Source organism: Nicotiana tabacum, chromosome 8 (genome assembly GCF_000715075.1).
Source record: "Nicotiana tabacum cultivar K326 chromosome 8, ASM71507v2, whole genome shotgun sequence".
Taxonomy (NCBI): Eukaryota; Viridiplantae; Streptophyta; class Magnoliopsida; order Solanales; family Solanaceae; genus Nicotiana; species Nicotiana tabacum.
In genome coordinates, this window is record NC_134087.1 from 115771117 (window position 1) to 115915295 (window position 144179).

General features: G+C 38.0%; 5 protein-coding genes and 2 long non-coding RNA genes across 8 annotated transcripts; 4 read left to right on the forward strand and 3 right to left on the reverse strand.

Moving 5' to 3' along the window:
• The first annotated feature begins 24577 nt into the window (after positions 1–24577).
• On the forward strand, positions 24578–26506 carry LOC142163606 (uncharacterized). The gene is made up of 2 exons (XR_012694554.1): positions 24578–24928; positions 26192–26506. It is a non-coding gene; the product is annotated as an uncharacterized LOC142163606 (long non-coding RNA).
• Positions 26507–27453: 947 nt separating this feature from the next.
• LOC142163260 (uncharacterized) lies at positions 27454–31671 on the forward strand. Its single transcript, XM_075220531.1, has 6 exons — positions 27454–28363; positions 28514–28640; positions 29625–29905; positions 30011–30788; positions 31026–31200; positions 31288–31671. The coding sequence occupies exons 1-6, from the start codon at positions 27454–27456 to the stop codon at positions 31669–31671; spliced, it is 2655 nt and encodes an 884-aa protein (XP_075076632.1).
• Positions 31672–32698: 1027 nt separating this feature from the next.
• Positions 32699–34784, forward strand: LOC142163607 (uncharacterized). Its single transcript, XR_012694555.1, has 3 exons — positions 32699–33049; positions 33407–33463; positions 34313–34784. It is a non-coding gene; the product is annotated as an uncharacterized LOC142163607 (long non-coding RNA).
• Positions 34785–58549: 23765 nt separating this feature from the next.
• LOC142163608 (protein PHYTOCHROME KINASE SUBSTRATE 3-like) lies at positions 58550–60628 on the reverse strand. Its single transcript, XM_075220883.1, has one exon. The coding sequence runs from the start codon at positions 60102–60104 to the stop codon at positions 58710–58712; it is 1395 nt and encodes a 464-aa protein (XP_075076984.1). The 5' UTR covers positions 60105–60628; the 3' UTR covers positions 58550–58709.
• A 711-nt stretch (positions 60629–61339) lies between these two features.
• On the reverse strand, positions 61340–68047 carry LOC107820544 (putative methyltransferase PMT2). Of its 2 annotated transcripts, none has more exons than XM_016646844.2 (7): positions 67935–68047; positions 65978–66635; positions 65461–65671; positions 64579–64867; positions 63624–64013; positions 62472–62549; positions 61340–61955 (listed from the first exon to the last, which is right to left on the reverse strand). In XM_016646844.2, exons 2-7 carry the CDS (start codon positions 66626–66628, stop codon positions 61721–61723), a joined length of 1854 nt encoding a protein of 617 aa, XP_016502330.2. In that variant the 5' UTR covers positions 66629–66635; positions 67935–68047; the 3' UTR covers positions 61340–61720. The 2 variants fall into 2 exon arrangements, with proteins under 2 accessions (XP_016502330.2, XP_016502329.2); XM_016646843.2 differs by lacking the exon at positions 67935–68047 and adding an exon at positions 67767–67917.
• An 11538-nt stretch (positions 68048–79585) lies between these two features.
• LOC107820542 (large ribosomal subunit protein eL34) lies at positions 79586–81684 on the reverse strand. Its single transcript, XM_075219559.1, has 4 exons — positions 81528–81684; positions 81233–81312; positions 79943–80052; positions 79586–79849 (listed from the first exon to the last, which is right to left on the reverse strand). The coding sequence occupies exons 1-4, from the start codon at positions 81604–81606 to the stop codon at positions 79756–79758; spliced, it is 363 nt and encodes a 120-aa protein (XP_075075660.1). The 5' UTR covers positions 81607–81684; the 3' UTR covers positions 79586–79755.
• Positions 81685–83505: 1821 nt separating this feature from the next.
• Positions 83506–83838, forward strand: LOC142163261 (protein FAR1-RELATED SEQUENCE 4-like). Its single transcript, XM_075220532.1, has one exon. It carries the CDS (start codon positions 83506–83508, stop codon positions 83836–83838), a length of 333 nt encoding a protein of 110 aa, XP_075076633.1.
• The last annotated feature ends 60341 nt before the right edge of the window (positions 83839–144179 follow it).

A 144179-nucleotide genomic window follows, 5' to 3' on the forward strand; every position in this document is an offset into this window, starting at 1 on the left:
AAATCATCTTCCTTGAAAACATAACATCCTGAGGATGACGCCCCCCAGTATTCGAGGTTGATTGTAAAGAAGCCTCGAATACCGTTGAATTATACCTAGGTAGCACATATAATTAATTCCTCATTAAAAACCTCGCCGAAAAAACCCATTTGGGACAAAAACTGATCTAAGGAAAAAAGAGTGCAACGCGTGCTTTAAAACCTGAAGTCTTTGTGTTGAAGAATTTTTCGTTGTCTTCGATTGAACACCTGTAATAAGTTAGTATAAAATATAAATGAAAAAGGGAGATGTCATACCTTAGCAATAGTATCATTTAAGGAGTGATATGTTCCAATTATTTGGCAATTGTTCGTCGTCCATCGTGCCAGGCCTGTAAGATCCCTTTCCGACAACACCGAGGACCTGATATGGTCCTTCCCAATTGGGCTGAGTTTCCCTTTGTTTGGATCTCGAGTGTTGAGGGTGGCTTTTCTCAGAACTATGTCCCCTATTTTGAAGTGTCGAAAATTGGCTCTTCGATTATAGTATCTTTCGATTCGTTGTTTCTGGGCGGCCAATCGAACGAGGGAGGCTTCCCATTTTTTGTCTAACAATTCGAGGCTTGTGATCATATCCTCGTGATTTAATTCTTCCGTTGTGTATCGAAACCTGATGCTTGGTTCCTTGACTTCGACCGGTATCAGAGCTTCAGCGCCGTACACCAAGAAGAACTATGTTGGCCCCACACTAGATTTTGTCGTTGTCCGATATGCCCAAATCACTTCAGGCAAAGTTTCTCTCCATTTCCCCTTAGCGTAGTTCAACCTCCTCTTTATGTTTTGAATGATGGTTTTGTTTGTTGATTCGGCATGTCTGTTCCCACTAGGATGATACGGTGTTGATAATATCTTTTTTATTTTTTGCGCTTCGAGGAACTTCGTTATTTTGCTGCCGATAAATTATTTCCCATTGTCGTACACTATCTCGGCGGGTATCCCGAATCGGCATAATATGTGATCCCATATGAAGTCTATAACTTCTTTCTCTCTGAATTTTTCGAAAGCCTGTGCTTCAACCTATTTAGAGAAATAGTCAGTCATAAATAAAATGAACTTAGCTTTACCTGGGGCTAATGGCAGAGGACAAACGATGTCTAACCCTCATTTCATGAATGGCCACGGGGATAGGACTAATTGAAGTTGCTCTCCGGGTTGGTGGATCATCGGCTCTTGCCTTTGGTATTTGTTACATTTTCGAACAAACTCCTTAGTATCTTTTTCCATATTGTCCCAATAATATCCTGCTCTGATGACTTTGTGAACCAGTGATTCGGCACCAGAATGGTTCCCGCAAGTGCTTTCGTGAATTTCTCGTAGGACGTAGTCGGTGTCCCCCAGACCCAAACATATTTCCAACGGCCCATCGAACATCCTTCTGTACAATGTTCCATCTTCGGCCAATGTAAATCGTGGAGCTTTCGTTCGCAAAGTCCTCGATTCCTTAGAGTTCGATAGAAGTTTCCCATTCTTTAGATAATCAATATATTTGTTCCTCCAATCCCAAGTTAGGCTTGTGGAGTTTATTTCGGTGTGGCCTTCTTCGACCACCGATTTTGAAAGTTGTACGACAGTCCCCGAGCTAATTTTATCATCTTCACCTGATTACCCTAAGTTTGCAAGGGTCGCCATTTTGTTCTCGAGGTACATGTTGTAGGATCCATTCTTTGAACCAGTGTAAGGTTACCTGTAATTTATCCAAGTACCTCTACATTCGATCTTCTCGGACCTCGAAGGTTTTGTTGACCTGGTTAACCACGAGCTGGGAATCACACTTGTCCTCGATGATCTCAGCTCCCAAATGTTTAGCCAGCTCGAGACCTACAATCATGGCCTCATACTCGGCCTCATTGTTAGTCAACTTAGGGATTTTGATAGATTGTCTAATCGTATTGCCTGTGAGTGGCTTCAAAATGATGCCTAGCCCGAACCCCTTCATATTCGAAGCACCGTTTGTGAAAAGGGTGCACACCCCCGAGGATGTACTCGGTTTTAGAAAGACCTCCTTTTCGACCTCGGGCACGAGGGTTGGTGTAAAGTCGGCCACGAAGTCTTCTAAGATTTGAGACTTGATGGCCGTTCAGGGTTGATACTCGATATCGTACCCACTGATTTCGACGGTCCATTTGGCCAGTCGGCCCGAGAGCTCGAGCTTATGCAAATTATTGCGAAGGGGATAAGTGGTTACGACACAAATTGGGTGACATTGAAAATATGATTTTAATTTCCTAGAGGCGCTTATTAGAGCAAGAGCTAATTTTTATAAGTGTGGATACCAGGTCTCTGCTTCACCTAAAGTTCGGCTAACATAGTAAACAGGAAATTGCGTACCTTTTTAAAAAATTGTATATAAAGTGTATCGTGTATAGTGTATTCCCAATGTATCATTAATGTATCCCGAGTCCTTTTGTGTATCTTAGTTGTATAAATTAATCTATGATGTATGTGTATATATATACACGATATATAAAAACTATATATACACGATATATAAAAACTATATATACACTAATGTATAATATGTGTACTGCATATACAACATATACATCACCTTCTTCTTCTTCTTTTTATATCATGGATATTTTTACTTATGGAATATCCTATTTTCAGGTTCTCTGTAAAAGATAAAAAGGGAATTATATTGAAAGAAAGTAGTTGTACTGATTTGCCATATTATTTTGTCTGTTTAATTTATGATTGAAATAGAAGGAAACATATAATCCTAATATTTTTGTAAAAGCATGATTATAGTATTAGACGAATAAAAGGAACATAGAACAAAGTTAGAAAGGACTACTTACCATATACAATAAGTGGTGTCAAGAGTTACACGATAAGAATTCAATATGGATGGTTCTTCGCCTCTTATCGTCCATGCACATAAATTGATAAACATGAAGTTAGGACAAAGTTTAATCATGGCGAAGTCATCTATTATTTAGGAGGATATATAATTTCAAATAAAAGGGAAAGCTATGAAACACGTTATCCTTGTAGCTTGGAACAAGAAATAAAAGAATAACTCAAATAAAAGATAAAACAAAAAGGATATAGTAGTACAATGATGTCACGATCCAAAATCCACTAAGAGTCGTGATGATGCCGAACACCGCTGTCAGGCAAGTCAACTATAAATACTTAATTAAATTCTCGTTTAAATAATTGTGAAAACTATGATTTTCCTTCAATTTGGCTAGTAAAAGATAATCTTTACAAAATAAATAAAAGAATATTTAGAAGTTAATACAGAATACCCCATAATCATCCCAGAACCGGTGTCACAAGTGCATAAGCATTATATAGGAAATAATGTAATACAACAACTGTCCGGAATACAAATTGGACAGAAAAGAAAATACAGTAAAATACTCTGAAGGAGACTTTGCTGGCTGCGGGTTGTCTCGAGAGGTGCAGCTCACCTAAGTCTCCGTATCAACTATGCCGCTGCGCCGAACTAGGCCACTAGACATACATGTGCCCGTGCAACAAAAATGCACAGTAAGTGTAGTATGAGTACAAAAACAACGTGTACCCAGTAAGTATCCCGTCTAACCTCGAAGAAGTAGAGACAAGAGATCCACTTCTTCGACACTTACTAGTGGTCCAATAATAATATATTAATAATGTGAATAATCATGGATTTATTAAAAATGGCAGTAAATTCGAGTAAGTCAAGAAACAAGTAACATTCCTTTTTATATTTAGAAATCTCCAAATTCATAATCCATTATTTATCAATTTATCTCAGACCAGGGAGGCAATATCAATTTGTAAATCTCAAGCAAGCATTAGAAGCATGCACAAATCATGCCGAGGTCGTACGGCCCGATCCAATAAATATTTAAACTGTGCACTGCCAGAGGGTCGAATGGCGCGAACCATAGATGCATTTATTATCCCGCTCGCGAATCATACGTGCGACACAGGTACTCATAGATACACACATTCAAACAGTAAATGAAGAATTCATCAAGAAACATTTATCCAACGAAAAGTCAATTCTCTTTTAACGATTTAAGAAAATGAGGTTTAACTTTTTAGAAATTCTTGTACTAATTCGATATGATTTAGACAATTTTAGTTGTCAATAAGATTACAAATATTTCAGGTATAGCATGCTTTTAGGTCCTAGACTACCCGGACATAAACATAATAGTAGCTACGCACGGACTCTCGTCACCTCGTGCGTACGTAGCCCCCACAAATAGGAGCACATAACAATTATTTCACCTATGGGGACAATTCCCTCTTGTAAGGTTAGAAAGGAGACTTACCTCGCTCCGAAGTTCTATAACCGGCATTCCACGCCCTTCTGAAGACTCAAATTGATGCACAACGTTCCAAAACTAGCCAATAATTATGTAAACACATTAATACATATTCAATTACTCATAATAATCCAATTTATAGCAATCCCTAACCCTGATCGGAAAGGTAACAAAAATTCCCTCGGGCCCACGTGCCCCGATTTCGAAATTTTTCGAAGATAAAGTTTATCCACAACCTCACGAATTCAAATATATAATTGGCTCTCGATTTCATGTCCAAAATCATGGTCAAAATTCAAGAATACAGATTTTCTAGGTTTTCTTCAAAATCCCAAATATCTACTAATTTACATGATTTTCCATGTTAAAATAAGATATAATCCAAGTAATGAACTTGCAATAGGTGGGAATCACTTACCTTGACATGGATGATGAAAATGGAGCTCCAAAATCGCTCCTAGGTCGGCTCCCATTGAGGAAATGAGATAAAATGAGCCAAACCCATTTCTTCAAACTTATACACTGCCCAGACGACACTTCTTTGCGTTCGCGAGACTCCCATCGCGTTCGCGAAGAAGAAAATTTCCAAAAACCATTTTCCAAACTCTTCTCAAACAGCCTCGAGTATAATGGCTATAACTTTTTGTACGAAACTTTCAAATTATAAATGGTTAATGTTTTGAAAACTAGAAACCAAGATCTACAACTTCTATGTTTTGGTCATCTCCCAATTCCTTATAGATTTTGAGATATAAGCTGCCAAAGTCAGCCCTCTGCAATACAAATTTCTTCTTCATCTTCCCGGACATCCTGTAGTGTACCAGCCATAACATTTTGTAAATAAATTCAAATTCCAAATGGTTTACTTTCTGAAAACTAGACACAAAGGGCTACAACTTTCATTTTTGGATCATCTCCAAATTCCTTATAAATTGCGAGATATGAGCCTCTGAAATCAGACCTGTGCAACAGAGATTTCCTTCTTCGCGAATGCGAAGAACAGAGTCCCTGAAGCCAAATCCTTCTTCGCGAACGCGAGAGGATCCTCACGAACGCAAAGAACAATACTAGACACCAGCATCTGATATTGCAAAACAGCCCGAAATAATCTGAAACCACCCCGAAATACACCCGAGGCCCCCGGGGCCCCCTCCAATCACACAAACTAGTCCCATAACATAACACGGACCTGCTTGAGGCCTCAAATCACATCAAACAACATCGAAATCATGAATCACACCCCAATTCAAGCTTAATGAACTTTAGAACTTCAAACTTCTACATTCGATGTCGAAACCCATCAAATCACGTCCGATTGATCTGAAATTTTGCACACAAGTCACATTTGACATGACGGATCTACTTCAACTTCCGGAATTGGATTCCAACCCCGATATCAAAAAGTCCATTTCCGGTCAAACTCCTTAAAAACCTTCAAATTTCTATCTTTAGCCAAATGACTCCAAAATGACCCACGGACCTCCGAATTCACTTCTGATCATGCTCCCAACACCAGAATCACCATACGAAGCTATTCCAAGACTCAGAATCCCAAACGGACATTGATAACACTGAAATGCACTTCAACCCAAACTTATGAAATTCTTCCAAAAATGCTAACTTCCACAATAGGTGCCGAAACATTCCCGAGTCTTCTAAAACCCGATCCGAACATACTCCCAAGTCTAAAATCATCATACAAACCTACTAGAACCTTCGAATCCTGATTCCGAGGTCATTTACTCAAAAATCTAATCTTAGTCAATTCTTTCAACTTAAAGCTTCCAAAATGAGAATTCTCTTTCCAAATCAACTCCGAACTTCTCGAAATTCAATTTCGACCATGCGTACAAGTCATAATACTTGAAGTGAAGCTGCTCATGACCTCAAACTGCTGAACGACGTGATAGAGCTCAAAACGACTGGTCGGGTTGTTATATTCTCTCCCACTTAAACGTACGTTCATCCTCAAACGTGCTAAGAACTGCATTGGAGTCGTCCGAAATCACTATTTAACAACTCGTACACCTACCCGTGCTACTACAACCCAGTGGAGCACATTAGCTCGATTAATTTTGTAGATATTCCCTTTTATTCAAGCAAATAAAATTAGAGCCCAATTCCAACATCCGGAATTCTCTACCAGGCCTGCTTTCAATATATGAACACCGTATCAATCACTATACGAGGTACTAGAACATGACTGCATGCCTTTGCTGAATTCTCACCATGCACCATATCATTCACAGGACCATTATAACATTCTGTCATCATAATAACTGCCATTCCCCAAATTTGATGCTCACAATGCACCTCATGATGTATATAAGTCTTGTTCCATCTCTCGCAATACTGCCACAACGGAAGAGATGTGTAGAAATTCATAACCAACTGCCGAGTCAACAAATCATTGAGTCTATACTTCTGACAAGATCTATTACCTCATTCTAAACCAAATAATGATCTTTGCTCTTTAATATACTTCATATAATCTGAATGCACTGATCCTAGATCCAATAATCTCGTCTCACCCAATATGAACTCCTCAGGCAATAAGCCACCCTGGTCATGATCAAAAGTCCCATATGATGCCACAACGTGCCAATAGGCCACAAGCTCGAATATGATACATGAGGAAAACGAACTCTGGAAAGGACTACTCAACTCACGCAACTAATATGAACTTTCCTCAGAAAAATGGAAACAAAACACACAAAAATAGATATAGGGAACTGTACTAAACATCATACTGTTGCAGCGTGCAACCCGATCCAAACAACATACCCGTGGCGGCATGCCACCCGATCAACACATAAAATTCACATAAGAAGATACACACCGAGTAAAATCACTCTTTACTACAAAATACTGAATATCGGCCACAAGCACGCTAAGTGCATAATACCATCCCTGGGGAGACAGATAGCCACATAAGCTACAAAACTCAAGCTCAACTAAAGTGCGATATATGATCTGAATCTCAAGAGCCATCCTGCTCATATAACACCATCGCTACGCGGAACCTCAACACACAAGAAATTTATCAAGCCATTTTGCAACTCACACGATACAATATAGCATTACATAAATAGCTGACAACGAAATAACATCCAACGTCCGAATACTCCTGCATAAGGAGCACCATGCTGAAATAAACACATACGTCCTGATATAGATCCCATATTCATTTTAAATCCATTCACAGACCTCAAACCGATTCTGATCGTACCTAACTAGGCCAATAATCTTTCCTGGGTCCATAATAACCCCTTTTTTCCTATAACACACAAGAACAACCGTCCAATCCGGAACAACCTTCCACATTCCACAACCAAATGAACCGAGCGCCCTTTAGACAAATTCTCAATTAGCAATAGTACCACAATCTCCATACTTGGTTTAAATCCTCAATCAATTAAGTGACTACATGTCATACTTATACAATCTTTCCGTGGGATATGCTCTCATGGCCTTCTGCACTAGGTAACAAGTCTTGACATCCATACCACCGGCCATACAAATGCTACAAAGTGAATCAAGGACCGCAAGTTAATACACAAAACCTCTAACTCATGACACTGATATCAGGTGACGCTGAAGATAATACCAGCTTACTCTAAACATCTAAATTTTTTTCCTACTCATCTGAGCCTGTGACCTCCTTGTCAACACCAAACTGCAACCTTGATTCTTAACTTCCAAATCCCACGCTACTCACGGCACTTAATCATGACAATGCGCAAGAGTACAAGAATTTTATTATAACTCTTGAACCACTAATAGGGTAAACACTTCATCATATAGAAGTCTTTTACTTAACTCATTTTAAGGGAACCATTACAACCCGTGACTAAATTCTCATAACCGCAGAAAATACCAACCTCAAGTAGTGGTCGAACCCACCATAACTCTTCCGGGATCCATCTGCACATAATAGGCCATAATACTTGAAAGCTTCCAAATAAAATCAATTATGGCGATCGTCAAACCTCGCACGCATTACTGTAATCATGTGTATAACTTAACACGTTGAAGGAACGAATCATTTCCACCATTATACCAATTCAACCATTGCTGGCAAATTTTACTTCTTCCAATTTACTCTGGGCTTGACTTAGAAATAATAGTTGCCCATTCAAAACATCACGAACCCAAATCCGCACTCATCCTGAGTGACCTTATTCACGAGACTACGTTGTCTCAATTCCCACAAACCATCTCATACCCTCCTTATGCGCATATTCACATCCTCAACTGGTACACCCATTCTGATAAATCCTCTATGAATCCGAAGTCATTTTCTCTCATTCCTATCAATTTATACCATAGACCGAAGATAACACAGAACACTCCAAGATCCTTATCATAATGTGCTGCAAAAGCTCGATACTCAACCATACTATGGACTCGAAACCCTTAGGCACCACACCTTAACCTTTGAACCCAGTAGGACCATTATTGAGAGTCACCCACTCTGACTTGGTCCCGAATATAATTGACTGTAAGGCTCTGCTAGCACATGACCACCCTCTCAAGGAAGCACCTGGCCGAATCATCATCCTTGCAACTCACTTCTACGCGAAACATAATTCCTGAGTCTTCCCAAAGCCTGAACATGAATCGATGATGCCAATTATAGAACACATTCTTCAATTCCTTTGCTTAAATTACCACTGATGTTATTTTTCCTTAGTCGCAGTAACCCATCAATATGTTGATAACTAGAAATCTCACAAATAGGCGACCAGGCAATCCAACCGTAGGCGGTGGGACTCTCCCGCTTAGTTTGAAGCCACTATTATACAACTTTGGAACCCACCAAGAATCTTTATCGCTTATTGACATGACCTTGCGCAATTAAACTGCCAGATTCCTCGAAATCCTTCCGTTAGCATTTCATGAACACTCTGAATCTCTAGCAACATTCACATATTAGACCTCTTACTGGATAGCTAGTAAAATACTTCGCAGGAGCTTCACCAACCACGTGACCACTGACCTGCTCATAGGAGATAACCCACCTGAGCTCGTGCTCATTCACCGGCTGCACAAGTCTATTCACTCCTCGTGGACATCAACTAAATGTGCGAAAATTTCTTCCAATTCAAAGTTATGTTGTATCCTTCTTCATATCAAGTAGCTCCTTTCCGTCATATCAAATCTCCTGTTGTTATGCTAGCCAATATTTCAAATTAAGCTCGTAGACCTAGTCACTGTCCATCATGAATCCCAAATCACTCTAAACTTTTCTCAAGGAGTGTAGTCATCCTACCACAGAACCCATATGCTACTCTGCCCCAAAGGCAAATTGAAGAAAACCATAACACCAGTGAACTTAACGTACTCAACAAGGACAATGACACCACATCACAAATGAAAATTCCACCACGCTCGAAAATACCAAGTCTTGTTACTCCATCAAACCAAACTTGAACATTCATAGCCCGATTGTATCTCCTCCGCCGGAAATAAAATTCTGAATCTCTGAATCTTGCATTGAGTAAACATCCTTCCAAGTCATTCACTGCTTCAACTCATAGACAAACATCCTACCATTACACCAATACTGTGCGATAGCAATGTACGAATCATCATAACAATTAATGCCAAATCTTAAAACCTTAGGTAATAATGATACTGACCAGAAACGACAGAACGGCCTTCCGCAAGGCGACGACAATAGCTCAATCAAATACGCAGGGAGGAACATCCCGGACCATATTTGTAGTACCATTACAATTTCTCAATTCTCGATCGATATATCAAGCGCTTCATGTCGCATAAGATTGAGTGGGAAATAAACAAAGGCATAAGCCTCAAAGGAATCAAACCACACGATGAGGAATCAAGAAGGGAAGTGCTCCTAATAGCCTTGTAGCCTCTCGAAGATAAGTACAGACGTCTCCATATCGATCCACAAGACTCTACTAGACTTGCTCAGACTCGTGAGACCTAAGTGAACCTAGTGCACTAAGGGTCGTGATGGCGCTGGACACCGCTGTCAGGCAAGCCAACCATAAATACTTAATTAAATTCTCGTTTAAATAATTGTGAAAACTATGGTTTTCCTTCAATTTGGCTAGTAAAAGATAATCTTTACAAAATAAATAAAAGAATATTTAGAAGTTAATACAGAATACCCCATAATCATCCCAGAACCCGGTGTCACAAGTGCATGAGCAGTTTCTAGGAAATAATGTAATACAACAACTATCCAAAATACAAATTGGATAGAAAACAAAATACAGTACAATACTCTGAAGGAGACTCTGCTGGTTGCGGGTCGTCTCGAGAAGTGCAGCTCACATAAGTCTCCATATCAACCATGCTGTTGCGCCCAACTAAGCCACTAGACATACATGTGCCCGTGCAATAAAAATGCACAGCAAGTGTAGTATGAGTACAAAAACAACGTGTACCCAGTAAGTATCCCATCTAACCTCGAAAAAGTAGAAACGAGAGGTCCACTTCGACACTTACTAATGGTCCAATAATAATATATTAATAATGCGAATAATCATGGATTTATTAAAAATGGCAGTAAACTCAAGTAAGTCAAGAAACAAGTAACCATTCCTTTTTATATTAGAAGTCTCCTTCATAATCCATTATTTATCAATTTATCTCAGACCAGGGAGGCAATACCAATTTGTAAATCTCAAGCAAGCATTACAAGCATGCGCAAATCATGTCGACGTCGTACGGACCGATCCAACAAATATTTAAATTGTGCACTGCCAGAGGGTCGAATGGCGGGAACCATAGATGCATATATTACCCCGCTCGTGAATCATAAGTGCGACACGGTCAAATATAAATAATAGAGATACCCCGCTCGCGAATCATACGTGCGATGTAGGTACTCATAGATACACACATTCAAACAGTCAATTAAGAATTCATCAAGAAACATTTATCCAAGGAAAAGTCAATTCTCTTTTAACGATTTAAGAAAATGAGGTTTAACTTTTTAGAAATTCTTTTACTAATTCGATATGATTTAGGAAATTTCAGTTGTCAATAAGATTACAAATATTTCAGGTATAGCATGCTTGTGGGTCCTAGACTACCCGGACTTAAACATAATAATAGCTACGCACGGACTCTCGTCACCTCGTGCGTACATAGACCCCACAAATAGGAGCACATAACCAATTATTTCACCTATGGGGACAATTCCCTGTTACAAGGTTAGAAATGAGACTTACCTCGCTCCAAAGTTCCATAACCGGCATTCCACGCCCTTCCGAAGACTCAAATTGATGCACAACTTTCCAAAACTAGCCAATAATTATGTAAACACATTAATACATGTTCAATTACTCATAATAATCCAATTTATAGAAATCCTTAACCCCGATCGGAAAGGTGACAAAAATGCCCTCGGGCCCACGTGCCCCGATTTCGAAATTTTTCGAAGATAAAGTTTACCCAAAACCTCACGAATTAAAATATATAATTGGCTCTCAATTTCATGTCCAAAATCGTGGTAAAAATCCAAGAATAGAAATTTCCTAGGTTTTCTTCAAAATCCCAAACTTTCTACTAATTTACATGATTTTCCATGGTAAAATCTAGATATAATCCAAGCAATTAACTTGCATTAGGTGGGAATCACTTACCTTGACGTGGATGATGAAAATGGAGCTCCAAAATCGCTCCTAGGTTGGCTCCCATGGAGGAAATGAGATGAAATGAGCCAAACCCATTTCTTTACACTTATACACTGCCCAGACGACTCTTCTTCACATTTGCGAGACCCCCATCGCATTCGCGAAGAAGAAAATTTTCAAAAAACCATTTTCCAAACTCTTCTCAAACAGCCTCTAGTATAATGGCCATAACTTTTTGTACTAAACTCCAATTTATAAATGGTTAATGTTTTGAAAACTAGAAACAAAGATCTACAACTTTTATGTTTTGGTCATCTCCCAATTCCTTATAGATTTTGAGATATAAGCTGCCAAAGTCAGCCCTGTGCAATACAAATTTCTTCTTCATCTTCCCGGACAGCCTGTAGTGTACCAGCCATAACATTTCGTACATAAGTTCAAATACCAAATGGTTTACTTTTTTGAAAACTAGACACAAAGGTCTACAACTTTTTGTTTTGGATTATCTCCAAATTCCTTATAAATTGCGAGATATGAGCCTCTGAAATCAGACCTGTGCAACAGAGATTTCCTTCTTCGCGAACGCGAAGAACAGAGTCCATGAAGCCAAATCCTTATTCGCGAACGCGAGAGGATCCTTGCGAACGCAAAGAACAATACTAGACACCAGCATCAGCTATTGCAAAACAGCCCGAAATAATCTGAAACCACCCCAAAACACACCCGAGGCCCCCGAGGCTACGTCCAATCATACAAACCAGTCCCATAACATAACACGGACCTGCTCGAGGCCTCAAATCACATCAAACAACATCGAAATCATGAATCGCACACCAATTCAAGCTTAATGAACTTTAGAACTTCAAACTTCTACATTCGATGTCGAAACCTATCAAATCAGATCCGATTGATCTGAAATTTTGCACATAATTCACATACGACATTACAGACCTACTCCAACTTCTGGAATTAGATTCCGACCCCGATATCAAAAAGTCCACTTCCGGTCAAACTCCATAAAAACCTTCAAATTTCTATCTTTAGCCAAATGACTCCAAAATGACCGACGGGCCTCTGAATTCACTTCCGATCATGCTCCCAACACCAGAATCACCATACGGAGCTATTGCTAGACTCGGAATCCCAAACGGACATTGATAACACTGAAATGCACTTCAACCCAAACTTATGAAATTCTTCCAAAAATGCTAACTTCCACAATAGGTGTTGAAACATTCCCGAGTCTTCTAAAACCCGATCTGGACATACGCCCAAGTCCAAAATCATCATACGGACCTGTTGGAACCTTTGAATACCGATTTCGAGGTCGTTTACTCAAAAATCTAATCTTAGTCAATTCTTTCAACTTAAAGCTTCCAAAATGAGAATTCTCTTTCCAAATCAACTCCAAACTTCCCGAAATTCAATTTTGACCATGCGTACAAGTCATAATTCCTGAAGTGAAGTTGCTCATAACCTCAAACTGTTGAACGACGTGCTAGAGCTCAAAATGACCGATCAGGTCGTTACATTCTCTCCCACTTAAACATACGTTCATCCTCGAACGTGCTGAGAACTGCACTAGAGTTGTCCGAAATCATTATTTAACACCTCGTGAACCTACCCGTGCTACTACAACCCAGTGGAGCACATTAGCTCGATTAATTCTGAAGATATTCCCTTTTATTCAAGCAAATAAGCTTAGAGCCCAATTCCAACATCCAGAATTCTCTACCAGGACTGCTTTCAATATATGAACACCATATCAATCATTATACGAGGTACTAGAACATGATTGCATGCCTTTTGCTAAATTCTCACCATGTACCACATCATTCACAGGACCATTATAATATTCTCTCATCATAATAACCGACATTCCCCAAATCTGATGCTCACAATGCACCTTATGATGTATATAAGTCTTGTTCCAACTCTCGCAATATTGCCACATTGGAAGAGATGTGTAGAAATTCATAACCAACTGCCGAGTCAACAAATCATTGAGTCTATACTTCTGATAAGAACCATTACCTCATTCCAAACCAAATAATGATCTTTGCTCTTTAATATACTTCATATAATCTGAATGCACTGATCCTAGATCCAATAATATCGTCTCACCCAATACGAACTACTCAGGCAATAAGCCACCCCGGTCATGATCAAAAGTCCCATATGATGCCACAACGTGCCAATAGGCCACAAGCTCGAATGTGATACATAAGGAAAACAAACTCTGGAAGGGACTAATCAACTCACGCAACTAATATGAACTTTCCTTAGAAAATGGGAAACAAAACACACAAAAATAAATATAGGGAACTGTACTTAACATCATACTATCGCGGCGTGCAACCCGATCCAAACAACATACCCGTGGCGGTGTGCCACCCGATCCACACATAAAATTCACATAAGAATACTCCTCCATAAGGAGCGCTATGTTGAAATAAACACATTTGGCCTGATATAGAGCCCATATTCATATTTAAATCCATTCACAGAACTCAAGTCGATTCTGATCGTGCCGAACTAGGCGAATAATCTTTCCTGGGTCCATAATAACCCCCTTTTTCCCATAACATACAAGAACAACCATCCAATCCGGAACAACCTTCCACATTCCACAACCAAATACCCCGAGTGCCCTTCAGACATAAATTCACAATAAGCAATTGTAACGACCCGACCGGTCGTTTTGAGCTTTTTCACTTTGCTTGTCAGTTCTCGGGAATAATGAGCCCCGCATGATGTATTATGACTTATATAAATCGTTAGTTTTGGTTTTCAGGGTAATCAGAATGAATTTGGAAGAACAGTTCCCAATTTGAAACTTAAAATTTGAAAAGTTTGACCAAGATTTGACTTGTTGGTATATGATCTCAGATCGGAATTTTTATGATTTGGTTAGCTCCGTTAGGTGATTTGGGACTTAGGAGCATGATTGGAATGCATTTAGGAAGCCAGTGGAAGGTTTAGGCTTGAATTGGCGAAATTGAGATTTTGGCATTTTCCGGTTGATAGGTGAGATTTTGATATTGGGGTCGGATGGAATTCCGGAAGTTGCAGTAGATTCGTTGTGTCATTTGTGACATGTGTGCAAATTTCAAGTCATTCAGACGTGGTTTAGTTGGGTTTTTGATCAAAAGCGTAATTCGGAAGATTATTCGATACAAATTTGGTGTTTTAATGTTGTTTTGAGCGTTCCAAAAATTGGAACAAGTTTGAATGATGTTATGGGATATGTTGGCATTTTCGGTTGAGGTCCCGAGGCCTCGAGTGAGTTTCGGGAGGTCCATCGGGCCATTTCATATTTTGAAAAGTTGCAGAAATTGCTGATCAGTGTTGCATAGAAAATGGTCTTCGCGTTCGCGAAGGGTTAGCTGGTGAAGGCTAGAATTTTAGCCTTCGCGTTCGCGAGGCAGGATCCGCGTTTGCGAAGGGGCTGTGTTATTGGTCATCGCGTTCGCGTGAAGTGGACCGCGTTCGCGTAAGAGGAATTGGGCAGCTGAGCTTCAGGGTGTTTATTCATCACGTTCGCAATAGAGGTTATGCGATCGCGAAGGGTTAGTCTGTGAAAGCATCGCGTTCGCGAGTGGCAAGACGCGATCACGAAGAAGGATTTTTAGTCAAAGCTGTATTGTGCTTCGCGAACGCGAGGCTTTGACCACGTTTGCGAAGAAGGGTTTCGATGCCTGGGCAGAATATTTAAATAGCCATTGTCCGCGATTTTGGGGCTAACTTTCACCATTTTTTGGCGATTTTGGAGCTTTTTGAGAAGGATTTGAAGAAGAATTCAAGATATAACACCTGGAGGTAAGATTTTTGAACTCAATACTCGATTCTTGTGTGAATTCTATCTAATTAATCATGGAAATTAAGCCTACAATTGAGGAATTAGGGCTCGAATTTGGAGAGTGTAAATTGGGGATTTGAAGGGGCAATTGAGGTCCGATTTTGATGTTCTTGGTATGTATAGACTCGTGAGAGGATGAGGATTCTATTAATGTGACTTTTATCGGATTCTGAGATGTGGGCCGGGGGACGGGTTTGAGCAATTTCTGGATTTTTTATATAAATTGGATATTTTCGAGTGGACTTTGTTCCTTTAGCATATTTTAATAGTTATGTAATGATTATGGCTAGATTTGGAGCATTTGGAGGTCGATTCGTGGGGGCAAAAGCATCGCAGGCTAGAGTTTGGATCGGATCGAGGTAAGTAATGATTGTAAATGCTGTCCTGAGGGTTTGAAACCCCGGATTTCACATCATTGTGCTATTTTTAGGTGACACACACACTAGATGACGAGCGTGGAGTCTTGCACCATTGGGGATTGTGACTTGGTCCTTCCCGTATAACTGTTAAGTCGCGTATTTGCTTTGAAATCTTATGATATTCCATATTTTAGAGATTGATATTACATCTTGGGTTGTATGCCATGTTTGGGGCCTTGTGCTGACCTAGTGAGACCCTTAGAGGCATTTTCACTATTTTTCCTTACTCTATTTCTTTTGAAAGCATATCCTCAGTCATGTTTTACCTGTTATTGTTTAAATCTGGTTTTATCACTTTACTTCTTGAAATGTGAAAACTGTTTGGGCTGAGTTCCCTGTTTTACTGATGGTCCGAGTGATTGTGAGGTTGATGACTGAGATAGACCGAGGGTCTGATTGTGAGGTTAATGACTGAGATAGACTGACGGTCAGATAGTGAGGTTAATGACTGAGAAAGGTCGAGGGCCTGGTTGTGAGGATTATATATTTATGGATCAGGCTGCACGCCGCAACAATATATATATATATATATATATATATATATATATATATATATATATATATATATATATATATATATATATATGTGTGTGTGTGTGTGTGTGTGTGTGTGTGTGTGTGTGTGTGTTTGTGTGTGTGTGTGTGTGTGTGTGTGTGTGTGTGTGTGTGTGTGTGTGTGTGTTGCACGCCGCAGCGATATGTTGGATCGGGCTGCACGCCGCAGCGATATAGCGCTTGGGCTGTAGGAGCCCCTCCGGAGTTTGCACACCCCCAGTGAGCGCAGTCGACTATATATATGGATCGGGCTGCACGCCGGAGCGATATACGGATCGGGCTGCACGCCACAGTGGTTACTATATGGTACTTATTGAGTGTGAGTGCTGAGTGTGAGCGTGGACTGATGGGAGTTGAGTCTCGAGTGACTGAAAGGCTTGCCCGAGGGGCTGTATACATATATGAGTGATGTTTTGCCCGAGGGGCTTGTTTTGATGTAATTGTTGTTTTCACTCCTCTTTATACTCAGCCTCTATTGAAAATGTTGAACAAATATTTTTTAAAAACTTTCATTTAAGCCGGAGTTTTATGAGATATTCGGTATTTAATCACTGAGTTGGCTTTGTTATTTCCACTAAGATTTTTATGTTATGAGTTGTTTATGATTCATGTTTTGCCCGAGGGGCTATTTACGAACTATGTTTTGCCCGAGGGGCCGATTATGGTTTTCATCTTTTTTATTATAAATGGTATTGAACCCCTACTGAAACTGTTGGAAAGCATTTAAATGATTTTTACTAAAGGCTGAATTTTAAATGAGACGATTGACTCGTATTCTGATTTGAAAGCCTGTTGTGCTTATTGAGTTTATCAAAAATGTGGATTCATCATTTTCTACTGCTCAGTCTTTAGTTACTCTTATTACTTACTGGGTTTGAGTACTCACATTACTCCCTACACCTCGTGTACAGATTCAGGTATTTCGGAACCCGGTAGCGGGTGTTGATTGCCCAAACGCGGAGTCATCAGAGTTAGCATGGTGGTTGCACGATGTTCGCAACATTGCTTCCTTCCTTTTATTTTCATTACTGTACTTAGTACATTTTTTACTGTTTTGTTGTATTCAGACCTTGGTAGATGCTCATGACTAGTGACACCTCGATGTCGGGCTTGTGTAATTATTTTGCACTTTTCTTTTAAATTTTCATTATGAGATTATTGTTTATAAATGGTATAAAAATAACTTTTATTGGAAAATGGTTGATTCGAGAGTTGTGTCGGCTGGCCTAGTTTCACGATAGGCGCCATCACGACCGGGTTGGTTTTGGGTCGTGACAAGTTGGTATCAGAGCCTAGTTTACATAGGTCTCACGAGTCATGAGCAGGTTTAGTAGAGTCTCGCGAATCGGTACAGAGACATCTATATTTATCCTCGGGAGGCTGCAGAACCTTTAGGAAAAACTTCACAGTCTTGAATTCTTATCGTGCGTCCTTGATTCAACTTGAAAAGTAACTCTTTGAATTCTTTCCACGTTCGTATGCGCATGAGCGCTCGGTATCAGATGTGCTTCAATGGCTTGTGATTCCCCGATCAAGGGGCGAGATGTGATCTCTGTGTGTTGATGTTGGGCTAGTCTGGAAGAATTGAGGTCGGATTTTTGCCTATAGCTCGAGTCCTGAGCCGTTGATTTCATGAGCTCATGCTTTTGAATCTATATGTTCTATTATGTCCCATTAAGGGGAGTAATGACTATATAGCTACGTGATGAGTATGTTATGACTGCGAGGTGTATTCATATAATTTAGAAACGACGAGAAGGGTCTGCTGGAGGATAGAAGAACTATTAGGTACTTGATTTTCATCTCGATTTGAGGTATAGCCCTGAGTTATGGGTGTGTGAAAAATCTTTTCATGTGTTCTAGTTGGGAGTGAAGTGAATTTCATGTACGGTATGAGTTTAGACTCAGGAAAATTAAGTGACTGCGTATTATTTATGATGGTGGAAGGTATACCGAAATGTTAGTTTGAGGCAAAGCAAGTGGGGTTATCTCCCGCGGAGTGTTCTAAAGTTGTGTGATCCTTATGTTGTCTGTTAGAAGATCTTACTTATAAGTAAATTATATGTGTTGGAATTTAAATTTGAGTCGCTTAAGAGAGTGGGGTTCAACTGTTATGAGAGTGAATGCGAAATTTGCATAAAATTTAAGGTCCCAAGTGGTTTGTGTTTCACGAGTGTATGAAGGGTTGAATTTAAATCTTACTCTGGTATTACGGTAGTAATAGAGTATATGTGTTACGAGTTGTTGTGTGTGTTTTGGTCTCTGGCTTCGAACCAAGCGGGGGAGTCTGCTATTGATTAGTTGATTGTGCGATTATGTGCTATGTTGGTTCCAGTTTGAGGCGTATTGGTGAATCACTTATGTCCTACGGAGATTGAGACCGAGGATGGCTCGAGTAAAGGAAAATTTTGACAAAGGTTGTAGTATGCTTCATAGGTTTGTGAGAATCACGAAATGTCTTGAGTTGTTGTTGGTTAAGGATGCTCGGTACATAGAGTAGGAAGTTTTTTGGTTGTATCGGGATGAAGTTTCATTCTGCAGTGTTTGAAGTGCTAATGAGGCACAGTTTGTTCGATTTTTTTGATCGGGCTAATTGCGGTTTGAGTAGAGTAGATGACTTTCGAGAATGGTTCTAATGTGTTCCAGATTTTCATGGAACAATTGGGTATTTTCAAGTTGTATATGTGGCTAGAAACTGAGTTTTCATTGGAAGATGTCAAGACCTGTGGTATTTTCTATATTAATTATGGGATTCTATGTATCAGCATTAAGAAGGTAAAGGTAACGAATTTAGATTCGCAGGAAGTCTCTTCAGAGTAAAGTATTTTGAATGTGGTGCTTTTGGGAATATTTAAGAGAGTATTCAGCGGCTTATGAGTCTTAGACGGTGTGGTTTTGTGCTTGGGTCTAGTGTGGTGAGTCTAGGTTGCGGAATTGTGGTGTTGTAGCAAGAAGAAATGTCAAGCTAACGGTAGATCGGAAGGAAACTCGGATACATGGGATAGCTTGGTAGTAGGCCGAGTCTGTATGGTAAGGATATGATTAGTTCTTGGATGCTTACGAGGTAATGAGTTTCTACAGGTGTTTTGCGGCAATTCTTTTGGGTTCTAGTGGCCTGCGTAACTCAGTTGAGTTAGAATGATTCAGTCCTGACGGTTTAGTGTTGTGAAAATGGAACTCGGAGAGTTCTAAATGGTTTCCACCACAGTTAGAGAGGTATATTTTTTCTTTTGGAATGAGGAGCATGGGATGTATAATGATCTTCTCCTAGATGGGATCGAATACAAAAGTTCTTGGTTGGTTGAGTAAGTAGTTTCTTGCATCTCGTAGTGGATTGCGAAGTTCTCATAATCTTCATTTAGGCGGTATAGTATATGTGGTATATTGTGTGGGGTTGAGGCTCGCATGTGTAAGGTCACGGTTTATTTTTGAAAGAAAGGTCATAAATTCTTAGATAGCATGGGCAGCTTTAGGTACTAGATGAATGAGATCACCGATTGGTGTGGCTTGATGAGGGTATACATTTCAGATAGGGCAATGTGTTTGAGTTATGGATGCTTTATTGGTATTGTGGAACTATCTTGTCCGATCATCTGATAATATTCGAGTCTGCTTGGTGGCACAGAAGAATTATAGGTGTACCTCTCATGAAATGATTGAGTACTAGAGGTGTGTTATATATGCGAGCGGCGGAATTGGGATCAGATATGGTAATTCGTGTGCTTTATGGACTTGGAGACTAGAAGTTCTTATATACAGGTTAGCTCATTGTTGTGGACGTCAAAGATGTGGATAAGTTAGTTAGATGATAGTGTGTGCTATGATTCAGTCATTGTGAACCTTCGGAGGATTATTTATCTGTTGTGTGTGACTAGAGTTGATGTGTGGTTCATTGATAGACCTATATGGATATGTGTTTTGCATCGAGACGGCTTTGTTGACTTCGAGTTACCATTGGTGAGGGATGTGTTGATTCGGTTGTTATCGAGCTATTAGTAATCAGGGAGATCTATGAGTTACCTTTCTGTGTTGCGAGCCGTTAGGATTTGTTGATTATAGGCACATGTGGCGCGGTGGTATTAGGGCCTCTCAGCAGAATTCGAGCAGGAAGAGCACTGGGTATTGCTCGGTGGATGGCGTATCGATTATGTCCTCTTGAGTTGTGTGGTGTTATGTAATTGCCACGCGGTGGTTATGATGATTTCTTTGGTTTTAGACATCATATTGCACACGGTTGTCGATTTTAAGCATAGTAACTTAAGGTGTCTCATGTGGACCAGTGTTTGGATGAGGTCGCGCATTGGAGGAAGTTATATGGAGGTATGACCTTACGGATTAGATTTGTGTGTTCTGTTTCTATGATGTGTGACGGGTTCTCAACCTTGTGTTGTGGTGATACTAGTGAGCTTGCGGTACAGCTCTTTTATTTGAGTCATTTTCATGAATTGAGTAAGTTCGGATTGTGGCTTATTGGTGCACGGATTGCACAGGTCGTGGCTTTAGTTTGTATTGATGTGTTAATGTCACCAGAGTAGTTGTGTTGGATTAGATGAGATCGTCGGGATCTTTAATGACTGCAAATGCACTTGACTTCAGCATGTTGGAAGGATAATATCGAGGTTTAGCTCAGAAATTTGCTATGGTCTTTACCAAAGAAGAAGTGGCTTCATGAATGGTTGATCTGAGAAAACGGTTATGGCTTACTGCATGTTTCATTTATCATTGGCAGTATATGGAAGTGTTGGAATGAGACTCTAGTTGATAAGAGGTTTCTTATCGATATTCGGTTGTTGTGTGCAACTGTTGTGATTAGAAGTTGTCGCTGCAAGCGTTTGAGCTATGTGGTATATCACGTAATTGCACTGAGGTTGCGGGTATGGGTTATTACAGCTTGTTCTGGCTTAGTCAGAGTATAGATGTGAGATTTTGATATTGTGGCTGATTTCAAAAGTGGAAATGTGGTTCTAAGGTTCATGGACTAGGTTGGACTGTGAAATTTCAGTTACATTGTGTTATCGAACCTATACGAGATAGGGTGACGTGGGATCACCCCCGGGCATGTGCATGATAAGGTTATTCAGCGATTGGTTGGCTTTTGGAACAACTCTGGGCACGTTCGAGGACGAATGTATGTTTAAGTAGGGGAGGATGTAACGACCTGACCGGCCATTTTGAGCTTTTTCACTTTGCTCGCCAGTTCTCGGGCATGACAAGCCTTGCGTGATGTATTATGACTTATGTAAATCGTTGGTTTTGGTTTTTAGGGTAATCGGAATGAATTTGGAAGAATAGTTCCCAATTTGAAACATAAAATTTGAAAAGTTTGACCAAAATTTGACTTGTTGGTATATGATCTCGGAATGGAATTTTTATGATTTTGTTAGCTCTGTTAGGTGATTTGGGACTTAGGAGCATGATCAGAATGCATTTTGGAAGTCAGTGGAAGGTTTAGGCTTGAATTGGCGAAATTGAGATTTTGGCATTTTCCGGTTGATAGGTGAGAATTTGATATTGGAGACGGAATGGAATTCTGTAAGTAAAAGTAGCTTCGTTGTGTCATTTGTGACATGTGTGCAAAATTTCAGGTCATTCGGACGTGGTTTGGTTGGGTTTTTTATCAAAAGCGTAATTCGGAAGATTTTGGAATTCTTAGGCTTGAATTCGATGCAAATTTGGTGTTTTAATGTTGTTTTGAGCGTTTCGAAGATTGAAACAAGTTTGAATAATGTTATGGGATATATTGGTATGTTTTGTTGAGGTCCCGAGGGCCTCGGGTGAGTTTCGGGTAGTCCATCGGGCCATTTTATATTTTGAAAAGTTGCAGAAATTGCTGATCAGTGTTGTAGATAAAATGGTCTTCGCGTTCGCGAGTAGGCCCTCGCGTTCCGAAGGGTTAGCTGGTAAAGGCTGGAATTTTAGCCTTCGCGTTCGCAAGGCAGGATCTGCGTTCGCGAAGAGGTTGTATGATTGGTCATCGCGTTCGCGTGAAGTGGACCGTGTTCTCGTAAAAGGAATTGGGCAGCTGAGCTTCAGGGTGTTTACTCATCGCGTTCGCGATAGAGGTTACGTGATCGCGAAGGGTTAGTCTGTGGAAGCATCGCGTTCGTTAGTGGTAAGACGCGATCGCGAAGAAGGATTTTTGGTCAAAGCTGGATTGTGTTTCGCGAACGCGAGGCTTTGACCGCGTTCGCGAAGAAGGGTTTTGATGCCTGGACAAAATGTTTAAATAGCCATTGTCCACGATTTTGGGCTGACTGTCACCATTTTGGGGCATTTTGGAGCTTTTTGAGAAGGATTTGAAGAGGGATTCAAGAGATAACACCTGGAGGTAAGATTTTTGAACGTAATACTTGATTCTTGTGTGAATTCTACCTAATTAATCATGGAAATTAAGCCTATAATTGAGGAATTAAGGCTCGAATTTGGAGAGTGTAAATTGGGGATTTGAAGGGGCAATTGAGGTCCGATTTTGATGTTCTTGGTATGTATAGACTCGTGAGAGGATGAGGATTCTATTTATGTGACTTTTATCGGATTCCGAGACATGGTCCCGGCGGCCGGGTTTGAGTAATTTCGGGATTTTTGATGTAAATTGAATATTTTCGAGTGGGCTTTATTCTATTAGCATATTTTAATAATTATGTACTGATTGTGGCTAGATTTGGAGCATCTGGAGGTCGATTCGTGGGGGCAAAGGCATCGTGGGCTAGAGTTTGGACCGGATCGAGGTAAGTAATGATTGTAAATGCTGTCCTGAGGGTTTGAAACCCTGGATTTCACATCGTTGTGCTATTTTGAGGTGTCACACACACTAGATGACGAGCGTGGAGTCGTGCACCGTTGGGGGTTGTGACTTGGTCCGTCCTGTACGACTGTTAAGTTGCGTATTTGATTTTAAATCTTATGATATTCCATATTTTAGAGATTGATATTACATCTCTGGTTGTATGCCATGTTTGGGGCCTTGTGCCGACCTGTTGAGACCCTTAGAGACATTTCACTATTTTTCCTCACTCTATTTGCTTTGAAAGCATATCCTCAGTCATATTTTACCTGTTATTGTTTAAATCTGGTTTTATCACTTTACTTCTTAAAATGTGAAAACTGTTTTGGCTGAGTTCCCTGTTTTACCGATGGTCCGAGTGATTGTGAGGTTGATAACTTAGATAGACCGAGGGTCCGATTGTGAGGTTGATGACTGAGATAGAGCGAGGGTCTGATTGTGAGGGTATTAACTGAGATAGACCGAGGGTCTGATTATGAGGTTAATGACTGAGATAGACCGAGGGTCTAATAGTGAGGTTAATGATTGAGAGAGGCTGAGGGCCTGGTTGTGAGGATTATATATTTATGGATCGGGCTGCACGCCGCAACAATATAATATTTATATATATATAGCGCTTGGGTTGTAGGAGCCCCTCCGGAGTCTGCACACTCCCAGTGAGCGCAGTCGACTATATATATGGAACGGGTTGCACGCCGCAGCGGTTACTATATGGTACTTATTGAGTGTAAGTGCTGAGTGTGAGCGTGGACTGATGAGATGTTACACCTTGTGTATTCGGCGTTATCATGCTGTAAATGGGCTAATTCGATAGGAAGATAATTTCTATGAAATATTTAAATGATGTGATAGTTATACATTAAGATTGGAAGTCATTTGAGTTGTGATTAAAAATTCGACAAAGATCGCGCGCAAGTTACGGGTTTAAATTTTACTGGAATTTGGATAAAATGTTGATGAGCGTTTCTCTCAATATACTGGGAGTTATGGTGTGTTCTACCTACCGAATCGAAGGTCTATGAGTCTAGTTTCCTACGCAACAAACCGTTCATTAATACGACTTCGGAGTAGAGAGATATTAACATTTTCGTACAGGGGTGCACACTGTTACGGGAACAGTGTGCCTAGTCGGGTTTAGTCAAAATTTCCTTATTTAAGTCAATTTTTAAAACAGAACCCCTGCGTTTTATCCTCTCCAAAACAGAACCAAAAACCTAGGGATTTTCTCTCAAACTTCTCCCATCCATCTAGCCAAGCATAACAACAATTTAGTCATCCTCAAGATGGAGAACACCATGGTAGCTTCGGAATCGTGAATTCTTCGGTGTTTCACTTTTCATAGCAAGACTCCGCCTTGAAGTAATTTCGAATTTTGAGTAATTCTGGTCACGTAAGGTATGATTTAACTTCTCTTTGATCTTTGTAAACTTCTACCATAAGAATTCTTAAGAAATAGTTGAAACCTCTATAGAAATATTCTTGATTTTTTCTTAAGAAACCTCTATTAATATGGCTTGATTGTTGGGGCTGTTCTATATGGTTTTATTGTATTGTTTTGATCTGTGAAGACATGGATGGAATTCTGTTGATGAGGAGATGTAGTAAAGAAAAATTTGGTGGTGTGTTGGGGGGAAATTAATCTACAAAAGAGTCTACAAATTCATGGCCACAAGTTGTTCGTGTAAATGTCTAAATGAAGAATTATTTAAGCTATGAGCTTGAATTTGATTTTGAATGGTTTGTATTATGTAGGAAATCATTCATAAGGCTTTTGAGGTCTTTGAAACAGTATATAACCCCATCGACAAGGTATGTGGGGCTTTCGCTATACTTTTCGGCATGACTAGAATTCGAATAAACGTTTATCGAATTGTCTCGTCGGATTCGAGTTATTTCACCTTCAGCTTATAAAGATGCTTAGACCTGATCTTTTCTCATAGATTGCTTACTCTAGAGGATATCTATGAATTCTTGGATTTCCTTGTTCCTTGCTTAAAAAGAACTAGAGCCTTTTTACTCGTTCTCATTTCGACATTCATATAAATCATGAATAAGGAACACTTACTTCAAAGGTATTCATAATACATAACTCTCATGTTCTTAGTACTTGTTGGCTCGTAGTTGAAAAATTATATATTTTAGCAACAACCATGATAGTTGAGGAATAATGATGATAGGCCACTTCGACTCTTCTTAGAATACGTCTTTTAAGGTTGGTTTCGCATTGCACCTATATAATTCATGATTTAGTACAAGTATGTATTTACTTTCATTACCGAGCCGCACTATAGACGGCCGGGTATGACACATATTGTGTAACCACTGATCAGTTGGGATTACCGAGCTCCACGTGGCCGGGTACGATTCTACCGAGCCTTTATTATGGCCGGGTATGTTATGGATATTATAGCCCCACAGAGGGATTTATTATTATATAATGTGATATATTATAAGTAGCGATAGTGAATGACGGTGTCACGAGCATACATTTATATCCATGTTGAATTTTAGTTTCCTACCGAGGCTAGTTTCAGAATTCAAATTATCTCTATGTCTCTTCTATTGTTAATTACATTTTTCATGTTACACTTGTCGCCCTACATATTCAGTACATATTTCGTACTGACGCATTTTTATGCGCTGTGTTCATGCCCACAGGTTCGAATAGACAGAGTGGCGTGCCTCCTCAGTAGGACCCCCAGGATCAGCGTTGGGTTTCGCACTCCACTTCTTCGGAGTTGCTGACTTTGAGTCCATAGGTACTATTACAGATGTATATGTGTGGTTTTGGGCATGTCGGGGGCTTTGTCCCGCCCTGTTGAGATTGTCTTACACTCTTAGAGGCTTGCAGACTAGCGGTCATTGTATATATATATTTTTCGTATCGCCCTATCGACCTTCTGGATAGCTGTTATACTGTTGTTACAGCCTTGTTGGCCTAGTTTTTATATATATATATGTCGTGTTGGGCTCTTCTGCCTGCAGGTTATTATATTTTAGATCATATCTCATGGTTGGTTCGCTCGGGCCTTCGGGCATCGGGTGCCAGCCACACCTCCCAAGGTTGGGGTGTGACAAACTTGGTATCAGAGCAGGTCAGTCCTAGGGAGTCTACAAGCCGTGTCTAGTAGAGTCTTGTTTATGGTGTGTTGTGCACCACACTTATAAACATGAGGCTATTGGGCATTTAGGATTATTACTTTCTTCTTGATCTAGATCGTGCAATAGAGCCTAAACATAAGTGTTCATTCCTAATTCTCTTTTTGTTTACCTTCTCAGTGATGCCTAACACTAGGAGACGACAAGTGGCTATGAAATTTATTCAGAGGTTGGATGAGGAGGCGGGAGAGGGAACAAGTCAGGTGCCACATGCTAATGTAGATCAACATGAGCCACAGAATGAGGTTGATTCTCAAGCTTCCGGGGCAGTACCCCCACCACCCCCGGAAGAGCGTAGAGGAGCTAACATACCTCCAGGCCCTCTCCCAGTTGTTCCTGATCAGGACCTAGACATGCGGAGTGTTGTACAATTGCTGACTCGAATAGTGGCCTCCCAGGCCCAACACCAGACCTTCGGTATTGCTGATAGGTCCGTGAGTGCGAGAGTTCGAGACTTTATCAACTTGGATCCTCCAGTATTTACAGGGGTTGATCATAATGCTGACCCACAGGATTTTCTGGATCTTATGCAACGGACCTTACAAATTATACATGCCACGGATGTTGAGTCAGTGGAGTTTACTTCTTATAGACTACGTGATGTTGCTGTGACATGGTATGAGACTTGGAAGTAAACTCGGGGGCCTAATGTGCCACCAGTGACATGGAAGGAGTTCTCTGAGTCATTATTACAGCAATATTTGCCAATCGAGCTTCGAAGAGCCCGACGAGATAGGTTCTTACACTTAGAACAGGGTAATATGAGCGTTTGGGAATATAGCATGCAGTTCAACTCTTTGGCTAGGTATGCTCCTACGATTGTTGCTGATATGAGTGATCGGGTACACCAGTTTGTTAGTGGTTTGGGGGCACACTTGATAAATGAGTGCACTACAGCTTCTCTAAATCAAGGAATGGATATTGCCCGTATTCAAGCATATGCACAGGGTCTAGAGGATTGCAAGAGGCAACAACGAGCCAATCGAGAGCATGATAGAGGGCAACAGAAGAGGGCGCGGTTCGCAGGTAACATAGGAGAGTTTCGAGGTGGATTTAGGCCACAGTTTCCCCGGCGCCAGTCTTATCCGGCAGCCAGTGCACCGCCACAGTTTCAGGGACAGCGCCAGGATCGGACCACTTATTCTGGTCCAGGTCAGAGTTCACGGACCCCAGGTCCACAGTTTAGAGGCGAGTTCAGTCAGATGAGGCCTCAGTTTCTTAGATGTGATCGATGTGGCCGAAATCATTTTGGACCATGTCGCCAGGGTTCTGATGCATGTTATACATGTGGACAGCCAGGTCATATTATGAGACATTGTCCGATGACAGGTGGAGGGGGTATGGCTCAGCCGACGGCATCTGCAGGGGCTTCTTCTTCCTCGGTACGTCCTCCTAGACAGAGTATGCAGACATCAGCTGGCAGGGGTAGGGGAAGATTTGGAGCTTCTGGTTCAGGAGGTCAGCAGAATCGCATATATGCTTTATCGAGTCGTCAGGATTTAGAGTCATCTCCGGACGTGGTTACAGGTATACTATCCGTCTTTTCTATCGATATGTATGCCTTGATAGATCCTGGTTCTACATTGTCGTATATCTCCCCCTTAGTTGCTAGTAAATGGGATAGAGAGCCTGAATTGTTGCAAAAGTCCTTTGAGGTATCTACGCCAATGGGTGAGTCTGTTGTAGTTAGACGGGTATATCGAAGTTGTGACGTGAAGATTCATGACCGCCATACGTTAGCTGATTTGCATGAGCTAGAAATGGTTGATTTTGATATCATTATGGGTATGGATTGGTTGGCTTCTTGTTATGCCAATGTAGATTGCTCGACAAAGATTGTTCGTTTTAATTTTCCAAGTGAGCCTATTATTGAATGGAAAGGTGATGCTGCAGCGCCTAAGGGAAAGTTTATTTCTTACCTTAAAGCTCGAAGGATGATTTTGAAAGGGTACATCTATCATTTGGTACGAGTGCATGATATGGAGGTGAAATCTCCAACCCTTCAACCGGTTCCCGTCGTGAATGAATTTCCTGATGTATTTCCTGATGAACTTCCTGGTCTTCCTCCAGAAAGAGAAATCGACTTTGCTATTGATATGCTTCCAGATACTCAACCAATATCTATTCCTCCATACAGAATGGCTCCTACTGAGTTAAAAGAATTGAAAGCCCAGTTGAAGGATCTTCTAAATAAGGGCTTTATCAGGCCCAGCACATCTCCTTGGGGTGCACCAGTATTGTTTGTTCGTAAGAAGGATGGTTCGTTAAGAATGTGTATTGACTATCGCCAGCTCAACAAAGTGACTATCAAAAACAAGTACCCTTTACCCAGAATTGATGATTTGTTTGATCAGTTGCAAGGTGCCAAATATTTCTCAAAGATTGACCTTCGATCCGGCTATCACCAATTGCGAGTTAAGGAGAGAGATATTCCGAAAACGGCTTTCCGGACTAGATATGGCCATTATGAATTTCTTGTGATGTCTTTCGGTCTTACTAATGCGCCAGCAACTTTTATGGATTTAATGAATCGGGTTTTCAAGCCATTTCTAGATATATTTGTAATTGTTTTCATTGATGATATTCTGGTATATTCTCAATCAGAAGCAGAACATGAGGATCATTTGCGTGTGGTGTTGCAGACTTTGAAAAATCAGAAATTATATGCTAAATTCTCCAAATGTGAATTTTGGTTGAATTCAGTGGTTTTCCTTGGGCATATCGTTTCCGATAAAGGTATTAAGGTAGATGGTCAGAAAATTGAAGCAGTACAAAACTGGCCTAGACCCACAACTCCTACGGAAGTTCGTAGTTTCTTGGGCTTAGCTGGTTATTATCGGAGATTTGTTGAGAACTTCTCTTCTATTGCTGCTCCCATGACAAAATTGACACACAAAGCCGTTAAGTTCCAATGGTCTGATGCATGTGAAAGGAGCTTTTATGAGTTGAAGAAACACTTAACATCAGCACCTGTTCTAGCACTTCCTGAAGGATCTGAAGGTTATGTGGTATATTGTGATGCATCCAGGGTTGGATTGGGATGTGTTCTAATGCAGCATGGAAAAGTTATTGCATATGCTTCAAGGCAGTTGCGGAAGCACGAATACAATTATCCGACTCACGATATTGAGTTAGCAGCCGTTATATTTGCCTTGAAAATATGGCGTCATTATCTTTATGGTGTTCATGTGGATATCTATACAGATCACAAAAGTTTACAATATATATTTAAGCAGAAAGACTTGAACTTGAGACAAAGAAGATGGCTTGAATTGCTGAAGGACTATGATGTGGATATTTTGTACCATCCGGGCAAAGCGAATGTGGTAGCTGATGCATTGAGTCGCAAATCCATGGGCAGCTTGAAGCATGTAAAAGCTGGGAAATTAGAAATGACTAAAGAGATATATCAATTGGCTAACCTGAGTGTACGGCTACATGATACAGGTGACCAGGGTGTAGTAGTCCAAAATATTGCGGGGTCATCACTGGTAGCTGAGGTAGAAATGCGTCAATTTGAGGATCCGGAGTTACTCAAAATTAAAGAAAGTATCCCTTTTCAGAAGAAGCAGTTGTTCGACCAATCTGATAATGGAATTCTAAAATATAAAGGTCGATGGTGTGTACCTAATGTTGGGGAGCTTCGTAAGCAAATTATGACAGAGATGCACCAGTCTCGGTACTCAGTTCATCCTGGTTCAACCAAAATGTATCACGATCTTCGTCAGCTATACTGGTGGAACGGCATGAAGAAAGATATAGCCACATTTGTGGCTCAGTGTCCTAACTGCCAGCAGGTTAAAGCTGAACACCAGAAACCTGGAGGGCTACTTCAAAATATTGAGATTCCAGCTTGGAAATGGGAATCGATTAATATGGATTTCATTACAGGATTGCCCAATTCTCGCCGTAAGTTCAATTCTATTTGGGTCATTGTGGATAGGCTGACGAAATCAGCTCACTTTCTCCCAGTTAGGACCACCTATTCAGCTGAAGACTATGCGAGCCTGTATATCAAGGAAATAGTTCGGCTACATGGAGTTCCGTTTTCTATTATATCTGACAGAGGTGCCCAATTTACAGCTAATTTCTGGAGGTCTTTTCAAGAAGGTTTGGGTACTCTTGTTAACCTTAGTACAGCATTTCATCCGCAGACCGACGGACAAGCCGAACGCACTATTCAGACACTCGAAGATATGTTGCGAGCTTGTGTCTTAGACTTCAAGGGAAGTTGGGAAGATCATTTACCGCTTATTGAGTTTGCCTACAATAACAGTTATCATGCAGGTATTCAGATGGCACCTTATGAGGCACTATATGGGAGGAAATGCAGATCTCCTATTGGCTGGTTTGATGTTGGCGAGACAAAGTTGCTAGGACCTGAATTGGTACAGCAAGCTGTAGAAAAGGTAAAGTTGATCCAGGAAAGGTTGCGTACAGCTCAAAGTCGACAGAAATCATATTCAGATAACCGACGTCGAGACTTGGAATTTGCTGTGGGAGACTGGGTATTCTTGAAAGTGTCGCCTATGAAGGGTGTAATGAGATTTGGTAAGAAAGGAAAACTCAACCCTAGATATGTTGGGCCATATCAGATTGTTCAGAGAATTGGGCGAGTAGCCTACAAACTTGACCTGCCACCAGAATTAGAAGCAATCCATCCGGTATTTCACATTTCCATGCTTCGGAAATTCTTAGGTGATCCTTCTTGCATCAGCCCTATCGAGGATATTGAAGTTTCTGAGAACTTGTCATATGAAGAAATACCTGTTGCCATTCTTGACCGTCAAATCCGTAAGCTACGGACTAAAGAGGTAGCCTCAGTAAAAGTACTTTGGAGGAGCAATAATGTAGAGGAAATGACATGGGAGGCCAAGGAGGACATGAAGTCCAGATACCCCCATTTATTTGAGTCTTCAGGCGATATGCTTGAGACAAATATGGCAGGTGTTGCACATATATCAACCAGTGACAGTTGAGGTAATTAAGTTATGGCTAACCTTCTTATTATCATTATTGTATAAGTAAATGGTCGTGTGAGGCCAAGTTGATGTTATTATTATGATGTGTAGCCCTGTGTGGCCTTAGATATGTATGTTTGGGCTGATGACAGGTTTTGGATATTCCTATTTATAGGGGAAACTCTGGCGAACTTTTTTAAAAAAATAAATAAATTTCAGAAGATAGGTTAACCTATTTGCTTTGAAAGCATATCCTCAGTCATGTTTTACCTGTTATTGTTTAAATCTGGTTTTATCACTTTACTTCTTAAAATGTGAAAACTGTTTTGGCTGAGTTCCCTGTTTTACCGATGGTCCGAGTGATTGTGAGGTTGATAACTTAGATAGACCGAGGGTCCGATTGTGAGGTTGATGACTGAGATAGAGCGAGGGTCTGATTGTGAGGGTATTAACTGAGATAGACCGAGGGTCTGATTATGAGGTTAATGACTGAGATAGACCGAGGGTCTAATAGTGAGGTTAATGATTGAGAGAGGCTGAGGGCCTGGTTGTGAGGATTATATATTTATGGATCGGGCTGCACGCCGCAACAATATAATATTTATATATATATAGCGCTTGGGTTGTAGGAGCCCCTCCGGAGTCTGCACACTCCCAGTGAGCGCAGTCGACTATATATATGGAACGGGTTGCACGCCGCAGCGGTTACTATATGGTACTTATTGAGTGTAAGTGCTGAGTGTGAGCGTGGACTGATGAGATGTTACACCTTGTGTATTCGGCGTTATCATGCTGTAAATGGGCTAATTCGATAGGAAGATAATTTCTATGAAATATTTAAATGATGTGATAGTTATACATTAAGATTGGAAGTCATTTGAGTTGTGATTAAAAATTCGACAAAGATCGCGCGCAAGTTACGGGTTTAAATTTTACTGGAATTTGGATAAAATGTTGATGAGCGTTTCTCTCAATATACTGGGAGTTATGGTGTGTTCTACCTACCGAATCGAAGGTCTATGAGTCTAGTTTCCTACGCAACAAACCGTTCATTAATACGACTTCGGAGTAGAGAGATATTAACATTTTCGTACAGGGGTGCACACTGTTACGGGAACAGTGTGCCTAGTCGGGTTTAGTCAAAATTTCCTTATTTAAGTCAATTTTTAAAACAGAACCCCTGCGTTTTATCCTCTCCAAAACAGAACCAAAAACCTAGGGATTTTCTCTCAAACTTCTCCCATCCATCTAGCCAAGCATAACAACAATTTAGTCATCCTCAAGATGGAGAACACCATGGTAGCTTCAGAATCGTGAATTCTTCGGTGTTTCACTTTTCATAGCAAGACTCCGCCTTGAAGTAATTTCGAATTTTGAGTAATTCTGGTCACGTAAGGTATGATTTAACTTCTCTTTGATCTTTGTAAACTTCTACCATAAGAATTCTTAAGAAATAGTTGAAACCTCTATAGAAATATTCTTGATTTTTTCTTAAGAAACCTCTATTAATATGGCTTGATTGTTGGGGCTGTTCTATATGGTTTTATTGTGTTGTTTTGATCTGTGAAGACATGGATGGAATTCTGTTGATGAGGAGATGTAGTAAAGAAAAATTTGGTGGTGTGTTGGGGGGAAATTAATCTACAAAAGAGTCTACAAATTCATGGCCACAAGTTGTTCGCGTAAATGTCTAAATGAAGAATTATTTAAGCTATGAGCTTGAATTTGATTTTGAATGGTTTGTATTATGTAGGAAATCATTCCTAAGGCATTTGAGGTCTTGGAAACAGTATATAACCCCATCGACAAGGTATGTGGGGCTTTCGCTATACTTTTCGGCATGACTAGAATTCGAATAAACGTTTATCGAATTGTCTCGTCGGATTCGAGTTATTTCACCTTCAGCTTATAAAGATGCTTAGACCTGATCTTTTCTCATAGATTGCTTACTCTAGAGGATATCTATGAATTCTTGGATTTCCTTGTTCCTTGCTTAAAAAGAACTAGAGCCTTTTTACTCGTTCTCATTTCGACATTCATATAAATCATGAATAAGGAACACTTACTTCAAAGGTATTCATAATACATAACTCTCATGTTCTTAGTACTTGTTGGCTCGTAGTTGAAAAATTATATATTTTAGCAACAACCATGATAGTTGAGGAATAATGATGATAGGCCACTTCGACTCTTCTTAGAATACGTCTTTTAAGGTTGGTTTCGCATTGCACCTATATAATTCATGATTTAGTACATGTATGTATTTACTTTCATTACCGAGCCGCACTATAGACGGCCGGGTATGACACATATTGTGTAACCACTGATCAGTTGGGATTATCGAGCTCCACGTGGCCGGGTACGATTCTACCAAGCCTTTATTATGGCCGGGTATGTTATGGATATTATAGCCCCACAGAGGGATTTATTATTATATAATGTGATATATTATAAGTAGCGATAGTGAACGACGGTGTCACGAGCATACATTTATATCCATGTTGAATTTTAGTTTCCTACCGAGGCTAGTTTCAGAATTCAAATTATCTCTATGTCTCTTCTATTGTTAATTACATTTTTCATGTTACACTTGTCGCCCTACATATTCAGTACATATTTCGTACTGACGCATTTTTATGCGCTGTGTTCATGCCCACAGGTTCGAATAGACAGAGTGGCGTGCCTCCTCAGTAGGACCCCCAGGATCAGCGTTGGGTTTCGCACTCCACTTCTTCGGAGTTGCTGACTTTGAGTCCATAGGTACTATTACAGATGTATATGTGTGGTTTTGGGCATGTCGGGGGCTTTGTCCCGCCCTGTTGAGATTGTCTTACACTCTTAGAGGCTTGCAGACTAGCGGTCATTGTATATATATATTTTTCGTATCGCCCTATCGACCTTCTGGATAGCTGTTATACTATTGTTACAGCCTTGTTGGCCTAGTTTTTATATATATATATGTCGTGTTGGGCTCTTCTGCCTGCAGGTTATTATATTTTAGATCATATCTCATGGTTGGTTCGCTCGGGCCTTCGGGCATCGGGTGCCAGCCACACCTCCCAACGTTGGGGTGTGACATGAGAGTTGAGTCTCGAGTGACTGAGAGGCTTGCGTGACGGGCTGTATACATATATGAGTAATGTTTTTCCCGAGGGCTTGTTTTGATGTAATTGTTGTTTTCACTCCTCTTTATATTGAGCCTCTGTTGAAAATGTTGAACAAATGTATTTAAACAACTTTCATTTAAGCTAGAGTTTTTATGAGATATTCGGTATTTAATCACTGAGTTGGCTTTGTTATTTCCACTAAGATTTTTATGTTATGAGATGTTTATGATTCTTGTTTTGCCCGAGGGGCTGTTTACGAACTATGTTTTGCCCGAGGGGCCGATTATGGTTTTCATCTCTTTTATTATAAATGGTATTGAACCCCTACTGAGTTGTGTTTGGACATGAACATAATTTTGGGTTGTTTTTGGAGTTTTGTGAGTAATTTTAGTGAAAATTTTGAAAAATAGATTTTTGGAGTTTTTCAAATTTTCGAAAATATCCAAATATATCTTCACGTGAAAATTAAAAAATTTATGAACAAACGCTTTTTTCAGAAAAAAGTAAAAAAAATTGATAAAAAGGAAAAAATTTCTTATGTCCAAACTGGCTCTAAGATCCTTCTCTTTTTGTCCTTTCATGACAAGGAGGCTGATCATTATTCACGAAGATGAATTGAGTCTAACATTTATTGTGTGATAGTCAAGATGTCATAATTTTTTTTCCCGCAATATCGTGAGTTCAGATATCCGTAACTTCTTTGTTTAACTTGATATCTTTTACTCTTTTGGTTACTTTAACTGATTATGACAAGTTAGTTACTTAAAGGGTCATTTGGTTACTGGAATAAGAGTTTATTATTCCGGAATAAATTGTGCAACGATTATATCTCATGTTTGGTATAATTTTAATTTCCGCCATTGTTTATACAATTGTGATATTTTTAAACCACATTTTATGTGGGATAAAAATTCCCAAATCACTAGTTCCCGAATAAAAATAATAAAATAGCAAATTTACCTTCTAGATAACTTTTCTTTCAAAGTTATCTAAGAAAGACAAGGTTAAAATTAAAAATAAAAATTATCTCAATTTATCTAGTTTAAATCAAATATATGTTTTACATTTTACCTTGTATATTCTATTTTAATCAATGAACCAAATATTTGCCAATAAAAATATATCATCTATGTAACATGTAATTATTGTTGGGATATATACTATTAACCATGAGTTTAGTTTAGATATAGTATTTATTATGGAATAATTGTTTATTCAATTTTAATAAAGTTTAAAATAGATCATATATTAGTATGTGTCCTTTGCTTATATAGTAAATGATTTAGTGTATAGAGTTTAGCTTATACACGGAAGATTAAATCATCGGTTAGTATAAGTATAAAGTTTGAGTTCGCAATCTAATAATGGAATTAGACAAACCATCATGGATGATTGTAGCACAAGATTAAATATAATTTATCTTGATTATGAGAATGGTTTAATTCCAACTTCTTGTGCTATTACATTTTGTATGTATTGAACGGACCAATTAGAGATAAGTATTTTATACTGACTTAATAAAATAAACTCTCTAGCCATGAAATGTACTTATACTCTTAATCTTGATATAATTATTATTAGTTGTGTACATTATTATTGTTTTGATTTATTAAAAGGCGATATTCTTTCGTGGGTCAATATGCCTAGTAAATTGGATAATAATAATGTACACTGGCGAAGTAATAGTTAGTTGATGGAATCCATGTCTCGGTTTAGAGATTGATGATATACCTTTATGAAAGCTTATAAGTTTTCATGTGTAAACCCGGCCGGTGAATTTTGTATCCGACGCATGAAATAAGTTAAGCGAAAGTCTAAAGGAAATAACCAATAAATTAAATCATCAGTAATTTAATCTAGTTGATTAGTATCTGAATCTTAACATGGGGAGATAAATAAGATTTAATGGATGAATTTCAAAATTGAATAAGGAGTGCAATTATGGATTTTAGTGGAATAATTCGTAATTAATTATGGTGAATATTAATTTGGAAAATTATAAATTAATTCCATAATTAGAAGCCTTGTTAATTAAATTATGTGGTCCCCACTGTGCTAAAACAATAGAAAATAAAGAAATTCTTTTTCTGGTGGAAAAGAAAACCTAACAGGTTTTGGAAAAGGGTTTTAACCCTTAAAACTTGTGCTATAAATACATAAGGTTTTTCACCTAGATGAGTAGAAAAAAAAGGGCCGAAATTTTCAGCCTTTTTCCTAGAAAAATTTTGCCATACGAAATTACTATTTCCGGATATTATTTGGGTAACATCATGGAACGTTTGAAAATCATGATCGTGCTGATGATGGAGATTTCATTGAGTTGTTGTGGAATTGTAGGCTCACGTGATAGAGGAGCTTTGTTCACACTTCAAGAAGTAACCCGTAAAATCCCGTTTATGCTAGTTGTCTAGATTACATGTGATTTTGATACTGGGATTGCTTCCGCTGCTTATTATAATCCATCAATTGGTATCAGAGTCCATTCATATCTAATTATATAACTATGTTTTTCATAAAACAAGAATATCGTGTTTATGTATATTTTTGAATTACATGTATATGTGGTTTTCTGAAAAACTGCACTGGTGTTTTGTGAATTAAATGTGTAAAAAAATTGAATTATTCTTGTAATCATGAGAAATTAATTTTTTATTGATATTTGATTGGGATGATCTGCCACGACCCCGGTTCGCCCTCCGTGAACCATCATAACGGCACCAAGTCTCTACGACTAGGTAAGCGTAAATTGCGAAAAGTAAACGACTTAAGACAGAATTAGAGTAATAAAATAGTGTTTAAAAGTGCTGCTCGGCATACACAATATTTAACTCTCAAACCAATACATACTTTCAGGACCCGGAAACCCATGAATCACAAGCTAAGTATATTATAGTCTAAAACAAGTAAATACAGAAGGACTATAACTACAAGAGAGAATAGAGAGAGACTCCTCGGTCTGCGGACGCGGCAGATATACCTCGAAGTCTCCGAAAGGTCGTATCGCCTCAAGGATGGTAAGTCTAAGTCAAGTTACCTGGATCTGCACATGAAAAACATGCGCAGAAAGGGCATGAGTACACCACGGCGGTACTCAGTAAGTGCCAAGTCTAACCTCAATCGGGTAGTGACGAGGAAGGTCAGAGCCCTACTGAGGTTAAATAAAATATAAAGTTCAATAGTGTAGAACAGAACAGTATAAATAAGTACCGCAATAAAAGTAACACAAGATAGAAAGGGCAACAACATCTACTACAGAGATAAGGTAAACATAGAAAGAAGTACGGTTCAATACCAAAATAACATTCGGGTATCTCCCAGGATACCGTCCTGTAGTCCAACTCATAGTGCGCGGGGATCTACCGGAATTCCGTTCCGTAGTCCCAAATGTAAATACCCAGTATTGGGGGAATCTACCGGGTGCGTTCCCGTAGTTCCATATAACTGTACAGGGAGATCTATCGAAATCCCACATCCGTAGTCCCAAAATAAGCAGACAAGGGGGAGCTACCGGAATCCCACATCCGTAGTCCCAATGTAAATACACAACAGCAACAGAAAAATATACAGAAATGGAAAATTTCATATTAAGGCCAACAAGTGATTCTAGCCTAGCATGTTGCACAGAATTTAGGTAAGGCAGTTTGAGCAAATAAAGCAATTAAGTCACTTAGACATACTTTCCTAAGCTAATAACAGGCTTAATAGTGCAAGTAATAAAAACAGGAAAGGAAACATACTAGTAATTACTTAATGAAAACAGGATTTTCAACAATTAGCATAAGTACGCGCTCGTCACTTCACGTACAAGGCATTTCAATTAATAGTACTACCAAATCCTAAGGGGAAGGTCCCCCACACAAGGTTAGACAAGACACTTACCTCGAATCGGCTCAATAATCAATCCCAAACCACTCCCTTGCCATGAGTACTCGACTCCAAATGGCCCAAATCTATTCAATTCAATTGCATAACATAAATGACACTTCGAGTAACTAATTCTACAAAGAAATTCTAAGCTAATACGCGAAATTAGGTAAAATGACCAAAATGCCCCTTGGTCCACGTCTCAGAATCAGGTAAAATTTATATTTTCAAAATCATCACACTCTCACGAGTTCATACATACCAAAATTATCCAAATCTAAGGTCAAATTCTCAATTAAAAGTCAACTTCTAGGTCTAAGAACTTTCTTCCAACTTTTCCCCAATTTTCATCTCCAATCCGAAATTAAATGATGAATTCATGTTTATATTAATGGGTTACAAGCAAAAAGGAGTAAGGAGTCGCTACCCAATTTATATCTCTGAAAATCCCTCAAAATCTCGCTCAAATCCGAGCTCCCAAAATCGAGTTTTGATAAAAATGGCTAAACCATCAACTTTGAAATTTTATAATCTGTCGAGGTAAATCCTTCTTCGCGAACGTGGAAGTACCCTCGCGTTTGCGCAGCACAACTTCTCTTGGCCCAGATTTCCTTCATCGCGAACGTGATGCCCCTGTCGCGAACGAGGTAGCAGCCTTCTCCCTCATACGCGAACGTGGGACCCTCTTCGCGAACGCATAGGCATATGATCTCACAGCATCGCGCATCATCGCGAACGCAAAGCTTTAAGCTTCCACCAGCCCCAGCTCCTCTTCGTGAACGCGAGACCCCACTCACGAATACGAAGAAGGAAACCAGAACTGGAGACCTGCTGCATTTTCTGCAATTCTCTAAGTCCAAAAATGACCCATTGAGCATCCGAAACACACTCGAGGCCCCCGGGACCTCAACCAGACATTCCAACTAATTCAAAAACATCATTCAAACTTGTTCCAACCTTCGGAACGCTCAAAACAACATTAAAACACCTATTTTTCATCAGATTCAAGCCTAAGAATTCCAAAAACTCTAAAAATATGCTTTCGATCAAAAAGTCTATCAAACCTTGTCCAAATGACCTAAGCTTTTGCACACACGTCACATTCAACACTACGGAGCTACTCCAACTTTCGGAATTCCATTCCGACCCTCGGATCAAAATCTCACTATCGAACCGGAAACTTCAAAATTTGACCTTTCGGTATTTCAAGCCTAAATTAGCTATGGACCTCAAAACACAAATCTGAACATGCTCCTAAGCCCGAAATCACCCAACGGAGCTAACGGAACCATTGAATTTCCATTCTGAGGCCCTCTTCACATTGTTCCGACTGCGGTCAACTTTCCAACATGTAAGCTCTCATTTAGGGACTAAGTGTTCCAAAACTCTCCGAAACTCAAAACCGAACATCCCGGCAAATCAAAATAGCAGAAATAAACTCGGGGAAAGCAGTTAATAGGCGATCGAGGCATAAACTCTTAAGACGACCGGCCAGGCCATCACATCCTTACACTTAAACATTCGTTCGTCCTCGAACGAGCATAGAGACATACCTGAAGTAGGAAAAAGATGAGGGTAACGGCTACACATATCCTGCTTGGTCTCCTAGGTCGCCTCCTCAACCGGCTGACCCCGCCACTGAACCTTCACGGATGCAATGTTCTTTGACCTCAACTTTCTAACATGCCTGTCCAATATTGCCACTAGCTCCTCAACATAAGATAGATCCTTATCCAGCTGGACTGAACTGAAATCCAACACGTGCGATAGATCACCGTGATACCTCCGGAGCATCAAAACATGATATACCGGATGAAATCCTGCCGAGCTGGGAGGAAAGGCAAGCTCATAAGCAACCTCCCAACCACGCCTCAATATCTTAAACGGCCCAATAAACCTCCGACTCAACCTTCCCTTCTTCCCAAATCTCATAATGCCCTTCATAGGTGAAACCCAAAGCAGAACCCGCTCTCCAACCATATAGGAAATACCACGAAACTTTCGATCCGCGTAACTCTTCTATCTGGACTAGGCTATACGGAGTCTATCTTGAATCACCTTAACCTTCTCCAAAGCATCCTGAACTAAGTCTGTGCCCAATAATCTGGCCCCACCCGGCTCAAACCAACCCACTAGGGATCTACACCGTCTACCATATAAAGCCTCATACAGGGCCATCTAAATGTTGGACTGATAGTTGTTGTTGTAAGCAAACTCTGCCAATGGCAAGAACCGATCTCAAGACCTCCAAACTCAATCACACATGTACAGAGCATATCCTCAAAAATCTAAATAATATGCTCGAACTATCCATCCGTCTGCGGGTGAAATGTTGTACTCAACTCCACCCGAGTACCCAACTCATGTTGAACGGCTCTCCAGAACCGTGATGTGAACTGAGTACCTCTATCTGAAATGATAGAAACTAGAATACCATGCAGACGAACAATCTCCCAGATATAGATCTCTGGCAAACGCTCCGAGGAATAAGTAGTACACACAGGAATAAAGTGAGCGGACTTGGTCAGCCGATCCACAATCACCCAAATAGCATCGAACTTTCTCAAAGTCTGTGGGAGCCCAACTACAAAGTACATGGTGATACAAAATAGTGATATCATAATCCTTCAGCAACTCTAACCATCTCCTCTGCCACAAATTTAGATCCTTTTGCTTGAACAGGTGCTTCAAGCTCCGATGGTCAGTATAAATCTCACAGGGAACCCCGTATAAATTATGGCGCCAGATCATCAGGGCGTGAACAATGAAAGCTAACTCAAGGTCGTGAACAGGGTAGTTCTTCTCATGTATCTTCAATTGTCTAGACGCATAGGCAATCACCCTACCGTCCTGCATCAACACCGCTCCGAGGCCAATCCTCGAGGCATCACAATAGACTGTATAATACCCCGAACCTATAGGCAGTATCAAAATTTGGGTTGTGGTCAAATCTGTCTTGAGCTTATGAAAGATCGCCTCACACTCCTTCGTCCACTGGAACGGAGCACCCTTCTGGGTCAACCTGGTCGTGGGGGCTGCAATTGATGAAAACCCCTCCACAAAACGACGGTAGTAACCCGCCAAGCCAAGGAAATTGCGGATCTCCGTAGCTGAGGATGGTCTGAGCCAACTCTACACGGCCTCTATTTTCTTTGGATCCACCTAAATGCCCTCACTCGATACCACGTGGCCTAGGAATGCCACTGAATCCAACCAAAACTCACATTTCGAGAACTTAGCATATAACTTCTTCTCTCTCAGAGTTTGAAGCACAATCCTCAAGTGCTGCTCATGATCTTCCCGACTCTGGGAATACACCAGAATATCATCAATAAAGACAATGATGAATGAGTTAAGATACGACCGGAACACACTGTGCATCAAATGCATAAAGGTTGTTGGGGCATTGGTCAGCCCAAATGACATAACAAGGAACTCATAATAACCATACCGAGTCCTAAAGTAGTCTTCGGGATATCTGGCTCCCGAATCATCAACTGATGGTAACTTGAGCACAAGTCAATCTTAGAAAACACTCGTGCGCCCTAAAGCTGGTCAAACAAATCATCAATACGGGGCAAAGGATAACGGTTCTTCACTGTAACCTTGTTCATCTGGCGATAATCAATACACATACGAATAGAACCATCCTTTTTCTTCACAAACAAGACAGGATCACCCCAAGGCGATACACTAGGCCGAATAATACCCTTATCAAGCAATTCCTGTAACTGATCCTTCAACTCAGAAGGAGTCATACGATATGGAGGAATAGAAATGGGCTGAGTGCCCGGCAACAGATCAATGCCAAAATCAATATCTTTATCAGGTGGCATACCTGGAAGGTCAGCTGGAAACACATCGAGGAAATTCCGTACTATTGGGACTGAATCAACTGAAGAGGTATCAATACTGACATCTCTCACATAAGCTAAATACGCGTCACACCCCTTCTTAACCATACACTGAGCTTTAAGAAAAGAAATAACTCTACTGGGAGTGTGATCTAAAGTACACCTCCACTCAACACATGGCATACCTGGCATAGCCAGCGTCACAGTTTTGGCGTGACAATCAAGAATAGCATGATGGGGCGACAACCAGTCCATGCCCAATATAATGTCAAAATCTACCATGCTGAGCAACAATAAATCGGTTCTGGTCTCAAAACCACTAAGAGCAACCAAACATAACCGATAAATGCGATCCACAACAAGAGAATCTCCCAGAGGAATAGAAACTTAAACAAGGGAACTCAAAGAATCCCGAGGTACACCCAAATGCGGAGAAAAATAAGAAGACACATAAGAGTAAGTGGAGCCTGGATCAAATAGAACCAATGCATCTTTGTGACAAACCAGTATAATACCTGTGATGACAGAATCGGAGGCAACAGCCTCGGTACAGGTAGGAAGGGCATAATATCTGGTCTGGCTTCCCCCTCTAGTTGGCTGAGCAGGTAGGGTAGCAACCGGTGTTGTGATCATAGCCTGAGAACTCTGCGAAGCGCGCTGTGGCTGAGAAGTCTGTGGAGGTGCACTCCTCCCAAGTCTAGGGAAATCCCTCACCATATGGCGTGTATCACCACACTCAAAAAACAAGCTCTAGGAGGACGTAGCAGTGGGAACTGTGCGGTAGGGGTACTCCAAGACCCCTGAACACCTAAAATACTATGTGAAATCTAAGATGCAAATTAAGCTGGCTGACTCACAAAACCTCTACCATGCCATACTCTTCCTCCAAAATAAGGACCACTGGGTCTCTCCAGTCTATGAGGTCTCCTTACTTCCCTATACTCTCTCTCCTGACCTCGTCTGTCCTCTCTCTCCTGGACCCATGTGTCCTCTACTCGGCGAGAGGTCCTCACCACCCGCTGAACTGGGACCACAGGCTGTGTCGCCATAATACCTGGAACCTGAACAATGAGAACTCGCTGCTCTGGAGTGGGGTTGGTGGAAGTCTAGGTCCATTCCCCGATCTGTGAAATAGTTGGTACAACCTAAATCAACCTTACCTGAACTAATATACCAAACATGCTCAGGAACCGTGCTAACATCTCCTGAAGTACTGGAGTAGTAGTAGCAGTAGGCGTATCCGGTGCCTGGACTCCGTCTGGAACTGCTGGTGGCACTCCAGTGGCAGCTCGCGCGGGTGCTCTGGCTGCACCACGTGCGCATCCTTGGCCTCTACCCCGGCCCTGACCTCTAAGGGCTCTCGCGGGGGGCGTGGGTGCCTGATCATCTCTGGTAGTGTGTTTCCTCGCCATCGGTGAGAGAATAGAAGATAGAAGTATAGAATTGTGATATCAAAAATCTCACACGACAAGTAATTCAAATGAAGTGGAATTTTCCTAACGGTTATATAGCCTCCTGTAGGTAAGTACAGACGTCTTCGTGCTGATCCGCGAGACTCTAATAAACCGGCTTGTGATTCATGACTCCTATGAACCTAGAGCTATGATACCAACTTGTCACGATCCCAGTTCGCCCTCTGTGAACCATCATAACGGCACCAAGTCTCAATGACTAGGTAAGTCTAAATTGCGGAAGATAAACCAAATTGCTGAAATTAAATGACTTAAGACAGAATTAGAGTAATAAAACAGTGTTTAAAAGTGCCGCTCGACATACACAATATTTAACTCTCAAACCAATACATATTTCCAAGATCTGGAAACCCATGAATCACAAGCTAAGGATATTACATAGTGATCTAACTCCAAAATAGTCTAAAATAAGTAAATACAGAAGGACTATAACTACAAGAGAGAATAGAGAGAGACTCCTCAGTCTGCGGACGCGGCAGATATACCTCGATGTCTCCGAAGGGTCGCCTCGCCTCAAGGATGGTAAGTCTGAGTCAAGGTAACTAGATCTGCACATGAAAAACATGCGCAGAAAGGGCATGAGTACACCACGGTGGTACTCAGTAAGTGCCAAGTCTAACCTCGGTCGGGTAGTGACGGGGAAGGTCAGGGCCCTACTGAGGTTAAATAAAATATAAAGTTCAACAGTGTAGAACAGAACAGTTTAAATAAGTACCGCAATAAAAGTAACACAAGATATAAAGGGCAACAACAACTATTACACAAACAAGGTAAACACAGAAAGAAGTACGGTTCAGCACCAAAATAAAAATCGGGGATCTCCCAGAATACCGTCCTGTAGTCCAACTCATAGTGCATAGGGATCTACCGGAATCCCGTTCCGTAGTCCCAAATATAAATACCCAGTACTGGGGGAATCTACCGGGTGCATTCCCGTAGTTCCATATAACTGTGTAGGGGGATCTACTGGAATCCCACATCCGTAGTCCCAAAATAAACAGACAAGGAGGAGCTACCGGAATCCCACATCCGTAGTCCCAATGTAAATACACAGCAGCAACAGGAAAATATATAGAAATAGCAAATTTCATATTAAGGACAACAAGTGGTTCTAGCCAAGCATGTTGCACAGAATTCAGGTAAGGTAGTTTGACCAAATAAAGCAATTAAGTCACTTAGACATGCTTTACTAAGCTAACAACAGGCTTAATAGTGCAAGTAATAAAAACAGGAAAGGAAACATACTAGTAATTACTTAATGAAAATCGGATTTTCAACAATTAGCACAAGTAAGCGCTCGTCACCTCACGTACCAGGCATTTTAATTAACAGTAATACCAAATCCTAAGGGGAAGGTCACCCACACAAGGTTAGACAAGTCACTTACCTCGAATCAGCTCAATTATCAATCCGAAACCACGCTCTTGCCATGAGTACTCAACTCCAAATGGCCCAACTTTATTCAATTCAATTGCATAACGTAAATAACACTTCAAGTATCTGATTCTACAAAGAAATTCTAAGCTAATACGCAAAATTAGGTAAAATGACCAAAACGCTCATCGGGCCCACGTCTCGGAATCAAATAAAATTTATATTTTCAGAATCCTCACACTCTCACGAGTTCATGCATACCAAAATTATCCAAATCTAAGGTCAAATTCCCAATCAAAAGTCGAATTCTAAATCTAAGAACTTTCTTCCAACTTTTCCCCAATTTTCATCACCAATCCGAAATTAAATGATGAATTCATGTTTAGATTAATGGGTTACAAGCAAAAAAGAGTAAGGAATCGTTACCCAATTGATATCTCTGAATATTCCTCAAAATCTCGCTCAAATCTGAGCTCCCAAGCTCTAGTTTTGATAAAAATGGTTAAACCCTCAACTTTGAAATTCTATAATCTGCCCAGGTAAATCCTTCTTCGCGAACGCGGAAGGACCCTCGCATTCGCAAAGCACAACTTTGCTTGGCCCAGATTTCCTTCATCGTGAACGCGATGCCCCTGTCGCAAACGCGGTAGCAGCCTTCTCCCTCCTACGCGAACGCGGGACCCTCTTTGCAAACGAGTAGGCATACGACCCCACAGCTTCGCGAACGCGAAGCATTAAGCTTCCACAAGCCCCAGCTCCTCTTCGCGAACGCGAGAACCCACTCGTGAACACGAAGAAGGAAACTGGAACTGGAGACATGCTGCATTTTCTGTAATTCTCTAAGTCCAAAAATGACCCGTTGAGCATCCAAAACACACCCGAGGCCCCCGGGACCTCAACCAAACATGCCAACCAATCCTAAAACATCATTCAAACTTGTTCCAACCTTCGGAACGCTCAAAACAACATCAAAACACCTATTTTTCATCGGATTCAAGCCTAAGAATTTCAAAAACTATAAAAATACGCTTTCGATCAAAAGGTCTATCAAACCTCGTCCGAATGACCTGAAATTTTGCACACACGTCACATTCAACAATACGGATCTACTATAACTTCCGGAATTCCATTCCGACCCTCAGATCAAAATCTCACTATCGAACCGGAAACTTCAAAATTCGACCTATCGGTATTTCAAGCCTAAATTAGCTATGGACCTCCAAAACACAATTCGAACACGCCCCTAAGCCCGAAATCACCCAACGGAGCTAACGGAACCATCGGATTTCCATTCCAAGACCGTCTTCACATTGTTCCGACTAAGGTTAACTTTCTGACACTTAAGCTCTCATTTAGGGACTAAGTGTCCCAAAACTCTCCGAAATTCAAAACCGATCATCCCGGAAAATCAAAATAGCAGAATAAACTTAGAGAAAGCAGTTAATAGGGGATCAGGGCATAAATTCTTAAGACGACCGGTTGGGTTGTCACATGATCTGGATATTATTTTGGTAAATCCTAGAAAAACGCAAAACCTGATTTTGATAGAATTGTTGGTATTTTCGGAGGTCAACGAACTTGATGGACTCTGATGAGCTGGAATTTGGTGGGTCCATTGGAAACGAAGTTGTGAGAAAAACCCACTGCTTTAGCAGTGAATCATGGTGTTTTGGCGTTTTGAGTCCGCTTGAACTGTGTTTTGGACGTTTTTCTATTTTCTGGAAATTATTTTTTAATAATTTTAATTTATTTTTAATTCAATGGTGGTGGGGGTGACTCCCCATGATTAAATACTGATGATATAATAGTCTTACACATTGGCTATTAGTAAATAGACGTGTTATTGTATTAAATTCAATAATAGAGGTGTGGGATTTTATTGACTAGGTCTTACAAAGTATAATTGATATTGTGTAATGATATAATTATTTTGTAAGAAAGTGAAATCCTCTGTTTGATATCCTAGATGGCTAACGATTGGATTGTTTGTCATATTTGTGCATAAAAAATTTCTCAAATTTTAGTTTATGTTTTCATGCCCTACGTGATTACTAGTCTTGGATTTTCGATGAAACTCTGGTTGGAGGTTGTAACTAAGTGAAATATGAAGGTATTTTGTATGAGTTTTATATTATTGGCATGGCTTTTAAGTTGTGATCCATAATCTGCCATAAAATAATTTTATGAGCTACATGTATCTTCACTCGTAAATTGAGAATTTTGTGAGTAATAAATAGTTACCATTAAAGTGGTTTGTTTATTTGAATTCATGAAAAATTCTTAATAAATTTGTACATGTGAAATTATGTCTATTCATGGATTGAGCATTATGATTAATAAGTAGGATCCACAAAATAGTCTATTTATTTAAGTCATTGAAATCAGCTTAATGTACCATGAGAAAATTATCCTTGATAAATCTACATTAGTGGTGGAGGTTAACTAGAAAAAGAGTTTTATCTTTGGGTACTAGTGAAACCAACTCCACCCATGAGAAGAGATATTGGGGTTTTCGCCGAATGAGAGAAAATATAATATCTTAGGTTCTTGTGTATTTAATAAAAGGTAATTTATTGCAAAAGGAGATATATATTATGTATCCTAAAAATAGGAAAAACATAATATATGCCTTGAGATCATAGTATAATTATAAGGAGAATGGAAATCAATATCATATTTATTTTAATTCATGAAACTGCTTAAAACGGTTATTCTCCGAGTTTGGTTACACGCTGGTGGTCATGAATTTGACGAACTCCGATTGACCTGAAATTTGGTAGGTTCATTGAAAACGATCTAATGAGAAAACCTCACTGCTATGCAGTGAATCATATTGGTTTTCGGCATTTTCAGGTCATTTCGATGGCTTTTCAAGCAGTTTATTAAATTGAATTTGTTATAAATATGAAAAATTATTCTTTATATATCGGCTATATTTTTGTTAAATCTGAAACATCATGATTTAACTTGATATGATATATAGCAAGAATGAAAATCACATGGATTTAATCCTAAATACACCAAAAATAATTTATTCGAATTTGGTCAAGTTTTTGGCGATCGTGAATTTCACTATCTCTGAATGACCTGAAATTCGGTAGGATCATCGGAAACGATCAGTTAAGAAAACCTCACTGCGATGCAGTGAATCACATCGTATTTTGACGATTCGGGATCGTTTAGATGAGTTTTTTTGGAGGTTTGGCGGATTAAAAATGTGATTTACATACGATAAGTCATTCTTTCTATCATTTTATTTATGTCTAATCTGGAACATGATACACATGTTGATTTGACATGAATTGGTATATGATAAGAATGTAGGTCATATTTTAAATTCTTAAAAAAATTCTTAAAATAGTAATTTTCCAAATTTGGTCGCAATTTTTGGAGATTGTTTTTTTAACGATCTCCGATTGATCTGTAATTTGTAGGTTTATCAAAAATAGCCCAGTGAACAATACTCACTACTATGTAGTAAAAAACGTTAATTTTAGCATTTTAAGACTATTTAAATGGGGTATTGAGCATTTTTTTTAATTATAGAACTTAATCCTCAGAGAAAAGTTTGTGGTTGTGATAAAGTGATGATAGGAATTAACCCCTATGGTCTCGATTTTTATTTATAGTGAGATAATAAATTTACGTGTAGACATTAGGTCTTCCTCCATATCGGATAAATTTATTATGAATTCACTGGATATAGTTACTAGTTATTGATAACCTGTATTAACTCTCTATCTGAGTTTAAAGGGTTGAATCAATTTTATAACTAAAATACAATCATGATTAAGTGGTGATAGAAATATATTTCTATGATCTTCCATTATTAATTTCAAGTGATCAACAAAATTTACGCGTTGACTTTAGGTCTTCCTCCATATCAGATAAATTTGTTGTAAGCTCACTAGGTGAAATACTTGTAATTGATATCGTGTACTTACTCTCCATCTGAGTATACATGTTGGATTAATGGAACTAGAGTTATTAATTATGATGTTCACTTGACTTAAATTAACAGTATACTCTCCATCTGAGTTAGGTCTGTTTTAATTATTGGAGTGAATAATCTGGCATTACATATGTATGCTGGATGAGTAGTTCTTTTCCCATCAAAATTGCTATTCAAGATGCATGACATATATGTGTAGTGTGTTTAAAATTTTCGTATTAAAAGGTTATATAAAATTGACTGAAAATAATTGTATTGTCACGACCCAAAGTCCACTAAGGGTGATGATGGCGCCGGACACTACTGTCAGGGAAGCCAACTACAATTTACTAGCAATTTCTCATTTTAATTATTTTGAAATCATTTTCTTTAAACAAATAATAAACTCCGCTGGATAAACGAGGATGTCTTTACAAAATTTAACTACTGAAAAATCCCGTGATCATCCCAGAATTCGGTGTCACAAGTACATGAGCAATTTCTAGGAAATAATGTAATACAACAACCGTCCGAAATACAATATTGGATAGAAAGTAAATACATTAATTTGAAAGAGGCTCTACTGGCTGCGGGTCGTCTCGAGAAGTGCAGCTCACCTAAGTCTTCATAACAACCATGCTACTATGCCCACTAGACCATTATAGATGCATGTGCATGTGCAATAAAAATGCACAGCAAGTGAAGTATGAGTAAGAAAACAACGTGTACCCAATGAGTATCTCGTCTAATCTCGAAGAAGTAGAGATGAGAGGTCGACTTCGACACTTACTAGTGGTCCAATAATAATATAGTAAAAATGGAGATCAGGGAATTTAATAAAACAACAATTATAATTCATAAAGCCAGATAGCAGGTAAACAACTTCCCAATAATTATGGATTTCCAAAGATTTACTTTTCATTATCTTTATCAATTTCTCCAGCCAGGAAAGGCAAATGTCAACATTTATAAATCTCAAGCAACAATACAAGCATGCGCATATCATGCCGACGTCGTACGGCCCGATCCAACATAACTGTAAAATGTGCATTGTCGAGGGTCGAACGGCACAAACCATAGATGCATCTATTACCCCACTCGCGAATCATACATGCAACGCGGTCAAATTTAAATAAACAATCACCCTGCTCGCAAATCATACATGCGACGCAGGTTCACATAGAAATACATGCTCAAACAGCCAATTAAGAATTTATCAGGGAACATTTATCCAAATAAAAGTCAATTCTTTTTTAACGATTTAAGAAAATGAAGGTTAATCCTTTTAGAAATTCATTTACCAATTCGATAGGATTTAAGCAATTCAACTGTCAATTAGATTATAGATATTCCAAGTATAGCATGCTTTTGGGTCCTAGGCTACCCGGACTTACGCATATTAGCAGCTACGCATGGACTCTCGTTACCTCATGCATACGTAGCCCCCACAAATAGGAGCACATAACCAATTATTTCACCTATGGGGACAATTCCCTCTTACAAGGTTAGAAAGGAGACTCACCTCACTCCGAAGCCTATATTCTGATTCAAGAACGCACTCAACCTCCAATTCGGAGCCGAACGATCCAAAACTATTCAAATAGGGTAAGAACTAGTAAATGCATGCTCAAAAATTCATATTCTAATTATTAAACCAATTTTCCAACCCTAAATGCAAGGTTCCTAAAATTCATCCTCGGGCCCACGTGCCCAGATTCTGAAAATTTTTGAAGAAAATTATTACCCATAACCTAAGGATCAAGAATATATGATTTTTACTCCATTCCCTAACAAATTTCGTGGTTAAATCTTGTTTTTACCAAATTCAAGATTTTTCATCTAAAACCCTTGATTTTCCCTAATTTTCACATGTTAATCTACCCAAAATATGTGTATTTAACTTATGATGTGTAGAAATTACTTATCTCTTTGATGATGATGGAATCCCTCCTCAAATGTTCTCAAAAATCGCCTAAGGCCAAGTGGAAAATGAAGGAAATGGGTTAAGTCTCAGGATAAAAAGCTCTGAGTTCCAAACGCAGATGTCGCATTTGCGACAATTGCATCGCAAATGCGAAGCCTAGCCCACCCTGCACTGGTCGCATTTGCGACAAGTTTCTTTGCAAATGTGAAGGTAACAGCCTCGCAAAATCGATCCTTCATTCGCAAATGCGAACTTTCCCCTAGAAGCCCAGGCTCGCAAATGCGAACAGAAACTCACAAATGCGAGGTCGCATTTGCGACCAATGCGTCGCAATTGCGATCATACCAGTATAGCAAATCACTTCGAACTATCCCGGATCACACCTGAGCCCCCGGAGCTCCAAACTAAATACCCACACAAGTCTAAAAACATAACACGGACTTACTCGAAGCCTCAAATCACATCAAACAACGCTAAAACCATGAATCGCACTCCAACTCAAGCTTAATGAACTTTAAGATTTCAACTTCTACTTTCGATATTTAAACTCGTTAAATCACGTACGATTGACCTCAAATTTTGCGCACAAGTCATATTTGACATTACTTACCTACTCCAGCTTCCGGAATCAGATTCCGACCCCAATATCAAAAAGTCCACTTCCGGTCAAACTTCTCAAAAACCTTCAAATTTCTATCTTTAGCCAAATGACTCCAAAATGACCTACGGACCTCCGAATTCACTTCCGATCATGATCTCAATACTAGAATCACCATACAGAGCTATTCCTAGACTCGGAATCTCAAACGGACATTGATAACCCTGAAATGCACTTCAATCCAAACTTATGAGATTCTTCCAAAAATGCTAACTTCCACAATAGGCGTCGAAACATTTCCGAGTCTTCCAAAACCCAGTCCGTACATATGCCCAAGTCCGAAATGATCATACGAACCTGCTGGAACCTTAGAATCCCGATTTCGAGGTCGTTTACTCAAAAATCTAACCTTAGTCAATTCTTTCAACTTAAAGCTTCCAAAATGAGAATTCTCTTTCCAAATCAACTCCGAACTTCCCGGAATTCAATTACGACCGTGCGCACAAGTCATAATACCCGAAGTGAAGCTGCTCATGGCCTCAAACTGCTGAACGATACACTAGAGCTCAAAACCACCGGTCGGTTCGTTACAAGTATACTCTCCATCTGAGTTGGTTCTATTTATTTTTGAATTGTATAATTCTTGCATTATATAATATATTTTGCATGAATGATTATTTTCCCATCAAAATTTATTATTTGAGATACATGTATGTATATAAATATTGAATACAGTCTGAATTTTACTATTCAGTGTTTTGACTTATTATGATCTATTTAATATTTTTATCTTAACTCCATAATGACTTTATGCAATTTGTCGTATTACTTGTTAAAATTTTCTTTTAGTGATAAGACATTAATTTAAAGGATCCAATATATGTACCTTTCATTAAAAGGAATTTAATTCCGGTTTCTGGGCAAAATAAGAGATGGATACTTGTTTTATTTCTCGAATAACTCTTGAGTTATTGAGCTTGATAAACATTTTATCTCTTGTGGTACATGAATGCATGACCTTGTTATAATATATTAATGTCTCTCCTGAACAGAACAATATTAGTCTACCTCATAAGAGAATATGTTATTCAAATTTGAGTAAAACTTATCTGTGCACTTTTGTCTAAGTCATATTTATCCGGATAGGATTTCAAGTTGGTCAAGGATGGACCTTAAGGTTCATTGAAAGTAGAGGCACTACCAACTTGTAGATCCTATTTGGAAGGAAATTTGGCTAAAGGTTGTTTCCCTTCAAAAGGAAATAAAGCTAGTGATAAGCTAGAATGAATCCATTCTGATTTGTATGGTTAAATGAACATACTCGTAAGAGATAGTTTTGAGTATTTTGTGATGTTCATAAATGATTGCTCAAAATATTAATATATTTATTTGAAGCACCGTAAGTCTTAATAATTTAAGCAATTCAAGGTTTTTAAGACTTGAAACGGATAAGCGCCAAGAAAATATATTAAGTTACTGCAATTTGATTGTAGTGGAGAGCACCTCTCTAAAGAGTTCTTTTGTTACTTATCAGAATAAGAGATTACATCTCAAATGACTAAACTGTAAACTCCATAATAGAGTGTTATAGTAGAAAGAAGAAATAAGTCTCTTTTGGACATGGATAGATTAATGACGTGTTATTCAGATTTGCCTTATTTATTTTTGGAATATTTCCTGGAAACCGCAAATTACATTCTGAATTTAGTTCCTTCTAAGTTAGTACCTGGGACATCTATAGAACACTGGACTGTATGTAAGCTCAAACTGTGGCATGTTCAGATATAGGATTGTCCTGCATATATGCTGAAAGGAAAAACGGATATGTAAGTTGGAACTAAGAATGGATAGGTGCATGTTTATTGAATATCCAAGAAAACGAATGGAGTTTTATTTTATTGTCCTAAAGAAAATAAGGCAATTGTTAAAAGAAATGCATTTTTCTAGATAAGGATTTTTTAATAAATCATGTTCCTAGAAGTAAACTATTTTTACAGGAACTGAGCAAAAAAATAACTAGATGTTCAAGAACATCAAAACCCATACGTCGGAATTGACGTTCCATTGCATTTAAAGTAGTGGGAGAATGTTAATAGACATTATATGCCTTTATCAAGTGGGAGTGATGTTTGTATAGTGAACACTATAGTAAGAAGTCACTAATATTTTAATACCGTAAGGTAATGAAGGTAATATTAGTAGTACTTCGCTGTAGTGGGAGAATGCTAAAGAAAATCATAGTTCGGTGTACACTCTTGGGATAGTTTCAGTAATAAGATCCCTGAATAGTTTAATATCAAACTAGATGATTACGACAAAGCACTACTGGACAAATATTGCATCAGAAATAACCTTTAATGGTCATGTAAAAGAATGCTTGAGAAAGTTGTAGATGCATGGTTATGAGTCTAAATGGGAGATTGTTGGGGCATATACTATTAATCATGCATTTGGATATAGTATATTCTAATAATTGTCATGGTTAAAAGTCTAAGTGGGAGATTGTTGGGATATATACTATTAACCATGGGTTTGGTTTAGATATAGTATTTATTATGGAATAATTGTTTATTCAATTTTAATAAAGTTTTAAATAGATCATATATTAGTCTGTGTCTTTTGCTTATATAGTAGATGATTTAGTGTATAGAGTTTAGCTTATACACGGAAGATTAAATCATCGGTTTTTATAAGTATAAAGTTACAATCTAATAATGGAATTGGACAAACCATCATGGATGATTGTAGCACAAGATTAAATATGATTTATCTTGATTATGGGAATGATTTAATTTCAACTTCTTGTGCTAGTACATTTTGTATGTATTGAACGGATCAAGTAGAGATAAGTATTTTATACTAACTTAATAAAATAAACTCTCTAGCCATTAAATGTACTTATACTCTTAATCTTGATATAATTATTATTAGCTGTGTACATTATTATTGTTTTGATTTATTAAAAGGAGAGATTCTTTCGTGGGCCAATATGCCTAGTAAATTGGATAATAATAATGTACATTGGCGAAGTAATAGTTGAAGGAATCCATGTCTCGGTTTAGAGATTGATGATATGCCTTTATGGAAGCTTATAAGTTTTCATGTGTAAACCCGGCCGGTGGATTTTGTATCTGACACATGAAATAAGTTAAGCGAAAGTCTAAAGGAAATAATCTATAAATTAAATCGTCAGTAATTTATAGCCTGTTTGGCCAAAAGTGCTTTTTTGGGGGCCAAAAGCACTTTTGGCCAAAAATTGAGGTGTTTGGCCAAGCTTTTGGAAGGAAAAAAAGTGCTTTTGAGGAGAAGCAGAAGCAGTTTTGGAGAAGCAGAAAAAAGTAGCTTCTATTCAAAAGCACTTTTGAGAAAAATACACTTAGAAGCCGTTTTTAAAGCTTGGTCAAACACTAATTGCTGCTCAGAAGTGTTTTTCAAACTAATTAGCCAAACACAAACTGCTTCTCACCAAAAGTACTTTTGAGAAAAAAACTTTTGAAAAAAAGCACTTTTCAAAATAAGTTGATTTTTGCAGCTTGGCCAAACGGTCTATTAATTTAGTTGATTAGTTTCTGAATCTTAACACAGGGAGTTAAATAAGATTTAATGGATGAATTTCGAAATTGAATAAGGACTGCAATTACAGATTTTTAGTGGAATAATTCGTAATTAATTATGGTGGATATTAATTTCAAAAATTATAAATTAATTCCATAATTGAAAGCCTTGTTGTGATCCCTGTTGTGCCTAAATAATAGGAAATAAAGGAATCCCTTTTCTAGTGAAAAAGAAAACCTAATAGGTTTTGGAAAAGGGTATTAACCCTTAAAACTTGTGCTATAAATACATAAGGTTTTCCACCTAGATGAGGAGAAAAAAAGGTGGCCGAATTTTCAGCCTTTTTCCTAGAAAAATTTTACCCATATGAAATTACTATTTCCGGATATTATTTGGGTAACACAATAGAAGATCATGGAACGTTCGAAAATCGTGATCGTGGTGATGCTGGAGATTTCATTGAGTTGTTGTGGAATTGGATGCTCACATGATAGAGGAGCTTTGTTCACGCTTCAAGAGGTAACCCGTCCATTTATGCTAGTTGTCTAGATTACATGTGATTTTGATACTGGGATTGCTTCCGCTGCTTATTATAATCCTTCAATTATTTCATCTCTATATTATAACCTCATCAATATAATCCCGAGATAACTTGTTCCGGATCAAATGACCCCTAATGTTTTTTAAGTTACCATAGTGAACTAAACATGTAATTCATGTAGTCCATTTAGACCTGATTAGATGTCAATACATATAAGTCAATCTAAGTTAAAAAGGTAAAACAGTGAACTGATAAGAGATTCATTTAAAGCAAGATTGTCCGAATGAACTAGTACTTGAGTCGTCCTCAAACCTTTAACTACGACATTGATATCCAACTCCTAGTGGTCCTTCCTTTGTACAAAACATTCCCATAGCTAGGCCTACAATTTTATTAATGCTACCTCTACGACTAAAGTAATTTCCACACTCAACTTCACTGCTAGATATAGTCGACACAATTTTACAGTCACAGGTATAGTACTCTTTGCCAGATTTTCAATGCTCTACACTAATTGACACTTAGAGCAAATTCCACCTACATCCAGTTGTTGCACAACAAAAATCCACGGAAATTAAATATTTAGTTTCATGTCTTCTTCCTGCAATTAAGGCCAAGCATTTTCACTATCTTCTTTATAACTTTGTTGACAATAACCGCATGGCTCCGACTGCTATTTATTTGACCTGTAGTTTCTTTTTTTAGCATAATTCATATTGGAAACTGAGAACATCCAAACCTCCAGATTAGGTAAGTATTTATAGATTATGTTACGAGGAAAGCACAAGTTGTTAGAGTAAGTCACCCAGAAACCACCATAACATTTACATGATATAGGCCGTTTTGAGCCAAATTAAATTTCGGACAATTTTCCTTATCTTTACACTTTATATGTAGTTTATTTACCTTATTAACTTCGAGTTGTGATACATTCTTCATGACCAAAAAATCTCCATCTCAAAATTACGTATTATATTGTCCCTCATCAAGATTTATGGGCTTATCAGAAAATTCACCATGTGTTACCATTATCATATGAGTATTTATGGCCTACAACCGGCCATAGGCTTCTTACGTGTACGTTTCCAAACTACAGGCAAAGACCGTAACATAAAGAGTTATTTTTCATCATCTCGATACTTGTTCAATCGAATCATTGGCTTTAATACCAGGTTATTGGATTATTTAAGTCAGGCCAAAGACACTCTCAACATTGTCCAATACTATCTTTTTTTTCAAGTTCTTTCAAAAGGTTTCGTATCATTAAAAGTATCTATCATGTCACATGTAACTTCTTTTTTCTTATTTACTTTTTGTTTGCACACTAAACACAAGGATCTCTTAGAGTTATTGCAAGCAGAATTTCAGCCTAGACGACTGTTTGGTGAAAACGAGAGAAGAGGACTTAAATAGACAACCCCATCTTAGTTGTTGGATGGCTACAAAATTAAATGTTGGTATCCAACACATTTAGGCCGCATGACAGTCATGTGGTTTTGTCATTCGGATTGACATTACTTTTTCATCTTCCAATTATTTATAAAACCCATTCTATAATTACGATGTGTATATAAGATCAATTTTTTATATATTAGATATTGAATTCTCTTGTTTTCTCTAGCGTTTATATTTGTTTATTTTTTGAATCTCATAGTGAAAATCCTGGCTCCACCTCTACTTTACACCCCTTACATCAAATCTCATTTGCTTCTACATTTTTGGATTCGTTAACAGATTGAACACATGCTAACTTTATTCTTTACAAACCCTGTCGAGAACCTATGGAATTTCCTATGGGGTGCATTCAAATAGGACAATTGAAACTCTAAACTATTAGTTTAATGTCTCAAGATGCTTTGTCAACTCTTATCTTATTCTATTTGTTTTGTCTAATATGTTGGTTGACTCAATCTTCTTTATTAAATCCAGTATCCAAATGGTAGAACCATTGTTAGCTGAGAGTAAAATGCGAGGTGCCGCATTTTTTTTATAGCGTTACTGTCCGATCCAACCGCTCGCTCGATTATTCTACTGTGTATATCTACTACCTCTCACCTGCTACATATTCTACGTAGACACTATGGAATTCTTCAAGTTGCATGACTGCACGTACCCAACCAACTTTGTCAGTTATTTGACATTGTTCATTGAGACAAAGTACAGAATTGCAAAGTCTCAAACCTAAAAGTTGGTTATGGAAAAAAGAGAAAGCATCATCAGTTAAAAGTCCAGAGGTGTATCTCATTTTGAAGCAAGATTCTGTTTAGGTAGGGCCTATGGGTGCATGCCAACTAAAGGCTTTGGAATTACTGACTCTTAAACAAGGCAAACCTGTCTGGAAAAAAAGTAGCTTTATTTCTATTTGATGGTCAAATGGGATGAACACCAACTACATTATCAGGTGACACAAAGGAAAGAAAAACATAAAACAACCAAAATACCTTTTTCCTTTAGACAAGGGTGGCCTCAGGTCACAGCTTTTAAAATTTCTATAATCTAAACTGGGGCTTTATTGCCTCTTATTTTACAAACTTATTTGCTTTCATGTATTGTGGCTGCTGTGTCTTTTCTTGGCAAAAGAGATACTTATATAAAGTACATAACAAGATAAGTAGGAGCTGAGTAGCAGTTAAAGTGGAAGACAAATTAGCTAAAATAATCAAAATAATTCCCCCACTAGAGAGACAAGAAAATAGCAATTCATTACTAAGATATTACATAGTACAAACTTGTAAAGTTTACCATTTTATTCAATTCTCTTATTCAACATGAAAGTACTACACTGGCAAGTGAAACCACTATACTAATTAGGGTGGAATCATCGCACGGTTAACCATTAACCGCGCTGGTGATGCTTAGCCTTCTCACCAGTTTTGTATACAGTTTCAACCACACTAACTGCTTTGTTGCTCTTGCAACCTAAAAGCCCACCTGGATGGGTTTTCTGACCTTCTTTGCCAACTGTATACTTGGTATTGCTGTTTTTATTGGCTGCATTAATCCTTGAAGTAGTATTACCAGCAATGCTAATCCTCTTCTCATCATAATCAGAGATAACTGATGAGTAATCTGCAGCACTTGCTGTGATAACACTCCACTCAATACTGGCCTCACTTGGTGCATGCTGAGTTGTAATTGTTGACATGCAGCCAGCCGGCACATAATTATCACCAGTAGTTTGTGAATTCATGTGTCCATATCCACTGCTGGATATATTCTCAATCTCGAATAGATCAGAACTAGCATCGCTAGCCATGTCATCGCCAACTGTACTGCTTCCAATGGTTGTAGTAGGGAGGTCTTCAACTTTAGGAATGGCATCCCAAGTTAACATGGAGAGCTTCCTCTCTAAATTCACTGATATGTCTCCTTTTCTCATTTTATCAGAGCCAAACACTTCAAGTGATTTTCTTTGCTCTTCGATGCTTGGATCTTGATCATCGACGTGTTTTTTGACTACGCTCAACTTCTCTCTCATGGAAGGGACAGAAGTTAATGCCAACTTACTTACTTTTCCATGTCCTATGGTTTCATCCACATAGACTGCTTTTTTGTCCAAACAAGGTCCTTGGCAACCGAAGCTAGCAAAAAATCTCCTTCCTGTCATCTTTTTCTGCTTTGTTTGAGATCTACTTCTCTGAAGATTTTGTAACAGTGCACTTTGGCTATTAAAACTACTTGCTTTAGAACAAATACTTGGAGTTCCTGTCTGGAAACTGGGTTTCAGGTGGGGCAGATCAACCATCCCTTTGTTCATCTGCCCCCCATACTTCACCCCAGTTGTAGGGACAGCTCCATAATCCAGTTTCATGCTGAAGTACTTATCAGCTCCGAATATGTTAAGTTCCCCATCTTTGGACTTGGTTCTTTCTTGGTGTTTTGGAGTACCCAGAGAAGCCTGTTGAGGAAAAACAAATGCAATAGTAGAATCTTGTACAGGGGGACCTGTGGTCTTAAACGCAAAGTTATTTTCTTCTTCAGCTTTGAGATAAGAAGAAAAAGAATCAACGCGAAGATTGGCAAGGTTATCTCGAGTGTTATCTGAGGATGGTTTAATAGTAGCTCTTACTGAACTCACAGAAAAGGCGGTCTCAGGTGGTGAAAAAACAGCAGGATAAGGATATTCATAAGCGCCCCCTAGTTTGTGTATAAAGCTCTGATCTTCTGGGTTGCTGAGGTAACAAGAAAATGATTCTACGCGAAGGCTGGTTGAATTATCATCGGTTTCCATGGAGACAAAATGCTTCAGGTTTCTTTTTGTCTGATGAAAAATTTAAAGAGAGTTTGAGGCAGAAGCAACAATTGCTCTTATAAGTGTGGAAAGAGTTTTATGACAAGCTTTGAGACAGGAAGCAACAGAACAAATTTGACTCACAAAAAAAGCAGCTTACCGACAAACAAACTATGAAAGACGTACAGCAAAGATTGGAAAGATCATAAGCTAATGTAAAATCGAAAGGAGATCATAGACTTGCATCAAGTAGCAAAAGGAAAAAGGTTGTGAAAGCTATAGATCAAAATCCTGATTCAGTGATTTGAGAGAAGCTATTGTTTTTCACTTGGTTTCTTTACAAGCAGCCCTATATAACATGGCTCTTTCTTGGAGCCTATGGGTTTGTATAGCTTTAAGATGGTGGATCCTACATGTTTGGAGAAGCATAATATTTGACAGTCTTGTCACTTCATTCGAAACTCTCACACGACATATAATATCTGATTTTACAGTACCTCTGATGTTTTTGACTAATGATAAGATCTTCCATCTTTTGACATTAACAAATTGCAGTTTAAATGGTCAGTATATCAATAAGAAAGTATGGATATGGATCCATGTAAAATATGTAATAAATGTTAATGGGGTCTAGAAATTGGCTGCAGATTAAGAAGTGGCTCGAAAGAAAACTCAGAAAAACAAAAATAAAATTCCACCACTCATTCAAGTGAGCCCTAAAGTAGGACACCAGCATTAGCGTCATAATAAATGCTGATAACTTGAAATTCTATTTCCTAATACTATATCTACTACCTTCATGATTTATGTAGTTCAATCATTTGGTTGCTCTTTGGCTGTATCAAGATTACAGGTTGATTGTACATTAATGTTTTCTTTTGTCTCTACTGTTAGATATATGCCAAGGTGGCTAAGAAAGTACAGCAACAAACAATGGAAGAAAATATTGGAGCAGGTGCTTGCATCTGTATTCCTTTACTGAGTTGAATTGAATTTGAACACTCAATCGGCTACATCTGAAAGAGATTGTTTTAACGGCTTGATCCCGCGACTTACTGGTGATATGGTAGTAAATTTTGCCGTTGCGTCAAGGCTCTTCCTCTAGGAAGCCACAGTAAGGATTTGATTGACTAATCATGTGCTTTTATATTTTGTTATCCCAAAGCGCGTCTTGGCATCATAGTATCCGATAAAGAAAAGATTACTTTGAGAATATCTAAAATATTCATAACATCAAAAGAGAGAACTTGATCTTTTACCATAAAAGTTCAATTTACTTGGCTGGAATCACAGCAAAATTGCTGAAAAGATATGATACAACCCATGAATGAACTAAAGAAATAAAAGCAATAATGCTAATGATAATAAGCAACAATAAAAAGGAAGCCTAGTAAGAAAATAAACTAGCCATGAGTAACCTACTCATTTTCTGTTCTGCAACTGTCAAAATGGAAAATGAGAAATGGTTACCATGACAATTATCAGACTTCTGTGCTTCATTCATCAATCTGAACTCCAGTGGTAAAAGAATAATATTAACTCTGGCAATGAACCAAATACTGCAGCATCAGCTGCTCTGCTATTATCTGCCAAAAATGCTGCTAAGCCAATGCTATTCACTCTGAGACAGTTGACTTGTTATCCCCTACAACCCAATATTTTTTAACAGCAAATAGCACCTTTTCAGGGATCAGAGGACCATCCTCATGATCCACCATTTTTATGTTCCACCTCATACCAGACGCAATTCTTTTCACTTGAGTGAGGACATCTACATGGTCTCGCAATATGACTGCACCTTCTGGTCTAAGAATCCTATCCATCTCTAGTAAAATGTCTTCAGCATTACATCTGCATTCACATATGGCATAATTAGAAAGTTTAACAAGATCTAACTTGAAGCACGTATTGGTTGAGTGTTCTTTATTGAATTATCATCGCTGAAACTATTATGACAGGTATGGATGGACATTGACTAATTATTTTCCCCCTTGTGTTCAAATTTTCGGATGAAACATAAAAATATGGCAAACATCTCCTTTCTATGTGGATGCTCCTCCTCACCCTATTATCACAGGAAGTTGGCTCCCATGAAGACTAATTTCTCCACAAATTAAATTAAAAAGATCTAGCTTCACGTTACGTTACACTAAGGTGATCTGCACAAATAGAATCATTTTGCACCACTTTTAAAATTTATTCCCATTTAAGAAATTTAAGAACAAATAGCTTTCGGGGTATAATGTTGATATACTAGTCTTGCCGGATTGGCAAAATTGACATAATCATAAATTTTACCTTGTTCATACATGAATTAGTGTAAAGAATTATACCTTATTCATATATGAATTAGTGTAAAGAACTTACTTGTCTTTGTATAAGCTGAAAACTCCATTTCCATGAATAAGGTCATATGTCCGAGGATATGTAGAGAAGGCTTCACACCTGAATCCAAGGTCGGAAAGAAGGTTAACTAAGATATATAAAAGATACTTCTAGGGGAAGGCAATGTCAGAAAAGAGAAAGAACGTAAATCGGATACTAGAAGGAGGGAGAGAAGGTTTAGTTTATCAATTTGTAATTTCAGCAATCACACACTCAAGATGCGATGCAAAATCTCCATATATTAGAAGTCAAAACTTAAGCTACCATATAGAGTTCAAGTACGAGGTGGGAGTACTCTAGTCAAGAGAAGATGTAGGCCAGTCATGTTCTAAAAGACAAAAGAGAATGCTGAAACATGCAAGCTGGTGACTGGGAATACTATCTTTGATGTTTATATGAAAGGGCATTACAATTTTAGCCAGAAGCACTAAAGGTCAAAAGCACACTAAAGGACCTAGATATTGCCAGAGTCCTAAAAGCTAACTCCACAAGTTGATGAAAAAATGGTTGGTGCAAGTCTTCCCTTCGCAGGGAAATCTATATTCCTCTTCTGTATGAAGGTATATACAGAATGCTGTTATCAGTAACAGGTTCAACCTTATGCTGGCTGAGGACTTTCAATACTCATTGTAGGGAAGCATTAACTACTCAGTGGTAAAATAGTGGAAACTTGATGGCATGACAATTAACTGGTGGGAAAGAATGTAATGAGAAAGATCCAAAGGCAATTTATTTATCAGTATCGGAGTGAAAGATTCGAAGAGAGGAATGGAATAGAGGATTCGTACAGCCGACCAAACTAGTTTGGTAGTGAGGAATTCCTTGACTGACTGAATTAAGAACTTTAACCTTGGGATAATCACAGATAGATGATGATGTGGTAGCTGCTTAATTGGACAATAATTTCTAAAAGTTCCATGCCGAGTGTTCTAATGCAATCCCAGCAAAATTAAGAAGGAAACAATCTTTCGTATGAAATATTGCTAAATGCCAAAATGAATTATCAAACTTTTCACATGTTCGCTTTCCACAATCCACCATCAAAAAGACAACTAACAAATAGATGGCAATGATGCTAGAGTGCAATGAGAAAAAAAAAAAAAAAAAAAAAAAAGAGAGCTTCAGAAAGTTTACCAATCATGATATATTCCAATCAAGCCTCGTTCATATATAACTCCAAGAGTGTCTTGTTCAGCTATATTTGGAACAACATTCATGACCCATAACTTGGGTGATTCAAGTGCTGCAGCAAAACTTCCTAGGCCAGCATTCATATCCAGTATATTTCGATACCTCCCACTGTCGACGATTTTATTAACTCTCTTATAAGAATTCACATGCTTTTTCCATAACTTGTTGTCCTCCTGGAATGACTCAACAGATAATCCAGGGACAAATCCACTTGCTATTCTCGGAGGAACAGTATTAAGTCTCTGTGGGAACGGCTTAAGTTCCCCACCAGCAACTTCGTCTGAATTAGTTGTCTGAGGATAAGGAGTTACACATGCCTCCATCTTCTTATACCTAAAACCCTCGAATATTGGTTTAATATTGAGTACTTAGAAGGGCAATCAACAATCAAAAGATCAAATGTATCACCAAATCAACTTATTCAAACATAAACCTCAGAGATATTCAAAATGTTATGCACTTCAATGTTATAAAAAGTTTCTGTTTTCCATAGAACAATCATTCACCAGATATCTTTGTGGTTTCAACATCCTTCATTTACTCCACAATTACTGAAGCAGGAACATAAAACTATTTTTTGGCATGGAAAATTCAGACCAAAATTAGCAAGTCCTTGCAGGCATGGACATAACGACTACAAGACATAGAACATGGCAACAAGAAGCAACATTCACATACATATATTACTGAAAACTAAATCTACCACAATATAATCACATTGCTTTACAACTCAAAGTCAATTGTGACGCAAAGAAAGTGACTAGAATCTTAAAGCAAGTACTTGAGACTTTATCTAATATGCCTCAACAGAACAAGGAGGAAGAAAGAAGACAATCTCCATCACTTTGGTTATTTAAAATATTTATAGAATAATATATTGTAAGGTGCAAGAATTTACCAGACATTTTCTGCATTCGAGGATTCACATAGAGTTACACGAGAATCACGTTCCCTGCAGTACTCATTGTTTACTCTTTTTCTCCATATGGCAATCTCACCTTTCTCATGCTTCTTTTCCCAGCAGAGAAGTTCAGCTATTTCTTCAATCTTTCTCTGTTCCTCCTCCAACTCCTCTTTGGGACGCTGCCACGCTTGATAATTATTCCGCCAGTTAATTGGAGGACCTGAAAGTACCCAGTAGCCCCCTGGTCTGAGCACTCGGTCGACTTCCATCATGTACTGTCCATCTGCAAAAATGTAGAATTTTGTTAGGAAACAAAGAAACAAACTGAAGCGAAAAATTAATCACTATAAGAAATCCCCAAAATACAAGCACCCAGTCATATATCCTTGACTCTTTCCTGAGAAGATAGCTGCCCCAAGATTCCTTGCATATGTCAATTGTCCAGTTTTTTACCCATATTTTCAAAGAACTTAAAACCTTTAACCTTTTAAATTAAATCCTGGATCATAGCTTGTGTACTAACTCTTTCTTATTAATGAAATCCTTTCTCCACCCAAAAAAATCCCAAACAAAACATCACATCGATACGAATACTGGTACAGATACTCCGCGTTCAATTTGCTTGTTAGAGTTACCATTAACCAAATGAGAATTAAATATTGATTAAAAGGAAGAATATAAAAGACACAAGGTAACTTTGGTTTTTCAAGATTAGCGAAACTTTTGAAAAAGATGATATTCAATACAGGATGTAATGAACAGTGAGCCGGTGATGTTATCCTGCATTTTGGTGACTAGTGCAAGAGAAGGAGCCATACATTAATACAAGCAGTACAAGGCACAATAAGGAAAGTCTGCAAAGGTACTGATCCTTACCATTTGCACCCCACGGAATCAAACAACGTGAACAATGAGCCATATCAAAAGCTCTAGATGGATATGGTAATTTTATGGTTCCAAGCACACCAATAACTGCGGGAACACCTCTTTCCAAAGCAAATTGAACTTGAGATTCATGCGAGTCCCTTGGTGCGAACGACATGGTTAGAACATTCTTCTTGAAAAGGTATGCACCCCAACTTGCAACCTAGGATGCCGCATGACATTACAAATTTCAAACTGGTACACAATCAAACACCAGCTTGATGGAAAACAGCAACAACATTAAAAATAACAGAAAAACAAAGAAACTAAACTATACAAAGTACCACTTGTAGTCATGATCTTTAACTTGTATAAAAAATTAAGGAATTCATGGAACGAAACTACTAGATAGATAAAGCAATGGAATATCTGAAGCAACGTATTATCCGTAATGAGTGATATCTGGAACTTCAAAGCATTAAAGCCTAGTAAAAATTAATGCAGAATATTGTGGAAAGATTTGACTCACCCCACATCCGGTGTCCAATGCAGTTCGCACTGTACCATTGTCTATTGGGATCACAGAAGCAAGTTGATCAATATATGCATCTGCTCCATTAGGGAACTGTGTACCACCCCCTGGAAATCTAAATACATTGCCTTCATATTGGACCCAATTTTGCACTGCTTTCTCAATTGTTAAGCTTTTGTATGGTGCATTTGCAAAAGGTACATAGTCACGACTCTTTGGCCACGGAAAAGGAGTCACATATCCTTTTGGGGCTGGAATGAGACAATGCAGTTTCTCTTCCTCCGGAGGACAGTGTCTCTCCCTATAGTTCATATTTTCTCGAGGAAATGTCATTGCTCGCATTTGATCGTGACATGGTGTGTAATCAACATATTGCTCAGCACATGGCTCAATCTCCTTGATTTCTTGGTTAGGATCATCGAATGAGCTACTTTGATTCCCATGGTGTGTTTCATACTCCAAATTAGGGAGGATGCCACAGTCCTCTGCCTTCTTTGTTATCTCAAGAGCTATGCTATCTCCCTTTCCGAAACCGCTTTTTTGCCACACTCCTAGAAGATAGAAAAAACAACAAAGTCCAGCTACAATAAATAATGATGATAAAGGGCTTCTACTTCTGTTATCCCCTGGATTTCCTTTTGTTGCCATGGTCCACCTGGGATTGATATTTCAGATTTCAGACTAATTTGGAAGCAACACTGAAGCATATAAAATGATGCTCAATGAATTATACTCGAACGAAAAAAAAAATCAATAATGATATAGAAGAAGCAAGAGGCATGAAGTTGACTATTCCCTACTATTAGTGAAAATATCTTTCCATGAAAAATATGATTAGGCAATTAAAAGTTTCCGGCTCACACTTTTACATTAGCATGTCCACCACCACCTGCAGGTTTCCTATTTCTTTTCTCTTTTTTTTTTTTTGGGTGAATTTTTGTCAGCCCTCTCCCATTTTGTGCTTCTTTCTTTTCTGATAGAAGTACTTATTGTGTACAGCGAAGCTTGCGTATACCCATCTCTATGACGATAGGACATAATACATACTCCTCTATTTCAACTTAGATGATACATTTTTCTTAAACTCCGTGCCGAGTCAAACTAACTCATCTAAATTGAAACATGGAGTAATTAAAATTCTCATCTACCCCAATAATTTTTGTAGGTCATCCTAAATGGGGATATAATGCCAAAATGTAGATGCTATGTTGTGTCGAAACAGAAAATTATCCAAGTAACTGCATTTAAAAGTGACTTTCCTATGGATAAAAGGAGAAAAGGCACATGCTTTCCATCCCCAGTAGTATATTAATTGCTACCACGCGTTCTTCTTCGGGCTATTTTCCTTTTATCCTGGACATGCAATGCAACGATGGAGCAACATAGTAGATGAATCCAGACAAAATTGGAATTGTTGTTTTGACTTCTCAACTTGAAGATCTCAACAAGAAAAAGAAATTGAATCACATCAAACAAAGGCATAAAATCCGAGGTTAATTGAATTAATAATACACGAATCTGAATACAGGAACCAACAAATATTCACTCAGTACATACCCATCAAACTTCACAAATAAGCACTATATCTCCTATTGTCACCAATAGATATAACACACACACAAAAAGTAATCCAAGGAGAAGAAAATTAGTAGGAAGCACCAATCATTATAATGTTGCACCTCTTAATATACTTTTAGAAAAGAAAAAAAATCTTTAAATTTCCTATGCAAATACGTAGGTGCACGTAATCCCATATAAATGCATTTGCATTACAAAAATATCTTACGAATCTCCAAAAACAGCAATATTGCAGTTCCAATTTGATTAAATCATTGTGTCAACGAATATAAACACCAAGCTCTTTGTCAAAAAATAAATAACAAAAAAATGCTGTTCTTTGTTTTGAATTTGGTTAATGGCAGAGAGGGGTAGGAACGGGAAAGATAACACTTACGTCGGATTCTAAGAAGTCACCAATTGGACAAAACCAAATCCGATGTTTGCAATGATGGGGAGTGATTTTTGTCGTCCATAAACTAATTGTCGTGTCGATTATTAAAGAAGGAAAAAAAAACCAAATTTCCCGCGAACCAGGGAATTCATGTTTCCATCTCAACCAATTATATCTTTCACTTATTTTTTTCTTAATTAAATCTAGGTAATTTATAACCCTTGGTAATAATATAATTTCTTCGTGTCCCCCAAATGAGAAGGTGAATGTTAAATAATCTAATTTTCGTTGGGAATTCAAATTCTTGAAATAACATTTAATATAGTTAGAAACTGCATTAAAATAATCTAGATCATAATATCTTATAATAAAACTTTTTGAAATTGCGACAGAAAAAATTATTTGACTTCTCAAGTAGCATCAGGTGGGGTACAAATTAGTTATACCTCCTTTATAGTGAAAATTTTATGTTAACTTCTATTACTATTATTATTATAAAAGTCAAGTCCCTTTCTTCTCATTTCTTCTACCTCGTGGCACTCCCACCTCCCCAAAGTTTATTTTTAGAAACACAGTACTCCCTCAGTTTCAATTTATATGAACATGTTTGACTGGGCACGCAGATTAAGAAAAAATGAATACTTTTGGAATTTGTGGTCCTAAACAAGTCAAACGGGGACCCAGAATATTTGTGTGGTTATAAAAGTTTCTCATTATGGGCAGAATTGTAAGTTTAAGCTAAATCGTTACCAAATTTAGAAAGGGGTCATTCTTTTTGGAACGGACCAAAAAGGAAATAGGTTCACTTAAAATGGAACAGAGGGAATATTTCATTTTATTAGTTACACACAAGACTAGAGGTGGCAAAATGGTTAAAAGAAAACAGTTATTCACCCATATTATCCATCGAAAAATGGGTTGGATAATGAACCATCTAAAAACCGATCGAATATGGATAAAGAACCATATTATCCACTTAGAAAATAATTAACCAAATAGATAACCAATGGATAACTAATATGTTTAACTTTGACATTTGTAAAGCCTCAAATTGGGGTTCCTCATGTTTGGAACACTAGGAATTCTCTCATAAGTGAACATATTTAAGAAGCCATGGATAATATGGATATCCATATTATCCGCCGGATAAACTCGTTTTTATCCATCTCAAATATGGGTCGGGTCGGATAATTTATCCGATATTTAAATTACCCATTTTAACCCGCTCTATCCTATCCGACCCGCCCGTTTACCACCCTACACAGGACTAACAACATGGCGGTGTAATAGCTAGTACAACCTGCTTAAGGTGTCGCCTCTCATTGCACAGTTGATATCATGTGTTTGTAGTGATAAATTAAGTATGGATAAGAAAAACTCTCAGATTGAAATTAAACTACAAAATTTGACGAGCGCAAAACACACGCTTAAATTGTGCTCGCTAGTCAAAGATAGTATAGTATAATATCGTATCCACATGGATTGGATTTAAACAGTATTCTCGCAGTTTCTAACTTGATTGCTATCCAGGTGGATCAACAATTGAGATTTATATGATTAATAATTAAAATTAACTAAGAATCTAAAGCTATTGACTATCGAGACAAGGAATAAGCAAATAAGTTTATCAGTGGGAGAAGGTAGGGCTTTGATAGGATAGGTGCAAGATAATTGTTCGAGATCTAACGCTAGATAATTAACTTTTAATGTTCAAGTGAGTCTCTCGAGTTCACTCAATTATTGGTTCAAACGTTCAGTAGAAACTACTCTCTCGATTAAGCTTTAACCTCACGAGCCGAACCAAATTAAGCACTGTGAAGATATGCAAGAATGCGTGATGGATTGGCCTTTAGGAAAACCTCTTTCGATTATTCTCCTAACTAGGTTTAATCAATTATTCAACTAGCCTCTTTCGATTACTTAGAAGAATCTATGAACTCAACCAACAATATAATGCAAAGATATCACAAGTTATGCCTCTCTCTTGATTACATGAACTAGTCTGATGGGTTTTCAATGTCTTTGCCTTATATTTTGATGATCTAACAAACTTATTGTCAAGAACCAGATAAGGAACCTGACACACTTGGTACACATTACAAATGAACGGATTCCAGCCTGGACTCCAGCAAATGTGAACTACTGCAAGTGTAGAAAATGAAGAAACAAGTCAAGGACCTAATCCCTTGTGTTTCCCTGACAGCAGTATGAAAGTCAACTGTGCACAGCTGGAAAGTGACTGCCACAGAAATAGTGCACACAGTGCAGCAGTTTTGCAGTCACTTACCTTTGACCTACTAAGTGCTTACATTATTCAAGTGATGTCATCAAGGGTGTATTAACAAGAGAATTATAACAAAAACATCACTTGAATACTTAAGAATTCACTTCAAACATTCAAGCCTTCTAAAGACAGTGAACTCAATTCTCAAGAGCTTGAAGAACAAAGTTAAACGCTACTACGGACCAGTTCCTAAATCTAGTATTTTGTTGTCCTTAGTTGAGTTGTAACTTTGTGATTGTTCTTATTGTAATTCCTAAATTGCTTAGCTAGAAGCGTTGCTTCGGAACCCCCGTGTAAAACCATAAACTTCTGAGTTTGTGTTGTGACTAGAGTTAGTCATAAGTTAAAGTCTTTGTAACTAGTGAGTGATAAAGTGGCTTGTGGTAAGAGTATCACAAATTAGTTGTGTTGAAGTCTTAGTAATAGAGTCATTACAAAGTGGCTTGTAATAGAGTATTTACGAGTTAGTGAGTGTAGGTCATGGTTTTTGTCCCCTTGTGTGGAATTTTTCCACGTAAAAATCCCGTGTCTCATTCACTTACTATTTTCATTAGTATTCTCAGTAAAAACTCATAGAGGACCAGGTACTCTATAGTTTGGTGGACTCATATAAACTAACAATTGGTATCAGAGCAAGTTTCTCCTATCAGGCTAACACCTAAGAAGGATCCATATGGCTGCTCCACCAAATTTTGAAGAAGGTCAATCTACATACAGACCACCCAGGTTCAATGGGTAATACTTAGGGTGGTGGAAGACAAGAATGCATGATTTTATCATGGCTGAGGATTCTGAGTTATGGATGTCATATGTGATGGTCCTTACATCCCAACAAAGGTACTTGAAGAACTTCCATCCTCAATGCCAAAAACCAGAAAAGAATACACCGACGCAGACAGGACCTGATGAATACAATAGAATTTCTGCTTGTGAAACTGCAAAGGAGATATGGGAAGCTCTACAAATAGCATATGAGGGAACTACTCAAGTAAAGCAATCTGAGATTGATATGCTCACTACCGAGTATGAACTCTTTAGGATGAAAGATGATGAATCTATTCAAGATATGCACACTAGCTTTACCTCCATCATAAATGAGTTACACTCACTTGGTGAATCCATTCCTAGGAACAAGCTAGTGAGGAAAATTCTCAGTATTCTACCCAGTTCTTGGGAAAGCAAGGTGAATGATGTTACTGAAGCAAAGGATCTGCAGGAGCTAACCATAGACAAGCTGGTTGAAAATCTAAAGACATACGAGATGATGAAGAAGATAGACAGTGAAAGAAGAGAACCAAAGAAAGAAAAGAACCCGGTACTCAAAGCTAATAGCAATGACTTAAGTGAGGAGGATAGTGGCATGGCTTACTTAACCAAAAGATTTCAGAAGATGGCCATAAGAAACGGAGGAATGCTGAAAAGGGGCAGCTCTAGCAAACCAAAGAACTATGATCTCTGCCATAAGTGTGGAAAGCCTGGGCACTTCATCAAAGACTGTCCTTTCCTGAAGCAAGAGCTCTCCAAGTACAACTCTGAGAAAGCAGCTAAGAGGAACCTGGTTCCTAACAAGGATTTCAAAAGGAAGAGATTTGCTGACAATGTGGTGAAACAGGCTCTTGCAGCATGGGGAGACTCCTCTAGTGAGTCTGAATATGAAACTGATACTGGTGACAGCTCCATGATGGCAGTTGAAAGTGAGGAATGCTTTGATGGCCCAATCAGATGATGATGAAGACGATGACAACAGTGAGGTAAATTTCAGGGATGTTCAGAGAAATTTGAAATCCTACTCTCCTAAGAAACTCATGTCTATAGCTAGTGTATTGATTGATGCCTATCATAGTCTTGTGGAGGATAAGGATGCCTTGACCTTAGAGCTAGGAGAAGCTAAACAAACCAGAGATGATCTGGTAGTATGTGTTGTTGATCTGAAGGAAATCATTTGTGAGCTGGAAAAGGAAAAATCTATTTTAATCAAAAAAAAAATTGCTAACATAGAACATGAAAGAGATGATTTAGTGGTTGTAGTTGTTGAACATAAGGAAACTATTGAAAACTTTAGAAAAGAAAGAGAAGCCTTGATGAAAAGAGTGACTGAGATTGAGGAAGAAATAGATGATCTCTTGGTAGTGATTGCAGACCTAAGGGAAACAATAGAGGGACTAGGGATTGAGTCAAAACCTGGAAATTTTGGAAAAAGAAAGGAGATAGCAAGTGAGGAACATATTAGGCTTGAAAACGAGCTGAAGGCTGTGAGAACTAGTCTATGCGTTGAATATGAGAAAAACAAACATCTCCAGACTGAACTGGAAAGAATAAAAAATGATCTTGAAAAATCCCTAAAGTGGACCTGGCCCTCAGAAGCTATCACTGCCATGTACGCTAATAATGGTGGAAACCAGGCAGGGAATAGGGTTCCAGAGGGAAAAAGCTCCATACAACCCCCATAGCAAGTATGTTATTATACCAGATAACTGGTTGTGTACCCAATGTGGGAACAATGGGAATTTCAAGGAAATTGCCAAGCCAAGGTCTAGTCCTTTCAGATAAACAAAGTGTTTGCTGAAAATGTAACTACTAAAAAAGAACCAGGTTCCACCCACAAAAAGTGCATATTACCTGCATGGACTCTGTTTCTTATACCTAAAGATGAAATCTTTGAGGTGTTTGTGGCTTTTGTAAAGAAAATCCAAGTGAAGATGCAATCCAAAGTTGCATGTATTAGATTATATCATGGAACAGAACTTGACAATGCCAAATTTGATGAGTTTGCAATGAAAATGGCATTACTCACAACTTCTCAGCTCCAAGAACCCCCCAGCAAAATGGAGTAGTAGAAAGGAAGAATAGAACTCTTGAAGAAATGGCAAGAACAATGTTGATCGACAGTGGAATTGCAAAGAACTTCTAGGCTGAAGCTGTCAACACTGCCTGCTACTTGGTGAACAGGTGCATGATCAGATCTCTCCCGGAAAAAAACCCCTATGAGTTGTTGAATGGAAGGAAACCCAAGCTGACTCATCTAAGAACATTTGGGTGCAAATGTTATGTTCTCAACAATGGAAAGGATCAGCTTGGTAAATTTGATGCCGAAAGTGATGAAGGAATATTTCTGGGCTATTCTTCTCAAAGCAAAGCTTACAAGATATACAACAAGCGGACTCAATATGTTGAGGAAAGTGTTCATGTTATCTTTGATAAGTCATATCCTTACTGTGAGAAAAGTTCTAAAGATGATCAAGATGGAGAGCCCATACTGGTTCCTGGTGAAGTCATTGACATGACAAATGGAAAGGCAGATATGATGATCCAAGTGAAAGAGCCGAGTGAAGACAATGGTGTCTCTTCTTCAATGGAACCAGGTACCTCAATTACAACCACTGAAGCTGAAGAAAGAGTGGGTGATGCAGTCCAGGGTACTCCACTAGTACCTGAGAGAAAAACACAAGAGAACCAGTTAAATATACCCACCTCCTCTACTAATGAACCTCAAATGTCTAACTGGAAACACAAAAGTTCTCATCCTATTGACAACATAATTACCCCCTTAGATTGTGGAGTACAAACCAGGTCAAAAGCCAGAAATTCACTTGCCTTCTCTGCCTTTCTCTCCCAAATAGAACCCAAAAATATCAAGGAAGCCCTGAAAGATGCAAATTGGATTACATCCATGCAAGATGAGTTGCATCAGTTTGAAAGGAACAATGTCTGACACCTGGTACCTAGACCCTCAGATCGAACCATTATAGGAACCAGGTGGGTATTCAGGAACAAGCTTGATGAACATGGAAACACCACAAGGAACAAGGCCAGGTTAGTGGTTCAAGGCTATAATCAGGAGGAAGGGATTGATTATGATGAATCGTTTGCTCTGGTCGCTCGCATGGAAGCTATTAGAATCCTAATCGCTTTTGCATCTCATATGGAATTCACCTTGTTCCAAATGGATGTCAAAAGTGTATTTCTAAATGGACTTCTTAAGGAAGAAGTCTATGTGAAGCAACCTCCAGGGTTTGAATGTCATGAACACCCTGAATATGTGTTTAAACTGGACAAAGCATTGTATGGGTTAAAGCAGGCTCCTCGAGTTTGATATGAAAGGTTGTCAAAGTTCCTGTAAGAAAATGGCTTTAAAGAGGGAAAATTGACAACACCTTGTTCCTAAAGAAACGGGGAAGGAACCTGCTCATTATTCAGGTCTATGTTGATGATATTATTTTTGGGGCAATAGCTGACTCTCTGTGTGAAGAATTTGCAAGACTCGTGGGAAGTGAGTTTGAAATGAGAATGATGGGGGAGCTGAATTTCTTCTTGGGTCTTCAAGTGAAGTAGTCCACACAGGGTACATTCATTTGTCAGCAGAAATACATCAAGGAGCTCTTGAAGATGTTTGATATAGAAGCATCAAAAGGGATATACACTCCCATTGCAATTGCTACTCGATTGGACATGGATGAAACTGGATCTCCTGTGAATCAAACTATGTATAGAGGCATTATTGGGTCTCTTCTCTATCTCACTTCCAGCAGACCCGATATTTTGTTCAGTGTGGGGCTATGTGCAAGGTTTTAATCAAGTCCCAAAGAATCTCATTTAAAGGCTGCCAAAAGAATTTTGAGATACCTTAAGGGTACACATGACCTAGTCTTGTATTACCCCTCAGGTGACAGTTTTAATTTCATTGGATATGTTGATGCTGACTACGCAGGTTATCTTATGGACAGGAAAAGCACTTCTGGAATGGATCACTTTCTAGGATCATGTCTCATCTCTTGGGGCACAAGAAAGCAAAACTCAGTAGCTCTTTCAACAGCTGAAGCAGAATATGTAACTGCAGCATCTTGCTGTGCTTAGCTCCTATGGATAAAGCAGCAATTGGAGGATTTTGGAGTGTTTACTAAGTGTGTGTCTCTTCTATGTGATAACACCAGTGCACTTAACATGGCTAAGAATCCAGTTCAACAAAAAAGAACCAAGCACATTGATATGAGACATCATTTTCTGAGGGGAAATATGGAGAAAAGGTTGATCTGCATGAAGTTCTGCAACACAGAAGAACAAATTGCAGATATCTTCACCAAAGCATTGGGTAGGGAACATTTTGAAAGAAACAAGGTGAAACTGGGGCTTTTGAAGCCCAATTGAGCACCTGATTCCTCATCAATTGGCTATGAAAATCACCTTCAGGTAAAACTAGCTAAAGTGTTTTCTGGCCAAATTTAACTCACTTCAATATTGTTGCAGGTAAACACGCATGATAAGTATAGAAGCAGTAGATGCAGTTCATGGATGATAAAAGAGGATTGATACTTTCAAATAACAGGTCAAGAAACTGGTTCTTGTACCAAAGGTTAGTAGTTTTGTGCATTCTTTAATACACGTCTTGAAAAGGTACAAATATCAACTGTCATGTTATCCACCTTTTCAAACCCTGATGTCACGTCTCTTCTCTTCAAATCGTTCCATCTCCCTCTGAAACATTGCACTTCTCCAAGCACAACCGCCGTTTCAGAACCAGTTCATATCTCTCTCTTCATAATTATCCACTCTTATTAAAACCCTTCTCTTTTCTCCACAAACCATAAGTCCTACATTAGAACTTCTCCAAAGCACCTTCTCTCCACCTCTTTAATGGATGACACCAACTCCAAAATACCTGTCTCAGTCGTCTCTAATACTGAAAAACCCATGGAATCCTCCGTCCCCACTGAGTCCTCTGTAACCACTCCTGCTCTTACCGCTGAAATCACACCTAACCCATATTCCCCGTTTCTCTCCATCCCAGAAACCCCTAAAATTGTTGATCCGTCCTCTCTATCTTCTGAGGTTCCCATTGATCAAAGAAAAAGTGGAGAACAGGGTCAAAGTCCTGAGGTCATAGAGGTTTTCGCCATTGTTGCTACAGATTCTGTGGTGGCAGTGGAGCCTATTGAGGAAGAAAATATCATAACCATCTTTGTGGTATCTATTGACGGCGTCCTGCATGAGATAATTTCTCAGAGAAACGAGATATAGGGTATAGGGAAAGAAAGAGCCATGGTGACTGTTGAGGGCTCTATACTAGCAGAAACTACTGGGCCCTCACGTGAGGAACCTGACCCCTATCGGAGGAAACAAGTCAGGGTTCTCACTCCCAGGCCAATTCTGCTCCTATATTTGCTATTGCGCCCTTGGACATTCAAGTCCGTGAGATGAGGTCTAGTGATGAGGAGGATCTAGACAACCTTGCTCTTGATGCTTTCATAGTCAAGCGAAAGGTGCTGTCCACTCCTGAGTTTTCTACTAAGCGACCTACTACCAGGTTGCAAGCAAAGGTAGCCTATGACTCTGCCCTTCAAAAGAGCAGAAAAAGTAGTAAGAAGCAAATGAGGAGATTGATGAAAGACAATGTGATGGTGTGTGATAAGGTTGTTCCAGTGGTGGAGGTTGAAGAGGAAACAATTGAGGAACCTAGTTCCCTGGTGAGAAGGTCCCAAAAGAAGAAGGCATTTGTTTCCATAGAGAATGTTACAACCCCCAGTTCCAAGTTGAAGGATGTTGAGAGTGAGCTCTCCGTTTCTGATGAGGATGTGTTAGTCAAGTCTAAGGGAACAGCAAAATCAAGTGGTATTAAGTCTGGCAAACATAAGTCTGAAACCGTTAAGGAACCTGGTTCTTTGAAAAAGCTGAGGAGTGAAAGTAGTTCTGCTTCAGAACGCCTAAGGCACCAAAATCCCGTGTCTCATTCACTTAGTGTTTTCATTAGTATTCTCAGTAAAAACTCATAGAGGACCAGGTACTCAATAGTTTGTTGGATTCATATAAACTAACATAGTGAATATAGATGCAACAATTAAATCGTCCAAGACGATTCAATACATAAAACTAGAGTTATAATCCACAAACAATCATCAATACACCAAATCCATCAAACTCTAAAGGGAACTACTCCATAGACATGGAGAAATTCATCACAAATATAATTAAAGTATAGGAAAACATAGATTCAATCCAAACTCGGGTTTTGAGTAAGGAAGGAATGATGAAATCCTTGTGCTTTTGTTCTTTCAACTCCTCCTTAGCTTCCTTAGGTCGAAAGTATGTCAAAAGTCCTCTCAAAAACATGTTTCTAGTGTATTTATACCATGTAGGAACGAATCCGGACGAGACTACGCTTTTTGAGCCGAAGTGGGAAAACCTACAAACTTTTTACACTTCATGTGTCGCACTATGCTACGCAGGGTGCGTAGCATTAGTGCAATTTGCTCGGTTGTAAACTCTCTGAACTTAGCTTGTCTGACAAAATTTTGTATTGATGCTACGCACTATGCCACACACCATGCCTAGCATTAGTGTATTTTTCTATCAAACCCAAAAACTCTAAGTCTCGAAACTTCTCAAATTTCTGACGAAATTTTGTACTAATGCGATGCTTAATGTCATGCCTTTGCGACGCACTAGTACTTTTTTGCCCTAGCCCTTGCTCTTTCTTCCAACTTTCGTATGCAACGTCGGTCCACGAGCCCCGGGCGTGATCCCGGTTTAATTCATTGGCTTTTACTCAGACTTCAAAGCTCCAATTATTCGATTTAGCTCCAGAACATCTTAACTCGGCATCATCTCTTACAAAGCATAAAACACACAATTAGTGCAAAACACTACTAATTGAAGCTCAAACACAAGTAAAGTGCAGTGAATTAGAGTGCAATAAGCGATTAAAATATGGGATTATAGTCTACCATCAATAACAGTGCGCTGACAGTCCACATAAGTTATAAATACTTATAATAGTGGAGTAAGTATTGCTTGAAAACACAAAGTTGCTCCAAAATCCTGCAAGTTGAAACACGTCATTGGCCTTTTTCCATATTATTTGATAGTTTTCCCCGTCAATAGACATTGTATTGTATAAAACGTTTGACTAATGACTAGAGTGGCTCATTAGGCCTTCGCTATTAGAAAAGGTTAATCGCGGACTTGGTTGAAAGTACAAGTACCTATATAGGGGTTCCCCTGTCACTGCCAGAACTCAGCAGCATCCGAGCAACAACCTTCACAACTCAGATTAAGAGAAAATGCAAGAGGAGAACAAAGCTAATTCTTCTAGGAAATGATAGACCCTATTCAAAGAGAGCTGAACTTGCTCTCAAGATCAAAAACTTGCTCTCAAGTTGAACTTGCTCGAAATGATAGTCCCTTTCGAGCTTGTCCGAGAAGGACACTTGAACAACAAGAGTCCATTGCTTCTCCAACACGACCTAATCCACAAAAAGGTTCCCGTGTTGATTCACCACGGTAGAGCTGTTGTGGAATCACCAGTCATCATTGAATATATTGATAAAACTTGGAATCTCATACCTAAACTCTTGCAAGAAGATCCATATGAAAGAGCCAGAGTTACGTTTCTGGACTCGTTACATCCAACTGGTACGATTATATAATCGTGTGTTTTTACATTTGAATTTCAAGATTTTGTTAATTTGTGCTTTCCATATTTTCAATTGTTTGACAGCATATCCAAGATCATGGTTACCCAGGAGGAAGCGTGTGAGGAACTGTGGGAGAGAATAGAAGTGCTGTTAGAAAGAAAGAGAATTTTCTTCACTGAAGGAAATCGCGAAATCCACGGGGAAGATCCAGGTGTTCTGGATATCATGATGGTTGCAACACTATGATTTCAAGGCTCAAGAAAAGGTCCCTGGCCTGAAGATTCTGGACAAAGAAAAGAGTCCACTCATGTACACCTGGGTGACAACCTTACTAGAGCAAGCTGTAGCGAAAGTTTTAATTTATAGGCAAAGCATAGTCGAAGTGCCAAGTAACTAAGCACAATATAGTTTTCAGATACAGCAAACCAATTCATTAAGTTGCCGAAGAAACCTTTGTCTCTAATTTCATTGCTCTAGATGGTATACTTTAGAAGAGAAGTCCAGGCCCTAGATATTTGGATAAACCATTATTAATGTGTATCAGGGCAAAATCACCATATGGTGCCACCTTTGTATTTAATCCATGGCCTCTAAAAATTACCCTTCTGAATCAGAGCATTATACCTTATTTCCTTTAACTTCATCAGAGTATTACACCAGCATGCAATGTTCATCCTCACAATATCAACAAACCCGGTTTTGGATTCACTTGCAACTAGGATCACTAAGCAATGTATACATAGTGATCCTAGTTGCAGCTTCATGAATAATAAAAAATCAAACAAGAGATAGACCCCCATTAACCGAGATCCAAGCAAAATGACCTCCAAACATTCAGACAATGCTTACACATCTACTTGCTTTTGGCACATTTCTTTCACCATCAACTGAGTTGCTCATAATAATGATTCAACTGGCCAGATGAAACCATTGTGTGATATATTAGGTAAATTAAGACAAGATTGACAACTCAATTTATATAGAATGGGGAATGAAGTCGGATATAATCAACTAAAGCAAAATGCTCCTCAAAAGCTGCAGCAATCAGGTCAATTTGTAGTGCACAACTAGTAAACACTTGAATGTCAAAATTTCACCAAAATTTAAAATAAAGTCCCTCTAAACTCTCAGCTTAGCTCTTGGCCGCCAGCTTTTCTTTGGCTTTTTGGATCTTCAAAACCTTCTTCACAATTTTCTGCTCTTCCACCAAGAAAGCTCGAATAATCCTGCAAACCAACATTACACAGTTATAAGACAAAGGAGCATGAATTAGACAAATAATGGAAACGGACAAGCCAACAAACACTAAGACAACAAACCTCTCCCTTACTGCACTTCCAGACAATACTCCACCATAGGCACGGTTCACAGTCCTCCTGTTCCTAGATAATCTGGATCTCTTATACTCAGTTGGTCTCAAGTGTGGAATCTGCAAGACAGCAAGGTTTGATGAATATATTGCACCAAATGCTTGAATTAATTAACTAAGCTAAAAAAACACCGAGACCAATGAACTACATGACAATAAGAGTTTAAATACCAAATACAAGGGCAAAGAGTATTATAACCATAAGTGGGGCTAAAAAGCATCTAGGTAATACCTAACATCATTTCAATTAGTCATTGAACGAAGCACCAGAAAAGCTAAAGTTGGCATTAGCAATTCTTATGATGCTTCAGTTTCTACTAAAAAGGATCTGTAAAAGAGAATATAATAAAAATTCAAATAAGAGAGATATTTAAAATATCAAAGCCTGATTCTTCTTTCCTAATTCTAGAGACTGAAGAAGCAATCTTGTCAACGGCTTAATGAAGAGCATTTTAGTCAGAGATGGGAGAATTCAAATAATACAAGCTGATTCTACTCACTCCAATAGCACAGTTTAAAGATAGCTATCTCAATATACAACATAACTATGATAATCTGACAGCAGAATCAGTATCTAGAGTTCACCTTGTATACAGGATTTACTGCCAATAATAATTAAATTATTTACTTATTTAAAAAACTTCACCTCCACTATTTTAATAATGGTAAAAATGAAAAAATGAATCAGCATATGCTTATACAATACCAAGAGAGATGCTTTGGCCTCACTCTGAGTAAGAAACAGTAAATAGAAAAAAGACCATATTGAATACGACTAACCATAATTTTCCTCAAAAAAAAAAAAACTAGCCATAATCAGGTATTTTAGAAATGTTTAAGATCTACATCTAGGATATCAGACAATGCAAAGTGGATCATGTACACTACACATCAGAACCAACACTAATTTCTAACAAAATTGTAAATGAAGCTCCAAGCACAGAAACATGACCGAATTTATTGCTGTGGAGCACATAATGGTAGAGCAGCAGAACAGGAAATACATGGTGAACAATATGAGCAGAATGCAATTCTATTCCTAGAGGTATCAACGACTTAAACAAACATGATATATGCAAAGCACAACTCTGGAATATATATATATATATATATATATATATATATATATATATATATATATATATCTTAAGATGTATATATAGATAGCACAGATTTAGCTCCATCAACGCATCTAGAAATGCAGAATAAGAATATGTGGAAAAAAAAAAGATGACATTACCCCCTGAATCCTCTTTCCAGTTACAGGACACTTAGGACCACTAGCCCGCTTCTTGGTACTCTGGTAAATCAACTTCCCACCTGTACAATAAATAAATCAATCAATCAACTAAGTCTCAATCCCAAATTAGTTATAATCGACTTTTTATAAAGTCTATATCCATTCCGCTCAAATCGGTAAATTGCTTTTTGCCTGATCGGTCCAATTCATTGAAATACTAATTCATACTTAAAATTGAATGAATCAACAAGAATCAAATTAAAGACACTAATATTAAAGATAGTTTTTGTTGTACCTGGGGTTTTGACGACACGGTGCTGGTTGGATTTGGTGGCATAGCTGTGGCGCTTCCGGTATGTGAGTCGCTGCACCATCTTCGGAACCTCTCTCTCTCTCTCTAGGTTTGAGGCTCAGGCTCGAACAGAAGAGGGAGTGAAGAAGGTTTTGAGAAAACAAGTTAAAAGGCAAAACCCTAGCCGGGAATTTGCCCTAGATCTGACGGCCACTAAGAAATATGCTTGGACGGTTAGGATTGACAATGATTTGGACAAACTTTGCTCTTTTGGGCTTCAATCCAATCCAAACCCACTAGTTGCTTGGGCTGGTATTTTGGGTCGTATCCCCGAAATTTTTCCATTGTTGGGTTTTCTTTTATTATAGGTTAATTTCTTATTCAGTCATTGACTTTTGGAACATATCATTATTTGCTCACTGAATTGATCGATTATTCTTCATTTGGTTAACTGAGAGCTCCTTATTGTGTTTAGTGAGACATTAAAATAAGGATCATTTAATATGGTGACATATTGGACTACGTATCCCACTTCAAGATAGTTCATTCAAAGATGATAAGTCATTTCAAATAGAAGGAAGATATTGAGTATGAGGATTTTTATATTGAGTGCTGCTATTTGGCCACACTCATAATGGCCCAACGATGGTCACATTGTTGAAATACCATTAAAGCCCTTAATTTCATATTTGGCTTAATAGCCATTATTTTCCTCCAAAATATTTCTCTCCCAAATTAGTTAATAACTATTGATTATTAAAAAATATTGATCCCATAAAACCATCAATCTCTCATGGGAAGATCAAAAGCCTTTGTATGTATACCTATACTATTACATTTTTTTTTTAAAATAAAATTTTGTACGGATGGGGAGATCAAAAGCCTATGTATGTATACATATATTGTTTTTTGAAAATTTATACGGTATACATTGGTATACCATACACATATGATAAGAGAGCTTTCATTAAACACATAGTTCACCGCCCTTCTCTGAACCTAAACATGAATGCTAACCAAGAAACTAGTTTGGAGCCATTAAGCCCGAATAACAGCCTAGAAACTAGGTCGGAGCAACTAAGGAATGCATTACACATATCATTGGGGTTGAATTCGGACGATAGTTTGATGAATGAAGATGAGTGGGTCAACATTGATTCAAACGGCAACTTCAATGATAGAGAAGATCATGTTGACGATGTTGATGATGATGATGATGATGGCCATTATTTAGAGGAGGAGGGAGAAGGTGGAGAGGACAGGGAAATATCTAATGAGTTCAATGAAGAAGATCTAGTAATTTGTCCAATTATTGGGATTCGGTTCAGTAATAAGGATGTTATGTTTGATTTTTACAAAGAATTTGCAAGATTATCAGGGTTTTGCATTGTCAAAAGAACATCAAACAAAAAAGATGGTGATATTGTTAGGTATATGCAATATGGTTGTAATAGATCTAGGAAACCAAGGAATAAGCATGTTACCAAGAGGAGGAATTGCCATGCTAGAATAAATAGAATTTTGGAGGAGAATGGTTCATGGCGTGTTTCAAATGTGGTTAAAAAACATAGTCATCAATTGGAACCAGCACTATCACGATTGATGGCTGGACACAGATCGCTTAGTAAGTCTCTTAAGAGAGCTCTTGTAGCCGAAGATATTGCTGGCTTAAGACCCTCAAAAAATATAAGAGTCGTTGAAGTACTTGCTAGTGGCCCCGAAAATCTGGGTTGTACACCAAAGGACTGTAGAAATTATATTTTGAAGAGTAGAAAGCTTCAGAAGAAGGGGACGCACAATCATTACTCAAGCTCTTCAGTGACAAGTAGCAAAAAGATAGGGAATTTTATAACTCTGTAGATGTGGATGTTTTGGTCGACTTCGTAATATTGTCTGGGTTCATTCACACTTTAAGGTTGCATATGAGGAGTTCCTTGATGTAATATGCCTTGATACCACATACCTTGTGAATCGATGTAATATGCCATTTGCTTCATTTGTTGGTGTCAATCAGCATAGGCAGTCCATACTTTTGGGATGCGCTCTTATGTCTAGTGAGGATATAACAAGTTACAAAATGGTGCTCTCTACATGGCTTGGGGCTCTAAACAATATCCACCCATCAGCTATCATGATTGACCAATATGTTACTATTAAGGCTACCATAAATGCATTGATGCCAAATACGGTACATAGATATTGTATATATCACATATTCGCAAAGTTGCCTATGAAGTTAAGCGGAGTTCTTGATGGTAAGATTGCAAAGGCAGAGTTTAAGGCTTTAGTCCTTGATTGCATTAACATTAGCTGAGTTTGAGAGAAGATGGACTGATTATATTGCAAAATATAACTTATATGGAATGGATTGGTTTTATAAGCTTTATTTTGAGAAGGAAAATGGGTTCATGTATACTTTAATGACCACTTTTGGGCTGGGATGTTGTCCACACAAATAAGTGAATGAATGCATGCTTTCTTTGATGGATTTATCACCCGCCAAAATACTTTGAAGCTATTTGTTCGGCAATATGAGTTAGCCATAAGAGCTAAGTTCGAGAACGAATTGGAAGCTAGATATAGATCAAGGTGTTTTGAACCAAAATGTTTGTCTAAATTCGCATGGGAGGAAAAACTTCAAGCATGTTATACTCGTGAAGTGGTTGAATTTTTTCAAGTATAGTTAAGGAAATTGTACCATTGTGAAATCATCACCCCTGAAGATCATCAAGCAAACCCTGGAGTGGAGAAATACATTATAACAGATTATTCGCTCAGGAGTTTTAACACTAGAGATCCATTTGAATTCACGGTTGAATATACATATATTGGCGAATATCTAAGATGCAGTTATAAATGCTTTGAAACAAGAGGTATTCTATGTTGTCATATACTTAAGGTGTTATCTCATAAGAAGATTGAAAACGTTAATGAGAGGTATATATTGATAAGGTGGAGAAGAGATGTTGTTCGTCCACACTTGAAATGTTTCTTTATAGAAGGTTACCCACGTATGACTTCTGAATATATGATGTTCAGGGAACTATTAAAGCATTTTGAATGGGTTTGTGATATTGCACTGGACATTGAAGTGATGAGGCAATATATTAAGTATGATTTGAACAGATTGGAGCATGACCTTTTAAATTGGGATGATGATATGATAGTTCCAAATTGGGAAGGATTTATTCAAATGGCTTATGTTAATTACATCGTTGTGATTCATAGTTATATTGACCGTTTATATAATTGCCAATATATAATTTCATTCATTAAGGTCATACGTATCGGCCTATAGTTATTCATAGCAACTTTATAAATCCATTGACTAGGGTTATAGTAATATGGCCTATGCTAATTATATCGTTGTGATTCATAGTTATATTGACCGTTTATATAATAGTCATTTATATAATTTCATTCATTAAGGTCATGCGTATCGGCTTATAGCAACCATATAAGTCCATTGACTAAGGTTGTAGTCATATAACCTATGTTAATTACATCGTTATGATTCATAGTTATATTGATTGTTTCTATAATAGTCGTATATATAATTTCATTCATTAAGGTCAGTTCCACAAGTCGAGTTGGACTCAAGTTCTTCCAATTTGTTGCTTGGTCCACAGCATTTGAGCAGAATAGGAGGTTGATGATACATATTTTGCTCCATCTGTTGAGAGTGCCATTGAACTTTGCTTCCTTGAGCCTCATGAGACAAGATAGGAACCCGGAGAATGTCCCATTTCAGGCGAGCTTTTCCTATCCATTACTTGAAGGATAGTAGAGAACCAGGTCCTGTGTTCCTCTAAGATATCTCAAAATTCTTACACTAGCCTTCAGATGAGAATCCTTTGGATTTGATTGAAACCTTGTACAGAACCCAACTCTGAGCATGATATTTTGCTCTACTTGCAGTGAGATACAAGAGTGATTCGGTGATATCTCTATGCATGGGTTGATTTAGAGGAGAACCAGGTTCATCCATGTCTAGGCGTGTAGATGTGGCAGTGAGAGTGTTGATGGCTTGTAATGCCTCTATGTCAAACCCTTTTTGACAACTCGATTTTCAATTTTTGTTGTTGTAGTTATGGGACCAGGTTCCTTATTGTAATCAATGAGCGTTCTCCACCTTGATCAATATTCAGCTTCTTTGCAGACAATGAGACTCCCAGGTACTTAAAAGGAATAGATCCCTCGGTATATCCTGTGAGTTTGAGCAGTGATTCTTTGATATCCTGGTGTACTCCAGCAATGTACATAGAGCTCTTGTTTGTATTTGCCTGAAGACCAGATGCAGCAGAAAATCTTTGAAAGGCTTCCTGCATTTTGGTTACTGAGTTTATATCTGCCCTGCAAAATATTAATAAATCATCAGCAAAATAAATACGAGTCACTCCCAGCTTTTTGCATCTTGGATGGTATTTGAACTCATTTGTGGCTGTTAGTTGGCTCATCTCTCTTTGTAAGTATTTCATTACAATGACAAATAGGTAAGGAGACATAGGGTCTCCTTGCCTAATCCCTCTCTTGGCCTGGAAAAGTTTGGTAAGGCCATCATTGAGCACCAAAGAATATGACACTGTTGAAACACACTCCATTACCCAATGGATGAACTTCTGAGGGAATCCAAAATCAGTTAGCATACACCTAAGAAACTGCCAATCCAATGAATCATAGGCCTTTTTAATGTCAACCTTAAGCACATATCTGGGAGATAAACCTTTCCTATTATAGCCTTTGAACAGCTCATGGCTAAATAGGATGTTATCAATGATGCTCCTTCTTTCAATGAATTCAGATACAATTTCTTTCAAATTCATTAAAATTTCATGTACCGATTCTTGAATGCCCGTTATGGTAGAATATTCATGTGGGACTTTCTCAGATTTTACACGTGTGATACATGTTCCTTGAGACTTCCCAATAATCACCTCTATTACTTTCTTTATTCTACTAGTCAGGATCTTAGCAATAATCTTATACAATATAGTGCAGCATGCTATAGGCCTGTAGTCTTTCACTTTAGTTAGAGCTGTGACCTTAGGAATCAACGTAATAGTAGTACAATTCCATGCTGGCATCATTCCACCTATGTGAAAGAAGTAAGACACAACCTCATATGTGTCCTGCTTCATAGTCTCCCATTGCTTGGTAAAAAACTCTATTTGATAACCATCCACTCCACAGGCTTTATCCTTAGGCATATCCCTGATTGCTTCATCGATCTCATCAAAAGTTATATCCTTTATTAGTTCGTGTTGATGTTGTAATGTGAGACAGTTTCCTGTTCTAATGATACTGGTATTAGGACATGGCATTAATCCATTTGCATCCCCATTAGTTGTGTGAAGAAATCAGTAAACTCCTTTTCCACAGCCTTTGGATCAGTGATCTTCATCCCCATGTCATTATATACAAATGTAATATTATTCTTGCTTGCCCTTATTTTCAGTTGTGCATAGAAGTATTTAGAGTTAGAGTCACCATAATCAATCCATGTTGCTCTAGATTTCTGCCTCAATATTCTTTCTTCTATTGTACTTCATTTCTCCAAATCACTTATAATCTGTTGCTCCTGCTCTTTCAATAGCTGATTAAAGGGATCAAGGACCATAGTTGCCTGAACACATTTCAACATTTCCCTAATTTGAGTCGGTCTTTGTTCATAGCTTGCCATATCCTTGTTCAGTCCTTTAGCCTCATCTTTTAGTTTTTTTAGCTTCAGCCATATATTAGTCATAGTATCCTGCTCATCCTGCTATTGCCATACTCTATTCATCATCGGAGTGAAGTTCGTATGGTCCATTATCACCATATATAACTTGAAAGGCTTTGGGTGGATAGTTCTTCTCTTCCATAATTGAATAACAATTGGGGAGTAATCAGAAACTCCAGGTTCCAGAAACTCAGCTTCCAGATGTGCATAGTTTTGAGTCCAACTAAAATTACCAAAAGCATAATCAATTTTACTATACACTCTTTCATTAGCATTTTGTTTTTGCACCAGGTAAAGAAGCACCCCTTTGTTCTTAGTGGAGTCAGCTGCATATTGTCAATACATTGCTTGAAATCTTACACCTCATTAGTTGTCACTGACTGTCCTAACCTGTCATCAGTGGTTAATACACTGTTGAAATCCCCACTGATAAGCCATGGTGTTTGAATTTGACCACCTAGTATATGCAATTCATGCCATAGACTTACCCTTTCCTGCACCTTATTCATAGCATATATTGCTATCAACATAATCAGGAAGTTTGTTGCTTGATCTTCCACTGAGCAATGAATGAATTGTTCATGAATTTGGAGTACCTTAACTATCAAGTGTGTCTTCCATAAAAGCCAAATCCTTCCATTTATAGCTTTAGTTTAATTACAACGGTAACCCCAATCTCTAGCTACCTTGTTCACTATACTTTTTGCCTTTCTTTCCTTTACTCTAGTTAGACATCCAAGGATGTCTATTTTATGCTTTTGCAGAAAGAGTCTTAACTCCTTCTGTTTATAGGGCTTATTCAGCCCTCTTATATTCCAAGTGCACACAATCATAGTGGCTTAAGGATAGGTTCAGTACCAGTCACATCTCCTTGTGAAGTGCTCGCCCCACACTCTTCCAAAATCTTGAACCTATTTGTAGTGATGGCCTCATCATTATGAGATTGTTGTATTGCTACAGGACTATGCTGACCCTTGCACTCTTCATTTCTACTGATCAGTCACTTGTGTAGAGGCATCTTCAGCTACTGCTTTTTGTTTACCTTTTCCTGCCTCTATTTGTTGGTTCTCTTCTCCTTCCCCATCTAATTTCCTTTCTTGCTCTTGTTGTTCCTTTGGCTTCCCTTCCTGCATTGTCTTCTTTTTTCTACCTCTATTCCTTCTTTTTGGAGCCTTGAATTCAGTCTCTTCATTGTTCTACTGCTTAGTCCTCCAACATTCAAAATTTTCAAGGCCAAAATGGATACATTCACTACAAAATTTTGGCCTCCATTCATATAGAATTTCTTGCTGCATAGTTCCTGATGGAGTAATAATCTCTATACTCTCCAATAGTGGTTCAGTGATATTAACCTTCACTAAGACTCTTGCATAAGAAATTTTGTTAAGATCAGCCGTGAATCTGTCAGTATACATAGGAATTCCAATAGCACTAGCCACTTTGCTAAGTGCATCTGCAGTCCAATATCCAACAGGTAAGCTAGGGAAGTGAATCCACAATGAAATTATTGTAATGCATTTAGGGTCAAAATGAAAATCTCTTTCCCAATTCTGTAGAATGAAAGGCTTGTTGTGACACGAGTATGGGCTTGCTTGCATCACTAGGTCCCTTTATTCAATTGTTGAGAACCTAAAAACATAGTAGCCATCACTATGATATAGAATTTGAGGTTTTGAAACAAAATCCCAAACAGAGTCAATATAAGCCTCCATAAATTTCTCATAGGAGCATCACCTAGGACATAACCAATTAAGGTCGTTGCCCAATGGTCATTCAATTCTCTCACATCTTCCTCAACAATTTGAATAACTATCTTACCATCTCGGTGACTTGGTGGAACATATTCCAGTCTCATTCCCGTTACGATTCAGCTGCCTAAGCTCCTTTGCATGTTGTTTCTGCTCGTTTCCTTCTACTGTTGTTTCTGCATGTTGTTCTAGATCTTGAGTTGGTTGCACTGAAGATCCAACTTCTGAGAACTGTAATCTTCACGGAACTGTTGGAAATTGGCCTTTGCACTTTTGAATTTCCTTTTCCTTCACTAGATCTGTACTGTTCCATTGCTTATCATTGTTACATTTATCTTCAGCATTTAGCTCACTTTCCTCTCGAATTGATTGGAACTGAGAAGGAAGGAAGCTACCAAATGTTAGTGGAGTGAACGCTTGCATCCGTGAGGTCACCGGAGTTACAATTGCATTTGCTATTGATGTTTGTTTACGCCTTCTAGCCATCAATGGTGCAAGTTAGCCTACCTTGGATTAATGTGCGCCGAGAGAGACATCGGGCGTAACCTTACTTTCTAATGCTTCATTTACTCTCTTCTTAACAAGATCACATTTTCGGAGGGAAACAAAGGGAAAAGTAAAAATATGATTGGAGGGAAACTAAAGTTTTAACTCTTTATATATCTCTTAAACACAAGTTAAATATTAAAAAACATTTCCAACTCTCCAAACAAAATAGATACTTTAAATATGAATGTTAACAGATGGATTGAAGATGATTTCTATCCATGGTTTCGGATGAACGTGCCCAGATCGTACATTAAGCGTGATGATCTGGTAAATTTTTTTATTTTAAATTTTCATGATTTGATAATTATTGATTATTCCAACTAACAATGAACCCTGAACCCTATCTTTACATTATGTTCTTGCAGTTTTTTCAAAGAGTATATGTGACTATCTTCCTCCTATTTTGGTTAAAACAATGCTTCTATGTAATGGGAAGGAGTGGTCTGTGACTCTCACAAGTGGGGTTTGGAGAAGACTCGTTAAGGGGTAAAAATAATTTGTTGTCGATAATAATCTAAAGAAAGGGAGTGTTCTTCTCTTTGAACTTGTCGAGGCTACATCCGGGGTTGTGATCGTCTTTGTTGAAGTGATAGGAACACCTAATGCGTACCTAGATATGTGCTTTTAGTTATATGTAGTGACTTCAAATAGATCAAAGTAGTATTATTAAAACATGTTTATGGATTGATATGATTGTTCCTTATAATATTGTTTGTGTTTTTTCCAATGATTATTATTATATTTATTTATTTTAAGAAGACTACTGGATTAAAAAAAAACATATTTAAATTGAAAATCATTTAATATATTTGGTGCAGAAAATGACTAAACTGGAACTACAACTAAGATATTCTTTAGCATTCATCGTTTCGGCCAAGTCCCCCTCTTCTTTTCTATAATTTTACAACCAAGAACAAGACTAGGAAGATTAGTTTTTTAAAAAAAAGTCTAAAAATCGATATTAATTGCTCATAGAGAAGTGAAAGAATCAACACGAAAAATCAAAAATTGTATTTATCAATATAAAATTTCGGAGATCGATCCATTATTAATTAGAATTCAACCACCAAAACCTAAACCTAAACCTAAATGAACCTAAATCAAAAGAGAACCTAAACCTAAACCTCAACAAGGATCAAATAACTTTTACACGGATTACTCAAGTCTTCTAAGGTTGAGATTATGAGATAAAACCTATGAAGGGCACTGCCACTATATGGCAGAAGTTTAGAAATTTTTTTAATCCAAAATCTGTATAGGCGGATGGATAAAGACAAGTTTCTATAATTAATTGTAGTCATGAAGGAGAGTAATGGTTGCATGGAGGAGTGTAATGGTGCATAGAGGAGTGAAATTGACTACTGGAAAGTGTAATGGTTATATGGAGGAGTGGAATGGGCTATTGGAAAGTGTAATAGATGCATGGAGGAGTGGAAGTGGCTGCTAGGAAGTGTAATGTCCGCATGAAGGAGTGGATGCGGCTACTGAAAAGTGTAATGGTTGCATAGGGTCTCTACAAAGAGACTTTATGTCCTATTGGGAAGTGGAATAGCTATTATAACTCTCTCTCTATATTTTTCTCATATGCTAACCCTACATAAAACAAACAAACAACAACAACTACTACATTTAAGCATAACGATGGATAAGACTCCGATTAAGAAAGCTATTGAACAGCCACTCCATGGTTCACCTGTTAGTCATAATATTTTGTACCAAGATCTTAAAGCGTGACTTTACTAAGCTAAAGCATGAGGTTAATGAATTTCTTGAGAGGGTGGTTCGTGACTCAAGCATTAATTACCTAAAAAGTGTCATGTTGGAGGAGCATCCGCTAACTTCAATCTATACCATGCTTGATGATATGACCACACCATCTGTCCAGAATGGAGCTATGAGCAATTCTATTATTGTTATCGCTAGTGACACTGAATCCGCCTCCAAGACCACCAAGTCTCTTTCTGTGACCCAGAATATTGAGTAGTCCATGCATTATGAAGTTTTATCTCAAGTTGTCTTTTTGCTTATGGTGATGTTTTTCTAATAGTCTATGAAGTTGTCTACCATTTATGGTGATGCTTTCATTGATCTTATTATGTTTTGGTGATGTTAGGAAATCTCATATTAATGAAACTATATTATTATGTCTTTGAATCTTTTTTTTTTTTACTTAAATGATTGTTTGATTCAAGTTAACAAAACAATCATATTGTCTTCAATATTGCAATTGTTCATTTGATGCCTAATGTAATGAAAGTAATAAGAGTAACATTTGTAAATATTAATTAAGTCCTCTAAAGGTGATCAATTTTTTGCCAAATTAATATAGTACATTGAACTTATGACACCAACCTTGGACAGTAGGAAAATGTATTGTCAAGAAATATATGAAAAATTTAAAGATAGTTGAGAACAAAAGAAGTACTTATGAAGCAAACTTCTCAAGTTCTTGTCAAAAGAAGGAGTTTTTTTTTAAGAAATGAAACAAACAGCGTCCAAAATCTGACATTACTACAATTTTTCAAAATCAAACAAATGTGAAAAGTTCATCTAACATTCCAGACAGTATCCAAAATCTGAGGAATCTCATGAATCAATGTAGTAAGGATTAAAACAGGTGCAAAATGAATCTAACGCTTATAACCACTTAACATCTAGTCAATAGATGATAACCCTTTGGCACTTAGAACTAAACTTTTCAATTGAGGTCCAACAATATAGACAAAACATTCGGTTCACAAGGGAAAAGAATACTCTTATTATAATCAAACTGAACAATTTTCTGATATATACATCCCTACAAACATTCCGGCTAACAACACAGATGATATAACACTTGCTCCATTGTCACCTTCAACCCCTACACTACTTTCATCTACAAACGAACTTGAAGATGGTTCTTCACTGTCAGCATTTTCTTCTTGAAAATCATTGAATGCTGCTATGGCTTCATCATAAGATTTGTAAGAATTGAAAATGCTTCTTTTGAAACCTATAACTATATGAGCACACTCACACCAAGAGTTGTATAATCCGGGCCTTTTACCACGAAATACCACATACACCTCCGATGCCGATATATTATCAACTTGAGATCCATTTCTAAACTTATTGAACGCTGCCATGGCTTCATCATACGATTTGAATGCCTTGAAGATGCTACCCTTGACACCAGTAATCATAGGAGCACATTGGTGCAAAGAGTTGTATAATCCAGGCCTCTTGCCACGAAATACAACATAGACTTTCGAAGCATTATTGCTCTTTCCGTCCCCCATTCTTTAATCTAACCCTAAGAAAGATAAGAGATGAAGAAGGAGAAACAAAGATAGAAAAATGGGGGTTGGAAAAGCTTTTTAGGTGATGCACTATATATTTAAGTGTTTAGGGTTAGAAAGTGACCAATGCAAGATGAGTATAATAGTTTAATTTTATGCGTATTTCCTCTAGTATACTATGTGTATATTTCAGTGTATTTCGTTTGTTATAGTATATGTATATGTGCATTGAGTGTATTATGGAAGATGATGTAACATGCATGTGTACATATGAAAGAAGCCTTGGGAAGGTAAGATAATTAAACTAATGAGAGAGAATTGTTTGAAAAAAAAAAATTAAAATAAAATATGCTAAAGGGTATATATGGAAAACGAAAATACACAATTATCCATTATGACCTCAAAAGCCGTACGAAATTATCATAATGCCCTCAATCTGGACATTTGGGCCATTTTTAGTGTGGCCAAATATATTTTCCGTTTTGTATTAGCATTATTTAACTAATACTAGTATAAATTATCCTTGAAACTAATTTTGAATATTAATTGCACTAACTACCCTCAAGGTCAACTGATCAAGAAGACATCGAAGAGATCTCCTACGAAATGACAGGTAAGCATTCAAGGAGACGGTCTCGAATGAATAAGAGAGCAGGGGTTTGACTTTTGTTAGCCACCCCAAAACAATTAAATGCCACATAGCAAAGGTCAACATTTGACATATTTGCGTGTTTTTTCCATTTGCATTCAAGGGAAGTGGATACCCAAATCACATGGCTGAAACGTGACCTACTGATCTCCTTCGCCACGTGTCAGGTTCCCAAATTGAAAATAAGCCCACCTTAAATTGGCGCAGAGAGCGGTGGACCCAGGCCCATCTCAGAATATCTCTTTTTAATTGGTGGGCTCCAAGTGTAGCTGCTAGCTAGCAAGCCCAATCATTTTTCACTTACCCTATTTATTGACGGTTTCTTCATAAATTGGAGTGCTCAAACAGTGCAGACACGGTTTGTCCGAAGACCCATTGGGCTATGTGGGGCTCGAAAAGTTATTGACTTTTGGAGAGTATTACTTTATTGTAGTACATGTTGTATCATATATCCTCACAATTTTTAACCTAGCTAGTGACACTCGGGTAATTAACTGACATAAAAAATAAACAATCAATCCGGCCGTCTATTTGTGTAAAATACCTTGAGAAAAAGGTTCGGTATCCCAGTAAAAATTACACGGAACGTCCTATTTGATCGTCCTCATTTAACCTATATTCATTTTTTTTTAAACTTTTAACTTGTACCCATTTTTTAAATAACTTCAGCTCCTTTTCTGCTCCTCTTTCTTCTTCTTCTTCTTCTTCTTCTTCTTCTTCTTCTTCTTCTTCTTCTTCTTCTTCTTCTTCTTCTTTCTTTCTTTCTTCGTTCTCATCGTCCAATTCATAATCTTATAGGGAATCGAAGGAATCACTTAAACTTATTCTTTTTACTTTCTCATGTACATAATAATAATGTGAATGCTTGAATTAGTCAAAAAATGAATTAAGTTGACAATGTTGAGCATATACCATGCTATAAATATCACCATTTTTGTTGTCATTTTCCTCACCAAGAAATCCAAAAGGAAAACAAGCTAGATATGGCTAAATACACAACCTTCATTGCCCTTCTCTTCTGTCTTCTCCTTGTCGCTGCTACTGGTGAGTCAAATTAAGTAGCTTATTTTTTTTTAAAATCAAATAAAGGATTGGGATGTTCAGGATTGTCCCAAGATACAAAACAAAAACTTCCTTTGATAAAAACTTTAACTCTAGAGCTGAAGTTCGACAGTTCCAAAACAAAAACTTCAGCTCTAGAGCTGAAAACAAAAGTTACAAAACAAAAACTTCAGCTCTAGAGCTGAAGTTCGCCACTTACAAAAACAAAAACTTCAGCTCTTCGCCAGTTACAAAATAAAAACTTCAGCTCTAGAGCTGAACTTCAGGCCCAACTACTAGAATGCTGAAGTTTTGCGTGATTGTCTTTGCTACTTCAGCCCCGTATGCTGAAGTTATGCGAAAAAGCGGGTACGCTTGCAATTTTTTTTGTAAAGCGGGCACAAGTTAAAACGTGAAACAAAAAGCGGGTATAGATGCAAATGCCCCGGTGAAAGAGTTGTTTGACTCAAAAGATATCGGAACCTTTTTGAATAAATCAATCAAAGAAAATGAAGGGGTAAATCTTAGCTAACTATAATAATCTCTAGAACAAAAGATAGATAAGGAGAATATCGATGATAAGAATTCTTTATTGAGACCAAAAACCTTTTAAACGATAATCCTCTCCGTCGTTTTTGTAAGCAAGTTTACATCAAGTGTTATGGGTTAGGAAAAGTGCTCAGAGAGCTTACAAGGTTGTTTTTCCCTCTATATATAAGGAACAAAACTCTTCTAAGCTCTAAAAGACAAGTTACACGGAATATTCGAAAGAATATTCCTAATGTCCCCTAATGGGCCTGCGCTACTGCAAGGGTCATATGATCTCTTGTTCGCCTTAAGGTCGTCCTCTACAAGATGTCGAACTACGAAGATCTCGTCGTTCGTCGTACTCATCAACTGTCGGGGTTGTTCAAATTTGGACTCATACAAGAGTATGGGCTATCGAAGAAAACTTTATAATGATGAATGAATAATCTTAATCTGGATAAAGATACATTCAGCCAACGGCGAAGCCACATGGATATAAGGGTGGTCAACTGATCACCCTTCGTCTAAAAATTGCACTATGTTCATAGGTAAAATATTACATTTTAGAGGTATATAACACATATTGAACACCCTTTATCGATTTTTTTTTTACTTTTTTCAAAGTTGAACACCCTTGAAAAAATTCCTAACTTCGCCACTGCATATACACCTTGCGGCAAACGGTGTCACGTGACATCGCACCAGACCAATTTTCTTATACATACGTGTGATATACACAACAGTTAGAAAGTATGGTGTACATTGAGTTGAGTAATGAGAATCGCAAAATCCAAGATTCAGCCTTGAACAGATAAGTTTTCTTTCAATATTGCACACATTTGGCTATATTGTTTTTCTTGTTCCATTGCACTCCACTAAAAGATACTTTTCTGTATTGCCTTTTTTTACAAATAAATTTTGTTTTTCCATTGCACTAAAATTTGGTAAAAAAAAATTCAACCCTGGAATCGTTCACTAAGCAAAGAAACGAAGAATTGGTCCATATTTATTGGAAAAAGACCATTCGTGTATTACTAGTCCCACCCACTTCAAACTTATACGATCTGAAAGATAACTTTTGAAATTAATAGAGGGCAAATTTGACAAAGGAATCAGGCGTGAAATAGACATGAACCGAATATCTTATCGATAACATACTTTGTTTGATTGGGAATCACACTTTAAATGGTTTAGCGCAATATTTATATCATCACTAATCTGCTAAGAGAATAGTAGTAATACAACCAAATTTTCATAAAACTAAATGCTGGATTACTGCCTTAGCCCTCAAAATATATACTGCTCCTTGTTTAACCAAAAATCTAAGTCTTTGATCAAAACTAGAAATAAAGAAAAATTCGGGTTACTGATAATCTGGAGACGAAAATAATAGAAGATTTCTGAGAATAATAAAGTAATAAGATGTTGAGTTCTTCTCCTTTTATAGTTAATTCTAGGGGAAGATGTAATGCCTTTGTCTTAATGAGGCAATTATGAGCAATAAATGACATTTAAAAGAAACGTTACACAATCATTTCTATTTAATTCAGATTCTCTAACGTATTTGATATTTAATGCTGTATTTAGACTCTTTTACGTCATCAGATTCGTATCTTCAACTTCTTCCGATCTTTGATCTTTAAATGACTTGAATAGGTACGAGACTCGTACCTATTTTAGTAACGGTCCCCACCTATGTTGCTTTCTTTTCCCCATATCTGTTGTCGCCCGTGCCTCTTGGCTATTTATTGCGTTTTGACCTTTTGACCAGTCCACGTGTCATGACACGTCATCTTCAATATTCAAACTCAGTTTTTTTCCAATATAGATAGTCCTCCCACTTTCCATTTATTTATCAATTAAATATTTGGGAAGTGGATCTTCACGAAAAAGGAATTTTCGCCGTAATTAATGTTATGTCAGTACTGACGCTTCAATTGTCTTTTCTATTTAATGCTCTGCACACGTGTCACCTTCTGATATGTATGTAATTCTACAGCCTTTTTCCAAGGTTTCTTCATCCCCTCTATTTACGAAGTGATAGTTGCCTTTATTATAGGCTTTCCATCATTACGCTTTTTAGTTTGACAGTCGCTGTTATACACATATTTAACCCTTTTTTCCTTTGTCTTCTTCTTCATAAACCCTTAACAGATACTTTACTCTTTACTTTTGTTCCTTTCTCCTTTAGTTCATCCTTTCTCTGCAATGGCATCTCCGAATCCTAACCCTAAGAGAATCCCAATTCTGGATAGCTTCCCCAACGCCCCTGTAAGACATAGAAGGGGTAGAGGTGGCAGGCTTCGTAGCCTAGGATCCGTTCGTGGTGGTTCCTCTGGTTCCATCACTCCTTCTTCTAGTTTTAACACTATTTCTAGAGGTTCTATTACTAAGAAATCCTCTTCTAAAGGTAAAGAACTTTCTGAGCCTCTTCAAGAGCCTTTAGTTGAGGAAATAGTACCCAATGACTTGTCCTTTGAGAATGATAGGAAATCTCTTCGTGATCAAGTTGTTAATTTAGAGAAAGCTGACACTTTTCCTTCTCTAATCACTGAACCTTTGATTTCTATTGTTCGAAAAGATTGCAACTGGAGAAGTGATCTTCGTATAGTGATCCCTAATCCAAACCAAAGAATATCTTCCTTTAGGATTGGATTTTCTTTTGTTTATACTTATCCCTTCACTTTAGGATTTAATCCTGCTATTGAACCGATTTTACTTTATTTCTGTCGCTTTTTCAAAATTTGTTTGGGACAAATTAGCCCCTGGTATGGAGAGCAGTGGCTTGTTTGAGATATTTATCTATAAAAGCCAATGTTAGCTTTACCTTCCCCCACCTTATTCATCTTTACCACCCCAAATTATTCTGCCATGGGTTTTTTACTTTAACTGCAAGAAGTAAAAAGGGTCTTGGTAAGCCTTGAAGATGACAAGGATCGTGGGTGGTACACTCGTTATGTCGCTGTTCGCACAATTGATTTGGTGGGTGAAACAAATATCCCCTTCCCTGAGAAGTGGAACTTTGCACGTAATTTTTTTTACTTACCATACCTATCTTTAAGAATTTCAATTTCTTTTCTAATTTCGTTTCTTTTTGCTTTTCTATAGCAACTATGGGAGATGAGGAACCCGTTCCTAATTTCCGTGGTTGGGTAGATTCAATCTTGAAAGTCGTGCCTATGGAGGCAAGAACTTGGAAATCCATTTCCAATTTACATGGTTGGAAAGTAAAAACTCACGGTATGCATCCCTTTATGCTTTTTTTATGTTAAGTCCATTCTTGTTTCTAACTTTTTTTTTCATCCTTCTTTTTGTCAGGATTTGCTATTCGAGGAATGACAGCTGAAGTAGTTATTGCCCTTCGAGCCTCTTCTGGTACTTCACTCTCTTTGTAGAGAACTCAAGCTACGCTATCAAAGAGGAAAGTTGTAGAAGAGGATTCTGAGAATGATGAAGACACCTCTTTAATAGCTAGACCAAGAGTTAGGAGACACATCGTTTCCGAGGATGAAGTTAAAGTTACCCCTGTCCGTGCCTCTCTTACCGAACCTGTTCGCATTCCTTCTGATGATAAAACCACTCCGAGGGACACCAATGAGTCTATTCAACGCCTCTTTGTTAGTGGTTTTGAAAGTGGAGAACTAGGTCCAGTTTTAGATGAAGTTCCTTTTTCTTCCTCTGTTCCTCCGTTGGTTTCAAGTGCTTCCTTGCCCATTCTATCTGTTCCTGCTTCCTTATCTATTTCTGCTCCCTTGCCTGTCTCTTCTTCCTTACCTGCTTCGAGTCCTTCGACTCCTGTTATTTTCACTTCTTCTACCGCTCCTCCTTCTATAGCTCCCCCTCCCTCTGTTCAACATGCAGGGGAGGGTTCCAGTAGCAGAAGCTTGGCTATAAGGAGCGTTACACTTGAAGTTCCTGCTAATAACAGTCTTTTAAGGAAGTCTGGTGGAGCAGATGCCTGACTTAGGCCTTTGATTGGAGATACTGAGAAGAAGAAGAAGATAAGCAGTCACAGTTGCTTAACTCTGGTGAATGACATAGTTCATTCTACTTTGAAGGTATTTTCTTTCTACTTACTAACAAGCTTTTTTTTATTTCTAAATTCTTACTTCTATGAGTTGTCTCTGTAGGCTAACCTCATTGGTACAGAATTGATGGGAAGAATTTCCCTTCTGGAAAAGAAAACTCGTGAGTCTGAAAAGTCTATCCACGAGGCTGAAGAAATAGCCAAGAGAGCCCAGCTAGAAGCAGATAATTGGAAAGAGCAGTTTGAGAATGCTCAGGGAACCATAGAAGAATTGCAAGAGAGTAGAAATCACCTGGAGCGGCAAAAGCGAAGTCTGACTTCTGAGCTAGCAGTTGCCAAAGCTTCTTCAAGTCAATTTGAAAAAGACAAGGAGCGCCTTGAATGTTGCTTTTCAGAACAACTATCAAAGTCAAGTGAAGAAATCAGAGAACTTAAGGCACTCTTGGACAAGAAAGAAGAATATGCAGGAGAATTAGTGCAGAACTTGACTCAAGTTCAAGCTGATTTAAAGATTTCCTCTGACAAAGTACATGCCTTAGAAAGTTCCCATGCCTCCCTTGAAGCTTCCCTTGATTCTCATTTAGCTGAACATCAAGTGTTAAAGAATGATCTTGCTATGTGGGAAAGGGAGTATGGACTTCTTGAGGAGAAGTTTGATTTAGAGGTGAGTTGGGCTTTCTTAAACTCTCGTCGTGATGCTTTAATGGAGGCCAGTCAAGAAAACTTTGACTTAGACTCAGAGTTGGCCAAAGTTTTAGAGACCATTGAAAGAACCCAACAATCATTTGACTTTCCATCTCCGGCAATTGAAGCTCCCATGGCTAAGGAACCTGTAAATGACGAAGCCGTTGCTGTGGCAGTTGAAGTTGAAGATGTTGCAATTTCAGCTTCCGAGGGTGAAATTTCTACGACTCAGTCTATGGAAGCTGAAACTTCCGTGACTCTTACTCCCCTCATTGAACCTAACACTTCAAGCCCAGCTAAAACCACTCATGTTGCTGCTTCTTCAGAAGTTGTCACCGTGCCTGTGGCTGTTTCTGAAAGTGAAATTAATATTGCAACTTCTGATGTGCCAACCTCTTCAGTGACTAGTTAAATTTCCAGATTTTGTTTTTACTTTCTTTATTGGATGATGGTTTTATCCCTTAGTTATTTTTTTAAGGGATTTTTTGGTGAAAGTCCCCAGTTATCATAATGGGGCATTTGTATAAACTTTTTTGTTGACTAAGTTCTTACTTAGTCTTTTTAATTATATCAAGAAGTTTGTTAGTAGTTCAATGTGCTCTATTCTTGCCTTTTCCTTATCTACTTAGGACTTATAAAATAGTTTAGCATTTTTATCCTTTGAAAATGCTTTATGATTCTCCTCATGACTTATTAACATGAGGTTTATAAAAGAGGGCCCTTTTATATATCGACACTTAATGAAGAAGACGTCTCAACTTCATAATAGTGTTATAATACGATGAAAGAAATAGGAACACACATGTTTTGTTTGAAACAACTTTGACAAGTTTTTATTCATGAACTTGGACAAGCTTTTGAATATTACATGTATTGAGATACATCTATAACTTTCTTGTAACTATTTTTCTTGCAACAGATATTTATAAAGTAAATACTTTTTAACAAAGTTTTTCCTTATAACCTGCTTCAATACATAGTCATGACCCTATCTTAATGTATTAGGAAGGGTTTGAGAGGTGATTCCGTTGTTCTCATGGGAAAGAACACTACGATGAATCTTTTGCATCTTCCTTTGTTTTGATAGGAAAGAACACAATGATGAATGCTGAGGTTCCGTAACTTTTGCTCGATACTTGTTTCAATTTACGTCTCCGTCTTACCGCACATATTTGTGTACAATATGCAGTCCCCCAAGTGTTTGAGCGCTGAAGTATGAAGCCTCGAGCACTTGTTTGTTTCTCACAATTTGGTCCTTTTTCCTGAAAACAGAAAAACATACGGGACTCGGAGGTGCGATTAAAGATGAAGACTGCCTAACCCGTGTGTATTTCCATCAGATTAATTTGTAACCCTGGGCTGGGAATTTTAGAATATTCCATTTTGCCGTGCAGGTCGTGACACGTCATTTGGCACAAGTTAGGGTTTTTGCCTAACATCTAAAATCGTTAGTAAAATTTTAACAATTCAAAGAAAAATTCTAATACAGCGATACCTGATCGTAGGTACTTTCTCAGAAATAATATCGCTTTAGGTGGACAACATTCCAATGCGAGGGTAGAACCTTGCCATCCATTGTCTCCAACTCGTATGCTCCTTTTCCCGCAATGTCACGAACTCTGTAGGGTCCTTCCCATGTTGGACTTAGCTTTCCTGAATTAGCAGCTTTTGTAGATTGGAACACCTTTTTAAGCACGAAGTCCCCAATTTTAAAGAATCTGAGGCGTGCTTTCCTGTTATAATACCGTTCAATTACTTGCTTTTATACTGCCATCCTTATTAGTGCAGCTTTTCTTCTTCCTTCGAGCAAATCAAGATTCACCCGCATCTCTTCATCATTTGATTTTTCCGTTGCTTGAACGTACCGTGTGCTCGGTTCTCCTATTTCAACTGGAATTAAAGCCTCCGCACCATAAACCATTGAAAAGGGTGTTTCTCCCGTGCTTGTTTTTGTCGTTGTACGATAAGCCCATAATACTCCAGGTAATACCTCAGGCCAATTACCTTTTGAATCCTGTAACCTTTTCTTCAAATTGTTGATAATGACCTTGTTTGTGGATTCCGCTTGTCCATTACCCACTGGATGGTATGGTGTAGATGTTATCCTTTTAATTTGCCCACTTTGAAAAAATTCAGTGATTTGAGCTCCTATGAATTGCGGACCATTGTCACATACGATTTCCTCTGGTGCTCCAAAACGACATATTATATTTCTCCAAATGAAGTCTTTAACTTCCTTCTCTCGTACCTGTTTAAATGCTCCTGCTTCTACCCATTTAGTAAAATAATCTGTAAGTACAAGTAGAAATTTCACCTGACCTTTTGCTTGTGGCAATGGACCTACGATATCCATTCCCCATTTCATAAAGGGCCACGAGGCTATAACAGGGTGCAATAGCTCAGCTGGTCTATACATATTATTGCCGTATCTTTGACATTTATCACGCTTGGACATGAAACCGTTTGTTTCTTCTTCCATTTTAGGCCAATAATACCCTGCTCGAATCAACGTTTTTACCAGCGACCTCCCTCCTGCGTGATTTCCACAATGTCCTTCATGTACTTCTCTCATCACATATTCTGTTTGGGAAGGTCCGAGACACCTTGATAATGGCCCACCGAACATCTTTCGATAAAGATTTCCTTGATGTAAACAGTAACGAGCAACTTTTTTGCGAAGTGCATAAGCTTTTCTTTTGTCAGCAGGCACGGTTCCGCGCTGTAAAAAAGCAATAATTTCGTTTCTCCAATCCCATGTTAAATGATTAAAATTTACCTCATTCTTATCAGGTTCGAGAACGGAATGAAATAAATGTACGACTGAAGCATTTGCGTCGTTTGCTACGTCTGCTGCAGATGCGAGATTAGCTAAAGCATCTGCCTCCACATTCTCATCTCTTGGGATCCGCATTACTTTCCAAGTTTAGAATTGCTTTATTAGTTCCCGTACCTTTTCGAGATATTCTTACATTCGTGTCTCCCTGGCTGTATAAGTCCCCAACATTTGATTGACCACGAGTTGAGAATCACTCTTGATTATAATCTGTGTTATGCCGAGTTCTCGTTCCAATTCTAGACCTGCAATTACAGCCTCATACTCTGCTTCATTGTTAGTTATAGAATGACATTTTATAGCCTGTCTAATAGTCTCACCCGTAGGTGGTATGAGAACTATCCCTAGGCATGCTCCTTTTACATTAGACGAACCATCAGTGAATAAAATCCAAGTCCCCGGGTTTGCACTACTAAAAACTTGTAATTTTTTTTCTGCTTCTAAATGCATCCCCTGGCTAAAATCAGCTACGAAATCGGCTAATACTTGAGATTTTATAGCAATCCTAGGTTGATAAATGATTTCGTATTCACTTAATTCTATAGCCCATTTTGCTAACCTCCCTGACAATTCATGTTTATGCAAAATATTTCGTAATGGAAAAGCAGTAACTACAACAATGAGATGACATTGAAAATAAGGTCTTAATTTTCTAGATGCCATGATCAAAGCTAATGCTAATTTTTATAGTTGTGGATATCGTGTTTCAGCATCTAATAAAGACTTGCTTACATAATAAATAGGATATTGTTTAACTTGGTCCTCACGGACAAAAACAACACTTACCGCAACTTCTGACACGGCCAAATAGATGAGTAGCTTTTCTCCTTCTTTTGGTTTTGCCAATAATGGTGGATATGACAAGTAGGCTTTTAAATTTCTAAGGGCTTGTTGGCAATCTTCGTTCTACTCAAAATGATCTTGCTTTTTGAGTGCGGAGAAAAATTTAAAGCATTTTTCTGAAGATTTGGGAATAAATCTCCCCAAAGCTGCAATTCTTCCCGTTAGCCTTTGGACTTCTTTTTTACTCGTAAGGATATCGGGGATCTCCTCTATTGCTTTGATCTGAGAAGGATTTACCTCAATACCACGGTTAGAAACGAGAAAGCCCAAAAATTTTCCTGAGGCAACCCCAAATGCACATTTTTCTGGATTGAGTTTTATATTAAATTTTCGTAAAATTTCAAATGTAACAGATAAATGAGAAATATGATCATGAGAATGCTGGGTTTTGACGAGCATATCGTCTATATATACCTCCATGGTTTTTCCTAAATGTTCTTGGAACATTTTGGTGACCAACCTTTGATAGGTTGCTCCAGCATTTTTGAGACCAAAGGGCATTACTTTATAACAGTAAGTCCCCCTGTCTGTGATGAAAGAAGTTTTTTCTTCATCACTAGGGTCCATTTTAATTTGGTTGTGCCCCGAATATGCATCTAAAAAACTCAAAAGTTCATGTCCTGCAGTTGTATCAATTAACTGATCTATATGCGGTAAAGGGAAAGAATCTTTTGGGCAGGCTTTGTTAAGATCTGTATAATCCACGCAAACCCGCCACTTACCGTTTTTCTTAGGTACAACAACTGTGTTTGCTAACCAATTAGGATACTTTACCTCGCGTATTGACCCAATTTTTAATAGCTTTTGGACCTCATCTTGAATCACCTGATTTTTGAAAGCTCCTTGCTTTCTTTTCTTTTGCTTTACTGGTGTGAAGGATGGGTCTTCATTTAGTTTGTGAGTCATCACATCCGGTGGTATCCCTGTCATATCAGCATGGGACCAAGCAAAACAGTCCACGTTAGCTTTTAAAAATTCAATCAACATACCTCGCATGTCTGAGCTTAAATTGGCTCCAACATAAACCTTCCGTTCAGGCCATTGCCCAAATAATATCACAGCCTCGAGCTTTTCAATTGTTGTTTTGATATTTTCATTCTCTTCAGGTTCCTGAATTGTATCAGGTCTCGAGTCTAAATCTGTTTTTTCTTGTTCGGTTGAGGTTTGATCCTTGATACCTTCAACTATTTCCTATAATTGCTATATTTCTTTATTTACGGTGCTCGTATTTGTTACAGTGTTGATACTCCTGGCTATCTGCTGATCCCCACGAATTTGGCAAATTCCCTACAGTGATGGGAATTTAATAACTTGATGTAGAGTTGATGGGACAACATCCATGTCATGGATCTAAGGTCTCCCCATGATCATATTGTAAGCCATTTCCATATCTACTACCTGAAATTTAGTTTCTTTAACAACACCTACAACAAAAGTTGTTAGAATTACCTCTCCTTTTGTTACCACACTTGAATTGTCGAACCCGGATATGGTATGCGCCTTAGGTATCATTTTGTCTTCAGCTTGCATTTCACGTAATACCCTTAATAGTATAATATTCACGGAACTTCCTGGATCAATCAAAACTCGTTTTACATTAGTATTATATACAAGTAAAGATATTACCAGTGCGTCATTATGTGGGGTCATTACTCCTTCGGTATCTGCATCATCGAAAGAAATACTTTCGTTTTCTAAAACCTGCCGTACCCGTTTACCGTGTGTTATCGTTACTTTAGAAACCTTGTTGGTAGCCATATATGTTACACCGTGAATATCTTCCTCCCCACTTATAACATTCACAGTTCTCTTGGGTGAAGGGGGCTTTGGTGGCTCCTGCCTATTTTTTATATAGGCTTGCTTACCTTTCTCACTAAATAACTCAGTGAGATACCCCTGTTTCAATAGATGATCCACTTCACTTTGTAAGAATCTACATTCTGAAGTTTTGTGCCCGTGATCATTGTGGAATTCGCACCAATGGTCTGGATTGCGTCTATTTGGATTTGACCGCATCTCTTTTGGCCATCGTACCTTATCTCCCATGCTCTTCAAAACAATTATGAGCTCGGAGGTAGTGACATTAAAGTTATATCCGCCGAACCTTGCCTTTAAACTTCTGTCATCATCTCGTGACTCTTGTCTGTTTCGGTCATTTCTGAACCTTGATGAAGAACCAGATTCCCTGTTCCTCGATTTTTGATCATATCGTTGACTATCCTGCTTTGACCGTGAGTCTTTCCCTGCAGGTCCCATATATGGATCGTACCTGTTTTTACCTGATCGTTTTTCTGTTTCTGATCTCCTAGATTTGCTCCTTTCTTCATGATGAAACTGAGGTACGGTATCTTCCTCAATTCGCAACTTCGTACTATACCTGTTATAAACGTCATTCCACGTGGTTGCAGGGAACTCTCGAAGGCTTTCTTTAAGTCTTCTCGTGGCTTCTGAGCTTTTGTTATTTAAGTTGCTTGCAAAAGCTATTGCAGCCCAGTTGTCAGGTACACGAGGTAAAATCATTCTTTCACGTTGGAATCTATCAACAAAATCTCTGAGCAATTCGGAGTCCCCTTGCTTAATTTTGAAAATATCCTCCATTCTTTTCTCAACATTTTGAGCTCCCGAGTGTGCTTTAATAAAAGAATATGCAAGCTCAGCAAAAGAATTAATAGAATTTTCGGGTAAAAGAGAGTACCAGGTTAATGCACCCTTGGTGAGTGTTTCTCCAAATTTCTTGACCAGTACTGATTCAATTTCTTGTTTGGTCAAGTCATTGCCTTTCACGCCTGTTGTAAATGCAGTTACGTGATCACGTGGGTCTGTTGTGCCATCATATTTCGAGACGTCAGGCATTTTGAACTTTTTAGGGATTGGAAGGGGAGCAACACTTGGTTTCCAAGGTTGTTGTGAGTATTTATCCACATCCACTCCTTTGATTACAGGGGGAACTCCAGGGATTTGCTCGATGCACTCATTCTGTTCCTTAAGCTGTTTCTGCAAAGTTAGTACTAAATTTTGCAAATGAGAATTATTTGAATTACCTGGTTCTCCTTTCTGTGGTTCGCTGGGGGTTCCTCCATTTCCAGAATTAACAAGGCCAGAACGAGGATTCTCCAATGTATTATTATTAGGCGTATGTGTGGGTGGTGCAACAGGTAATCGACTAACTAGAGCCTGAAGAGTTTTGCTAACCCGTGCATCAATTACTTTTTGTAAAGCTTCATCTACCCCTTCAAAATGTTCAGATTGCTCTTGTTGATCAGCACGAGATTCAGGAGCAGGAGTGCCTTCACGAGATTGACGTGGTGAATTTTGAGGGGAGGGAACCACGTCAATGTTCTGTAAATCTCCTTGATTTTGATGAATTTGATTTTCATGGTTTCCCAATGTATTTTCACTGTTATTGTTGTTTGACATGATGTTAACAACGGCTGGAATGTAGCTTAAAAGAGAATATTATCAGATTCCCGGCAACAGAACCAATTTGTTTAACCAAAAATCTGAGTCTTTGATCAAAACTAGAAATAAAGAGAAATTCGGGTTACTGATAATCTGGAGACGAAAATAATAGAAGATTTCTGTGAATAATAAAGTAATAAGTAGTTTTGTATTTCAGTGTAATCTCAATAATATTTTGTGTCCTTACAGATGTTGTGTTCTTCTCCTTTTATAGTTGATTCTAGGAGAAGATGTAATGCCTTTGTCTTAATGAGGCAATTATGAGCAATAAATGACATTTAAAAGAAACGTTACACAATCATTTCTATTTAATTCAGATTCTCTAACGTATTTGATATTTAATGCTGTATTTAGACTCTTTTACGTCATCAGATTCGTATCTTCAACTTCTTCCGATCTTTGATCTTTAAATAACTTGAATAGGTACGAGACTCGTACCTATTTTAGTAACGGTCCCCACCTATGTTGTTTTCTTTTCCCCATATCTGTTGTCGCCCGTGCCTCTTGGCTATTTATTACGTTTTGACCTTTTGACCAGTCCACGTGTCATGACACGTCATCTTCAATATTCAGACTCAGTTTTTTTCCAATACACTCCTGTTTAATGTAACTCAAACTAACACAACCAAAAGAGACTGGAGTGCCATCTCACTAAAGAGCAGTCACTTTATATTCACGACCGAATAAGAGATTGATTTATATCAAACTATTCGTTTGTCCTTTCTTCTAACTTACTTAGCTCTAGCTCGTTCAACTCTCAAATTTAAAAAATAAAAAATTAGATATACTTACAAAGAAGGAAAAGAACTGCTTTTATTTAGACTAGTTTCTCGATACGTAGGTCTCCCTTGTACAAGTGGCTTAAACTTTATAAAAGCCACATAATATTAAAATGACATAAATATTATTTGAATTATATAATAAAAGTTAAATTTAAGATCATGAAAAAATGAATGTCAATCCTTTTTAACTAACTAAAAAATCTAAGTCTCCAACTTATTTTCTAAAGAGATAATATTATTTTTTGTTGAAGGAAGGTGTTTATTTTGGTGGAGCTTTAAACTCAACAACTTGTCCAGAGTTTGTTTGAGTCATACGATATTGTCGGGCTGTTATATCCTGGAGGGGACAAGTTAAAAGTATTACTGCTGGACCGGTGAAAATGCTACCGCAGTGGGCTTGAATCTCCTTAAATAGAACGAGATATCTGTGCCTCTGCCTGAAGAATTTTTATTTTATTTTCTTCATTTTATTTTCCAACTTTAATTACCTGTAATTTCACCAATATTTTCCAAATGACATATATGACTAAAGAAATAGTAAGTAATTTCAAAAAATAATTCTTCCAAATCATCTTAATTGATTTTTCCAAAGCCAAAATCCTCGTCGTTTTCCAATATTGGCTCTTATAAGTTTCAGAGCTATTTAGGTATTCTTATTATGATGTAATGTAACATAACTGTGTGTCTATTTAACTTGAATGGCATACTCATATTTTTTCTTAATAATTATTTTACCTGTTTTCAGTAAGTAAAATATTTATGTAAGTGCAATCTTACTTGACTTCAAATTCCTAAATATTAGGAATTGTCATATAATTCAAATAAAAAAAGATTTTATAATCAAAATTTTAGTTAATTTTAAAATTCTAAATAGTAGAAAAGTAACTTAAATTATAATTTTGTCTGATATAAAATTTATTTTTAAAGGGTAAAAAAGGCGAACGATATTTCGCTAAGGGCATTCGTGCTTTTAATATAGTATATATATATTAGTGTACGTGCGTTGCACGTGTCTATCGTGTTAATCAATAAAAAAGAGTATCATTTTTCATTGGCTTCATCATATATATATATATATATATATATATATATATATATATATATATATATATATATATATATATATATATAACTATTAAAATTGTGTTTTATTAGATTAAAACAATACTTAGGATAGAGCTTGACCAAAGAAACATAGAACGAGTAAAAATTATGAATTAAATTTTATGCAAGCACAAGTTGCTCCTTATTAATGAAAAAACTCATTGAGAACATTTTGAATTATTTTATCTTTATTGCCTCAAGTTGCATAATTAATTTGATTTTTAATATTATACTGTAACAACTTTGCTCTATTTATAATATCTTTCATCATCAATGTACTTCTTATAAAAAAAATATATAGCCTAAGACTTTTGTCAACTTGAAAAAGGATTTTACTTATATAATAAACTTGGGAAAAAATTAAGCTGGATTCTATTAACTTCTAATTAGTTTGTTGAAGATATGAAGCTCCTTTTTAACTTAGAAGAAGATAAGTAAAGAGAAGAACGGGAAGAAGAAGATTTCAGATCTTTGAATAAGGGATTTTTAGACATATCTGTGTTTTAGACTTATGTTCTAATATTCCTTAAGTTGTTGACGGGACACATGGACACATCAGAGCCCTAAATCAATTCTTATGAAGACTGCATCTGGGCCATTGATTTTAGGAAAGCCAGCTGTGAAGAGAAAGATTCCTCTAAATTTCTTTACGTGCTCTGTACATGTATATAGATAGGAAGGAATAAAAGTTTGTTATACAATTATACACATAGCCAATAGGATATTCACAAGTGTATAGGAATATTTTTCTTTTTACATTTCTTTTACATCAAATACTTCTATAAATGTACCAGCGAACAATAAATACAACCAGAGAAATTTTTTACACTTCACTTCTTCAGTTTTCCTTCATGGTATCAGAGTAGTGAATTGCGCGATCCTTTAATTTTTTCTCTCAACTTCATCTTTCTATTTTTCTTTTCTTTTGTTCCAGCCATGACCGGAACAGAAGCTACTTCTGTTATTTCAACCTCAGGTTCATCCTCCTATGGAAACAGTCTTGATTCCATTCATCCTTACTACCTACATTCATTTGATGCACCTGGCATGACACTAGTGAATTCACCTTTTGATGGAAGAGGATTTTCAGGGTGGAGGAGATCTATTCTCATAGCACTCTCTGCTAAGAACAAGGTTGGTTTCATCAATGGAACTTGTGAACAGCTAAGTCTGGATTCCAAGGACCATCCACAATGGAGTAGGTGTAATGACATGGTGACCTCTTGGCTGTTGAATTCTCTGTCTAAGGAGACAGGAGACAGTGTCATCTATTCGAAAACACTACAAAAAATTGGAATTACCTACGAACATTGTCGCTAATCTGTCTCTAAAACGCTCATAGCTAGTAGAATTTCTTGATAATTCGCTGCTAATCCATCGCTAAATGAGATTAGCAACGGATTTATTGTTTAGCTACAGAATTTGTCCGCCGCTAAAACCTGATTTTTTAGCAGTGAAGGCGCAAAAGATCTTTGGAGTAGTCTTGGGCATAGGTTTGGCCAGTCAAATGGGGCCAAACTCTATCACCTGCAGAAAGAAATAGCAAGATCAGTCAAAGAAAATAGTAGTATAGCTGGTTATTTCACCACACTCAAAGAGGTTATGGGATAACCTAGATTCACTAAGCACACATTTAGGATGCACTTGTAACTGTGTCTGTGATGGAAAGAAGAAGGAAACAAAGTTTCTAGAAGATCAAAGGATCATTCAATTCCTTATGGGATTGAATGATGTATATTTACAAGAAAGAAGCAACATCCTTATGATGAACCCACTTCCCTCAATGGATCTTGCCTATTCTCTATTGTTGCAGGATAAGAGTCAAAGAGAGATATATGTCAATCCACTTTATCTTGTTGATGGTTCAACATTCATGGCAACATGACAAGGAAAAACCAACCTCTACCCTACTGATGCTTCATCATTTATGGAAGGTGCTCAAAGCAAACCCCCACAAAGAAGCAATGTACAACCATACAAAGTGTGGAACACAAACCAAAAACCTGCTAACAATCAACAGAAATTCAAAGGAAAGAAATCTAAGTACAAATATAACTTACCTAATTAGCTTACCTAATTCTTTATCACACACTGCATGAGGAAAGGGCATTCAAGGGCAGACTGTTACAAGCTTATAGGATTCCCAGAGAATATTCAGTTTACTATATCAAGATCAGAGAATTATCAAGGAATGGTGAAGGCAAATGGAGTAGTTGTAGGTCAGGAAGATGAAACAACAACAAACACTTGTGGAGAGGGCAATCAGGTCAATCAAAACCAACATTTCAGTAGAGAGCAACTTTCAAAGCTGGTCAATATAATCAAACAGGTTCAAATTGGAAATGTAGGAGGTACAGAAATCAATGCCAATGCTGTTGATGGTACTATTCTTGAGTATTTAGGAATATGTTGTGCTGCTTTTAACACTAAGACTTGGTTAATTGACTCAGATGCCTTTGAGCACATGTGTTTTGATTCTAATTCTTTCATAGGTCTTACTCCACTCCCAACTCCCCTGATCATTAGCTTACCTAATTCTTTTCAGTTATATGTTACACACATAGGGAATGTATCTATTCAGCCAGATATGATCCTTAAGAGGGTTCTTCATGTCCCTTCTTTCAAATATAACTTATTGTATGTTCATAAGTTATGTCAATAGTTCAGATGTTCTCTCAATCTAACTTCTGATGGGTGTATGTTACAGGTCCCTTTAATGAGAAGGGGACAAGCTTTTGGTAAAGTAAGAAATGGGTTGTACCTATTGTAGCCTACTAGTGACATGTCTAGAGTTTTTAATCAAGATGTAGTTTCAATTGCAAAAGGAAGAAATTCCAATATTGTTTCTAGTTCAGTTTCTCCTCTGGTACCTCAAGTTGCTACTGTAGTTTCTGATGTAAGACTCTGGTATGCCAAACTAGGGCATTTGCCTGTTTCAGCAATGAGAAATCTAAGTTTTATTCAATTTTCTTCAGAATTTGATTAGCTGTGTAATGTTTGTCCTCAAGCTAGACTACATTTTCCCTTAAGTCATATCGAAACATATTGTCCCTTTGAACTAATATACATTGATACTTGGGGATCATTTAGAACAATTACATACAATTATTATAAATATTTTTTAACCATTGTAGATGATTATACAAGATGAACTTGGACTTTTCTACTAAGTTAAAAAAAATGCTTTCTCAATTTTGAAGTCTTTTCTAACCATGATTGAGAGACAATTTAATTTGAAAGTAAAGAGAATCAGGTTTGATAATGCTTTGAAATTAGGAAAAGGGACAGGTCAGGCTGCTTTCCTTGCTTCTCAAGATATTGTACATGAAACATCTTGTGTAGCCACTCCTCAACAGAATGACATTGTTGAAAGGAAGCATATGCATCTTTTGGAGATTGCTAGAGGATTGTTTTTTTGGTCAAAGCTTCCACTCCAATACTGGGGTGAGTGTGTTCTGACTGCAACCAATTTGATTAATAGGTTTCCTTCTAGAGTTCTCAAGAGAAAGACACCTTATGAGATGCTATTTGGAAGACAACCTACTTATGACTCTCTCAAGACTTTTGGGTGCTTGTATTTTGTTTATACTTTGGCTCACAATAGAGGAAAGTTTGAGTCTAGAGCAAAGAGTTGTGTGTTTTTGGGATATCCTCAGGATCAAAGATGATACAAGCTGCTGGAGATGAGTAGTAAAAAAGTATTTGTTTCAAGGGATGTCAGATTCATTGAAAATCATTTTCCCTTATCTAAATTGCCTGATTACTTTTCTCCCTCCTATTTTCCATTAACCTCCATCAACTTAGATGTCCCAGCAGATGATACATCATTTTCACCTTCACCTCTAGAATACCCTCCTTTCAGTCCAAATCCAACATTAACACCAAACCAACCAGCAACATTTGGACCCTATACTCCATAACCTTCTGCCTACACCCAGAATCAATCCCAGTCCTTTGCATACTCCTACCAAGTCTCCTTTTACTAGTCACCTTACATCTAACAGTCCTATTCCTTTTCATTTTCATGATTCAAGTGTTGACAATTCCCCTGTCCCTTTACCATCAATCCCACTCAGAAAGTCTGACAGAGTTAGCCATAAGCCAGCACACCTTGATGATTATATTTGCAATACTATTTTGCTCTTTGATCTCACTTTTTCATGTTTTACTCTTAGCTATAAATCTACAACTTTTTCTTTTGGAGCTCTCTCACTCAATAATCAGAACTGGTTGAAGTGTGTTACTCATATTTCAGAACCTAATAGCTATGCCCAAGCTTCTACTCATCCAGGATGGAAGAAAGCCATAGAAGCAGAGATTGCAACTTTGGAACTCAATCACACTTGGGACATTGTATACTTACCAAAAGGCAAGAAGGCGTTGCCTTGTAACTGGGTGTATAAGGTGAAATATCATTCTGATGGAACAATTGAAAGATTAAAGGCAAGGTTGGTGGTTAGGGGGAATATACAAAGGGAAGGCATCGACTATTCTGAAACATTTTCCCCCGTAGTCAAGATGACAACTATTAGTGTCTTTTGACTGTGGCAGTCAAGAAGGGTTGGACAGTGTCACAACTTGATGTCAACAATGTATTTTTGCATGGAGACCTCCAGGAAGAGGTATATATGAAGTTCCCTGGCGGATTATCCCCTCATAAACCTAATCAAGTGTGCCTCTTACAGAAATCTCTCTATGATTTAAAGCAAGCGTCAAAACAGTGGCATGCTAGACTTGCGGGGGCTCTAAGCTACAAATGATATTCTAGTTCCCTAAATGATTACTCCTTATTTATCAAGAAAAATAGTGATCTTATCTCTATTCTCGTTGTGTATGTGAATGATATATTACTTACAGGTAATGATACAAAAAAGATCACTCAAATTACCAATTTTCTCAACACAACATTCAAAGTTAAACATCTATGGGACATTCATTATTTTCTAGGAATTGAGATTCTACGAGAAAAATAGGGATTCATAATTAGTCAAAGACAATTCACCTTAGACCTGCTGAATGAGTTTGATTCTTCTAGCGCATCAGTGTCCTCTCCCATTGATCCTTATTGCAAATTACTGGCAGACCTTGGTCCTCCCTTGATAGATCCTACTATTTACTATCGGAGCATTGGAAAGCATAATTACCTCACTAATACAAGACCAGATCTGTATTTTGCCTTTTTGAGTCTGAGTCAATATATGCAAAGACCCTGTCTTTCACATTTTTGCTACTTTGCGTGTCTTACGATATTTGCGTGCAGATCCTGCTTAAGGAATTTTCTTATCAGCAGATCCTTCTATTGATTTGCTTGCTTTTTGTGATGCCGATTGGGCTGCGTGTCGAGATTCAGGCAGATATGTGAGTGGATTCTTTATTACTCTTGGGGGGGTCATTATCTCATATCTCATGGAAGTCCAAAAAGCAAGTATCCATATCCCTTTCTTCTGCTGAGACGAAATACAGATCCATGAGAAAGGTTACTGCTGAAATCACCTGGTTGGTACGTCTGCTCCAAGACCTTTCCATTTCTCCGGCTCTTCCTGTCCCCATTCATTCTGATAGCCAAGTCTCCATTCATATAGCTTGCAATCCCATCTTCCACGAAAGAACCAAACACGTAGAACTGGATTGCCATTTTGTAAGGCAATAATTTTTATCTGGGCTCATTACTCTTTCTTTTGTCCCATCGGGAAACAACTTGCCAATTTGTTCACCAAACCCTTATCTGGGGCTTCTCACCAAAATGTTTTGTGCAAGTTGGGTGTTCTTTCTCTCTGTGATTACGACCCAAAGGTCATCTTGAGTTTTAAAACTCGATTCTGTGTTCCAAGTCCTTCAAAACCTCATTTTCTTCCTCCCCGATTTTGCGTGTGCAGTCTGAGCATCTTTCCGGAAAGCTTTTATATTGAAAGTTGAGAAAAATAATAATTTTTGCCTTTAAAGGTTGATTTAGTTGACTTCGATCAACGTTTGAGTAAACGAACCCGGACTCATATTTTGAAAGTCCCGGTGGGTCCATATCGGAATATGGGACCTGGGCGTATGCCAAGAATCGAATTCCGAGGTCCCTAGCTTGAGAAATAAATTTTTGATGAAATTGAAAGACTGAAAATTTAATGGTTTTAAGAATTTGGTTGATATTTGATCTTGTTGGTATCGGGCCCGTATTTTGGTTCCGGAGCCCAGTACAGGTCTAAAACAATAGTTGTGCCTTATTTGTTTAATTTGGTGATAAACGGAATTGATTTGAAGTGATTCGGACGTCCGGTTGTGAAAAAAGGAATTTCAAAGTGTTTTTAAGAATTTCATGTGATTTGGTACTAAATTCATAGTTCTAGGTGTTATTTTGGCGATTTGATCACACAATCAAGTTCGTATGATGTTTTAAGACTTGTGTGCATGTTTGATTTGGAGCCCTGAAGGCTCGGGGTGAGTTTCGGATAGGCTACAAAGTGATTTGAACTTAGTAAATTTTGCTGGTATGGTTTAGGTCTGCAGACTTTGCAATTGCGAGGTCTGGCTCGAAAATGCGAGCCTCACATTTGCCAAGAAAGTTCGCATTTGCAAGCAGTGGGGCTGGGAGGGGACGTTCGCAATTGCAAAGCTCAGGATCGCAATTGCGATCAGCATTGGCCGCATTTGCGAATGATTGTTCGCATTTGCGATGTTAGCAGGCCCAGGACAATCTTCGAATTTGCTAAGGGATGTTCGCATTTGTGGGGTATGTATTTGCAAACCCCTGATCACAAATGCGATACATGCAACTGGTCAAAATGATTTTGGACGGGATTTTTCATTCATTCTTCAATTTTTCAAAATTTCCAAAGACTCCTTCCTCCCCAAATTATAGGTAAGTGATTCTTAACTAGTTTCTTTCAATCTTTTATTTCATTTTACAAGATTTAAACCTAGAATTTAAGGTTTTCATGGTGGAATTGGAGATTTTTGAGTAGAAATTAGGGATATCAAATTTTAGAGATTTAGACCTTAAATTAGGGTCGGATTCCAAAATCAATTATATATCCGGGCTGGGGGTGAGTGCGTAATCGGGTTTTAGTACAAATTTCATGTTTCACCAAGCGGGCCCGGATGTTGACCTTTTCAAAAATGGTCTAAATTGAATTCCTTGCTGTTGTGGGTAGTTCCTAAGGCTTAAATTGAATTGTTTGATTGGTAATTTGCTAGATTCTATTGGTTCGGAGGCTTGTGTGAAGGGAAAAGCTGTGATTGAGCTTTGAGTTAGTCTGTGGGATCGAGGTTAGTGTTGTGTCTAACTTTGACTCGAGGGACTAGGAACCCTTGACTTAATTGCTATGAGAAAATCCATGTGAGTGGCGTATATGTGAGGTGACGAGTACCTATGCGCCGCCAATTTATCTGTTTTGCCTGTTTTCTTCCCGTTGATAATATATTGTTTCCTGCCTTAAACTGCTACATGCTTCATTGGTATTTTCATGCTTAATTGCTACTTGTCAGACATTGTTTTTCATTATTGAAGGTATTAGCTATTTCGTAGTTTCATTGTCTTATATTATTGGCTCAAGTTGGTTTATCGGTGTTTTATGGTATATTTTGGATTGGTTTCGCTAAGTAGTTAATTTAAGTGAAGTTTCATACTTGTACAACTTTTCGTTTGCTTTAGTTTGAGGTTTAAATATTATGTAGAGTTTTGAGCTAAATTATGAAATTCCTATTCTTATTGTGGGATTGGTACTTATATGGTGGGATCGGGTTGCACGCCGCAACAGAAGGAATAAAGAAGATATATTGAGGAGGAATAAGGGTAAAATGCTATTATCTGGTGGGATCAGGTTGCACACCGCAATATGAAGAATAAGGGTGGTATATTGAGGAGGAATAAAGGTGAATTACTATTGTATGGTGGGATCGAGTTGCACGCCGCAACACGAGGAATAAGGGTGGATTGATATGGAGTAATAAGGGTGAATATTCATATTTATATTGATTATATGGTAGGATCGGTATGCGCGCCGCATCAGTTTATGTGTTTATGTATCTTTCTTCTACTGTGAAGTTATTCTGTAGTTTTGCATTTCACTTAAGGATTGGTTATAGCTGGGTTCCGATGAAATAATTGAGTTCTGTATTTTATTCCTTGCAAGTTATGGTTTTATTTTGTTCCGTTCTTCTTTTTGTTTTTATTATACACTATATGTAGGTTATATTATAATTGCCCCGTCGTAGCCTCGCCACTACCTCGTCGAGGTTAGGCTCGGCACTTACCAGTACATGGGGTTGGTTGAACTGATACTGCACTCTGCACTTTTTGTGCAGATTGAGCTTAAGCAGCAGTACAAGTGGCGGAGTCTTAGGTAGAGTTTGATGAGGAGGCTCCAGCCCAAACCGTTCCAGCAAGGCCAGCTCAGGTTCCAGAGGGGTTCATCGCTACCCCAGTACTACATGATGCTTTGGTTCGTCTAGTGGGCCTTATAGAAAGTGTTGCTCAGACCGGCATATTTCCTATAGCCCCAGCCGTCTCTCGAGCTAGGGGAGGAGGTCAGACTCCCACTACCCATACTCCGGAGCAGATGGCTCCCCAGTTTTAGACTCTAGCAGCCCAGCTAGTTGGGTAGTTCTGTCAGGTGTTGTAGCACAGACCGGTGATGGATCAACTATGTCTTCTGAGGCCTTGTTGAGATTGGACAAGTTCACCAAGCTCTTTCCAGTTCATTATAGTGGGGCATCTTCTGAGGACCCACTGGATTATCTTGACCGCTATGGAACATGGGGATAGTGGACACCAATGAGGTCGATTTTGCTGCGTTCCAAATTATAGGGTTCGCCAAGAGATGGTGGAATGATTTTGTGTTGACTAGACCAGCTGGGTCGCCTGCTTTGACTTGGGACCAGTTCTCTTAGATATTTCTCGAGAAGTTCTTTCCGGTTACACTGAGAGAGGACTATCGCAGGCAGATCGAGCGTCTCCAGCAGAGCAGTATGTCTATCACTTAGTATGAGACCCGCTTTATTAATTTGGCTCGTCATTCTCTTCTTATACTTCCTACCAAGAGAGAAAGATAGGGTGATGAGGTTTATTGAGGGACTTGCTCAGCCTATTAGATTGCAGATGGCTAAGCAGACAGGGAATGAGATTTCTTTCCAGAATGCCACCAATGTTGACAGACGAGTTGAGATGGTTCTAGCTTAGGGGAGTGGTCAGGGGTCTGATAAGAGGCTGCATCACTTCGGTGGATTCAGTGGGGCCTCATCTGGAGGTTGAGGTACATTTGGTTGGGGCCATCCTCCCAGGCCGTTTCATTCAACACTTTAGACATCTCATGGAGCTTTAGGGAGTCGTGGTCCTTATGTGCCTTCTTCGGAGCTACCAGCTTATAGTGCACCACCAGCTCCGATCAGGGCACCTCCTCTTCAGAGTTATTATTGCGGTCAGTATGCTATGGGTCAATCTCAGTTTCCACAACCTCAGTATCAGGATAAATGTTTTGAGTGTGGTGATTATGGGCATATCCGGAGGGCCTGCCCGATATTAGTGGGCGTTCCGCCATAGCAATAGGATTCTCGTGCCATGGTTCCGGCACCAAGCGTGCCACCGCCCGCTCAGTCAGCTAGAAATAGGGGTCAGGGAGCCAGAGGCAGAGGTCAGGCTGCTAGAAGTGGAGGTCAGGCTGTTAGAGGTGGACGCCAGGCCGCTAGAAGTGGAGGCCAACCAGTAGGAGGCCTTCCCAGAGATGTGATTCAGAGTGGTGGGGCCCATCCCCAATGTTATGCTTTCCCAGCCAGGCATGAGGCTGAGTCATTCGATGCTGTTATCATAGGTACTGTTTCAGTTTGCAGTAGAGATGCTTCAGTTCTATTTGATCCAGGGTCTACATACTCCTATGTGTCATATTACTTTGCTTCATATTTGGTTGTGCCTCGTGATTATTTGAGTGCTACCGTGTATGTGTCCATGCCAATGGGGGATTCTACTGTTGTAAATCGTGTCTATCGCTCGTGTGTGGTTAGTATTGGGGGTCTTGAGACTAGCGTAGATCTCCTACTTCTCGATATGGTTGATTTCGATGTCATTTTATGGATGGATTGGCTGTCACCTTATCATGGTATATTAGACTGTCACGCCAAGACCGTGACCTTAACCTTGCCAGGGTTACCTTGATTAAAGTGGAGAGAGACTCATGATTATTCTACCAGCAGGGTTATCTTTATATGAAGGCTCGACGTATGGTCAAGAATGGGTGTTTGGCTTATTTAGCTTATGTTCGTGATTCTAGTGTGAAGGTTCCTTCCATGGATTCTGTACCAGTTGTTTGGGAGTTCCTAGAGTTATTTCCTGTAGACCTGTCGGGGATTCCACCCGATAGGGATATTGACTTCTGTATTGATTTTGGTTTCGGGCACTCAACCCATTTCCATTCCGCTATACCGTATGGCCCCTCCAGAATTGAAAGAATTGAAGGTGCAGTTTCAAGATTTGCTTGATAAGGGATTTATTAGACCTAGTGTTTCGCCATGGGGTACGCCAGTGTTGTTTGTAAAGAAGAATGATACATCGATGAGGATGTGCATATACTATCGGTAGTTGAACAAAGTCACCATCAAGAACAAGTATCCATTGCCAAGGATTGATGACTTATTTGATCAGCTTCAGGGTTCCAAGGTGTTTTCAAAGATCGATTTGAGGTCTAGCTACCATCAATTGAGGATTAGGGCATCCGATGTCCCTAAGACAGCCTTTCGGACTCGATATGGGCATTATGAGTTTCTAATGATGTCATTTGGGCTGACAAATGCCCCAACAACATTTATGGATTTGATGAATCGGGTGTTCAAGACCTATTTGGATTCTTTTGTGGTTGTATTCATTGATGATATCTTGATTTACTCCATAGTCTAGAGGAGCATGAGCAACATCTTTGGGTCATTTTTCAGACTCTGAGAGACAACCAGTAGTTATATGCTAAGTTTTCAAAATGCGAGTTTTGGTTGAGTTTAGTTGCTTTCTTGGGTCACGTTGTATCAGTAAAGGGTATGTAGGTATATCCTAAGAAGATTGAGGCGGTCAAGGACTGGCCTAGACCCATATCAACTACAGAGATTCGGAGTTTCTTGGGATTGGTGGGTTATTATCGTCGGTTTGTGGAGGGGTTCGCATCTATAGAATCCCCGATGACCAAGTTGACCCAGAAGGGTGCCTCGTTCAGATGGTCAAACGAGTGTGAAGCGAACTTTCAGAAGCTCAAGACAGCTTTAATTACGGCGCCGGTACTGGTGTTACCCACAGGTTCAGGGCCCTATACAATATATTGTGAAGTATCTCATATTGGAATTGGTGCGGTAATGATGCAGGGTGGCAAGGTTACTGTTCATGACTTGGATCTAGCAGCCATTGTTCATGCGCTGAAGATTTGGAGGCACTATCTATATGGCGTGTCGTGTGAGGTATTCACGGATCATAAGAGTTTGCAGTATTTGTTCAAGCAAAAGGAGCTCAATTTGAGGTAGAGAAGGTGGTTGGAATTGTTGAAAGACTATGACATCACCATCTTGTATCATCCCAAAAAGGCCAATGTGGTGGCCAATGCTTTGAGTAGGAAGTCAGCTAGTATAGGCAGCCTTGTGAACATTCTAGTCGGTGAGAGACCGCTTGCATTAGATGTTCAGGCCTTAGCCAATCAGTTCGTGAGGTTGGATATTTCTGAGCCTAGTTGTATTTTAGCTTGCACAGTCGCTCGGTCTTCCTTGTTTGAGCGTATCAGGGAGTGGCAGTATGATGACCCTCATTTGCTTGTCCTTAGGGACACAATGCGACATAGTGATGCCAGGCAGGTTAGGGTTGGAGACGATGGAGTTTTGAGGATGCAGGGTCGTGTTTGTGTGCCTAATGTGGATGGACTTCGTGAGTTGATTCTAGAATAGGCTCATAGCTCCCGGTATTCTATTCATCTGGGCGCCGCCAAGATGTATCAGGACTTGGGGCAATATTATTGGTGGAGAATGATGAAGAAGGATATTGTTGCATATGTAGCTCAGTGTTTAAATTATCAGCAAGTAAAGTATGAGCATCAGAAACCTGATGGTTTGCTTTAGAAGGTAGAGATTCCTGAGTGGAAGTGGGGGCGTATCACTATGCGTTTCATTGTTCGACTCCCATGGACTCAGAGGTAGTTTGATGAAGTTTGGGTTATTGTGGATAGATTGACCAAGTCAGTGCATTTCATTCCTGTGGCAGTTTCCTATTCTTTAGAGCGGTTGGCAGAGATTTATATCCGTGAGATCGTTTGTCTTCAAAGTGTGCTCGTGTCTATCATTTCTGATCAAGGTACGCAGTTTACCTCGTATTTTTAGAGGGCAGTACAATGTGAGTTGGGTACCGGGTTGAGTTGAGCACAACATTTCATCCTCAGACGGACGAACACTCCGAGCATACTATTCAGATCTTGGAGGATATGCTCCGCGCCTGTGTTATTGATATTGGAGGTTCTTGGGATCAGTTCTTACCATTAGCAAAGTTTGCCTACAATAACAACTATCAGTCGAGCATCCGGATGGATCCCTTAAAGGCATTATATGGTAGACGGTGTCGATCACCGGTTGGATGGTTTGAGCTAGGGGAGGCTTGGTTATTGGGTGCAGATTTGGTACAGGATGCCTTGGATAAGGTTAAGATCATTCAGGATAGACTTCATACAACTCAGTCCAGGCAGAAGAGTTATGTCGACCGTAAGGTTCGTGATATGGCATTCATGGTAGGAGAGAGAGTGTTTCTTCGGGTGTCGCCTATGAAGAGTGTAATAAGGTTTGGAAAGAAGGGCAAGCTAAGCCCTAGGTATATCAGGCCTTTGAGATCCTTGAGAGAGTGGGAGAGGTGGCCTACAGACTTGCGTTGCCACCATGCTTATCAGCGATACATCTAGTATTCCATGTGTCCATGCTTTGGAAGTATCAGGGGGATCCATCCCACGTGTTAGATCTCAGCACCATCCAGTTGGACAAGGATTTGACCTACGAGAAGGAGCCGGAAGCTATTCTAGACCGGCAAGTTCATCAATTGTGATCGAAAAGTTATCCTTCGGTTTGAGTGCAATGGAGAGGTCAGCCTGTTAGGGCAGCTACCTGGGAGTTCGAGTCCGATATGAGGAGCAGATATCCCCACCTTTTCACCATCTCACGTACTTTTCTACGTCCGTTCGAGGACGAAAGGTTGTTTTAGAGGTGGAGACTGTGATGACCCAAAAGGTCATCTTATGTTTTAGAACTCGATTTCGTGTTCCAAAAGGCCGTCAAAACCTTATTTTATTCCTCCTCAATTTTGCGTGTGTAGTCCGGGCATATTTTCCGAAAGCTTTTATGTTGAAAGTTGAGAAAAATAATAACTTTTGCCTTTAAAGGTTGATTTAGTTGACTTCGGTCCATGTTTTGAGTAAACAGACCCGGACTCGTATTTTGACAATCCGGTAGGTCTGTATCGAAATATGGGACATGTGTGTATGCATGGAATCGAATTCCGAGGTCCCTAGCTCGAGAAATAAATTTTTGATGAAATTTTAATGGTTTTAAGAATTTGGTTGATGTTTGTTCTTGTTATTATCGGGCCCGTATTTTGGTTTTGGAGCCCGGTACAGGTCCAAAATAATATTTATGCCTTATCTGTGGAATTTGGTGAGAAACGGAATTGATTTGATGTGATTCGGACGTCCGGTTGCGAAAATAGAAATTTCAAAGTGTTCTTAAGAATATCATGTGATTTGGTGCTAAATTCGTAGTTCTAGGTGTTATTTTGGAGATTTGATCGCACAAGCAAGTTTGTATGATATTTTAAGACTTGTGTGCATGTTTGGTTTGGAGGCCCAAGGGATCGGGTGAGTTTCGGATAGGCTACAGAGTGATTTGAAGTTAGGAAATTTTGTTGGTATGATTCAGGTCTGCAGACTTCACAATTGCGAGGTCTGGCTCGCAAATGCGAGCCTCGCATTTGCGAGCAGTGGGGCTGGGAGGGGACCTTCGCAATTGCGAAGCTTAGGATCGCAATTTCGATCAACATTGGCCTCATTTGTGAACGATTGTTTGCATTTGTGATGTTAGCAGGCCCAGGACAGTCTTCGCATTTGCGAAGGGATGTTCGCATTTTCGGGGTTCGCAGATCGCAAATGCGATACTTGCAACTGATCAAAATGTTTTGGGATGGAATTTTTCATTCATTCTTCAATTTTTCAAAATCTAAAACATAAGGGGCGATTTTCCAAAGACTCCTTCCTCCCAAAATCATAGGTGAGTGATTCTTAACTAGTTTCCTTCAATAAGTCACTTCATTTTAAAAGATTTCAACCTAGAATCTAAGGTTTTTATGGTGGAATTGGGGATTTTTGGGTAGAAATAAGGAATTTCGAAATTTGAGGATTTAGACCTCAAATTGAGGTCGGATTCCAAAACCAATTGTATATCCAGGCTCGGGGGTTAATGAGTAATCGGGTTTTGGTCGAAATTTCTAATTTGGACCAAACATGCCCAGGTGTTGACTTTTTAAAAAATGGCCTAAATTGAATTCCCTGCTATCGTGGGTAGTTCCTAAGGCTTAAATTGAATCGTTTGATTGGTAATTTGCTCGATTTTATTGCTCCGAAGGCTTGTGTGAAGGGAAAAGCTGTGATTGAGCTTTGAGTTTGTTCGTGGGATCGAGGTTAGTATTGTGTCTAACTTTGACTCGAGGGACTAGGAACCCTTAACTTAATTGCTATGTGAAAATCCATGTGAGTGGCGTATAGGTGAGGTGACGAGTACCTATGCGCCGTCAATTTATCTGTTTTGCATGTTTTCTTCTCATTTATAATATATTATTTCCTGCCTTAACTGCTACATGCTTCACTGGTATTTCCATGCTTAATTGCTACTTGTCAGACATTGTTTTTCATTATTGAAGGTATTAGCTATTTCGTAGTTTCATTGTCTTATATTATTGGCTCAAGTTGGTTTATCGGTGTTTTATGGTATATTTTGGATTGGTTTCGCTGAGTAGTATAATTTGAGTGAAGTTTCATAATTGTACAGCTTTTCATTTGCTTTAGTTTGAGGTTTAAATATTATGTAGAGTTTTGAGCTAAATTATGAAATTCCTATTCTTATTGTGGGATTGGTACTTATATGGTGGGATCGGGTTGCACGCCGCAACAGAAGGAATAAAGAAGATATATTGAGGAGGAATAAGGGTAAAATGCTATTATCTGGTGGGATCAGGTTGCACACCGCAACATGAGGAATAAGGGTGGTATATTGAGGAGGAATAAGGGTGAATTACTATTGTACGGTGGGATCGGGTTGCACGCCGCAACAGGAAGAATAAGGGTGGATTAATATGGAGTAGTAAGGGTGAATAATCATATTGATATTGATTAGATGGTGGCATTGGGATGCGCTCCGCATTAGTTTATGTATCTTTCTTCTACTGTGAAGTTATTCTATAGTTTTGCATTTCACTTAAGAATTGGTTATAGTTGGGTTCTTATGAGATAATTGAGTTCTGTATTCATTTCTTGCAAGTTACGATTTTATTTTGTTCCGTTCTTCTTTCTATTTTTATTATACACTATATGCAGGTTATATTATAATTGCCCCGTCGTAGCCTCGTCACTATCTCGTCGAGATTAGGCTCGACACTTACCAGCACATAGGGTCGTTATACTAGTACTGCACTCTACACTTTTTGTGCAGATTTTGGAGTAGGTAGTGGCTGATCGAGAGGTCGGTTGCAGATATTTCCAACTAGGAGACCCAAGGTAGTTCTGCTAGTGTCCCAGGCCCTGGCATCCCCTTCTACATCTCTATATTACTATTTTCTTTATTTCCAAAACAGTTGTAATTTCTTTGAGACTGATGTTTGTAGAAAATCATAGTATGTTTGTAGATTATGACACCAGATTCTGGGTAGTAATAGTAATAGTTTCGACAATAATTTATAAACAAAGAAGTTGTTTACTTACTTCCGCATTTATTTCTACTCATTTTTAACTTGTATTATTCTAAATCACTGAAACATATAGGAAATTGGTTAGTAGTACTCTAATATTGGCTTTCCTAGCAAGTGTGATGTTAGGCGTCATCACGGTCCCGGGGGTGAAAATTCCAGGTCGTGATAAGTTGGTATCAAAGCGCTAGGTTGCCTAGGTCTCACAATTCACGAACGAGCTTAGTAGAGACTGAGGGATCGGTGCGGAGACGTTTGTGCTTATCCCCTAGAGGCTACAGAGTTTAGGAACAATTTCATTTCTATTCGTCTTTGTCGTGTGATTTGATCTCTCAACGCTAATTGAACTCTTTACTCTTGTTCCTTCGCAGATGGCGAGGACATGTACCGCTTCATAAGCCGAGCAGCAGCCAGAGCCCCCAATGGCAGCTCCTATGAGGGGCAGAGGACGAGGCCGTGCTAGAGGCTGAGGCAGGGGCAGGGCTCAGCCCAGATCTCGAGCAACAGCACTAGCGGCGGAGCCTCAGGTAGAGTTTGATGAGGAGGCTCCAGCCTAGGCCGTTCCAGCAGGGCTAGCTTAGGTTCCAGAGGGGTTCATCGCTACCCCGGTACTACAAGATGCTTTGGTCCGTCTAGTGGGCCTTATGGAGAGTGTTGCTCAGACCGGCACATTTCCTGTAGCACCAGCCGTCTCTCGGGCTGGGGGAGGAGTTCAGACTCCCGCTACCCATACTTCGGAGTAGATGACTCCCCAGTTTTAGACTCCAGTAGCCCAGCTAGTTGGGGATGTTTCGCCGGGTGTTGTAGCAAAGACTTGTGACGGATCAACTATGTATTCCGAGGCCTTGTTGAGATTGGACAAGTTCACCAAGCTATTTCCAGTTCATTACAGTGGGGCAGCTTCTGAGGACCCATAGGATTATCTTGACCGCTGCCATGAGGTGCTACGGAACATGGGGATAATGGAGACCAATGGGGTCAATTTTGCTGCATTCTAGATGATAGGGTCCACCAAGAGATGGTGGAATGATTTTTTGTTGACTGGACCAGCTGAATCTCCTTCTTTGAATTGGGACCAGTTCTCTTAGATATTTCTTGAGAAGTTCCTTCCTGTTACACTGAAAGAGGACTATCGTAGGCAGTTTGAGCGTCTCTAGCAGGGCAGTATGTCTGTCACTCAGTACAAGTCCCACTTTATTGATTTGGCCCGTCATGCTCTTCTTATACTTCTTACCGAGAGAGAGAGAGAGAGAGAGAGAGAGAGAGAGAGAGAGAGAGAGAGAGAGAGAGAGAGAGAGAGAGAGAGAGAGGAGGTTTAATGAGGGACTTGCTCCGCCTATTAGATTGCAGATGGCTAAAGAGACAGGGAGTGAGATTTTTTTTCAAGATGCCGCCATATCTAACCACATATACTCTCCTCCAACTTGAGGGTGGATGTTGGAGATATGAAGCCCTTGTTAATTTAGAAGAAGAGTTTACGGGAAAAAGATAAGTAAAGAGAAGAACGGGAAGAAGAAGATTTCAGATCTTTGAATAAGGGATTTTCGGACATATCTGTGTTTTAGACTTATGTTCTAATATTCCTTAAGTTGTTGACGGGATACGTGGACACATCAGAGCCCTAAATCAATTCTTATGAAGACTGCATCTGGGCCATTGATTTTAGGAAAGCCAGTTGTGAAGAGGAAAGTTCCTCTAAATTCCTTTACATTCTATGCACATGTATATAGATAGGAAGGAATAAAAGTTTGTTATACAGTTATACACATAGCCAATTGGATATTCACAAGTGTATAGGAATAGTTTTCTTTTTACATTTTTTTTACATAAAATACTTGTATAAATGTATCAGTGAACAGTAAATACAACCAAAGAAAATTTTCACACTTCATTTCTTCAGTTTTCCTTCATAGTTAATTTAAATATTTAGTGTTTATTCTCAATATTAAAGAAAATAATTATAAAGTAATTGAACTACAAATTTTCCATTATAGAGTTTATTTTGAAAAGATTAAAAAAACCAATAATATTTCGTTAAGGAGAATTGTACTATTAATATAATATAGATATCAATATCAATATCGACATAGATATAGAAGATATAAAAGTAAATATAAATATAAATTAAAAGACTCTTGATTATTAACAAATAAAAGTTAAGTCCCTTCTTTTTTCACCAGAAATTAAGTCCCTTACATTTGTCATATATTGGCCTATTTTAACCCCAATTCCACATCTAGCTTCACTTTTGGAAAAATCAACATTAGTAGTTCGTTCTTTCCGTCAAATTAAAAAGAAACAGTAGTCGTTCTTCAATTTTTTTTCCTTTAATGACTTGAATCCTAATCTAATGGTTTGTGGTGAAATACTAAACTGTTTCAACGCCAAAATTATTTCTTATATTTGGTCCTAAATATTTGGACTTTGATTTAACAAGGAAATTCTCTAGTTAATTTTAATATCCGTCCTAAATATTACGACTTTTGGATAATAATTTAAATATGAAAAGTTTTAATATATAAGTTTTAGTTGATTTCAAAGTCTTAAATATTAAAAAAATTATAAAATGACAATTGACAATTTAACAATGACATTATGGAAAAAGATAAACAAGATGTATAAATTATCTTTGGTCTTCAATTACATGTATGTAACTTGAAGACTAATTTTACTAATGACTAAAATAGTTGTCACCCATAGGAAGGGCAACAATCTCATATTCATGACTAACTTAAATTTTTGAATTTGGACTGTATATAAGTTACTCTGTCCAACATTTGGTCATATATATATATATATATATAGCTTCTTCTTTTTTCTTGTTAGAATTTCTGAAATCGTCCTTGAGTAGATAATTATACTAGTACTAATTTTCTCGCCAAAATAGATAACATGCACCAATCCTAATATTAATCCATTATCCATTGATAATTCATGCTATTACTGTACATTAATAATATTAATTTGTTGGGCACATATCCATGTTGTCCAGCCAAAGGCCCAATGGCCTAATCCTATTCTCTTTTGGTTTCCATTCCTACTTGGAATTGGATTCGGTTTATTCCTATTTTGAGTGGGTTTTGACTTTAAGAGAAAGCACCACTCATGATCTATAAATAGGACAACCTTGGAGAATTATTCTATGCTCATTGATACAAGTATTTGAAAGACTTAAGCACATAAGAGTGGTTGTTGAGAGAGCTTTCATCAAGAGAGAAGAGAGAAGAAAAATATTTGTTTTGCTGCAGATTTTTATTTCGACCAGCCAATTTCAAATCATATTTTTTGATTCGTTAACCGTTGAATCGGGCTAAAATTTTGACTAATTGTTCGTAACATCTTGGTCTTTGATTTGAACGGTAGAGATCGGGTTTGGAGGCTCGTAACATCTGATTTTGAGCCTCGAATAGCAACTTCGTTTTTGTGGATTATACTCTTTCTTCAATTGATTAGTTGTTGCTCTTGTTACTATTGTTGCTCCGTGTTTGGCACTTGTTGTGTAGCCAATTTGGAGAACTTTTGTAAACCTCTTATTGTTATAGTGGGGCCTTTTTTGGATGTTTGTGATCCGTGGTTTTTACCTTCGATTTGAAGGGTTTTCCACGTTAAAATTTGGTGTTATTTATCTTCTTTATTTTCAGGTTTGCCTCTTTCTCGACATAACAGTGGTATCAGAGCCTTGGCTATTTATCCGGGTTGTTACGGAATGGAGGCGAATATGAGCAAGATGGTATGTTTAAATGGGAGAAATTATAATGTTTGGAGAAGCAAGATGAAAGACTTGTTGTTCGTGAAGAAGATGCATCTACTCGTTTTTTCAGCTCATAAACCCGAGAGTATATCCGATGAAGATTGGAATTTCGAGCACCAACAAATATGTGGATATATACGACAATGGGTTGAAGATAATATTCGCAACCATATTGTGAACGAGATACATGCGAGATTATTATGGGAAAAGGTAGAGACTCTTTATGCTTCAAAAATCGGGAACACCAAATTGTTTCTGCTAAAGCAATTGATGACCTTTAAATACAAGGAAGACAACCCTATCCTTGATCACATAAATAATTTTCAGGGCGTCCTTGATCAGCTATCTGGAATGGGAGTTAATTTTGATGATGAGATACAAGGACTTTGGCTTCTTAATACTCTGCCAGACTCTTGGGAAACTCTTCATGTTTCTTTGACAAATTCAGCTCCTGGAGGTAAGATGACCATGGAATATGCCAAGAGTGGTGTGTTGAACGAGGAAGTAAGGAGAAAATCTTAGGGTTCGTCCTCACAAACAGATATCTTGGTTACTGAAGACCGGGGGAGAGATAGAACACGAGGCTCAAGGAATAGAGGTAAAACTAGAAGTAAGTTAAGGTCCAAATACTATAATATTACATGCAACCACTGTGGCAAAAAAGGACACATCAAAAGGTTTTGCCGCAAGTTGAATCAAGACACTAGAGAAGGAAAGAAAGCTAAAAATAACGAGAATAATGTTGCTGTTATTGTTCGAGATGACCTTCTTTTTGCTTATGATGAAAATGTCATCAATTTGGTATCCCATGAAACGAGCTGGATAGTAGATTCTGGAGCTACCTCACATGTCACACCAAGAAAAGATTTTTTCTCATCTTATACTCCTGTTGATTCTGGAGTGTTAAAAATGGGCAATGCCAGTAAAGTTAAGGTTTTTGGTGTTGGCACAGTTTGTTTGAAAACTAATAATGGTTCAACGTTAGTTCTTCAAGATGTCAAACATGCTCCAGACTTTCCTTTCAATTTGATCTCCGCGAAAAGATTAGACGATGAAGGTTACCATAATGCCCTCTTTAATGGCCAATAGAAGCTCATCAAGGGCTCGTTAGTAGTGGCTCGAGGAGTTAAGTCTGGTTATTTATATGTGACATAGGGCTCTATTCTTAATGACTCAATAAATCTGGTGGAAAGTGATACTTTATCAGAATTGTGGCATCGAAGATTAAGTCATATGAGTGAGAGGGGGATTACGTGTTTGGCTAAGAAAAGTTTGTTTTCTGGAGTGAAACAAGCAAAGCTGAAAATGTGCATACATTGTTTAGCTGGCAAACAAAAAAGGGTTTCCTTTCATAGCCATCCTCCCTCAAGAAAGCCCGATTTATTGGAGCTAGTACACTCTGATTTGTGTGGTCCTTTTAAAGTAAAGTCAAAAGGTGGTGCACTTTACTTTGTGACCTTCATTGATAATCATTCTCGTAAGCTCTGGGTGTATCCTTTGAAATTTAAAGATCAAGCACTTAGCGTGTTTAAGGAATTTCAGGCCTTAGCTGGGAGACAAACGGGGAAGAAATTAAAATGTATTCGCACTGACAATGGTGGTGAATATTGTGGTCCCTTTGTTAACTATTGCTAGGAAAAAGGAATTCGTCATCAGAAAACTCCACCCAAGATACCTCAATTGAATGGTTTGGAAGAGAGGATGAATAGAACTCTAGTTGAGAGAGTTAGATGCTTACTTTCAGAGGCTAAACTTTCAAATACATTTTGGGCGGAAGCACTTAACACTGTTGCCTATGTTATCAATTTGTCTCCTGAAGTTGCTTTGGATGGTGATGTCCCAGACAGAGTTTGGTTTGCCAAAGATGTTTCTTATGATCACCTGAGAGTTTTTAGGTGTAAAGCTTGTGTGCATGTTCCTAAAGATAAAAGATCAAAACTGGATGTCAAAACTAAGCAGTGCATCTTTATCGGTTATGGTCAAGATGAGTTTGGGTATCGTTTTTATGATCCAATTGACAATAAACTTATTAGAAGTCGTGATGCAATATTCTTTGAAGACCAAACTATTGAAGATATTGACAAAGCTGAGAAGATAGATTCTCAAAGTAATGAGAGCTTAGTTGATATTGATCCAGTTTTAATTGCTAAGGCACCTATTGCACATGAAGGAACCCAAGACAATGATGGAGATAATGATCAAGATCAAAATGATCATAATGGTGTAGATGTTATGGATGCTCCAGTTGATGAAGTTGTGGTTGATCAACAACCAATTCCTGCACAGGTAACTACTTCGAATGCTCCTGAAACCTCTCTTAGAAGATCTACAAGGGAGAAGCAAAAATTCATGCGCTATTCTCTTGATGAGTATGTACTTTTGACTGACATGAGAGAACCTGAGAATTATGATGAAGCCATGCAAGATACTCACAAAGATCAGTGGATCAAAATGATGGAAGATGAGATGAATGTCGGGCCCCCTTTATCTCGCGAAATTGGGTTTATGACATTTGGGAGGACAACTCGTTCTCTTTTGGGAATTGTTTTTTTTGATTTGAAGAGTCGCCACCTAATGATTAAGTGCATTAGGACACTAGGAAGAATTTGTTTAGAAAAATCAGAGTTTGGGTAAGGGCTAGAAATTATCTCGAGGGGAAGGTGTTAGGCACCCCTCAAGATCCACTAGTGTGGTTCCCGGTCATGCTACAATTGTGACTTAAGTACAAACAATAAATAAACAATTAAGGGTTTCAAATATGAGGGATTGTCACATTGTGATTGCAAATTAGTTAAAGTTTGAAGAAACAAGGAAGTTGAAATTTGAGAAAAAAGAGTTTGAAATTTTGAAAGTAATAAAATAAACAAGTAAAGGGAAGGGGGGGGGGTCTAGGTTTATAAATAACATGGATCACATCAATGCAATACCCGGTAATCACTCCTCAGAAGAGGGGTTACACGTGGTATTAGCGCACCGGTCATCATATCCATATCTACCCTTTCCCAACCCGTTGAGGTATTTAAACGCGGAATGGTTTTGTTACTTACTGCATGCTAGTATCCGCCCCAATCCTATCTGTCCCGGAGGCATTCAGAACTACTAGTCCTAAAGGGAAGGGAAATGTGGGTTTTGTGTGGTTTAAAAGGATAAAATTCTAAAGCGACAAACAAAAACACATAAGGCAGATTATGGGAAACACATAACAATTTAAAAGGCTCAGATGGGCCTCCTCACTTAAAGACAGATTGTTTAGCATGTCTTGCAGATACTGGTTATGGTCTGAATTAAACTTAAGGAGGCAGACTGGTCTATTACATATTTCAGATAAGAAACCGGAATCAAACCTGCCTGCTGGTTGGAATTAACAGAGTCTGATTCAATTAGCTAATTTTACCTTATAGCTTGCCTAAGTGAAACCTACAGGCATGACATCTAATAATGCAGAAGTGTACTGATTTTTACAAGAAGAAGGCCTATTGATTATAGAAAACATAAGTTCTGCAGACATTGAGTAACGTTACTACTGATTTTAGACTTGTAAACGATTCAGATCAGTTGGTTACTCCTATAGACATGCTTTCTAAGCGTTGTTGAGTTTAACCTTTACGAAAATGCAGAAACCCTATAGGCATGGTGTCTATATGAAAAATGCTGATTTTTATTATTAAGCCTATAAATGCGTTTGCCTAGTGATAGATGCATATGCAGAATTCAGAAAACTCTATAGACTTGTTCTCTATGTGATAGGCAGAAACGCAGAAACCTATAGATATAGTCTCTATGTATGAAATGCAGAAGCTATAGACATGGTATCTATGTATGAAATGCAGAGGCTATAAACATAGTATCTACGTATGAAATGCAGAACCTATAGACATGATTTCTATATGAAATACAAAACCTGTAGGCATGGTTTCTATATGAAAAACGCAGAAGTGCAGGACTTGTAAACATGATTTCTATATGAAAAATGCAGAAGTGAAAACAGGACATGATTGTAGCAGTAAATACCTATGAACATGATCTACCCATATGCATACATGAGTGACCTTCCCCTTTTCACTAAAACCCCGTAAGTTATTACAAATTATTACAGCCCAGAATGAATAAAGAAAAGTAAAATAAAATTACATCAGAAAGCTAAAAATCTCAACCAAGGAGAGCTTGATTCAGACTTCAGTCTGAAGCATGAAGTAAACCAACTCCAAAGATCAAATTCCAAAGCCTTTCTCCTATTCGGGATGTGTCAGAGTTCCTTAAGAGTCTCAAGTGGACTCCAGGCAGTGCTTACACCCAAATATATTGCAGAATTAGATTATAGTGCAGTATGGAAGGGCCAGCCCTCAAATGTCCAAGTTCAGAAGGAGCTCAAGGTCCCAAAGCAAGGCTCATAGGAGTGGGGGCAGAACTTAGAATCTAAGAGAGAGTGCAAGTGCATAGAGGGGATTTTGGGGAAAGCCAAGACATGCTGGTGGTCATACCCAGCAATTGGAAGTGCTGGCACACCCCAATCAGCTTGTTAGCCACATTGTTTGGGAGTTAGGATCCATTAAAGGATCAAGTCCAGACATGAGCATCAATTTGGATGTTGCCATGCTTTGAACTTTAACTCAAACACATATAAGGGAATAATGGTATGGGGAATTCACACAACAACAGATGCAAAGAGACAACATATTCAATACAGAACATAAACAGCAAAGTAGACAAGATTATTGAAACTGTAAAGCAAACACATAGGGATAAAGCTGAAAGTTAAATTAGAACATACCAGTTTCAGGGAAATAAGAAGAGAAGAGCAGTAGTAAAGCCAAATTGCAAACACACAGCCAGAAGATTTCGGAAGAGAGTAGAGTGTTGAATTGAAAATGTAGGAGTATTGAAATTGAAAGTGTTCAATAAGTGTTGTTAGAGTATTGAACTCAAGGTCTTAAAGAGTATTGAATTGGAAGTGTGTAAAGGTGCAGAAGGGGCGTGCCCTATATAGTGCAGAAAGCAAGTAAGAAAAGGTAAGAAAATAGTTTCGAAATCAATTACATAAGGTCTCCCTTCAATTAAGGGGGATTCTGATTTCGAACGGGCAAGATAATTAAGGAAAGAGTTTGATCAAAATCTTTTCCAAAGTAGCACAAGAAGGGTAAATACACAGAAGTTATTTAAGGCAAAAGTCCAGTGGTACATGGTTTGTGCAAATAAGGAAAGACGATCACTCAACAGCCAATAAAATCAAAATTGCAGGCTTTGTTCGAATGAACCAAGTCAGGAAAAATAAGGAAAGGGTTTTACTTAAAGAAAATCAGTAACAATCAATCAAACCTTATTAAGAGGAATTCCGAATCAATCACAAGTTGACAAAACCTTTTGAAGGCAAAATTCCTCATATATAAATCATACAGACATATCAAACACGAAAGAACTATCATGCGAAAAAGCCTAGTATAGAAGTGTTCCGGGGCATAACAAAGAGGCTCAAATCCAGTACATAGACTCAAAATGAGTTTGACAGTGTCTAGGGTCCCAAATAGAACCCTAGTCCAAAACACAAGATCAAATTCACCAAAAAACCCCAAATCTCAGGGTTTTTAACTTGAGTCAGATACAGAGAAGAGAAGACAAATAACTGAAATAGGCTCAGAGGTCTCTTTCAGGGATTCATGTGAAAATAAACAGATAAAATAGCAGGTTCAAGGCAAATAGAATGAAGAACTGACTTGAAGCATAAAGAACACGTTTTAAGAAAGCTTGAAAATTAAACAAGTTTCAGAAGAGAAACAAGATAGTATAGCACTTAAGAAAACAATAGAGGAAACATGTTTAACAAAGAACTCAAACAAAATCTAGAAGAAGGCAACTAAAGACCTAAAAGCTTAGTAGAAAATACAGTAGAGGAACATAGGGGTAAACGAATACATAAGATAAACATGTGAAAGCATGATATAGAAACCAGTAGAAGAAAGAACGAAGCACAATAGAAGGACATGCAAAATAAGGCAAACATAAGAACACAGGAGAAGGACATGCGAGGTAGAAAAGAGAACATAAAAACATAGCATAGACAGATTCACACAAAGAGAAGAAGAAGAGGAGGAGTCAGAAAACATTTTAAAACCTTTTCAGAGATCCTAAATCGAAGAGAAGTAATTTTTGAAAGAAAATTAGGGAAAACGTTTAAGAACTTAAGTAGAGAACAGACATAGCATAGATATAAGAAAACAACCAGAGAAATACCTCGAATAGCTTAGGGTTTTAAAGAAACTCTAGAAATGAGAAAGGCTTGGAAGAAGGTCCGATCTTGAGTCGGAGAGGTCAGAAATAGGCTTTTGATGCTTGAATACGCCGGAGAGGCCATAGAACCTTGTATCTATAGAGATCTGTAAGGACACCATGGAGGTCGGACCTCAAAACTTCGAACACCCAGGGTTTAATGGTGAAGGAGGGTGAGTACAGGCCATCCATGGCCTGAGAAGCCATGGGTTCCGGTGAGATTGCGGTTGAAGGGGGGTGAGAGAGGCTAGGACCTTCGAGAGAGTTTGAGAGAGAGAGAGTATTCAAAGGCGGCTGAGAGACGGAAATGAGGGGATTAGGGTAGGGTTAGTGAATTAAAAAAGGTAAGGGGTAATCGTGGCCGTTGATCTAAATGATCAACGACCTGGATTGAAAGAAAGGACCAAGCGGGTTAATTGGTTGGGTCGGAGGTCGGGTTAGATTAAAATTGGGCCGGTCTAATTGGTTTTCAAAATTGGGTCAATTGGGGGGGTCAATTTGGCTATGATTGAAATAAAAATGGGCCAGATTTTAAATAGCCAGTTTTTTCTTTTTTCTTTTATAAAAAATTAGTAAAATAATTTTGAAAGTAAATTAAGAGTACTAGATCAGTTAATAATATATAAATATTGATTTAAAAATGTTGGAACAAATTCTGTAATTATAAAAATGCTATTAAATCTTAAAGTAGGCTAGAATTGCAATTATTTGCAATTTAACTTTAAAAATACTAAATAAATTTGTAAAAATATATAAAAATTAAATTAACTATATTTTGGTATAAATATGGAAAATAAAACAAATTATCCACCAAAATGATAATTTTGGGAATAATTATAGGTTTTTATACTGCCGAAATGAGCAATAAATCGATTTTAAAAATCTTTAAAAATTGGGAAAAAATACTAAAATACTTGGGCATGCTTATACATGCGTACATATGTTATTTTGAAAGTATTTTGTATATATGAAAAATATACAGGAAAAAATTGGGTATCAACAATGAAGTCACTCCATGAGAATGACACACTAGATACAAGGCGGGGTTAGTTGTTAAAGGTTTTGGCTCGAAGAAGGGAGTTGGCTTTGATGAAATTTTCTCCCCTGTCGTGAAGATGTCTTCTATTCGTGTGGTTCTAGGCGTAGCTGCAAGTCTAGATTTAGAGGTTGAGCAGATGGATGTCAAGACTGCTTTTCTTCATGGTGATTTAGATGAGGAGATTTATATGGAGCAACCTGAGGGTTTTGTAACTAAGGGAAAAAAAATTATGTCTGCAAATTGAAAAAGAACCTGTATGGATTGAAACAAGCTCCAAGGCAATGGTATTTGACGTTTGAATCTGTCATAGAGAACAAGGGTACAAGAAAACTTCTTCAGACCACTGTGTATTCTTCCAGAATTTCTCTGATGATGATTTTATTATTTTATTATTTTATGTGGATGACATGCTTATTGTTGGCAAGAATAAATCCAGAATTGCAGTCCTTAAGAAGCAGTTAAGCAAATCGTTTGCGATGAAGGGCTTAGGGCCAGCAAAGAAAATTTTGGGCATTCAAATCCACCGACACAGAGATAGAAAAGAGTTATTTTTGTCCCAAAAGCAATACATTGAGAAGGTACTTAAGAGATTCAATATGACAGATGCAAAAGTGGTTAGTACTCCTCTTACTAAATACTTCAAATTGAGTATTAGTCAGAGTCCATCTACTGATGAAGAGAAAAAGGAGATGTCTCGTATTCCTTACTCTTCTGCCGTTGGTAGATTGATGTATGCTATGGTTTGCACTAGACCAAATATTACACATGCAGTTGGTACTGTTAGTAGATTCCTTTCTAATCCTGGAAAAGAACATTGGGATGCAGTAAAATGGATATTAAGGTATTTGAAAGGTACTGCAGATTTGAAGCTGTGCTTTGGCAATGGCAAGCCTGAACTTGTTTGTTACACAGACTCTGATTTAGGAGGCAATCTTGATAATTCAAGATCCATTTTCTGTTATTTGATCACTTTTGCAGGGGGTTGTTTCTTGGCAATCTAGACTAAAGAAGTGCATAGCTCTATCCACCACAGAAGCCGAATATATTGCTGTCACAGAAAGTGCCAAAGAACTATTATGGATGAAGGAGTTTATTAATGATCTTGGCTTTGAGCAGTCAAGGTACATCTTATTTTGTGATAATCAGAGTGCTATCTGTCTCACCAAGCACTTCACTTTTCATTCTAAGACCAAACATATAAATAGAAAGTATCATTGGATAAAAATAGCCCTGGAAGAGAAATTATTTGAGGTTGAGAAGATATACATTGATGAAAATCCTTCGGATATGCTGACAAAGGCGGTGGTTGCAGATAAATATAAATTTTGTAGAAAATTGGCAGGCGCGAAGCCTGTCAATAGTTCCTCTACTTAAAGACACATTTGGCCCCTTGGCTGGAGGGGGAGTTTGTTGGGCACATGCCCATGTTGTCCAGCCAAAGGCCCATGGCCTAATCCTATTCTCTTTTGGTTTCTATTCCTATTTGGAATTGGATTCGGTTTATTCCTATTTTGAGTGGGTTTTGACTTTAAGAGAAAGCACCACTCATGATCTATAAATAGGACAACCTTGGAGAATTATTCTATGCTCATTGATACAAGTCTTTGAAAGACTTAAGCATATAAGAGTGGTTGTTGAGAGAGCTTTCATCAAGAGAGAAGAGAGAAGAAAAATATTTGTTTTGCTGCATTTTTATTCCGACCAACCAACTTCAAATTACGTTTCCGATTCGTTAACCGTTGGATCGGGCTGAAATTGTGATTGAGTGTTCGTAATATCTTGATCTTTGATTTGAACGGTGGAGATCGGGTTTGGTGGCTCGTACTTCTGATTTTGAGCCTCTAGCAGAAGCTTCATTTTTGTGGATTATACTCTTTCTTCAATTGATTAGTTGTTGCTCTTGTTGCTCCGTGTTTGACATTTGTTGTGTAGCCAATTTGGAGAACTTTTATAACCCTCTTATTGTTATAGTGAGGCCTTTTTTGCATCTTTGTGATCCGTGGTTTTTACCTTCGATTTGAAGGGTTTTCCACGTTAAATTTGGTGTTCTTTATCTTCTTTATTTTCGGATTTGCCTCTTCCTCGACATAACATAATTTTGCAAAACTTTTAACTGGTAAAAACATTAAAATGGTATTGTGTCATGCATGATATGATATATCTGTATATTAATAAACATCAAATCAATTCCTTTTTCTTTTTCGTTCTCAACTCAAATCAATTCAAACTTCCCCTTTTCATCTCCAATTAATTACTAATATTTTTGTGCATCAATTCATTACGTTTTCTCGAGACTTCTTAGAGAGGCAAAACATCATCATTTGCTCATACCGCTTCTTTTGGCTGGATCTGCAAGCCTTCCGTGCGAGATGTAAAATTTATTATATCATCAGATCAAAGTGATTTAGAACGTACAAATAATTGTGTATGGTAATCTTTAATAACATAAAAAATTACTAACTTAATAATATATTATAACTAGTTAAAATTTATAGATAATATAAAAGTTATGTACAATGTGCATAATTAAATTCTCTAACAAATTCCGATTACGAAAGCAACACTATGAGTTAGGCCTACTTTTTTTTCCCCGTATATATCAAATCATCAGTGCTTCTATACCTATTTCATGTTTATACAAGAGCTTGTAATTCCCATTACATCAGCTAATGTCATGATTTGTTCCTTTCCTCAGTTTCAGTCATCATATGTTGAAAATGCACAGAATAATTAGGTAAATAGTGCCAAAATAAATGACAGAAAATAGTCCTTATTTGTTCATAAGTTCACACCTTAATTATAGGCATATTGCAAGTTTGACAAAAATATGTAGGTTTTCATTATTCTATCTTCTCTTTTGTCTTATTCAAACCATCAAGTGTATAAGGGAATATAATTGGTATATACCAATTAGTATATATGTTTGTTATACATATACATGATTGTCGTATATCTATACATATAAAATACTCTTATATAAAACTATAATATTATATGAAGATCCAGAGTTCATTTTAGTATAATTTTTGGTTTGTGGTGGTGGCTTAGAGGGGGTATAATATTAAAACGAACTATGAACTCGATTGGTTGCAGGTCCGGAATCCATTAATTTCAAATTCTAGCTCCACCAGCGAGATCAACTAGCCCATAGTATATTGAATAAATAATGTCAGCAATTTTTTTCGTGGCGGATGACTTGTTGACGCAAGGGTATACGGAAGTCACAGTCTAGACTCTAGACCGAGTCCACATCCATTTTCCATCCAATAAATATTACGTACTATATATAATAACAAGCAAATTAAGAACCAGTCAAAACGGAGTTAATTTGCAGTGTCCAAAACAAAGCTGCAAAGTTCGTTTGTTTCTGCCTACCTTAGCTTAGACCAAACTTACTAATAATAAATATTAATCTATTTCGATGAATTGATGATAAGCACTGATCAACACATACAGGTATGGTACAAAAGAAGCATCAATATTTTAATTATAAGTGTGAACGTTGAAGGTCAAGTAACGGATGAGCTCTTGATAAATAACATATATTTGTTATAAAATAAAAGCGATTTAGTAAAACATGAACAAAAAATATAAGCAATTTAGTAAAACAAGAAATGGAGATAGAGAGAAGGAAGAGATTTTCTTCTTCAATTGTGTGTATTTTCCTATCTATTACAAGACCTTTATATAGGCATAAAAAGTGAAGAAAATATGTCATGAACATACAAAATATGTCATTAAGCATTTGAGATGAAGATCATGAAAGAAGAGTAGACATCCACCATAATGTGGTATTTATCATAACACTCCCCCTTGGATATCCAAAGATAATGTGCCTCGTTAAAACATTACTAGGAAAAAACCCTATGGGAAAAAAAAAATCTTAGTGAAGGAAAAAGAGTACACATGTTTAGAAATACGCCTTTTGATTGCCTCGTTAAAAACCTTGCAAGGAAAACCCAGTGGGACAAAAACTTGTAAGGGAAAAAGAGTACAACGCGTATTAACTCCCCCTGATGAAAGCATCAATTCACATCCTTGATCATTCACATCCCAATCTTGTACACTGGTTTCTTGAAGGTTAACGTCGGTAGAGATTTGGTGAACAAATCAGTCATATTATCACTTGAAAGAATCTATTGCACATTGATATCACCATTCTTTTGAAGATCGTGTATGAAAAATAACTTTGGTGAAATGCGATTTGTCCTAACTCCTTTTATGAATCCTCCCTTTAATTGGGCTATTCATGATGTGTTGTCTTCGTACAAATTGTGGGTAGTTTGTAACACTTCAAATCATTTTTGGCTCGAATAAGATATATTATAGACCTCAGCCATACACATTCTCGACTTTCTTCATGAATAACAATTATCTCAGCATGATTAGATGAAGTAACCACGATTGATTGCTTAGTCGATCGCTAAGATATGACAATACCTCCACATATAAATACATAGCATGTTTGAGATCAAGCCTTGTGTGTGTCATATAAATACCCTGCATCGGCATAACCAACATGATCGGAATTGCAATCATTGCCATAAAATAAGCCCATATCGGTAGTCCTTTTTTAGATAACGCAATATGTGTTTGATTTCATTCCAATGTCTCCTTGTAGGAGCAGGGCTATATCTTGCTAAGACATTAACTGAAAAAGTTATGTCACGCCTTGTAGTGTTAGCAAGATACATTAGTGCATCAATTGCACTAAGATATGGTACTTAGGATCAAGAAGTTCTTCATTATTTTCATGAGGTCGGAATGAACCTTTATTTATATCGAGTGATCACACAACCATCGGGGTACTCAATGGATGTACTTTATCCATATAGAATCGCTTTAAAATATTTTCAGTGTATGTTGATTGGTGGACAAAAATTTCATCTTTCATATACTCAATTTGTATACCAAGATGAAATTTTGTCTTTCTAAGATCTTTCATTTTAAATTTTTTCTTTAAACAATATACTGCTTTATGAAGCTCCCCGAGAGTTCTAATGATATTTGAATTATCAACATACACAGCGATTATAACAAATTCAAATCCGGATCCTTTTACAAGGACAAATTGAATTATTCTTGTGCCCTTCTTTCAACAAGTATTTTCTCGGGCGATTATACCACATGCGCCCTGATTGTTTCAATCCATATAAGGATTATTGAAGCTTTATTTAATAAATTTCTTAGGAACCATAATATACTTCAGAACAATTTAAATCCTTCAATGATTTCCATTATACGCATATCAAGTTTTTTATGTATTGCCAGATTAAAACCTGAAATGACTACATCCACCACAAGAGAACATGTCTCTATATAATCAATGCTAGGATACTTACAAATCTTCTTATGACACAAGTCGTCTTTATGTCTATCGACTTGTGTTTCTTCGCACAAGAGCACATTTATACCTCCACTGGCTTTATACTTTTAGGTGTTGGGACTATCCATCCAACTTCACATTTTTCAGGTAAAATCAATCTTGATTGGGTATATTTTATTTTATTTTGGCCAATCATTTATCTGTCTAAATTTCATGAAAGATTTGAGCTCAAGATCCTCGTCAATATTAATAATATTGAGCGCTACATTATATTAACAATATCGTCGACAATCACTTTATGTCGGTTCCATTATTACCTAATAAAGACATAACTTATTGATGTTTCTTTATCTCATTATTTTCAGGTACCTGAGCCTCTCCCATGAGGTCTTATGAAGTGTTATGTCGTAGTGCTCTTCTAGAGCACTTGCCTCCTTATTATGACAATTTTGAATATTTGCCCCTCTCCTTCTTCAAGGAGTTTTATCTTTGAAACCGATTGGTCTGTTACGCTTCATGCATGGCATAGACTCTGTCCCTCATGGGTTTTATTCTATTTGGAGCATTAGCAGCTGAAATATGACATTTAGCTTTGGGTCAGAAAATGCGTCTGGCAATAATTTGTAAATGAATTATCACTTAAACTTGAACTTTAAGTTCATATTTTCTTATACGAGGATCTATATGTATTCATAATAATTCATTTCATGTATCACTTCCTCAGCTGCCCATTCTTTCCCTCTAATGTTGGGATCACCAACACATTTCCCAACCTTCTTTGGGAATACATCTTTGTGCATTGTGGTGGAATATTAAATCATATAGCACATCCATATTTCTATATATAAATTATTTGGTTCCTGACCCAGAACCGATTGTGATAGGGAGAAATTTTCATAACTTGACTAGATGCGTACAAGTGCTGCTGTATATTAATAATACTTCTCATACAAAATTTCGTTTTTGAGAGTTTTGTTCTCATAACCAATGATTTAGCTATAATTGGAGGCATGTAATTTCTGCTAAACCAACTTGGATTTAAATCAGTATTATTAAGATAAATCATCATAATTTATATTCTGGAACTGTGCTCTAATAATTTGAGCAAGCAACCTTGCAAAAACCAAAACTGCAAGTTGATAACAAATGCACATATGACCATAGAATAGATGCATCTATTAAACTCATATAATAGTAAATGGTCCACATGGCAGGTGACTGAGCCCATATATTTATCACCTTTTATTTGTTCCAGAAATCAAGGGATACAATCCCAACCTTAACTGGTATATCATGAGAATAAGCAGCACAAGAGATTTCTTGAAAAATCTTCTATTCTTCAATATATGCCAATGTAATTCTCAATTAATTTTTTCGCATCATAATTGAACCGGGATGGTCAACCGGTTATGCCAACTAATATTGTTTTTAGTAAACCTCTAGTTTACTTGTGGCAATGATTCAAGCATCATGCTTATATTTGTGTAGTACAAATAAAAATAAAATCGGGTAACCTTTCATATTTACCCTGTATGATTATAGAGAAGATATTCAATCTTCCTTTTATTTATTGTCTCAATATGACAACCACTTTGACTTATACATTTGAAACTCAAAAAGTTTCTTTTGAGACTTTACAATATCAATGTCATGAATAATTTTATTCATCCCGGTAGTAACAAATTAGTTTTTTCGGAGCTCTTAACAACTTTTGTACTACAAGATCTTTTATCATACCATTCATATGGTAAATATCTCCTTCACAGAGAAACTTATATCATAATAAATTGTCATGGTCAGAATCATCATAAGCAAAATTATTTATTGCTTTAATTTTGCCTTTAATAACTTTTATAAGGCATGGCAAAATAATATTTGGCGTATCAAATGTACGCGACCAATGAGATATTCATGTAACCATATTGTAATATTCATATCTTTATTTCTCTCAAACCTCCCTTAGAGGTGAGTTGTGGTATTTATCCAACCATGCATAACCACATTCTTATGCATAATTTTTACCACATACATATTTCAACATTTACTTTCAGGAATGAGCCCGCATTTACAATGCATATCACACGTCACATTTTTAACGAATATACTATAATCATGTGAACGTGTCTCGTATTAACATACCATATTGATACATATTCCTTCACCTTTGAAGGATCATTTTGAGAACCCTTATTGTTCTCCTTTTTACAATTACCATAATGATGATTGTTATTATTTAATCTTTGGCACGCCGACGTTCATTTGTCAATCACTTGTCTTTATTTAGACTTATTATGCACCGTTATCACAATCACTTCAAGAATGGAGCAAATCAAGTGGGATAAACTTCATGCTTTTTCATGAAAAATATATTATTTTTCTTTAGTCATCATTGTATCATGAATATGGTGCATTGAGACTCAAACCCAATGCCTTACCCATATAAAGGCATGTTAGGCCGTAATGGGTTGGGACTCAAACCCAACTCTTATCATCATAGTGCGATGGGACTTAAACCCATCGTCTTTACCTCAACCAATAGCATCATTATATCTAGTCATCATAAGACTTTAAAATATTACCGCGCCCAACAATTATAAGTGAAAAATCGTCTAGTATCTGCATCACCTTATCACATATTTAATTTGATCTAAAAATTAAACTATTTTATCATAAGATATTTAAAGTTAATTAACGGATAGCCATACAATCACATATCTCAATCGGGATATTAAAGCTCATCAAATATTATTGCTCCTCAAAGTTATTATTTTTAAGGATAATTTTGAAGAAGTAATCAACTTAGATTGATGATATGTGCATTTAATTAGTTAATGGACAATGATATAACTATTATTATCTTTCATGTATCTAAAGCAAAATATTATTTAGCGTAATATATATTTTGCTGCCAAATTGAAGTATGTCACTTTTCTAGATTGACCACATAAAAGAATTATAAGTGCACCTAATTTTTTTTTTTTAATATCGTAAAATCTATACCTACATAGTATCTTCATGTGTATTAATATTCTGTATGTAAGCTTGTCAAAATAAATAGTTACATGTAGCTAGTGTAGTATATCATGTTATA

What these genes read in the sequence shown, in the direction of transcription:
- LOC142163260 (XM_075220531.1), top strand. Translation starts at nt 27,454, where the DNA reads ATGAGCGTTTGGGAATATAGCATGCAGTTCAACTCTTTGGCTAGGTAT. An exon ending in CGAAGGATGATTTTGAAAGG is followed by an intron (nt 28,641 to 29,624) that starts GTACATCTATCA and finishes TGCATGTGAAAG; the next exon opens with GAGCTTTTATGAGTTGAAGA. An exon ending in AATTTGCTGTGGGAGACTGG is followed by an intron (nt 31,201 to 31,287) that starts GTATTCTTGAAA and finishes GGGCCATATCAG; the next exon opens with ATTGTTCAGAGAATTGGGCG.
- LOC142163608 (XM_075220883.1), bottom strand. Translation starts at nt 60,104, where the DNA reads ATGGAAACCGATGATAATTCAACCAGCCTTCGCGTAGAATCATTTTCT.
- LOC107820544 (XM_016646844.2), bottom strand. Translation starts at nt 66,628, where the DNA reads ATGGCAACAAAAGGAAATCCAGGGGATAACAGAAGTAGAAGCCCTTTA. An exon ending in TCGAATGCAGAAAATGTCTG is followed by an intron (nt 64,014 to 64,578) that starts GTAAATTCTTGC and finishes CGAGGGTTTTAG; the next exon opens with GTATAAGAAGATGGAGGCAT. An exon ending in ATTGGAATATATCATGATTG is followed by an intron (nt 62,550 to 63,623) that starts GTAAACTTTCTG and finishes CCTTGGATTCAG; the next exon opens with GTGTGAAGCCTTCTCTACAT.
- LOC107820542 (XM_075219559.1), bottom strand. Translation starts at nt 81,606, where the DNA reads ATGGTGCAGCGACTCACATACCGGAAGCGCCACAGCTATGCCACCAAA. An exon ending in CCGTGTCGTCAAAACCCCAG is followed by an intron (nt 81,313 to 81,527) that starts GTACAACAAAAA and finishes TTTATTGTACAG; the next exon opens with GTGGGAAGTTGATTTACCAG. An exon ending in CTGGAAAGAGGATTCAGGGG is followed by an intron (nt 80,053 to 81,232) that starts GTAATGTCATCT and finishes GCTGTCTTGCAG; the next exon opens with ATTCCACACTTGAGACCAAC.
- LOC142163261 (XM_075220532.1), top strand. Translation starts at nt 83,506, where the DNA reads ATGCCATTTGCTTCATTTGTTGGTGTCAATCAGCATAGGCAGTCCATA.